The following is a 130,971-nucleotide window of genomic DNA, read 5'->3' on the forward strand; positions in this document are numbered from 1 at the left end:
TTTCAGAATGACAGAGTTGTTATGTTTTATACTATAGGAGTTCATGATCTTTTACATCAGTCAAGCTAAAACTGATCTCCAATAACAAGCTTGCTAGTTGAAACATATTAAACCATATTTATATATAGTAAACTGCGTCGTTATCTGCAACAATGGAGAATCTTAAATCTAGTAGCTCTCTGCACATTTATTAGAATTCTTACCTTCCAATAAGTTCATTTCTGCTTCCTGTTGCGGTTGTATGTTGATGATTTTCCTCTAGTGACATGAATCTTCTTTGATTTGTATGGAATGCAATTGCACTATCTTCTTTAATTTGTTCTCTTATAGGTATACGGTATACTTTCCTGTAGAGTAGTTAATTTTTTTCTTTTCTTTCAGTAACTCTGAACTGCTGAAAGTCATACAACAAATCAGAATAGACCCAACTGACTTCCTACGACAAGTAGTACTTTTTCCATCTCAAATCACAACCATTGATAGAATTTTCTTTTTCTCTTTTCATTTTGGAGATGTGGGAATTTATTAGTGTCTATAATTAGATGGCTAGAGTTTGAATCCAAAAATACTTAAACAACACAGAGTTCCTTTAACCATCCCGTAGGAACATTGATCTTTTTTAACCTCAAACTTATATATAAGATCACCTTCCTTCGGTGAGTCCATGAGAGTAGTTTCCTTCTCCTCTAGTAAGTTGGTCATCACTCTTCTGTGGAGAGGTTGCTAATAGTGCATTCCAGGGGGATGCTCTTGCCCTCCTCCACGCCCTCAAAGAGATAAAAGCTAACTATGGGGACAGACAAATGTGGATCTTCTCAGACTATCAGCAGTTGGTGAAGGAAGTTATCGGAGAAACTGCTGATCTCTCTTGGGAGGTCTCAAATCTTCTCACTGACTGCAAGCATTAGTTAGCACTATTACCAAAAATTAGATTAAGATATACTAGCTAGGAAAACAACCTTCAAAGAAGTGGGGTGTAATGAAACATTTGAATCAATGAAGTTGGTCTGCGGACTATTAGTCAAAACAAAACAAAAAATGTTCACATGTGTCTTTCATTCATCACCACATACAATTTGACACTATTACATGAAAGATCCTCCTCTCTCCTCTCTGACAATTTTGCCATTCAACTCCTCACTTTTAGGTGGATTTGTGAAAAACCCACCTGTCATTTTTCACAAGGAATAATCTCACTTTATTCTCTCTCTTTTTTTTTCTTTTTCTTCTTTGCTTGTTGACTGAAGTGTTTATCCTCCCTTATCCTCTTTCCACCCAGAAAACAACATTCAGAATATTCTTTCCATGGATGAATGAGATGCGGGTCTTATAAATAGATCTAAAAATAAGATCATAAAATATCATACGAATTCATATCGATTCACACTGGATCAGCTCCATCTAAAAATGAACAAACAAGCTTTGGAAGTCAATTTGCACTAAAAACCAAACTATTTTTCTTTAATTTTATAAGATTTCTAATTTTTTTACCACTTTATTCCACATATAGCAAATAAACAATTCATACATCTCGATCAAAATAATAAACTAATTATAAATCGAGCTAACTCTCCCTAATATATATATATATATATATATATATATATATATATATATATATATATATGACCAATCTTTTTTAAGACCCAATAAATAATTTAGTGAAAAAACTTACTAAATATTAATTCTTAATGTTGGTGTAATCGCACCGATAACCTCTATCATTTAATTGGTAGGACCCGATTATTATGCTGTAGGGGTGGCTTAAATAATCTAAAAATTGGAGAAAAAGAAGTGCACTATCAAGATAAATATTCCACTTCCATCTCCCTCAAGCTTTGCTTTCTCTTGGCTAATAACAAAAAAGAGCAGCCATCTCCATCCATTAGGCTTCTTTAATGAAAATAATAGCAGGGCCCGGAAGAGAAACATACAAGTGCTGCTACCAAACGGGACCCTAATCTTAGACCCAACTCCCAAGACCCTACCAGCTCCAACCAACGAGGTGGGACCAGCTGTTCCGCTGCGGCCCTCCTATTCGTGGAGTTCTTTTTTGTGGTCGGGAAAGTAGGAGCATGTCTGCTTGGTCTCAGGGGCAAGGGTTCAGAGCTTTAGCAAACCATAGCTGCCCACACTCCCAAACAAGTGTACAGAGGTTCGATGATGGAGATATTTTTTTTAGATAGACAATAACTTTCCTATCTTATAATTGTTATGGAAGCACTAAGTACAGGGAATAATTTTTTGTGTTTCACTAAAAGAATCACAACTTTAGCAATGGGAATTAGTAATTTATGCAGTATAAAAGTGAATTATGTAAGTTATGCGATCGTATGCATTCGACGTCTCTAATTATGTATCATTTTAAGTACGATCAGACGTATGCATTCGACGTCTCTAATTATGTATCATTTTAAGTACGATCAGACGTATGCATTCGACGTCTCTAATTATGTATCATTTTAAGTACGATCAGAAGTGTTAAACACTAGAGTGCATCTGACGACATATTTTAATCTACTCAAACAATCGATTTACACGCATTTAAGAATATTTGCATTTTTTATTTGAAAAATTAAAACTTTTAGTAATATTTAATTCTGTTACTTATCACTTAAGAAACTTAAGTCTAATTCCGATGATACTGTGACACGAGAAGAATCTAAATTATGCAACCAGATGTTATTTTAATATCTGTTAACTTTTAAAATAACTAAAAAGAGACAAGCAGATATAAAAGTAACTAATAAAAATATCATCAGCTTGTTAGCTTAATCCTAATAGCCTTTTAGAGGTGAATGCATGCATATAGTATCTACTCCCTCACTTCTTGATATAATTAATAGAGATAAGATTTTTATAGGCCAAAGAGCATTCATTCACTACTCTCACATAGTGGGGATAGAGAAGGCTGGTCACCTTCCACTATCATTAATTAACCAAACATGAGAATAGTTTTGGATATAAAACAAGATCTTGGCCCAAGGAAACATCCTATCCTGGAAAAATGACAACAACCAAACCATTGTCAAAAGAGATTAAGCATTATCATAGCTAGTTTAGAATGTACACAGGATTTCAATGACAATTACAGAAATACTCAGTGATAATTATATATATATATATATAAGGCCTAAAATCTTTTACAAGTAAGGCAAGATAATATATAACTCTTTTATCACCTTACTTTATAGGAATGCCCTCCATCAAATGCATTGATGGTTATTAAAGAAAAGGCTTATAGGTCTCCATCATAATGGTGCTGTCATCTTTTTGGAAATTAATAGCCATCAAACCAGCAAGTAGCTCTCTAGTTGAACAACAACACTGCCTCAAAAAGCCATGTGGAAGGTACTAAAAAGAAATCAATATGTAGCTTTGTTGTAAAGCTAAGGAGATACTACTACTACCTGCCAAGTTGCATGCCATTGCCTAATCCAATGGGCAATAAAGTGTACATCACCATGCAGCTGCAGCAGGACACATAATATGTAAACTTTTTCTCTCTCTCTCTCTCTCTCTCTCTCTCTCTCTCCTCCTCCCAGTCTCACACCACATATGGCCCAACATTATTTTAATATATAAGATTTTGACATAATTGATAGTAAAATTGTTTAAAATAGACGAAGTATTAAAGAATCATCATTTTATATATGAATCAAAGTGATCGATTTGCTGCTTGTTTTACTTCAATTATGATTCAACATTAAAGTTTGCATTGATTTCCAGAAATCAAATTAAAGTTTCGTGTCTACTGGTTTACTCTGAGGACGGCAAAACGAAAAGAAGATAAGAGGAAGTACAGAGAAGGGGGCAAAATATTCCAGAAGACAACTTGATCAGAAATTTTGCAGCAGAAGCAGAACATGACATGACAAACAACAAACCGCTCCCGCACGCCAAAATTAACTGCGACTAACACTCGCTTTCGTTTTCTTTTTCTTTTTCTTTTTTTTTTTAGTTTTCAAATAAACGCAAATTTTACTATGTATATTTTTGAAATTTAAATATTACCCTTTTTTTTTTTTTCAGATCCTTCGTTTCCTCTCCAATAGACCCTCCAATACTACCCTTCTCTTCTCCTCCTCCTCATCCTCCTCGTCCCCCTTCCACACCTTACGCCGCCGGAACGACGGCGAGCTCACCCGATCGACGACTTTCCCCAGCGACGGTGCTGCACGGATCCGGCGAGGGGCGAGGCAGAGAGACGATGAAGTCAGAAGGATCGCGCAGAGACGGCCGCAGAAGACCATCACGCAGAGGCTCACGAGGAGGAGGAAGACCCCCGTGGCGGCGCCGCGCCTCGCCGTCTGCGCCGCAGCAGGAGGCGTCACCGGCCTCCGCCGTGGCCTTGACTTCGTCTCCGTCGGGTCGGGGAAAGAGGCCGACGACGAGGACGAGCAAAAAGAGGAAGACGACGCGATCGAAGACGACGATCCCAAAGACGGCGAGGAATCCGACGAGAAGATCGACTCCGGCGCCAACTTATCCGATCGGTTTGTCTCCTCCTTCCCTCCCTTACTCCTCTTCTTTAGTTAACAAATCATACCAAGAATACGAAAAGAAAACCGTAAGGAAACCGCATAAATCGAATTCGAGTTCCAAAGAAGCTTCAAGAACTCAAAACCCTTACCGGAGATGTAACGAACGAAGTCGATCGTTTCATCTTGTCAAAAATCTGGCGGTAAATCTTTCGGCTGCGCCGACGTCGCCGGATCCCCACCACCTCCTCCTCGGGATCGCCGCCGCCGAAGCAGACGAAGAGGCCGCTTCGCTTCCTTCTCGCGCTCATGGAGATCTAACTCGATTCCGACTTCGAATTCGAATAGGTTTAGCGTTCGAGAAGGGAGATGTAGAGAGAGAGAGAGAGAGAAGTTGGTAGCGTTTCGCCTTTGCCGGCCAAAAGAGGTCTTTGTGTCGGATTCAGATAATTATCGGGTTCTCCTCTCGTCTCTCTCCCCTTATATATAGGGGTTTATCGGCAGAACTATCCGAACTGCCCGTGCTGCCCGTAAGTTCGTAACGGGAAATAGGGGGTTCGGGGGGAGGCAATGGGGGTAGTTATTCTTAGTTAAATGCTCTCTCCGTTCCGTTATCTGATGGTCGTTGGATGTTTGACTCCTTTTATCCCTTCCCAAATTGGGTTTGACTCCGTTTACTCCCCACCAGGGGGCATCATCGTCCTTTCACACAGGAACCCGTTACTTTATGTGGACCATGTGCCTCGCACGTGCTGTTGTTTTTGGTAATTCTATTCTTCCCTCTGGATAAGTATACGGGAAATATCGAACTGCTAACGTGGCTTTCGCATCTTAGGATGACGTGGCCAAGCGTGACGCATGAGCACATATTTTTGAGTCATTTTACCGGTGCAATTACCGGCGAGTGGTGCTTCTTGGAACTATGACGCAGTAGTCAAAAGAAACGTATATTCAAGTATTTCAAAATAGAGCTCTTCTTCCCTAACACTTCATATTTATGGAGATCTAACGTGAGCACTGAAAATTTAAAGTGATATAATCAGTTTAACAAGTGATTAATTATTTTTAAATTATATTTTCATTTTAAAAAATAGTATTTTTTTGAATGTGTATTCTTTCAAATTTTAATATATTTTATTTATATTTATACTCTTCTAAAGTTGATATTTGCATGTATGCCCTTCGAAAATATATTATTTGCATATATATCCTTCTTTCTAAAGTTGACTATTTAATAAGTTCCTTTTCATGTAGACCCTCGATAATTTTTTTATTTATCACTTTTTAGTTTTTATTTATATGTATACTTTTTACGTTATTTTTTGACAAATATATTATTTTATTAGACAAAACATGTATATACTCAGTGATTGAGAGTAATGTATATATATATATATATAAACATCTATTTCTTTCTACAGTTAACTTGATAAAAGTTTAATCAAATTTCATCTCTTGGATAGCTTTTTAATTACTTATATATATCTCTCATTAATTTAAGATTAATTTAAACTAAAATTTGATAACAAATATAAATAGACAATCAATTTAAATTGAACTATATCTTCTATAAAGATAAAGAATCATATGTAATATAAACTCTATTTCCTAGTATTAGGTAATATCCCCTACAATAAAGACCTAATTATATCTATCACATTTAAAATCTAAGGGAGAAATTTAGAAGGGAGAAAAGAACATGTAACGCAAGAGTGAGACGCACTTAAATCTTCTAGTTGAAGGACAAATATGCTCTTTTTTCAAGTAATGTGGTATTAGAGCTGATACCGGGACACCGCTACTGAGTATAAAATTTGACTATTATAGCTATTATACTAGGATTATAAAGTCTAGAGGGATGTTAAAATATTTGCCTTTAAAAGCTTTTAAAATAACAATTATATTAGCCTACTATTTGGTTTTGTATTTGAGATTATCTTATAAAATTATCTTCTGTCTTCTTTCTCATATTTACACCATACTACTCTCTTACTCATCATCTTTGTTAATCCTCTTATCTCTTCTCTTCATCTCAAAATGTTCCTATCATAATATCAACCTCTACCAAGATGGATGCTACTAATGGTCTAAAGTAGTGTTGTCCATTAATAATTTTTAGAGATTTAGAGTGTACTAAAAAGAGTGTCAGGACGTGCGATTGACATGAGAATATTGATTAGCTTTAATTAGTATGAATGAAAAGAGTATCCACTGACTTGAGAATTAGATGCAAAAGAATGTTGATTAGCTTCAAGGAACTACCATTGACATGAGAAACTCGTGAGCCAATTCATTCAACACTCCAATTATTTGTTTGCGGTAGGCACCTTTTTTCCTCAATTTTTCTTCACCAACATGGGATTATGGAAATGTGCCTCTTTGTGTTGTTTTCCTTTTAAGCCTTAGTGCACTTGAGCATCTAATCAAGAGCCAAAGTGCACTTAAAATTTAGTATGAGGAATATTGTACATCAAATCATCAACTCTAGTATATAAATTGAGAGAGGAATATTACGCTTCCACGTGTCAATCTAAGAACAAATTGTGAAAATTATGTAGGTCAAGTCAGGTTGATTGGTGAATTTTACCAACTTAATATTCATATTAGATGGGTCAACCCATCACATCAAAGTCTGTTTATTTACACGTTTAAATCTTTGGATTATTTGTGCGATTGGTTCTCGTGTCTGGTAAAAAGTTCCCACTCTTAGCATCGATAGAATCATTTGATCATACAACTAACAAAGATTCGATCAGATCATATTAGTCTATTAATGCGGGACCAACAAATTTTACTAATCTAATATTCATACTAGATGACCCATCATATCATCGGTCTATTTATTTAGATGTAGGGGTGTAACCAAACCTAGCTCTGATTGAGCTTGAATTGAAATTCGTTTTGAGCCTATATTTGTGATCAAGCTTGAATTGAAATTATTTCAATTCAAGCCAATTTCAAGTTAATTTCGAGTTAGAATGGAGCTCGAGCCGATCAAAAAGCAATTTCAAACCTTAATCAATTCAAGCTAAATTTCGAGCTTGATTAAGTTTGATTTAGGTTTGAATCAAGTTTAAATAAGGCCTAATTCAAAAACATAAACTAATAGAGATATTCATGTACTTAGAATAAATATGATAAGGTCAAAATTTATAATTAAACTATATAAGATCAGAGTACGTAACAATTCACTTATGTAAATCTTAAAATATAACATAATTCTAGTATAGTATAGAAAGTAATACTCATGTTATATATATATATATATACATATATAATAATAATAATAATAATTTCTAGCTTTATCAAGCCTTATTAAGCCTATTTGATCGAGCATGCTTATGATCAAGCTTGGTTTGAAATTATTTTTGAACCTATTTTGATGATCAAGCTTGGCTTCAAATTATTTTCGAGCGGAGCTTGATCGAGCCTTATCGAGCTGAGCTCGAGCCGGCTTGATTATTTTAACAGCTCTATTTACACGTTTAAAACATTTGGATTATTTGTGCAATTAGTTCTTGTGACTGGTCAAAAGTTGCCACTTAGCGATAGAATCATTTGATCATACAAACTAATAGATTCGGTTAGATCATATTAATATACATATTGAGAGGGGAATATTACACTTCCATTTGTTGATCGAAGAATAGACTACTAAAGTTATGCAGGTCAAATTAGGATGATCGTCAATTTTACCATTGTAATATTCATACTAGATGACCTATCATGTCTAGGTTCGTTTATTTACATGTTTAAAATGTTTGAATTATTTGTGCAATTGGTTACTATGTCTGTCAAAAATTGCCACTCTTAGCAATCGATAGAATCATTTGATTGTACAAACTAACAATGATTCGGTTAGATCATATTAATATACATATTGAGAGGGGAATATTACACTTCCTTTTGTTGATCCAAGAATAGACTACTAAAGTTATGCTAGTCAAATCAGGTTGATTGGCGAATTTTACCGATCTAATATTCATACTAGATGACCCATCATGTCGTAGGTCCATTTATGTACACATTTAAAACATTTGGATTATTTGTGCGATTGGTTAGTGTGTCTAGTCAAAAATTGCCCCTCTTAGCAATCGATAGAATCATTTAATCATACAAACTAACAAAATTCGGTTAGATCATCTTACTGTAGGTGATAAATTTCAATTTTTTGTTAAACAGAAAGTGATGGTATTGAGTTTTTAGTATGAAGTATCAGTGAGTAAACTATATCTTACATGACAGAATTACAAATTATTTTTTTCATTATAGGCCATCTTTCTTCTTCCAAAAAATAGTTTAGCAGAGGATATTAGAGGTCATACAATTTGGGAAATGGAGGTGAGCTAATAGCTGTTATGAGCAATAAAAAACCACTACAACAATACAAATCAACACTTTTAAGTCCCAAATAATTGAGGTCGGCAATGTCTGTTCTCAGAAGCATTATCTAAAAATTCTGTTACCTGCCATCTTGTTTGCTTATCTACGGCAGCATAAAAAAGTATTGATCTTGTAATAGATAAAGGTGCTTGCCTACAAACTCAGCTGAGTACTTAAGTACTACAACAGGACATGCCTGTTCCCTCTTTCTTATTGATTCTACTTCCCTGAACTTTTAGTATTACCTGTTTTCCTACACATCATAAAGCCTTATGCAATACCTATAAATAGGCAAATATTGTCTTCTACAAGAAATTCTCTGACAGACAAGTTCTTACAGAGTATTTCTGAATATTGACACTTGTCACAAAGAGCTGTTTATGTGATGACAAAGACTGGTCAATCTTCATATACTCAACCTGCCAACCATTAAGATTGCTGACTTAAGAGCTCTTTAACATTCTCAATTTGTATCAAAACTTGAAAGCCTTGACTAAGGATGCTTAGTTTTGGTCATTACTCCTTAGGATAGAAGTGTGGATAGTGACAATTTAATTTGCTTTGTTAGTTCAACCAATTGAGTGAATTTTGGAGAGACCAGGGAACTTTTGGATATAGAGACCACTATCTAGGTAAGATATTCTACCACTAAAATTTTGAGAAAAGTAGCAGTAAATTATGCAATGTTCTACCAATTTTCTTCCTCTTGCAGCATTCTGTTCGCTAATCCCTGGATGCGTCAATCACTGCAAATAATGTGATGTGTTTGAAAAGAGCCTTGTGCTTGTTGAATGCAATCATAATAGCCAATGGACTAGGTGTTTTATCTTGGATTAACGAAAGATTGGTGAATCTGTTCAAGGTAAGAAAAGTGGATCCTCTAATGGTCCTTTTGAGTGATCATAATTTAAACTACATTGCTTATATCTTGCTCAGGACATACTTTGTGAGGCCAAAATTTAATACTATAGAGGACTTTCCTCAATGACGTCACTCTAAATGAACAGCTTCAATTAATGTCATTTACTTATCCTACATTGATAACCTTACCATGCCTCTGTTTGTTCTTTTCTTTAATTTCAACAGTAACCTTATAAATTGCTTTTTCTGCTAGTGTAGTGCAACTGTTGGTGCTGATTTCATTTTGTCTGACATATAAATCATGGTGTGTTGCGTAATCAGTAATTTTATTTAATAACCCTCGTTACCTATGTCTCATTATTCTCTCCACATTGCTTCTACTGTGCTGGTGAAATTGGCATGAAATGGTACGGATAAATGTTATTTATCATGGATGATTCATGAATTATGAGACATTCTTGTAAATGCACTTGATGGTTGGATTGCCTATTTGCCTCAAATGACCTTTACAGATATCAATCACTATATGATTTTTTAAGAAATCTACTAGTAGCATTAATCTAGATGTTCAAAACTGAACCTATTACCACTCATGTGCTGTCTATGGCTATACTTGAAAACAGTTGGTGCCTTTTACTTGATCTACTTTCATTTTAATCTTCAACTTGTTTTGCTACATAAGTTTTGGTAGATTATATTTATACAACTGAAACCTACAATGTCATATTTGATAACAATAAATATTTGTTTCTATTCTGCTTACAAATTTAGTGTTATAAAGTGAGATATGTTGAATTCTTTTGTATAACTTGACTGCTAAGCTGATTCAAAACCAATGACTGCTCTGTCAATCTTTTGAATTTCTCATATGTTGTTAACCTGTTTTCTGCTTGCACAAGAAATTTACAAAGACATGAAATGAGAATTAAAGGCCATGTAGTGATTTTGCTACTCCATTTGTAACTTACAGTCAAGATTATTTGTTTAGCTTCTCAATAACTTATTGTAATTTTTTTCCTTTCCTTCTTTCAAGATTATAAATAGGCATTGGCGAAATCCGAAGTAAGGATCTCTTATTTTGATACGATAAGCAACAAAGAAGCAGGTGATGGGCTGGGTCTAAAGTGCATGATATAAAGAAATATGGGGCTTAGCAGTCTTTTCTCTGTAGCCTTTCTGGTGCCTCCTCCTTGGCCAGGACAAGCAGTGAATTCTCAATCAACTTAAACAAATTGGAGACTTAGAACATTTGTTGTCTTAGTGACTTCTTATAGAATTTGATAATGATCAGAACAACTTCACTGATTGAACTTTGCACCCACTCTGGGGTTGTTCAATAGGAAATATCTTTCATTCGAAATAAGGAACTTTTCGTGGAAAATAGCATTAGGACATATATGTCTCAAGATTTGCTCTCCATAATCTGTGGATAAATGCTAGTCATAGAACTTTACAAGCATTTCTATTCTAGAGTTTCATCGATCAGCCGTGCACATTTGACCTTAATAGCAAAGCACTGATGGAAACTAACTAACTGTTCATTACATTCTAGTGTTAAATAAGGAGTTGATATGCAAGTTGCATAGTTGATTAAGGGGGAAAGAAAAATAACCATGGTACGACATAGTAATTTTAATGATTTCTTAGATAGTGTCTCAACTGTATAGAGGTTCGCAAGTACTAAACAGTTGCACTCTGTGCCAACAATGTAAGGACATGACACTTTTGTCACGAAATAGCTCCTTGAAGACAAAAGGAATCCATAGAGAAGCTAAGCATCATCTGATTCATCTTTACACTCACATTGCAACCTAAGGAAGAATACAATAGTCTCACATTGCTGACAAACAGAACATCTCTTAACTTAAGAGGGATGAACTGTACTTGGTTTTTACCCCTTAAGTTTTGAGTAGGTTTGATCCATCCAAGACTCATATGTACTTATCAAGGTTGGCCTCACATGATACTTTTTTCTTGTGGAAGATTTTTCTATTGGGAGGTAAAGCAGGTGACAGCTCACAAGATCTTCTACTGTGCTGGCTAAATCCTATGCAGGTTGCAGTTGCCCAAAAAGCCTAGTTTCTCTCAATTGGATGTAAGAAGCCATTGCCAATTACTCTTGTCCTTTCTCTCATCAGAAGCCCCAACTGCACTCCCTTGCAGCCTTGCTCAAGAACAAACACTAGGTAATGTGGTGCCACATTTATAATAAAGTTTGCCCATTGGGGAGTAACAAGTTAAATGGATTGAAATGTGAATAGTGAATAGATGCTTATTTATTTGCACTGGTTCACTGAACACTTTGCAACTTGCTGCATTCTTGGTGTATATATATATATATATAGATACGTACATGTAACTACTAGTCTCAAGAATATAGCCTTTGAGACCATGCATTTATGAATGGGTAGTAATAATAGCAATAGAAAATGATGAGGGGGCATCAGAGACAGTAAATGACAAAATGTCTTTGTCTTATCCTTTTCTTTTTGCCAACTCTAGTCCATCTGGCCAATACTACTTTGTAAAGTATTTTCATCTTTTACATAAACTTGTCTGTGTTAACAAATAATGCCATGAAAATGTCAAATATATTGTTGTCCTACTTGCAATATTGCACTTGTAAAGTTGGATCTTTTCCCAAAAAAGAAGTAGGTCTCTTGGATCAGAGAATTTCATTTAATGTGCAAGACTTTCTAGAGTATTATTCTTTTTAAAACAAGTCCATTTTCTGACTCAAGGACTACTTCTTCCCAGACATGAATGACATATTTAGCACCATGCGTTTACTAATTTGCACTAGATCCCTAATCTCAATGGTTCTACCTCTAGATGTTTATAATAGTTGTCAGTTTTGTATTTAGGTTAGACTCCTAGTTTATTTGCTTAGGATTATTCTCTGTTTGAGTAGAGGCAGTCCATGACACAGAGAGATCACACTATTTTAATAGTTTTTGTATGACTTTCTCCTCTCTGTTACTTTGGTTACAGTGATCACAAGTTTTCCTCTTTGTCTGGCTAGATTTACAACATTGGATCAAAGAAAGAATGTGAGAGAAACCTACACAAGGCCATAGAGAAGGGACACACATAGCAACAATTGCATGCAGTAAATTCACAACATGAGAGCCTTGTGGCAGTGCCTAATAGCCTCCTAATTACACATCTCAATTAGCTATAGAATGGCATATATAGCCTTAGAAGAAGGAAGCCAAATAAAAAGGACAGGGTTAGCTGGTGCAGTAGAAAGTAAAGTTGGGTTTATTACTCATGTGATGATAGATGGGGTAAATTAAAGGAGGGTCAAAGTTCCTGCTCTCAAACTGAGGGCTCTCTAAATACAAACAAGAGGTAAAGATTGAATGGTTTGGTGAGGTGTTTGAGTTCCCAAAGTCATTGGAAGGTGCCCAAAAGTCTCAGAGTCTATAGAGTATTTTAAAGTCAGGGAAGAGGAGAAGAATAGAGGAGTTAGAAAAAGAGAGAAAAGACAATGGAAGGAGGAGAAGGGAATCAATTCTCCCCTACTTTTGACTAATAAAATTAGCATCTTACTCTTTTCTTCTTCTTCTTAAACTTCTTTGTGGAAGAAAACTATTTATTAATTTAATATAAATAAAAAGTTTGCAAAACTGCCTTAGGTATCTCAACAGATAAACATCTTATAGTTTAACAATTTTACACTTCACACCCTATTATTTCTCTATTTAGATATTAGGAATTGCATCTAGGTAAGATCATATCTAATCTATTTCTTCTTTCACTAGCCAATGAAAATTATAATTTGTAGACATATTGTAATGAAATTATGTATTTCTCTCTAAAAAAAATTACTGGGGAAGAGATAATATGTGGGGCCACAATGATAGGAAGAGGTTAAAAAAAAAAGGAACTCAATATTAACTAATAAATGTGAGGGGGTAGTTGTGTGGGCACAGTGTAGCATCAAATATGATGTGATCCAGGAAAATGTCAGGTCTTAAAAAGTTGGCATATATGCTGATATTGTCATCTCCCTTTTTAATGTACAACCCTGGCCTCCACAATTTTGAGGCCTTATTCTATGGTATAATTTAGACATGATCTTACCTTTTAGATTTTACCAATAAGTCCAATGTTTAGACTCCCTAATCTTTGCTATATATATATATATATTTTTTTTTTAAAAAAAAGAGTTAGGGCGGATGGGACGTGCATGGCCTTCTCTGGTCGGTGGTGAGGATGTTTTTCAGTGGAGAGCTTCCTTTTCGTAATTCTTATCTGGGAGCCTTACCTGTTAATATAGTTCTTCGTGTGCTTAATACTTTTGTCCTTCTCTGGTCGGTGATGAGGATGTTTTTCAGTGGAGAACTTTCTTTTCGCAATTCTTATCTGGGAGCCTTACCTGATAATATAGTTCTTCGTGTGCTTAATACTTTTGTCCCTCTCTTACTAAGCGCCTTTCTTTGTAGTCCTACGAATCTCTCACCAATGACCCTAGCTCACAGGGTAAGGCTTTGGAGACTCCCAAAACAAAATCTTAGGCATCTGTAGTGTATAGTAAAGAGAACTCCCATGTTGCCAGGAAGATTTACAAGGGAACTTAAAAATTCTCAAAGAACAGACTGAGGATTATGTTATATTGGACTCAACATTGCTGATGGATGTCGTACTAGATGAAAAATTTCTCGATTTAAGATGTTCGTGGGTAAAGTCAAGGATCTAAAAAGATTAAAGGCCAATCTTGTGAAGTTATATAGTGGTACTAAAAAGGTCCATGGTTTCAAACAAGGACGAGAGGTTTTAAATTGTTTGCAAAGGAGTGGATCTTATCTCTCCCCTTACCGGTGGTCCTTGGACTATTAATGATACAATGTTAAATCTTATCAAATTGTTGAATAACTTTCGCCGCTCCTTAGAAGCATTTACTTTATCGTCGATCTAGATTCAGCTACCAAATATTCTTAAAGAATATTAGAAACTCGAGCTATTTGCCCATGGTGCCACTTTTTTTGGAAAACTTCTAAAGGTTGATGAAACCACTATGGATCACATGAGTAGGTTTGTTAGAGTGTGTATCGAAGTGGACTTGAAGCAGCCACTCAAGCAAGCGAATATTAGTTAATTTACTCAGGTCTTGGAAGACCTTAAGGGCCTTCCTGACTCCCCTATGGCTGTTTTGATTGCCAATGAGGATTGGCACACTAATATTTTGAGGGACAGCTTTGCATTTGACATTGCTGACCTAACCGAAACCTCCCTATTAAGCCTTCCTCAGATAAGCAAATTGTGAGCTTGGATCCTAGTGATAAGGCTTAGGTCCACTACTTTCTTATTTCTCACTATGTTGTAGAGAGTGAGTAGAATGTGTGGACAGTGCCATAACTTTTCTTACTTCTCAATATGCTGCCTGGGTCTCTAATAAGAAGTCAAACTCTTTTTCGCAAGCTATGTTTGCCTTTACTTCTTGGGCAATCTCAAAAGAGAGGAATACTAAGACTTTTGGCAATCAACTATCCATTACTTTCTTGGTAGCCAGGAAAGTTATCAGTTTGGCTCTTGAATTTTATGAGGGCCTTTCAAGTGTTGCTACCTACACTATGCTGGGAACCACCCTTACCTAGATGGATCAAAGTTCATTCTAACGACTTCTTTGACAATACTTCTACCTATGATGGGACAAGCTTTATGGTCTCCTCTGCAAGTGCAAAAACCTTATGGTTTTCGCCTTCATTTTGAAGCTTGGCAATCTACTATGGATTGCTTGTGGCTAAGAGGTTTTCTTGGCACATTTGTATGAGAGTGACTTGGCTCCTTTGGTGAAGGTGCTTAACAAGAAAGAATCTGCTCGGAGGATTCATAACATTACTAGGAATGACTTTCTCAACAATTTTGAACAAATTCTCTTCTCACATATCTTCCGCCAACAAAATGGTGTAGCATATTGGACTGCGGGGGGGGGGGGGGGGGGGCGCGGGGGGAAGGGTGCTTCATTCTCCAACACTGGTTTACTTTGAGTTCATGGGAGTCCCTGACTAAACATATTTTTCATCTTTTTTATCTTTCATCCCCAATAAATAAAATAAAATAAATATAATTCTAATATATTAAATTGATGCTAAATTTATCCTTTGCATGATTTAAATCTATCGTTTTTATTATTAGAGTCAAAATATACTTTAGTCTACTAATTTTATTATTATTTATTTTCTTCTAAAACTAATATATTTTTTATTTTTTTACATCACATTGGAAGTAATAATTATACTTTAGCCTAGTTCATAACTAAACATTATATTTTCTTAGCCTAGTTTAAAATACCTAAATCAAAACTAAAAAATATGACAAAATAATCAAGTTCGAAACTTAGTCTTAAATCAAACACAGCACTATATATATAGGAGGGAGATAGGGAATCATAATTCTAACATTTAGCCTCTAAATTGGGTGCTCAACAATTATTCGATTATCAAGAAAAAAGACATCCAAGTGCATAAAACTTTCACCAAATGTTACAGGTGACTGTGCATAACAAACCCTAAACTCAAAAATTGTGGGTTCGATTCTTGAGCTTATAACCGATCTATGGAAACAAAACCACATGACCATCGTGTGCATAGTTTGGAGTTTTCTTTTTAGAGAGAGAGAGAGACTATGAATAGAGAATTTCGATGAGGCTATACTCTTAATTGGAGTGTACCTGAACCGAGATTGATTGAGCCAAGCTCTGGTTAAGCTATGTATTGAAGTAAATAAAATTGATTAGAAGAGTAGGTGGGAAACTTTAGATAGATAATTCCAAACTTTATGTTTGTACTTTTAAGCCTTATCAATCTGACCTTGAGCGAGCCCGACCTACGTATCAAGTTTGGCTTGAAAATAATTTCGAGTCTAAACCAACAAATCGATTACGATTGCTTATCGAGCCAAGTTTGAACCACACCCTTATGTTATTTAAATAATATATATATTGTTAGTTAAGGTAACTGTCTTATGTTATTTAAATAATATATGTATATTGTTAGTTAAGGTAACTGTGTGAGTAAATTAGAATTTACTACAGTGTATTTGGTATAGGTTTTAATAAGAAGCTTGTTGGTGTTTAGAATGTTCTGTCACCTTGGTGGTAGCAATTAATAAGCCAAGTGGAGTAAAGAAAGCTCTACAAGGAATTAAAAGCCCTGCGGGCTTTTCGTAGATCATAATCTACGACCACATCTTTAAGAGCATTAACGTTCTCTCAACAGCCTTTAATTTGCGTGTGGTGGCCTACAACATTAATTTCTTAACCACTTTGCTCGATTCCGGGCTGATTACATTTCACACACCGTAGATTAAATTAATTATGTCACACATTAACACTTCCCTCAACCAAAAATATAAATAAATGAGAAAGCCGTCACTACTATTCATACTTCTAATAATGTTTCACATATCTATCTATCTATATATGAAGTTTGAATTGGACTCGTAACTTATGAAATATATATATATATATATATATATATACTAATTAAGAAAACCATAGCAGTATTCTATCAAAAATTTAGTAATATAGGAGTGGAGTATAGCAGACGCATCCATTATTGCCCATGTATGGCTGGCTATATATCTAAAAATTCTCTCTCTTTTCCAATGATCAATAATTTCTCTTGCTTTGTAGATATATTGACTGAGTGTGTTTGTGGGTAATTATGTTTTCAAGTCATATAGATAGATGTGTATGAGATATCTTCATACTTCCCACACGCAAAGTAGCAGAATCCCCATGCAGCAATGCATGCCAATACTCGTTGATATATATATATATACGTACTTCCCGACCAAGCACATTGAACGATTGGTACACGCGTCACCGAGGGACAGGTCCACTGAGCCAACACGTCCGACCGTCGGAGGATTTGTACGCCTCTGTCGACTTCTCCCCAGTTCGACACGTATCGGTCCCCGTACCATATCGTTGACCCCATGCGTCCTTTTTCGCACTAATAAATAACGAACTCGAGAAATTTTCGCTTAGCACCTTATATTTAAGATAATTTATAACTAAAATCCAACTAACTTAAAGAAACAAATACTGTAGGGTCGTATACGATGTATTAGAAAGAAAAGTAATTTTCTTTTTCGGTCCTTTTTAAATTTATTTATTATCAATATACTCATATATATATTGCATGACAATAAAGAGAAAATAGCCACCATAACTACTTTTGGCCCCTTTTAGCTCTTGGCCTCCATATGACCATATCCCGCGATAGGAAATTAAAAAGAAAAGGAAAGGAAAAGAAAAGAAAAGAACAAAAAGAGGAACCAACCATTTTTCCACCGTCGGATCTCATTTCGTTTTTTGTTTCAATCGGTGGATCCGACGGTCCTCTCGCTCTCGGAACTCGTGGAGTGGAGGCCGAATACAGTTACCGGGGTGTCGGTGCTGGAGACCATCTCGGCCGTCGGATCGAAGCAGCCGCCCATCGCCATCTCCCCGATCGCGTTGCAGCACTGGAAGAACCTCTCCTTCGCAATGACCAAAACAACCCCCCACAAAAAACGCACCAAAATTAGTAATTTAAAATTTCAAACAGCGGATGAGGAAGAAGCGAAAATAGAAATGTTTACTTTATTTACAAATTCACAGGAGGAGATTTTGGAGCGGAAGGCGGGGAATTGGATCGGAAAGAGCTCGTAGGCGGCGGAGAGGAGAGCCGACGCGGCGATCAACGAAGGTTCGAATTCGAGCATATTTATCTCTATTGCAAATTTCAAACAGATTATTCGACAAGAGTTGCTAAAAAAATCGCCAAAAATTCGAGGAAACGATATGGTGTTGTAGGGGTTTTGGTACCGCTTTGGGCCTTGAACACGATCTCCGAGGCGCGAGACTTGAGGGCGTGGAGGAGATGGGGTTGGGGAGGGGAGAAGAAGCCGAGGAAGAAGCGGAGGAAGGAGAAAGGAGTGATGGATCGCATCCTCCAGTCGAGAGCGCCGAGCACGAGAAGCTCCATGCGATGGATCGTCTGGGTGTCGAAGATTAAACCCTCGTCTCCCTGGAAACGGATCAAAAATTAGAAAAATAGTAAAAAAAATAAAAACGGGATAGAGATCGAGGGATCGAGGTAGCGACCTGGAAATCGGCGAGGCAGAAGCCGGCGCGCTTCATCTTGGAGGCGAGGGAGAGACAGGAGACGGCGAGGAGGCGAACCACCCATGGCTTTCCCCTCTGTTACAGTGCAACGGAAGATCGAATTGTTATGCCCGATTTGGATGGCGAAAACTCGATTAGATCGTAACATTTTTTTTCTTTTGCCATTGTGAGCAAAATTTACCGGGATTTCTTGCTTGCAGAGGAACCGATCGACGTAGTTGATGGCAAGGTAGGTCACGAACGGATCCAGACCGCAGCTAAACTGAGCCTGTGCAGATCCAATGGAACAGGGCGAGAAATAAATCAAATCGATTTGATTGTTACATAATGGTGTTCTGATTTCTTCCCTTCGATTACCTGGAGGATCAGGGCTACGGCGTCGCGGCGGATGGGGAGATCGGCGCCATCGCCGACGACGAGGCAGTGGTCGGACTCCGCCGCGAAGAGCGCCGTGATCGAGTCATCGGAGCTGGTGAAAGGGTTCTCGAGATCGAAGTCCATTGATCTCACTCTTTCTCTGCCTTAGCCTCCAGAAATGACAAGGGTTAAGAAAGATGGAGCTCAGGTAGATGAGAAGGAGATGAGAGAGAAAGCCATTGTTGTGGAGAGAGAGAGAGAGAGAGAGAGAGAGAGAGAGGAGAAAGGAGATGGGGATTGGATTGCTTTATAAAGATCTGAGAGAAGAGACTTCTACTTCACTCCACAGTCCTTAGAGCAGAGCATCCTTTTGCCTTTAGGGGTCTCCCGATGCGAGTTTAAATGGTATAAAACTTTGGTCTTTCGAGATCTTTTTTAAGATTATATTAGAAGAGCAAGAAGAAACAGCAGCAGAGCGTTGTGTGATTTGAGAGAGAGAGAGAGAAAGAGAAGAGGCATTGAGATGTCGCAGGTGTCAGAGGTGGCAGTGGCGCCATACGGAGCGGATCTTGGGCCGTAAGTCAAGATCCGAATCCGAGTGTCTGTACTTGAGTCAGGCGGTAGAGGAGAGGAGAAGAGAAGATGGCGGTTATCGTTGTTATCCGACGCGCGTGAAATTGGATTCCGTTTTCGAAACGCTTTCCGTTTTGACTCCCTGGACCGCCGTCAACGGTAAGTACCTCGCGAACTGCACTTTTACAGGAATACCCTTGTTTCTACAACTGCTCTGCATCCTTATTCCTTAATCCTTATCCTTTCCTTCCCTTTGTAAAATATTTGTGTCAAAGAGAGAGCTTGACTTATTCTGCAAATATTTAATAGGGTCAAGTATAGTTTACCTATATATTAAGTTATAAGTGTTAATCAATTGTTAATAGAGAGATATAAAAAGGACTTATTATTGTACGATAAGGGTTAAGTGCTTAAGTGTAAATTGTACGATTATAAGTTGAAATTGACCAAAATCATGAGGAAGTAAACTGTAGTTTGCCATCTTTAATAAATAGGTGAGGCCAAAAATCTTTTTAGAGAAGAGAAATAAGTAAAAGTTTCTTTAGATAAAAGTGATTTGTCATTGAAGTTAAGTGATTCTTGGATATTCTTTTGGTGTTGTTATGTATTGTTTTTAAGTTGTTAGCTATGCATATAAAATTACTGTTTTAAAAATTAAATGTTTCCAAAGAGGCTTAATCTATTACTTTAGATCAATTTGAAATGAGTGTAGTACTTGAATGCGATTAGCTAGACTTATTTTTTTTAAATATCTTAAATTATTGGATGTTTAATTGTGAACTAGGGTAAGAGTATAATTATTACTTTTATTGCCACATAATAAAGTAAGAAAAATACTAACTTTAGAGAGAAATTAAGGATATAAAAGAACTAAAATACCTGTTGGCTTTTAAAAAATGTTAGTATCAAAAATATTGTTATTAAAATTAACCTTCAATAACTATAAATTATCTAAAAAAAGTGCCTTTTATGAGTTTTCTTTTTCTTGTGTATTTTTATGCTAGTTTAAATGCTTGTATTTAAGATGGTTTACGACCTTACAAGCCTGCAACTGCTCTTATAAGTCAGCAAGCAATTGTGATTTAAACTTATTTATAGTTACTTGTATTTAAGATGATTTGTAGGCTTACAGATTTATAAGCTTGCAATCAGTCTTGTAAGCCCGCAAGTAATAATTCGACCTTGTGCCTTGTGCTACTTAAGCCATATGACTTCACCACTAATTTGAACACTACATAATTTCACCCAAAAGTTGAACCCACTACATGAGTAATGCAAATTCACCATTAATAACAAGTTTGGTATAGAAAAAGGTGCTCGTTGGATGCGACAAGGGTTCAAAACTATTTACATAGTCATGGACATGGTGTGGCTGCGCAGTGGGAGCGCAATGAGAGTGGAAAGGAGAGCAAGGAAAGACAGGACAGTCATTGAGTTTCTTCATGGGTCTCTCAGGTATAGTGAAAAAGGAACACTAGAGAGGGGAGAGAGAGAGAGAGAGAGAGAGAGAGAGAGAGAGAGAGAGAGAGAAGAGAAGAGACAGTATATTGACAAGAGATTTTAAAAAATAACAGTGTAAATCATTTCATACATGCAAAGTTAAATTATAGAGCATACCTTTGTGAACTATCATGCATGAAAAGTTGTTAGTTTTTTCTCTAATTTATACAATAAAGTAGATATTAATTTTGTGATTTTCTTCCAATTTCCAGCACAGAGATGCATACGGATTAAGCAGTGAGGTAAGCCATGGAGGTACTCTACAGTCTCTACTGGCATTTGGAGATCCTTTCACATGGGAGCACCTCGTAAGTTTTTAACTAAAATTTCTAGTCGTGAAAATTTATGTGCCAATTTTTGAGCTCCGTAAACTAACCATGGAAAACTTAGCAATTGCATTTTCCCAAGCCTATATCCTAGAGAGCGTTTCCACACTAGGAAGCAGCCTACTAGTTTAAGTTTACCAAGCCTTAGTCTCCTAACACTTGCCTAAGTCCGTGTGTAATTATATATCTAGGTAACTTTTGGCGTACGTACTGTTTCTTGTTAATTGTTATAGTGTTGTTCTCCCTGTCTTGATCCAAACCACAGTGCTTGTTGAGTACGGCTTGAATTTACTGTTGATTCACAATAACCTCACATTAAATGTGCTACTTTGGGGAGTTGAGTTTTATAATGCCTTTTGAGTTGAAGTTGCGATTTGTAGTGCTAGCATATAACTCTTATGCAACTCTAGTCACTCTTCAGCTTTTTCTTTTTATTAATCTCAAGAAAGAAAGGAAAAAAAATTAAGAAGAAAGGAAGGCTTTTCATCTCCTTTTACTTCTTTTTTCTTTAATGAATAATTTAGGTGGATAAGTTTATCAATTTCAATCATGTTTTTATAAGTTTGATACACAAAAGAAAAAGAAAATATTTTAAAGAACCCCTCTATCATTGCTATAAGAAAAATAAGCATCTAGTCTTTAGACAAGCATATAAGATATGAAAGAGAAAACACCCATGACACACTTTATTGGCTAGATATTTTTAGCTTCCTCTCAACATGGTTTGTATCTTGAAGCAGTTTAGCCATAATCTACAGAAAACTAACATTATAGTTGTATATTTTTCTAATAATAGATCTAGTCTAAAAATTCTAACTTTACCTTCAAATCATAACTACTATCTTTCTCTACGAGCCACCCACTCATATAGCCAACTTTCACAACTCCCACAGTCATCTACCACCCTCCAACGATCGTTGCAATATTAGAATTCTCGTTTAGTTTAGACCTTCCTTCACTATTTTATTAATATTTTTTCACTCTGACATCGAAATTATCTCATTCCAAAGCCCTTAGATCCGTGACTTACAAGAGTACCATCTATAAATTTTTTAGAATTTTCTTATAAACTAATCATTTCAAATCTAGTTCATAACACATTATAGGGGAGAGAGGAGAAGAAGATACGGAAAAGAAAAAAAAAAAGGAAGGCCACTCCCCTCTCCTAGCCACTCAGATTAGGAGAAGGGTGGGGAAATGCTCGCAGGCAATGGTGAGGCGAAATCTCTAGCGGAGGGGAAGAAGAGTCTATGCCAAAACCTAGCAGAGCTAGGGCCCAAGCATGAGAGTTTAGAATAGAATGTTTTTTCTCCCCTTTTCCTTATTATTGTGAATACTGTGCTACAACTTCCTTGTGTAAAACTTAGACCAACATTGACAGGATTAAATGACTTCATACTCAATATGATCAGTAGAAATATGCCATGCATCTGATGTAGAAGTTTCCTACGATTAGGATTTATCTAATTTGAGGCTCTCAAATATTTTCAAACCCTTCTCAGGCTTAAGAGTGATTGCTTGAGTAGTTGCTAATCAATCCACAAACCGATCAGCTAACCATGGTCGTCTAATCTATGTTATCTCCTTTTAGAGAGGATTTTGCCCATCTATGTTATAGTGCAAAAGAACAAAATTTTCATCAGGTCTACCTGTTATTTTTAAAATATAAAATCTGTATCCATTTAATTCTACTTTATTTGTTAGATTAGACTTTTAAAATATTTGAACTAGAAGTGAGGCATATTTGTTAGAATATAAAAAGAAAATTATCATTCAATATCGGCTTAAGCTTTTAGAATAGATGAATCAATTAACAACTTGAGCTTGCACATGTTATGAGTTTCTTTTGTTCAAATCCGAAGCAAGAAAGAGAATTTGCCTACGGAAGCTGTTTTCTTCTTGAATTTCTTGACTGGACTTACAGTGTTTGGTTATGCATTGCCAGCTTATTGAAGAAAACAAGAAACAGTGTGGTTTACGAGTGGAACATGGGAATGCATCCATCTATTGTATTGTCACAGGCCATTGGGCATCTCTTTTGTCATGTTCCATTGATCCAGGACACAAGGACAAGTGGATCTGTTCTAATTGCCCAGCCCCTTTGGCTTCTGGTGCAGATCTCACCTGCAAAATCCTATGCCACATCCCTGCAAAATCTTTTCTCCTCAGCTGTGGAAAGCTATCCATGGAGGGGGCTGGGTGGGGAAAGGGGACTGCAAACATGGCTTCTAATCACACGCATCCAATTCGGATCTACAAGAGTGAGCAAAAGGGATGTCACCCAAATCATCAGAGATTTTCCTAACAAAAAGAGCTTGGTTTGAGACATTCTCCCTCTTCTATAGCAAGGCTGGTTACTAGGAGCCATCCCATGTGAGGGAGGTTGCTTTGGAAGGATGCCTAAAAGAGGCAGCCAGGGGTCATTGTGGCGAATAAAGGAGTGCCACATGTTGCTTTGTTCTTAGGACTTTTGATTTAAGTCTTTAGGTTTGCCACCAAAGGAACAACCTATTGAAATATGAGGACTTTGACATCTGCCCATCTCAACCCTTAGATAATTCTCTAGATTCATATGCTAGCTTCATGCATTTGCATGATCTTTGCCTTTGCATTAGTAGTAATTAACCTTGTGTTTTTCTTATGGTTACTGTTAAACCATGACATGTACCGTTTCAGATGGTATCAAAATGCAGTTCATAATGTGCTGGGCTATGAGAAAAGCATGTGCCAAATGAGCTAGCATAACCTGACACACATATCATGTCAAACGAGTATCAAATTCAATTATAGGGGGTCAATTATCTAAATTTTGAAAAAGTCAAGTACAAATTGTCACCTTGAATAAAAGTTTTAGAATTTTAGATTGATTATTTGATGGGTACATGCTAATTTTTTCTACCTTTGTTAGTTTCTCTCATTGAAACAGATAGAGATGCTTGCAAATACATCTATCTGGACTTCTGGAGTGAAAGCAATAGCAATCTCTAGTTTCAGAAATTGAACTTTGGACCCATCCAGTGGGGGTAAGTTCATATGAAAGACTTTGCAGGGCTTTGTCTAATTAATGATAGACTATGATTATACCCGTGAGAATGTTTTACAGGATACTAATTACGTGTTGATGTATAAGCATTCCATGGGGTGACCCATCTGTGACTTCCATCAAGTACTGTTGTGCCAAGGGTAGACACAGGAGACCCCAGAGAACATTCCAAAAGCTTCCTTAGCTTAATCACATTCACGGCTGTCTAATCTTTTCCAAAAAAAAATTGCCAAGGTAAAGGTTCGCAATCATTTGTTTGTTTGTTTGTTTATCACTTGATAACATAATCAATTATGTGCACTAAGTATGTCACTTTGATGGAACTACATAGCAATATTTTTGTTCTTGTTGTCTACTTCTTTATTTCTGAATTTTATTCCATCTATTTTTTCTCAATCGATAAGTATAATCTTCTTACACTAGAGCATTGGTTTTGTCCAACTCCAATTATTTTATTGCATCTATTAATACTATTAGAAGATGGAATGGGGGGAGAAAAAAATAAAGAAAAAGAAAGAAGGCACCTCAACCAATTCCTCCTTTGCATCTCACTTCTTTTATGGATTCTCTACTGCATGGATGCAAGAGAAAGACTAAAGCTAATTGTGGCCTAGGGGCCGAAGGGCAAGGATGAGGAACTCTCCATCTCCACTCATTGGGATGGGAAGGGAGGGAGGGGGTCTTTAACTTTTCCTCCTCCTTTAAGTCTTTATGTCCCTTGTGTAATTCTTTTCTCCTTCTTTTGTGTGTGGGTTCTATTAACATCATCCTCCTGATCACCTCTGAGGGATGGATGGACTTAGAGGTTTTGGCAGATGAATTGGTGGCAGGGCAAGATCTGGCAGTCAAGTAAAAAGGCAAAGGGGGTATGCACGCTGGGAATGATACAAATGGTGGTAGTGGTGGTGGTGCTATTATTAGTGTAGGAGTTGAAGGCAAGGTGATCATGGCTAAGTCTATTAGAGGTTGGCATATGAGTGCATGGGGGGTGCAAGCTCTCACGCCTTTCTCCCCATGCAGATAGCATAATTATTGTCCTACACCTTTTGTCTACACCATCAATTGGTCCCCATATAGTTGCCCTACTAATGAATGAGGCAGAGAGAGAGAGAGAAGGGAACTTGGAGAGGCCCAAAAGATCTGTAGGGCTAAAACAGGCCCATGAAATAGTTCCTTTTTTTTGGCCAAATAGTTTATCAAAATTCAAAAGTTGAAAACTAGAGTGGCATGAGAACAAGACATGCTCTAATATAGAGGTGGCATCTCTTTAGGTCATTAGTATAAAAACTAGTTCATTAGTTTTTAGACTTTTAAATATGTTTGGGTTTAGTTCAATCGGATTCAGATTATAAATGGGTTTGTCTAACCCAATCAAGTTGCATTCGTTTGTGACCCGACCCATTAGCATATTTATGATATGATAATTCTATTATGATCAATATAATTTGTTTATGATCCAAACACACTATTCTTATATATCCTCTAGGGTTTTGCTTCGTATTATATTTATTACTGCCCTACCCTTGTGCTAAACGGTCGTCATCATATTCCTACTCATGTTATTTATCCAGCCACCATAACACAACTCTAAATGAAAGACCAACATGAGCAAAAATATTAACCCTTCCTCTCTTTTTATCTTCTCACCAGAAGTTTAGGAATCATAGTGTCTTGATATGGAGATGAGACTGACTTATTACTTGAAAAGCTATATTATATTATTATGACATCTATAAAGTAAAATTTTGTTTCTCATATTACAGTTCAAATCCATAGATGAAGTTTCTTTAAATTACACATTAAAAATAACATTATTTCGTTCATTTGAGATAACCAAAGCTACCCTTAAAATCAGAAATTATTTGGCTAATAAATAGTGCTGGTTAAAGGGGGCTCATATAGATATTATATAAGATTCCAACAATATCTATTTAACTAGAACATCATTAAATTCTAATTAAAAATTAAAACCTATTTGGGTCTCATGGCTTATATACTGATCCATGATCCATTTGGGCTCGAACTAGGTTTGGTGGGCCAAAGCCTATATGAGATCGTTCAGGCCCGGTTCACCTAGTAATATAAATTCATGAAAAAGTTTTTTTTTTTTTTTTTTGCATGTATAACCTTAAATAATCCCTTATTTGCATATATGCTGCCTCATTTGTATATGTTATGCAAAAAAAAAAAAAAGACCTTATGAACTTTAGAATATGTTATGCATATATTTGAGGGACCTACATGCTAATACCAGCTTTAGACTGGTATATAAGTAAATACGAAATTATAAACCTTATGAAAACGTTAGGTGTTTAATAAAAATAGCATTGATAATCTCCAATAGATGAAGTGAAAATTATTTATAAATCACTTTGAATTTTCGAAAAAAAAACCATGTTGGATAATTTTTCATAAATATTTTCATAAAACCTCCTAAACTATACCCGATTTAAGATAATATTGTAACCTAAAAAAATTTAGGGGTGTCTGTGAAAATTGAATATAATTCAGGGGTGTCAACGTAATTAATTCTAAATTAATATATGAATTTGAAAGTTGACATACTTCGATCGCAAACGAGAAGATGAAAGATGGTGCGAATTCTAAAGCACCTCTCCCTCCCAACCAAAACCAACTACTTCCCGAACTACCCCCATATCTTCCATAGTCTACCTTCAATTCTTCAGCACTTCATCGACTCCAATTCCCCCTCCAGAGGCCAAACCCTCCATGCTCAAATCCTCAAGTCCGGTTTCGAGCCCAATACCAACGTATCGATCAAGCTCCTCATCCTCCACCTTAAATGCGGCTCCTTGCTCAATGCGCGCAATGTGTTCGATAGAATGCCGACCCCAACTCTTTCCGCTTATAACTACATACTTGCTGGCTATGTCAAAGCAGGACTCGCTGAAGAATCGCTGGAAATTGTCCGACAACTCACATTTTGTAATGGAAGACCAGATGGTTTCACCTTGTCGATGGTCCTGAAGTTGTCTGCAGTGTTGGTTTCCCTAAATCTAGCGAGACAGGTTCATGCACACATTGTCAGATTGGCGTTTGAGCCAGATGATGTGCTCTTCGCTGTGTTGATCGACTCGTATGTGAAGAATGCCAAGGTGGGCTATGCCAGGAGTGTCTTTTCTATGATGCCAGAGAAGAGTCTCGTGTGTTCGACTGCCTTGATAGTTGGGTATATGAATGAAGAGTTATTTAGAGATGCTGAAGAAATTTTTGATAAGATGGTAGACAAGGATACAGTTGTTTTTAATGCTATGATTGAAGGGTACAGCAGAACGTTGGACACTGCTGGAAATTCACTTGAAGTCTATAAGATGATGCAGAGGCTAAGTTTTCGACCTACAATTTCAACTACTGTTAGTGTGCTTGGAGCTTGCTCTCTCTTGTCATCACTGGAAATTGGAGAACAGGTGCACTGCCAAACCATCAAGACCAATCTCTCTTCTCACATAAAATCTGCGACTGCACTGGTCGACATGTATTCCAAGTGTGGAAGAGTTGAGGATGGAAGAAAGATCTTTGACCGCATGGCGGAGAGGAATGTCATTTCTTGGACGTCAATGATTGATGGGTATGGGAAAAATGGATTTCCACATGATGCTATCAAACTTTTTAACGAGATGAAGAGTTTTCAGAATGTTAAGCCCAATCATGCAACATTCTTGAGTGCTTTATCAGCTTGTGGGCATGCTGGATTAGTGTCAAAAGGCCAGGAGATTTTCCAAAGCATGGAGATGGATTACGTGCTTAAGCCGCGAATGGAACACTATGCTTGCATGGTAGACCTCTTGGGGCGAATGGGAAATCTAGAAGAGGCTTACAACTTCATCAAAAGGATGCCTGAGAAGGCGAACATCGATGTATGGGCAGCACTCCTTGGAGCATCAAGGCTTCATGGCAATGTGGAGATGGCAAACACTGCAGCTAAAGAGGTGTTTGAGTTGAGCAGAAATGGAAGACCAGGGGCTTACATGGCCTTCTCTAACACTCTTGCAGCAGCTGGGAAATGGGAAGGTGTCCATGAAGTGAGGGAGTTGATGAAGGAGAGAGGAGTCTCCAAAAATACTGGTCATAGCTGGGTTGGAACAGAAATTGGCAATTCAGTTTGACGTAAAACTGCTTGGAAAGGATAGATAATTATTTTCTGCATGAAAGTAGTACGCTTGAAGCAATGAGCTCAAGATCATTGATGTAGGTAATGCAGAATAAACCCAATGAATCAGTTACAATATGATAGAAGATTAGTGTGGACTAATGGGATCACCAAATTTTGCTTCAGGAGTAGGGAAGATCAACAAGAGATCCTCTGTAATTTATCAAAGTTGGTTGCCAAGATGTCCACAGGTAATTGTTTAGATTCCACTCATTAATCAACTTGCCATTCTAAAACAACTCTTAGATTTGTTTTGCTTGGGTTTAATAGTTGTCACATCCAAAATGGTTATTGTACCAGATTTTTTTTGAAAATATTGGAAAATGTTCTCTTTCTGGTTTTGTGGTAATCCATTGCCTTTTCTTATCTATAAAAAAATTTAGTCTAGAAGGACTGCAAAAATACAATAGCCCACAGGTTAAATTGGGCGGAGTCATTGGGTTTGGATCAAACTGGGTGGAGAGTCATTGCCAAACGCAAATTGGTAAGCCCAACTCCATGGTGGTGACGTGGCAAATGGCTTCCACAATCTCAAACGTGTGGCTGTCTGAACCCAATCACTTCCCGTCAAGCGAAATCCTCCATCCAACCCAATTATCCCATCCCTCCACCTCACAGTTTAAAAGAAACTCATCTCTAAGCTTGTGGAAGAGGTAAGCAGCTCCATTTCACCACCATGGCTTCCGCAGCTCTCTCCACCGCTGCCAACCCTTCTCAGGTAAGTGCAAAAGATCCCATCTTTTCTTCTTCAATCTTCTTCTACTTCCCTAAATCTAGTATAGTAGCTCTATTCTTCTGCCAGTTGACAGTTTTAGGCATTCCTCTAGCTTTAAAATGGGGAGAAATACATGAAAGAGATGATTTTGGAAGGGAATCCGATGCTTAATCTGTCGAATTCTTATTGTGATTGTTCTATGTTTGGCAGCTTTGTGCTGGTAAAAATGGCTTATTTTCGCCTTCCCGAGCTCTTATGGGGAAGTCAATTAAAGGTCTGGGACTTGGAAAGGAAAAGAGAGGGAGGATTACTTGCCAGGCAACTAGTATTCCAGCGGACCGGGTGCCCGATATGGGAAAGAGGGAGCTTATGAATCTTCTGCTGCTGGGAGCTCTGTCTCTGCCCACTGCAGGGATGTTGGTCCCCTATGCCTCCTTCTTTGTTCCTCCAGGGTTAGAACAATGAACTTTTCTTGTCTTTTTGCTTGTAGATTTGGGTACTTGTGTGTTATGCTAGTTGATTTGTTTATGCTCTTCACTCCTTGCATTATATAATATAGAATTTTCACAAATTAAAGAATTGGATTCCTGCTAACACTTGATCTTTGATCTGTTGAAACTTGTGGGATCTTATATGAGGCTCAATATGTTTCAAAATTTTCCTGTAGATTGGTTAGAATGTTTATCAGATCCGCCATTGATTCATGTAGAAATCTAACTTAATTCTCCATTTGGAGGAATATCCCCCATGTCGAAAGTGAAAATGCGTTGTTAATTGCTGGAAGATTAAGTTTTTTTAGTTAAGTATGTAAATTAGGTCTTATTTGCATATTATTTGCACTTTTGTTTTCATTCTATTTTAGAGACAGTAGTGGTGATGAATGATCTCTCGCGCTCCCCTCCTTTTATATATATCTATGCTTCCATGCATGTGTGTGCATGCATGCGTATATGTGTGTCCATTCATGATGAATCATGTACAGACTTCCTCATACACAGCGAATATTATTAAACTTGGAAATATTATTATGTAATCATGTAGTACCATGATCTTGGTTACATCCACTGCTTATAGTCTCATAATTTCAGTCCCGATACTTATGCTTAGTGTGTGATAATATTCTCTACAGTACGGGAGGAGCTGGTAGTGGAACTTAATTCTCCATTTGGAAGAATATCCCCCATGTCGAAAGTGAAAATGCGTTGTTAATTGCTATTACTGATAGATTAAGTTTTTTAGTTAATTATGTAAATTAGGTCTTATTTGCATATTATTTGCACTTTTGTTTTCATTTTATTTTGCAGACAGTAGTGGTGATGAATGATCTCTCGCTCTCCCCTCCTTTTATATATATCTATGCTTCCATGCATGTGTGTGCGTGCATGCGTATATGTGTGTGTCCATTCATGATGAATCATGTACAGACTTCCTCATACACAGCGAATATAATTAAACTTGGAAATATTATTATGTAATCATGTAGTACCATGATCTTGGTTACATCCACTGCTTATAATCTCATAATTTCAGTCCCGATACTTATGCTTAGTGTGTGATAATATTCTCTACAGTACGGGAGGAGCTGGTAGTGGAACTTATGCAAAAGATGCACTAGGAAATGACGTTGTTGCAGCCGAATGGCTTAAGGCTCATGGACCTAATGATAGAACACTTACTCAAGGATTGAAGGTAGGCTATCTATACAGTTACATTTTTTTTCCCATTTTGCTATGGTTTATTGGATACAAGTGCTATTATATGATTGTCGGGTCAATAACAGGAAGAACATGAGCATCTCATGTAATAGTATAAAATCCGAAAATTGAGCTCCAAAATATCCCTGTACCCTACAATCTCATGAAATCCACTATCTAGTCTTTTATGCTACTACAAGCTCGTTTAACTAAAACATGAGATTGTACGACTCCAATGCTATGTGCATCTTTCTGCATTTTTAACCATCATTGCAAAATCTAGTTGTGGATACCATTGAAAGTTTTAGTCAATCAAAACTACTGATGTTGCTATTAAGCTCAAGTACAGAATTCTTATCATCTTTCGAGTTTTGTCGTTATTTTCTGAGGGGAACTTAAGATTTACTCTTCTTGATAGATGGAATTTCTTAACTCCTGCAGGGAGATCCTACCTATCTAGTTGTGGAGAGCGACAGAACTCTCGCAACATATGGTATCAATGCTGTCTGCACACACCTTGGTTGTGTCGTACCGTGGAATGCTGCTGAGAACAAATTTATCTGCCCTTGTCATGGATCACAATACAACAACCAAGGAAGGGTTGTGAGGGGACCTGCACCTCTGGTAAGGCCTCAAGTTTCTTTTGCCTTCTTTTGTTTAGCTTATTAAGTCACCATTAGCTTCGCACTTCTCCATCTCTAGTTATTATTTATTAATGCACTAGACACTTCATTTCAAATTGGGTACGATATGATCGCTTTCTTAACCTTTCAGATTTGAGTTATAGAGAGTTCTCTTTCTCAATGTCTTCAATTATCGGGATTCTCTTTTGTTCGTACTCATGCTTACTTTCCTTCGTATGGAATCCTGTGTTCCTGTAAAAGATTTTCAACTGTGCTATTAATCTAAAACTGATGTTAAACAATGTTACTCTTTTCTTGTTATCTTGTAATCTTTTGCCCCTTTTGTAATACACTAATTGACCCCTTTACTATCTAAACAGTCCTTGGCTTTAGCTCATGCTGACATTGACGACGGCAAGGTGCTATTTGTACCCTGGGTTGAAACTGATTTCAGAACAGGTGATGCACCATGGTGGTCTTAAACTCCCATTACAAGTTCAACATCCATGTCCAGTTCACAGCTTTGTTCCTCTCATCCTGGAAGAGCCCGGTTTCATGTTATTACTACACTGGAAAATTGTATCACTTTGTATGAAAGAAACAGCTGCTACTTTCTCATTACATATGCTATGAGGAATCAAATTGAGTTTCCTGCTATATATACTATCAGTATATGAGTTACTATTACAGATGCCTCTAGTTCTAGTGGTCTTATTCTTCATTCAATTCCATTTATCATAAAAAGGTGTTCTTTTTGCAAATATTCATAAACAACAAGCTCTGGTTTGGGTTTTGCAAATATGTCCATAGGAATCGATGTACAAATATTTAAAAGTGAATGCCATAAAATTCCTATTATTTTCAGACAAAACCAAGATCATATTATAAATCACAATTAACGATTACTCTCCACGCCATCTTTTGCATTAATAACAAAATCCCAATCACTTAGCCTCGTTCCCAAACCGGTCGTTGCCGGTGACTCCCTCCCCCGCCCAAACGTACTCCCCGCCGCCACCCGCCGGGTATACGTACGCAGAGCCCGGATCCCTCATTGCACCTCCACCTACCGGTGGCTCGTAGACGGGGCCGCCAAGTCCGACCGGCACGTGGCTTCCTCCATAGGGCTGCAAGTATTGGACCGGAGCCGGTACGTAGTAAACCGGGACCGGCTGGGCCACGTAGTAAACCGGGTTCGGATCATCCGCAACATAACCCGGTCCGATTCGCTCAACGGGGAGATCGAGCCGATTCAGGTCCATGCGGTCCGCGCTATCGTGCGCCGGCTGCGAGGCGCGGTCGTCGGAGACGGCGTCAAGGCCGAAGAGATAGTCGGGGACCTCGGAGGAGACGACGGAGGAGGCCTCGGATCGGCCGCGATCGATGGATCCGGTGCCGTTGAGGGCATCGAGGAACCACTGGTCGCCGTCGCGGGCGAAGGGAGCGGAGGCGGGGGAGAAGAGGAAGAGGCGGAGGCGGGGAGATCTGGTGGTGGTGGTGGTGGAGGAGGAGGAGGAGGATGAGAGGCGATCGAGCTCCTCCATCATGATCTCGACGTCGTCATCGGAGGTGAGGGAGATGAGGGCGTCGAGGTCCTCGTGGGGGAGCTGGTACTTGAGCGCCGGGGGAGCGTTGGTGGAGTTGAATAGTGTCGGGGAGAGCCGCGCAAGAAGGGAGAGGAGGGAGGAGAAGGAGACGTCTCGGGGGACGGAGACGATGCGGGTCTCCCCGCCGACGTAGCGAAGCTGGCGGTCGTGAGGGCGCGGCACGATGCGGCCGCCAAAGCTGCACATGAGGCGCACGTGCGCGGCGGAGGCGGAGGTCATCGCGCCGAGGCGGAGGAGGGGATTCCAGAGGATGCCCCCTCCCTGTGGCCTGTGGGCTCTGTGGAATGATGAGAGAGAGAGAGAGAGAGAGAGAGTACGAACATGCGGATGTTAAGGCGGGGGGTTAAGAGAACTTTTCGACTCAGACCCTGAATTTTCTCTATTTACAAATAGAACCTTGCTCTTTTCATAATAAAATAGTGTGTTAATTGCAAATCTCCCTAAAGATAATAGATATCCTTCTTCGGACAGCTTCGTAGGGGTATATCAGTAAATAACTTAAAAGATAATGAATGGTAGATGATTGAACGATGATATAATCAAGTTGGTGAGAAATCGCTTATCATCTTATATTAAAAAAAAGGAATTATTTATCTATTTGATAATGATTGAAGGATTCAAAAGCTGCTTCTGTCATGCGTGGGACATTGTGACATGGAGATAAGATTATAATTTTTGTAATAAGGAGCATAAACTATATGAACATAGTATTATAATAAAAAAAATTATAATCAATCAATTCTAGTAGAGTTGGTAGGTACCTTTCCGATGACCAAGGTGGTCATAGGTTTAACTTCAACCCAAATAATATTATGGAGAAATTATTTGGTGGTCGATGGTTTGGTGGCTTCGCTTAATTTGGTTGATGGCTCATACGATTAGTTTGAAGGAATAGCTTGACAATGCAATGAATTGGAGCAATTATTTAGTAATGTATATAGCTTAAAGCCTAGACTAGATAGTTAAAAGCTTGGTAGAGACACTTATAAAAAGTAAATAAATAAAATTATTAAATACTAATCCCAATATGGACAGATAATTTAATAGAAGGATTTAATAGGGTGCAGTAATGGCTTAAATTAAGCTAAAGCACAAATTAATTCAATTTTGAGTTCCACATTCTGACTTATTGGAATAGAGTTTATTTCCCTGCTAGGAATGTAAAAATCATCAAACAGAGGGACCTATTTGATAATTTTAAATAGTTAAAGGGGACCCTTCTATTTGACAACAAGGTACCAAGTGGGTAGAAGGGGTCCAGCTGTCACAAGAGATGGACGGCAATCTGTGTGCGTGGTTGTGGGGCCTACCTCGCCTGTGACATTATCGTGCGTTCTGACGTGCCCGTAGCTTGCTTGAGAAAACTACAAGAAACTAATGCGATAGTTAATTAGATAATGTATAATTTGTATGAAATAATACAGTTATAATTATTATTATTTATTTGAGATTATAGTTATTATTTATTAGTTGTTTTATGTCGCATATTTCTCCAAAAAAAAAAAAGAAAAAAAATAGGTTCATGTAGCATAATTTAACTTGGAGTATAATTTATTAAACAATACTACGTCTTTTGGTTTTATTATCGTATATATTCTACAGTCAAATCCTGCAATTAAATTTACTACTCTAACAGCAGTTAAATTAACCGAATAGAAAATATTCTATTATTTTTAAAAATAAAATAAATAAGTAAAACCTAAATTTACCTCCCCTTTTTGACTTAAATCTAATTCTCTGTTTATATTTTCACTTTGATCTAAAAAAGACTTATTCAATAGTATTACATTCTTTTCATATCTATAGTTATCTTAATTTATCTACCAATAAAGTGTTTTGGAGGTAGTTTACGCCAAAACACAACGGTCAAAGGATAATATATATATATATATATATAGCGGGGAGAAAATGATAATAAAAATAAAATATAGGGTATTTTTTATAGCTTTTTCTTTATTTTATTCTAGTGTTAATTACACTCACACTCTCTTAACTATACTCGATTTTGTTAGGAGAGAGTAAGAGAAGAGAGTATAAGGAGATAAGATGCTAAGATATTTAATATTTTAATTTATTTTTTAGAATTAATAATATTATAATATATTAATTAGGGGTATAGTTGGTCATTATGTATTTTTCGTCACTGGCTTTACCTGTATCCCTTAACCCAAAATTTAGAGGTAACATTTCCTAAAAAAGTTTAGAGGGTATTCGTAAAAATCAGATATAATTTACAGGGAGTGTCGACATAATTAACCCTTTATTCTATTACTCTGGTTACACCACTAATTAAAAAAATAATTAACTTCAAACATTCATTGTTATGTAGATTTTCATGGAGACCCCCTAAATTTTTTAAGGTTATAATGTCACTCCTAAATATTGAAATTTCAATGTTGACCCGAGACAAAAGAGAGTAAGGAGAGAGAAAGAGAAGATATTTAATATTTTGATTTATTTTTTAAAATTAATAATATTATGATATATTAATTAGGGGTATAGTTAGTTATTATGTATTTTTCATCACTAGCTTTACTTGTTTCACTCAACCCAAAATTTAGAGATAACATTTTAACCTAAAAAAGTTTAGGAGGTCTCCGTAAAAACTAGATATAATTCAGGAGGGGTGTCGACATAATTAACCCTTTATTCTATTACACTGGTTACACCACTAATTAAAAAATGATGCTAATAAGTAACTTCAGACATCCATTGTTCTATAGATTTGAGAAGAAAAAGAAAAGGGAAGGTTCATGAGAGAAAGATGAAATACTAACTCATTGACATAAATATTTTCTTGAAACTTGAATTTGCTCAATTTCAATTATTCAGACTTGAACTATTGACACTTCACAAGGTTACAGCTCTGTTATTCCAGCAAATAATGGTGCTGTTCAGCGAAGCGTAGATTTGATACTTTCTATCAAATTGCAGAAGAACAAGACTAAGGATCAAGAAGAACCAGGCAACACAATAACATAAGCAGAATTTACATGCAAAGAAAAGATTTAAAAGAAATTCGCAACTGGTCTCGAAGAATAGCTACTCATTCAGCATCACCAGCCTTTGCCGATCAGCCACAGCCAATCAAGCGTGACGCCTGAGAATATACCCGCTAAAAGGCACATCACAAGCAAATTTCCTAGAGCATTTTGCTCAGGTCCCTGGAACAAGCAAACACAGTTCATTGTTCAGATTTCAGACTGTAAAAGTGGCCTGTGCAATTTAAATGATCAAGACAGTCACTTACCTTGTATCCTTTTGGTGCTGCAGTAAGAATGCAGACAGTAAGATAACCATTGCTCAATCCTAGGATTGATGTCAACATAATCATCCATCCCTGGTCTCCGTATTTAGCCGTGAAATAGAATGCTGGAATGAGCAAGAAACGTGAAAGGGTCACAACCGTGAGGCACTTTCGAGATGTCAACTTGAGCCGTTCTATGAGAGGTATATATCTCCCAATGAGATCCCACACATTATACATGGCAATCAAGACAAGCGCATACCTGAATGGCACACAAAATCCAGAACATAGAACATCAATAATTTTGAAATAGTATAGCTCCTTCCACCATATTATTCATGTAAGATTAATTAAGCGAAAGACAGTGCAGAATTATAGTAATGCTATATTATACACCCAGAAGCTTCAATGCAATCATGAGTTACTAATGAATTCAACGATAACGATCATCTGTGCAGTGAGATACAACAAGATCATTTATCAATCTGCACACCAAGACATCAGCAAGATCTATCATTATGTTTAAACAATACATTCCCTATCGACTATCAGAAACTAAATCATGTTGATAAAATGAGGAATGCAAGAAATGAGAGCTTACCACGAGCCCAAACTGTGGGATCCCGTATCTTCAGACAAAAATCCAGGGAAAATAGATAGTGTTAAAATATATATCAGAAACACATCAATCGCATAGTCTATGTTCTCTAAAAACAATTGTTTGTTGGTTAAACGTTCTGGAAGTTTTGGATCCTCCTCAGCCTGCACTATTTAGAAAAAAAATTAGGAACCAATTCTATAAAAAAAAAAACTGTTTATAAAAACTGCAAAACCATCAGGGAGAAACTGACTCCATCTTGACTTCTTTGGATGCCGCCTGCAGCAAGGTCAGCAGCAACTGTCATAGATCCTTCAGAAGCGGCTTTTGAGCGGTAGTACTTGACAATTGGTAGCTTGGGGAAGATGAGTGCATATAGAAGAACGCATAGCAGCTCAAAAAATGATGATATTGAAAAGAACATCACTGCAGGAAGTAATGCAAAGTGACTTACTACAGAGTTCAAAGTGATTCTAAAAAATTTGCTAAATCTTATTGCCATAACAGAAAGATGAAGATATGAACACATTTGAATATTGTAATCCAATCAGCATACATTTCGTGACATAGTAATAGTCGATATGACACCACAGAAGATTGTATTTCATTTCTTAAGTATCAAGCATATAGTAAGGTAATCAACAAATATATAACCTATGTGTATATTAGCATAATATGTTTCACATACTGGCTCCCTTGCGCAGACCATCTTGGGAGTTCTCAAAAGCTGCTTTTGTAATCAACCTCAAAGCAGAGGTGAGTGCACCCGATGCAGCTAAGCCAGCCAAGAAGGACTGCAGATAGACAAGAAAAAAATGGAGGACAAAGTCAAAATTACTACTAAAGGTACTGCCAGGCTAAACCAAAAAAGGTTAGCTTACGGACACAGAAAACTAATAAAATAAAAGGTAAAATATTAGTAAACCACCAACAAAGTACCTGAATAAACTCTGGACACATTAAGGAGAGATCACCAACCATGCCCCCTTGAACATGAGCATCAGCTACTCCAAATGCCCCGCTGACGATGCATACACCAACAAAGACTCCAATTCCTCCTCTTCCAGAAGTAGCGACATCCAACTGCAAAATAGACACAGCACGGACTTGATTGATTTAATTAAATTTGTTAAGGTATTTAAAGAGATTAGGAAATTCAGAACAAGTCATGAGGAGGAAAGTTACACTTACAATTATTAATGCCAATGAGGCTAAGAAGAAGAGAGTGTAGCCAGTTAGGTTGCGGACTCTAGTGTTAATCTTTGCTTCACGATATGCTAATATAGCAATAGATCCAAGGGCAAAAGGTTGATATACAAGAGTAAGTACTCTAGTTGGGTGGTACTTCTGCAGTAAGAAGGAACATCACCAATTTATTCATTAAAGGTTGCATAAGATAATTAATGGTAGCTATATTCTATTTCATAAAAACAATTTCTGCTTTGAATAGAAGTAATTTCACTTAAACACATTTATATCAAAAGGAAAAAGGTTGACGAACAAAAGTAAATACTTTAGTTGGGCAGTACTCCTGCATTAAGAACATTGGCTATTTGTTTATCAATGACTGCATAAGAAAATTAACAGTAGCTCTACTTCATAAGGAAAATTTTTAAATGATGTAATTTCTTGACAACCTCTATGTCTGATTATTGATTAAAGAGTTGGTCACCTAGATAGCAACCCGTATTGTCAATTAGAGTTCCCGGTATTTGTACATAACAAACTCAAAATAGCAATTAATCCTAGAGGATGACCGCTGAGAGGACTGAGAAACATATAAACTAAAATGCATTTGAATCAGAAACTAAATATAGATTACTGTAACAGATAACTAGTTGTTATGAATTAACAAGTTTCAAAATCATATGATTTAATCCACAACACATGATTCTTCAGATTTCTTTGCAATTCAAGGCACTACTAACTTTGTACATAGACAAATATATATTCCAGAAAATATAGGCAAAAAGGAAAGCTCTCTAGAATATTTTATCATTACCTTATTATTAGCTCCATGAACCTATGTGACTGTAAGATAAGATGAAAAACTTCCAATATTGACAATTATCAAGGAAGCAGATTTAGTGATGCACTATTTGACAATCAGCCAAAATGCTTTATTTAGCGAACTTAGAAATTGCTTCATGTGACTATGTAATGTCATTCAAAGAGGACTAAAAGTAGCCACGAGCACAGTAGATTAACTAAATGTCAAATAGGTAGATTGCAGCTTTGAGGGTTTAATGTGGAAGAAGTGATAGGCAAACTCAATACTCAAATGTGATTTCACAACAACAGGAAATGGATATAAAATATTTAAAAAGTACTCGATGCATCAAATCCATACTAAATATAATTATCTAATGTAAAAAGAAAAAAGGATAGTATCCCAGTTTCACCTAACAAATTATGGAAGTTATCAGCTGTGGCATCTAGCATTCAGATATTCTGGAGTCTTAACATAATACCTATAGGGATAGAGCATTCAGGTTGTCACTTGTCAAAGTGAAACCAGTTTCAAAAATGAATGTGTCAAAGTCCAATTAGAGGAGACAATATTTTGTCAAAACATTTCTTGGACATATATACAGTTCTTTATCACTGAAAATAACTTTATCCCAATGGGAGGAAGCCTGATACTAGTTGGAGAAGAAAAACCTACAACAGTCCATGACAGAATAAAAAAGCCTCATCAGCGGAAAACTCACTGTCTCAATGTTTTAGGGGAAGATAAAAACGAAAACTTTCTGCTGCAGCTAGCACATATCAGAAGAAATTATAAGGAGAAAAGCGATTAAAATATAGTCAAATAATGATAATTCTGCAAAGTGACGTAAAAAGATGGTAACCAAGCACATACAGGGAACAGGTAGACATAATAATCTTCAATGGTTAACATGCTATTCCACGAGAAAAGGCATCCATTTCCTAGAAGCCAGCAGACGATCATCGCAAAGAACTTCCCCTGTTTAAATGCATAAAAACAGATGGTAATTTCTAAGAGGAACTGCAAAAAATAATGAATAAACTACATATGTTGGCGAACAGAGAGATTAAAACCTCATGTCGAACTACTTCCCCATTGTCTAACTGGTAACTCATCACTAGTTCGCCTTAACAAACCTGAAGTAGTCAGAACATTTTGTCAAAAAACAAACCTGAAGTAAAATAAAATAACAATGCATAATTTGTGAGTAGAATTAAAAAGGAATAATAGACACCATCAGCCAACCAACTTCTGAGTTGTGACATTGGATAGATCAACAATTTCATCCACGACTCACCCTCCAAAACAGACTTTGTAATCTCAAAGTTAACATACTGGAATGCTAACGAGCTCAGTAGCATCTGATAGTATATAACTTATAGAGAAAATGAAAAAGAAACAATTTTATCACGAAACTCTGAAACATCCTATATGGTCAAATGAATGAAATCTGAAGCATAAAAAATCTGGACACCTATTCATTTCAAGTGCCCGACCCTTCTCTGTCTGGTTAGTCTTCCCTTTCTCAAAGAGTGAGAAAGCAAGAGCCAGGTTCGGCAATCAAAGGTTGTTTATCATGAAAGAAAGAATAGTGAAGATTTCGCAGATCACAAAATGGAAAAATAGCCTAGGACCCATCTAAATCTTCTTTAAGTAGCCTAAGACCAGCACTTAAAATGGGTATAATGACTTCTACTCTCGCTGAAACTGGAATTGAAAACCCATGAAGATAATGGATGGACCAGAGAAGGAACCGCAGCAAGTAGAAAAGCAAAAGCAAAATTTTCTTTTTTATCTTCCCTTACGTCGCCGATCAATATCACGAACAACCTGATAGCCTTCTGACAATGATTCAAAATACAGAACCAGAGAGAGAGAGAGAGAGAGAGAGAGAGAGAGGGAATTTTTATCATTTCAAATGCATCACTACGCCTAATGATGTCTTACTTCACAAGAAAGAAACAATCTTTATCCACAGAACAGAGTCTACCAAGAACAGAGGGGATACTCACAGAGAAGAGCCAATATATCTCAACCTCGACCACCGCGAGATAGCACGAAGAAAACTAAGAACCCAACCCGTTCCAAACGGACAAAATCGAAAGACCCAAGTGGGAAAGGCCAAAGCTTTCGCTAGTGGAAAAGGAGGAGCATACTTTTGGATCGTATGGAAGGGAGGGGAGGTGAAGATTCCGTGGGGGTTGCAATGAATGACGTGGGATTCAGGAATCTGTCTTTAATCCTTAAATCTCCTTTTCTTTTCTCTGACCGATGATGAGATTAAAAAGGCGATGCCTTTTGAATTAGGATTTGGGGATGAGAAAACGGAGGCTTTTAAATAGAAAGTAATGGGTGGCGAAGGTTGCAGGTCAAAGAACCAATAAAGAGAAGAGCAATGGAAAGACGAAAGAGGCGATCTTTTGATAGCGGCGGCCGATCCGATTCACGAGAGAAACGCCAAATTTATTAGCCCAACTTGGTTGGAGGGAGGATTGCTTATCCCATTAATGGGCCAGTAATTATTGGAGAATCTCCTCTCTTTTTCCTTCTTCTTTTACGTGCTAATTCTTCAATTATTCTATTTTCTCTCTCAAACTTCATGCACTTCTTTGTTTTCTAAGGACTGAAATCTATAGATTAATAATCACCAAAGCAGTCTACCTCTCGACCCAAACATTCTCCAAAGTAATAGTTTTTAATCCATCAGACCTTCCCTGCTATTAAAACAGACATCATTCCTTTTTTCCATAGTCGTCAAAAGATAGATTCTATTAGGAATATAAAACACTTCCACTAAAAATAACTTTTTTTAAATGATATTATTATGTATAGATGAGACATATAATAAAGTGGTAAACACTGGATAGAACGAGGAGATATGGGTGATCTCAATCAATTATGGCATATATAATAAGTAGCTAAAGCTAGTTAACGATGCTCTATCTTTCTTTGTTTGGTATTATAATTAATTAATTTACTTGATTGATGTCGCACAGCATATTTTAATATTTCTTTGAGAGATGGTTTTGACCCTACTACCAAACGAGGATAAAGGTAGTCAAACTCCACACTCTTTGTATTATTATTATTATTATTATTATTATCGAGGTTCCTATTTTTGCTTTTTTAATGCAAAACAAGGCTTGGAGTAAGGCCCAAACTTGTTAAAAATGAATGGATAAGCCCAGCCCGATTTAGTAACGAGCGACACGAGCAAGCCCTTTGCCTACCTAGCTTGGCCCGAAAGCCCGACCATTATGCTTGACGCAACCTAACCTTTTACTCACTTGATTATGTAGTATTTTGCAACCTATAAAATGTTTTAGAAGAAAGAGCGTATCCTAATAAGGCTATTGGAAAAATTTAGCAAAAATACAATATTGTTTGGTTTCTTGTATCTAAAAATATAGGTGTATTAAGATATACATGCTTCTCTAGATATATATAGTTAAATAAATAATTTGTTTCGTTTGGTTTTATTTCATAATGCCTTATTTGTTAAACACATATTTTATTAGTTATATTTTATAGAAAATTTTATAAATCACACATCATGTTTTACCTATTTCGTGATTCACACTTCGTTTTTTAAGATTTTGTTATCTAACTCTTACTTTTCTCATATAATTTTTATTTAACATCCTAAGTTAACTTGAACGACACCGGCAAAGAAATATTTTATTATAATATACAAAAATTTTAAATTACCTATATTTCCTTCGCCCTTTCCTTCCTATTTTTCTCCATCATTCTCATCACATCATTATGCCAAAGCTGAAGTTTTTGATTCTCAAATTGGAGGCGATTGAGATGCTCAGCTCGTTTCATCTTTTTCGATGAACCACCGGCCATAGTAAGGATAGGTAGAAGAGGAGAAGGGAGAGAAAAAGAAGAGGAGGAGGAGGAGGAAGGAGAAGGGAAGGGGGGAGACAAGCGAAGGTGATGGCAACAGTGATGACAAGAGATGGTTGGAGAAGATGAAAGAAGATGGTGAAAGGATAAAGATGATGGGAGAGGGCGGTGAAGGTATTTAGTAATTTATTTAATATAGTTACTTAAAATAATGTCATAGTGTTAAATAAAAATTATAGGAAAAAAAAATGAAGGATCAGGTTATAAAATCCTCAAAAATAAAATGTGAATAATAAACTAGGTAAAATATAGGGTGTGATTCATAAAGTGTTTAATTAAAGAAGAATATAAGAAAGGAGAGGAAAGATGCGTTAGAAAAGAAAGGAAGACGACGAGTCAAATTGGGATGGATATATATAGTCTTTTGATATCCATTTGATCTAAGTATACACCAAAAGACTACATCTGAGTCTAATTAACTTTTTAAAGTATTATTTTTCAGATTTAATGCACCATATGAAATAATAGTTTTAAATTAGATATTGCATCTACACTCTCAACCATACAATTCAACTATGTTTTTATCTCTATTATTATTATTCATACTTTATATGCCTCAAAAATACTTTAAAGTTAGCATTCCTAATGACATTATAGATGAATTAAACTATATTTTGGATTCTTTTAATCTTTTATTTTCGGAAGTAGCAATTCTCTATTTTATTGGCTCTTGTTTAGTTAAAAGTAACTCATGGTGGCTGCTTTTAATCAAATTTCCAAACTTTAAAAACATTTTAAATAGGTTAGATATTAAAGTGACACATTTGTCCATATTTTGCAGCCAATCTTGAAAACAGTGCACTCCTCAAGAAATCTTATGATAGACTAATAACTCAATCTGTGCCAAAGCTCCAATCCTTCCCCAGAAATATAAGCTATAAATATAAATGTGGAGATCTCTTAGCAACCTAATAATCAATCAAAACATAGTGAATGTAAGTAAAAAATGAATAAATTATAGGGAAATTTACGTATAACACCATGTCTTTTAATAAAATTATGATTTACATCTTATATTTTTACTATTTATAAGTACTATGATTTAGCGAATATGTGTAGAAAACACCGTACCGTTAGATCAGTTAGTTAAACTTAACTAAACTTCTGAGTTAAATTAACTAAACCTCTGAGTTAAAAAAATGAATACAAATTTAAATATAGGTAGAAAAATTCGGATATTGGTACGAAAATCAATTAGATATAATTTGTATCGGATATCAGTTTATCTACGTACTTTAAAATGATTTATAATTTAAATTTACTTATTTAATCGGTGAATACTAATATTATTACTAATGATGTGTTTTAATTATTTATAAAGATTGATTTTATTAAATTAATATATATTTGATATATAAAAATTTATTTTTTCACTAAAAATATTTTCTTTTAATTATCTCCAAAAGAATGTCATTGTTTGTTACATGTGTTTAAAAACTAATTATCTAATTAAAAATTATTTGATTCATATCTGAAGATTTAGTTAGAATATAATTTTAAATTTTACAATCTGTCTAATTTATACTCAGATTGAAAATATAAACTAGGATGTAAGATGAGCACTATCCAATCAGTATCCAATAAAGATGCATCTCCTTTCCGATAATATAAGCTTTATTATTTTAAAAATAACTTATTAAATTAATATTTTAATTTGTGATTCATATAGATTCTTATGCGCTGACGTGGCAAGACAGAAGCTGATGATACATGAGACATACGATGATGTGGCAATAGTGGATAGGACGAGGAAACATAGGTGATCTCTACTAATCATTACTTATTAGTGCGTGCTAATTAAGCTACTAAACAAAGCTCTATGTTTTCTATGGCAGTGTACGATTAATTTATTTACTTATCTGATACCACATAGCAGCATAATGTAGTATTACTTTCGCATTTTTCTTTGATGAAAATTTAATATTGCTTCTAAATATGCTCTTTTGACCCCCTATGAAATGAGACAAAAGTGGTCAAATTCTATATGATATTATTATTTTTTTAATAAAATAATATTATGTTAAAATTATTTTATTTTACCAGGTCCCTTGCTTTCTTTTTAATGCAAAAAAATAATATTTATTTTAAATTTTATATTTATATGCATATATAGATGCGAACCGAGTCAGATCGAATCATATCAAAGGAGATTGAGCTCGATGGTTTGAGTCTAATTATCTTACTTGATTATTTGGTTTAATTATATTTATTTAATTGGTTAAATTTAACCCTGCGTAGTTTCGCAAAAATATTCGTAGAATATTCTACACATATCCAAATAATATCAAAACAGTTGGATAAGGTCGCCAACCTTAAGATCTAGAACTTTCATATTCATAACTTCTCAAGATTCAGAATCTATCTACAACAAAGGGTTAATTCGAGAAGATAAGGAAGACTGGTTTTGTTGGTTTGTTAGGGTTTTAATTTAATTATTAGTTTGTTAAGATTTGTTTGGATTTGTTTAACATAGTTGATGAGTCCCTAGGGTGAGCCTCTATATATATATAGAGGAAACCCTAATTAGAGAAATATCCGTTTAGCCATTAGAGAGCTATCAAGCTAGGATCTAAGTTTTAGAACTGTTGCCGATCGGATTAAGCTGGTTTGTAACAATATATACTCTTTAAAAAGTTTTTATATATAGACTTTTTGAAACTCTTTATCTTTTGCTTAGATATCCTTCGAGTTAAGTAATTATTAAAATTTAAAAAATTAAATAAAAATGAGAATTTATCTTTATTGTAGTTTCTATAAAATATTCTTAATTAAAGATATCTTTATTATTTTATTATATTATTGAAATTTAATTTGAAAAGTGTTTGGCTTGTTATATTTTATTATCATTCACAATTTATCATAAGAATATATATATATAGTTTACTTTAATGCCATAAAAATGTCCTGATATTAAGTTTTTAATATACAGTTACTACGTAGATGGATTCAATTAATTATAAATATAAAATGACCTTAAAAAGAAGCATTGGGTCCCACCTGTATGGTTATAGCGGGTTAGTGGATCCGGATATCCACCGCAATTAAATTGCGAAACTAAAATATGGATGTTAATGCCAATGGACCCCATTACCAGGCATGGTTTTGTTTTTGTTTTTGTTTTTTTTTAAATAGGGATAGTTAAGGAAAATATCACCTCCCTCACCAAACTACTCTCTCTCTCTCTCTCTCTCTACCAAAATATTTGGGAATACCTTTATTTCGTCTCTTCCCACTTTCACACAATCACACCCTCCCCTCCCCTTTCCTTCTCTCTCTCTCTCTCTCTCTCTCGCTCTCGCTCTCGCTCTCTCTCTCTCTCTCTCTCTCTCTCTCTCTCTCTCTCTCGCTCTCTCTCCAGACTAGAGTGGTTCGGGAGAAAGTAATGCCGCGACGGCGGCTCTCCGGCGAGTGCGCGCCCGACGAGGTCCGGTGCCGGAGGACCGACGGCAGGCGATGGCGGTGTTCCGACCGCGCCATGCCGGGGTTCACCTTCTGCCAACACCACTTACACCTCCTCCAGCGGAACCAAGCAAAGATCAAATCTCCTCCGCCGACACCGCCTCCACCTCCCCCTCCGCAGCCGCCGGCGAAGCGGCGAAGGAGGGAGAAGACTCAGAAGGAGGAAGAACTGATGACGCCGGCGAAGATCCGGCGGGTGAAGAAGTCACCGGTTCCGGACCACCTCCGGTGCCGGAGGGCTGACGGCCGGAAATGGCGGTGCTCGGAGCGATCTATGCCTGGGGTTAGCTTCTGTGAGTACCACTACGAGAGGGCTCGCCTCAACCAGGTCAAGGTCAAATCGTCGGTCGATCCAACGGTGAGGAAGCGGCGGAGAAAGGAGGAGACAGCAGCGGAAAGGAGAGGGGAAAAAGAGAGGAAGATGACATCAGCGGCGGCCGGGATGACGCGAGAGCTTCCGAACGGGATGATGACCATCTCCTCGCCGGCTAAGGCGAGAAGCGATCCGATTCAAGAAGCCGGTTCTGTTTCGCCTCTGGACCGGAAGCTAGGGTTTGAGCCGGTCTTAAGAAGGTGCATTCGATCCAAGAATGTAGAGCCATTACCAGTTGGAACAATCACGGTTTCAAACTTTTCTCTCCCTGTTACTTCGTGTATTAGTAAATCTGTGAGTTCCTTTGGTAAATGTTTGCTAAATTTGTTCCTTTTTCCGTTGGAATAGAAATTTCCTCGTGGTAGAGGAGCGGGGAAGAGGACTTGCCATAGGTGTGGGGAGAGTAAGACAGGGCGCATTGTTCTGTGTTCGAGTTGCCGGAAGGAGAGCTTCTGCTCCAAGTGCATCAAGAAATGGTAGGTTTTCCTTTAAACGGCCCGTTTCATTTGCACTTTTGTGAATGCGAATACTCACGGTGCTAGATGTTGGATTTTTCTTGCTTGAGGGGTATAGCAATATTCATCAAGATGGGATTTTTGGAATGATTTTCACTTGCTTAGGAAGTTCAAATACGCTGTCTTATGATTTCTCCCTTTGGCTCTACATTTCATATCCTTGAGAAAAAGATCAGCATTGGTAGATTTTGGATGGTATATGTTATCTGGACCTGCAGGGTAAAACAGCACAATGGTTAAAGATACTCCAGCAAGTTCCATAGGGGTAAAACTCATGAATCCTTTTGTTTTCCCTTTTTTTTTCTCTTCTACCCATAATGAGGGTGTGAGACACTTTGAGTCTGTTCTAGTATGCTCTTACATAGAATGATAGAAGTGGGCTAATTTCCCTACAATGATTTGTATCTTCTTCTCTTCTGGTCTCAACTATTTAAAATGTGAAGAGAAATTCAAAGCCGCCCTTGTGTCAGTTTCACATCTTAAGAACTTCAATCTGCTGGAGTTTTCGCAAGTTGGTGGGAAATGGCTTAAGTGATGATGATAATGGTTGCTTGCATTTTTAGATCCTTGAAAGCATTCTAGGACTTCTGAATTCTGATCTCGTGTCTCAATATCTTGATCCAATCTGTGCGTGTTGTTTCTTCTTTTTAACTAGTCTGTAAGTTCGATATTCTAGAGACATTTACCTCCTTGAATATATTCTGAAGTAATGTGCCAAGGTCACAACTCTTATCCTAACATTAAATCATGCTTCGCTAGAATGGTTCGATCTTCACTATTCCTTCCCATATTAAGTTTCTTGGAGTCAACTAGGACTGCTACAAACCAGAGCGAAGTATCTTAAAAGTTATAACATCAAATTTGATATTGCTTAGAACTTTCAGATCTAGAATCTCAATTTTTTTATCAATCTTTTTTGTATTTATTTATTTTAATTAGTCTAAGTGAAGCTCCTTACGAGTACTTGTACTACCTAAATATACTTAAGTAATCCTACTAAGAATTGTCTGCTCTTATCGCAACTTTAAATCATCTTTCTCTATTTACTTATTATAACCCATTTTTTCAGTATAATTGGCATCCCAGTGCACAGGATGCCCTCCCACATGTGGTCTAGGATGGAAAAGTATATGTTGTCTGAGATGGAAAATGTATCCAACCTCACTCATTTTTTGAGGAGGCCGTTTCTAGACTTAAATCCATGACCTAAGATGCAAGGGGAAAGCCTTTCTGTTACATCAAGTGATGCCTCTTCCTTTAGTATATTGCATCTTCATATATTAATTATTCTCTTTTAATTGAGTTCGTGAGATATAGATTTATATCCATGCTGAAGGAGTTAAGGTGAAATAAGTATTCTTTTCTAGGTCACTGTTTCTAACTTTTAATATGATTTAGGTATTCTGACATGTCTAAAATGGAAATAAAGATGCTTTGTCCAGCTTGTCGTGGCTGTTGCAAGTGTAAAACATGCCTGCTGAGTGAAGAAAAGGATGCTGTGTGTAAGGTGGGCTTCATGTTAGGTCTTTCCATCATAAAAAAGAAAGTCCTCCATCTGCTTCAATAAATCTTTTCTTGGTTGTATCTGCAAATTTATGTTCATCTACTTTTGTTTAATCTTCAGGAAGTAGAAAATAGTCAAGCTAAGCTTATCAGAATCAAATACGCTGATTATTTCTTCTATCAGCTGCTACCAGTACTGAAGAAGATCAACCAGGAACAGATTGATGAACTGGAAATAGAAGCAAAAAGACAAGGTTTATATGCTAATTGAGCATTCATCCCCTTTTATCGATCTTTTAGCTAAATGTTTTTCTATTTTAGGAACAAAATTATCTGGTGTTCGTGTTAAAGTGGCAGAAAATGGCCGGAGAGAGCTACTTTACTGGTAAACTCTGATAATTAGTGCCAACATGTTATGAACTAAAGTTAAACCCTTTAGCAATAAGTTGCTTGGCTGTTGTTACTTTATTTATCCTCTGTATTTCTTACCAGTGTTTGAACACTGACAATCATAAGAAACAGCTCAGCAAGTTACAATAACCACCTGACTTTTCATTAAGATTTTTCCTGTATTCTAATAATATTTGTTTTTTCTTAGTTGATCTGTTGATTATCTCCAAAAATGTTTGCATATCACAAAATTTTGTGTCACTTAATAAACTCATATCCTGGCTTCTGATTGTGCTTTACCAAACTCTATTTGGAAACAGCAATTATTGCAAGAAAGTGGTTCTCGATTTTCTGAGAAGCTGCTCAAAATGCTCTTATAAGCTTTGCTTAAGCTGTTGTCAGAGGATACGTGGAGGAAACATGCTTGATAAGGTTGACATAAAAAGTTCCAAACACTGTGATGAGAAAAAACCCTATAAACATGCTGGCACTGTACTTAACAGGATGAGACAGAAACTTTCGACTGCACTGGTTCCTGATAATTCATTTTTGTCTCCTTCACTGATGTTACCTGAATGGAAAGCTAAGAACAGTGAAAACATCTTTTGTCCACCCAAAGAATTTGGTGGTTGTGGTGCCTGTCTTCTGAGTTTGATATATTTGTTTCCAGATGGTTGGTCTGAAGAACTCAATATAGGTATGGAACAAAGGGCTTTGTGCTATAATTATCCTGAAAGGATTGATGGTTCATTTCACTGCTCCTCTCAGATTGATAATAATGACAGATATGGGCAGTGTACTATTAGTCCTCAAGAAGCACTAGCCAAATGAGATTTCAGTGCTGACACAGGCTTTCCTAGACTTGAATGTGCTCCCCATGAAGACCTGAAACAATTCTAAATTATTGGAATAAAGCTGCATGTGATACTTATTAGTGTTGACTGAGGCATATCTAATGTTCACCTCGAACAAATAGTCGTGTGCAATCTATATCTTGCGATCTTCAGTGCAATAATGTTGCAAAAGCAGCAGAAGCTACTGATTGCCTGGTCTAAGAGGAGGTTAGTATCAACATCTAGTTATATCATAAGTCATGACCATGACTTATTAAAGCAAATTTTCCTCCCTGTTCTTTTGATCCAAATAGGTTTTGTAGTTTCTGCTACCTACTATAAGCTGGAATTAATGTTAGAACTAATTATTAGCAATTGCCCTTCACTTGCTTTAAATGTTTTTCCATTTTGTTTCTTCTTCTACAACCTTAAGTTTACTGGCTTTCGTTATATGAAAGGTAGACAAACACTCAGCAGCAGTTTGACGATCTTGTATTAAGTGCATAAGTTTCTTGTGGCAACAGAATGTAGTTTTTTTTTTTTCTGACATTCAAAGAGCATAAATGTAGTTGACCGCTTGCCTACAGAGTGTTCATGCTTCAATATGATCATTGACCAAGTACTGCAAACTAAGGAGTTTGTTAATTACTTCTCTGAGTTCTCTCATATTTACATTTCTGGTTTGAGATCTTGTATGTGCTGCATTTCATGGATCCCAAATGTTTAGGGTTGTTTTTTTAAGGAACTCAATCTAGTCATCCTCTCTTATCAAAATTTACTGCAAAAATAATGGTTGTATGTCACTGAAGATAAAGATATATTAATATCTCTTCAATTTAACTTTTCTTCAAGGATTACTTATTACTAATGAACATCATACATAACCTCTCTTACCAAAGCAGCCAAGGAGACAACATTTTGATTGTTATCACTCTCCTATTCTGGGAAGCATTATAGTTCATACTTGAAAGGAACATCCATGTTTCTACATGTGCTGTGAAGTCTGTATGATTTGTCTCTTGGTATATCAATAATGGGCATAACAGAATAGTGAAGTGTGGATGATTCATTCCAACTGCCTTGCCTCTGAATGCCTCTTAGGAACCCACCTAGTACCTAAATGCAACCACTAATTCCCTTGTTAAACTAATGTGCATCAGGATTTGATCCATCAGGTTAGTTAGTGGAATGACTAAGCTTCATTTAATCATGTTAACTGCCATCAAACATTATCTTAACCTTAGCAGAATCATCCTTTTCTTTTCTCTGTTGTCCATTATCCAGATCTAGCTTTGGTGTCACTCATCAGCTACTTTTTTGATGTATTTTCTCACTTGAGTTTCAATGTTGTTTCTTACAATGTAAAAGATATTTTAATGCTTTACACTTTACATTGATTCATTCGGTTTCCTCTTATGATTACATTGTTTCTTACAATATAAAAATAATTTTATGCTTTACACTTTACATTGATTCATTTGCTTTCCTCTTATGATTACATTTTATCTTACAGTATAAAATATATTTTTATGCTTTACACTTTACAGTGATTCATTTGCTTTTGTCTTATGCTTTCTTATTCAAGAACACCAACTACATAACCTCTTGTGTCTCTCATGGTCACTTGCACGTTTCCACCCTTGAGCAACTTGATTATTATGCCAATTACATTGAGGATTGCTGTGAGCAGAAATGCTATTAAGACCAATCACCATTATCTTAATAAGGTTTTTGCTTTACTTTGTCTCTGTATCATTGATAGGATCAGCAGATTTTAGACCAAATGGCCATTCTTTCAGGGAAATCTCCTTTCTTGTAGAAGAATATCAATTTATGTGGGTGGGAGTGCAAGTGTGCATGTATTTGCATGCAATGCATCCGTGCACAGGAGTTCATATGCACATGGATATGCATGTGTAATGTGTTCATGTCTTTTTGTGTGCGGTGGTTGTGTGCGTATATATGCATATTAGACATAAGTCACTGTCTTGTAATGCAGTTGCTTGCATGTACATTGGCCACTTTTTCCTTTTAAATACCATATAGGCTTTTATGCTGAGCATTATATCGTGCAACCAACCTTTTGAAGTAATAACTTCCAAAATATGCAAGAATCAACCCTTTACAGGGTTTCATCAGTATATGGTCTAGGCTATTTGTCCCTTATGAAGCTGTCCTCCAATTTTCTGTCAATTGCATTCCATATTATTGTCTGTAAGTTGGCTTAATGATATAGGTAGTTTTCACAACTAAAGATATGCTTAATGATATATCCTGGCAGCTGGTACTTGCATTTTATTTATGTCAATTTACTATAGCAACTCTTGTTACTATCTGATCTTCCATTGTGTAAATCTTTCTCAGGTAACCGTTGGAATCTTTGTTACGAAGTCTAAATTATCTTCATCATATTATTTGCTCTTGCTACCTTCTGATTATCCTCGTTCTCACAATAGAGGTTGTTAAGATTTGTCAGAGTAACTGCCCTCAAGGAGCAAATTTTGTTTCAAGTTGACAAGTAGATATTAGCTGATTTACTGGTGAGAAACATACTTTAACTTCATCTTATGATTTGTGTTGCTTCAGGTCTTACAAACTTGAGGAAAGTGGCTGTGAGGATTATGCCATTCTTAGTGGATATTCTCCGTTTGTTGTTCATGTGTAATTCTCATTTATTAAACATGCTTTCTTACACCATCGGCTTAACTCGTGTCGTTGTCCCTGCTTTTCTTTTTCAACTGATTTCACTCACTTTTTTTGGGAAGAAACTAATCCATTGCAGACTAACTCGTGCAGGCCTAATTTGTAAACAGTACATTTTCAGTAAGAAATAAATTCGGATCTACTGAATTCTTGAAAATGATCTCTTGAAATATTCTAGCTAACTTTATCGTTGTTTCAGATTTTATTTATTGAAGATGTTGTGCCTTTCAAGGTCAAGAAGTTCATCGATGTTGATATACATGATATGCATATCCGTAGCAATACTACATTTAATTCGTAGTATAAAAAATGCCAGTTACTAGCATGTAACAGAAGTTATCTGTTTTGGGTTTTTGCTAACTAGGATCATCTTAGAAGAGGAAAGTAGCAACTTTTCTGTTGGTAACATTATCTAAATAAATGTACTTTTTTCTCCTAAAAGGCTAAAATAAGTTAGTGCAGCATAGTTTCAATTCCTGTTGCGATTTTAAGCAGTGTAGTTGTAAAAATCTAGTGGATTTTGTGTCCATCTCCTATAGAGAGTTTTCATAGTGGAGCAGGTTAAAGCAATGCAACTGATTGGTAAATACCAATATACTAATAAGCACAGGAACTTGATTTCTTTGAGTGATACTTGTAATGATTGCCATGGTTTCTCAATTCTAGGTATTAATTATTTGATATTCGCCAGGCAGCAAACCTATTCTTTTGTCTTGTTAATAGCTAGCTTGGACATGCTAGTAATATTAAATGAGTAAAGCCTCTAATAGCTAGTACCTGTTCAAATTGTCAAAAGTTGTTCTACTACCTGTTGTCAAAATTAGTTTCAAAGCAAATATATTCATTTGGCCTGTGCGTTGAGTTTGCCTGCTCAGATAGTCAGATCTCTCTTTTCATTTCTTGAATTATACTCAGGTGGTCAGATCTTTCCATCCATACTTAGTCTCATCGCAGGAAACCTACTCTTTGATTAATTTCTACTGAACCAAAATAAATATTCTTACTCTGGTGGCTTGTTGCAATATTTGAAAGGGGAGAGAAACCAAGAACAGTGCAGTAAAGTCGTAGATAGAAATCTCCAGTGGACAGTGATATGTCAAATTCCCAGTCCTCAGTCTTGAATGATGTGTCCTCAATAGTTAATGGACTTTTAGGTAGGCAATAAGATAAAGGATTAAATAGTAACAAGATATGAAACTATTTCGCCTGAAAAGAACATCCAATAGAGATATAATATTTCCATGAGACCACTATCAAGATGATGCTTTGATCTGGCTTTCATGATAGGATAACAATTCACAAATCAAACTAAGTTGCTACCTACGCATACTACAAAAGAGTTGCTGAATCAAAAGTTAACATGAACTACCACATTGACTTTAATAATCATGCTTAATAGCTGCAAAACATTGCATTTAAAATTTTTTCCCAAGGCAGCATCAAAAGATATCTACACAAAGGCAGAAGGCTGGAAATCATGAATATCTTCAGTTCCAGTCTGTTTACCAGCACTCAAAATTGACAAAGACTCTCATACAACTTCAAGACAAGATGACATCTATTTCTTCTGAATCAGAAAGCACTCTGAATGAAACAGGTGGCTACCACCTTTCTTTCAAAAAGAAAAGAAATAATGAAAGAAAAAAAGAAAAAGAAAACACTACCGTTCAGCTTAGCTTAGTTGTACAGAACTCTATTATACAAATATCTGTAAAAGAACCACGTATAGGATTGCCAAAGAGGATGAAGATACATCTTTAAACTGAATTTAGTCCGTGGAAAATGCAATATTAATCCATCTGCAGATATTTACTTTGCGAGTCAAAATCTTCTAGGAAAAAACCCAGTCAATAGGTTGCGCCATGTCCTTTCCCACTAATAGACTCTTCAGAGTATGCATGATGTCGAAGTTCGGGTCTAGCTTGCTTTGCCAGCCCTACAAAAGAACACGTATCAGAATTTAACCCAAAGTACATTCTTTTGCATATATGCAGAAATTTATTGGGTGCTTCGAATTCAATGCTAGTATCAGCTGTTCAGCTTATCGATAAGAAAAAAACATTGACATGCTTATAATACTATTAGTGGAATTAAACCTGTTGAGGGGAAAAAAGAAACCAGAAGTTACAGGATTTCTCAATTTAGACTGCATATGGAGAAACTGTCAAATATGCATTATACTGCACCATCAACCAAGACATAATCAGAATATAATACTAAAATATGGAAAGCAAGAATCCCATTTTCGGCCAATCTGGACCCAGATCGGCCAACACAAATTGAGATTTTCAGACCTGTTTTGGGCGAAACAGATTGGGATTTTTAGACCTGTTTCGACCAAAACAGGCTGAAACCAGTTCAGTATTAAGTTATTAATGGGTCGGATCTAATCCAGATCCAAATAGGGGTGTCAAAATAAACGAACGGTTCGAGGTCAGCTCAATTTGGCTTGAGCTAAGCTGAGTCAGCCAGAGTCGGCTTGCTCATGCTCGGCTTAAATATAATATTTAATATTTATTAGTACTATATATATAATATAAATTAATAATTAGATTTTTAATTATACTAACCCTAACCCTAAATCTAATAAAAATAGCCCAACAAACCCATCGCCCAATCTCCTCCTTTCCTCTTCCTCCTCTATCAATTGGCTACTCCGGCTTCCCTCCATTGTCATTAGCTCGGCGTCGGTCTCATCTTCCTCATTCGCCACCGCCGCCTCCTCCTTCACCTCATCCTGCCTCCTCGTCCTCCATCGACAAGCTACCGCCGCATTCTCCTCCTCATCCTCCTCTGACCTCGCCAAGCTGCCGTCTTCTCTCGTCTGGCCTCCTCATCCTCCTCTTGCCTCGGCAAGCCGTCGTCCTTGTTGCCCCTTCCTCTTCCTCTAATCAAGCTCGGGCTCCACTTGAACTCGATATGGCTTGGTTCGAGCTCGACTCGAGTTGAGCTCAGCCAAGCCTAAACATCTTTGGAGAGCCGACTTACTCAGGCTCGACTCATTTACACCATAAGATTCAAAACCTAATTAATAAGTTTCTCTCCTTTGTTACGCTCAAAACCCTTTTGTCTCTTTCTCTCTTAATGCTTCATTACCTCTCAGTATGATGACAATGACGACAAGCAATGGTGAGCGATGACATAATTTTTTGATAGAGAGGCCTTAGGTGAGTAATTCCCCAATGAGGTGTTTCTCTTTCTCTCTCTTTTTTGGGCAGGGTTTCTTTTTTCTTTTCTTTTTTCTCTATCTGCCTCACTCCCCTCCTCTCTCTCTCTTTATCACTCTATTTCTCCTCACTGTCGCAGGAGGTGCAGGGCTATCTTTGCTGTACAGTAGCCAAGAAAGAGAGGGAGAGAGAGAGAGTGAGAGCAAGGGTGAGAGGGAGAGGAGAGCAATGGTGAGATAGAGAGGAGCCGTTGTGAGAGAGCGAGCTCGAGGGGGGAATCATCTTTGAAAAATTATCAAACACTTTTCTTATCCACAGATATCTGTTATCTACTCTTTATTCTACAATACTCCGTCTCACAACCCTTGTGGGTTTCAATCCTTTATTTTCTCTTTACAAATCTCCCATAATACTTGTGGGTTTCTTGTTAGTCTACCTTATCACTCTGCTTTATTTTTATGTATTTGATACTGTCTTGAGGAATGAAGGTTATTGGTGCTCATGGTCGAAGAGGAAAGCACAATTTAAGGCTAAACACTATTCTTCACATTGGGTGAGAATATTCTACAACTGTTTATATACCTTATTCCAATCCTATATCCTGCAGCTATCTATGAGTTCTTGAAGCCTAGACCTATCTTTAGCCCGTTCTTACTTGAAGTAATCTTGTCTATATTTTGATAGAAGGCTTTATGATCATTTACTACTTCAATTCTCTGTATTGCTAAATTCTTTTAGCCTATATTTGATTATATGTTCTCCAACATTAATTCACAATTTTTAGATTGCATTTAGCTCAAGACTAAACAAGGAGCAACCCTTGATTGGGCCATACTTATACTCCATTGCCAACATTTCTAAGATTGTTTACTCAATAGCTATTCTACTTCTCCAGTTGTAAAACACTAAAACCTGAAAATGTAACTCCAGCATAGAGTGTGGGTAGAATAGATTAAGGGTATTATGAATCTATTATCAGAAGTCCTCAATACTAGATACAAACTGATTTTCAGTAACAAATCGTTGTGGGCTACTAATTAAAAGAAAATTTTCTTTGGTATGATAGTCCAATAAGCACGATCCCTGCCTCAAATCCTGCCAATTCTGATAAATGGCCCATATTATTATGAAGGAAAGACAGCTCACATATTTATTCAACTACTCTGGCAAACCCATTTTCCTTTTTAACTTCATGTCACTAGAAGATTAGGTCTAAATGAAGAAGGGATGACACAGGCAAGGGGAAATAAGAATGTAAATGAAGTCTGAAAGAAAATGTTTAAGTATTTATCTGATGGATAATTGGCTAGAACTTCACAGCAGCTACTGTGGAACCTAATAACCAGATATTTTTCAAGTGAAAAGGTACTATATATCCTGGTTTCAAAGATATTTTTGTGTTATGAAGTAAGACCATAACTATCAAAACTTGTTCTATAGGTTTGTATATAACTATATATGCACAAGAACTAGTAGAACTACATTACTTTCACCTGATTGTCTAGTAAGCTCACTAGCGGATCCTACATAGACTATTGCTATATTGTGTGTTGGTAGCGTTCATCCACAATTCTAAATTTACTCCTTGTTCTCCCTTTCTACTATTATCAAAAGATGCAAGAGAGGTTTCAAATCTTATCTTTTCAGCAAAGTATAAAATATCGGGATCGGGATCAGGATTAGAGATTGATCACCCAAAAAAAAAACATACATATCCGCCATTTTGGCCGCCACTATTGGCTTTTAGTAATGAACTATCTTTTAATTACATAAAAATTCTAAAATTTAAAAATTAATAATAGGAAAATAGATAATTATATTACTTTCATATAAAATATAAAAATAGGAAAATTACTCTCAATCTCTCTCCATCTCTCCTACCCACTCTCTCTTTAACAAATAAAAGTTTCCTCTCCCACTTTCTTTCTCTCTCCTTCCTATCTACCATGTCTCCCTCCATCTATCTTTTCTTTCTCTCGGACTCTCATTCCCTCCTTCCCTCCTCCTACAGTAATTTGTCAGATGCTGGTACTAGTTCAAGTTTTAGATGTCGCAAAGAAATTTGCATCAACTACTTCAATGTAATTGATGAAATATCACAAGAACTTGTCATGCAAAGAAACAAAATTAGATGGGGAACCAGTATCTGCAGGCCAAATTTTCACAAGGTGAAATATTTGGTTTAGAACTATGATGCATATATGGAGAAGAAATGAGGAATTAGCATCAAATATTTGACCACAAGTAGTAATAAGTGCAATAAATTATTAATGAAAAAGAAAAGGTAACTGTATAAGACAAAACTGTTTACCTCAAGAACCAAAATGGTCACCAACACAGTACAAACATTGCCATCAACATTAACTTTATGGTGCCGAACTTGTTCAAGCAACTGGTGCATGCATTCAACAGGATGAAAGCTGTCACCTTCAGGAGTTCCCCAGAATGTGAATGTCTTATCCAACTCCTGCCCATAGCAAGGAGAAGATATTAATTTCATCAAAAGAAGAGAAGAATATTAGTAAAAAGATTAAAACTGTATATGGGTCAACAAAGTATAGGACTTTATCATCACAAAACAGTTTCCATTGAAACATGCTGTGTCCTCAGTTATATATGGGCTTGCATTGACCTGTCTTGGTGGAAACTGGATGGATGAAAAACTAAAGCCTCTTTCAATAAATTTTTTATTAAGCAACATTTTGGGTTTTCTCACTTGTCTGATGTTGTGCTACTGCAAAACTAGAGAGAGAAAGCGAGGAAAGCATTCCAGATATGTAGCACATTTGACTAGAATTAAATGCACCACAATGTTTATTGTTCTCCTTTATTTCAATTTTACACAGTAATAGATTTATCATGCGATTGCTAGTCATATTTTCATTTTTCACTTAATAGTGCAATTTAACCAACTAATGTTTTTAGACTAGATTGTTGCATGCTTGTTGCTCTTGTGCTTCAATTCAAATGTTTGGGAAAAACTTGGTTCCACCAAACTGAAAGGTGATCTTTTCTCCAAAAATTTGAGAAAAGACAGATACCATAGAAGTTTAATCTATGAACTTCATAAATACATAATAATTTATCTATCTAGTGTTTATGCTTGTAGAAATTGAAAGTCACATACATTTTGTACAAATTTAACATTGCAACTACTAAATGTTATGTGAATTCATGGTTGAAACATTTCAAGCAAAATATTGTTGAGCTTACATTAACTAAATTATTTAAAAGTAAATTTGGACGAGAAATTTCAAGGACACATTCTATATTGTACTCTTGCATATCACTCACTACAAAGCAGTGCACAGCAATCAGAATGCAAGGCTTTACCATTTATAATACAAGATGGCATAGTAAATGTGCCATTCTATCAACAGACTATTGAACAATAATACATACCTAATGAAGGATTGGTATCTATGGCACAGTACAAGAGCTCCTAACATAGCGGTAAAAGAATAAAGCCTATAGATGGTAAATATATATTACATTACAAGGCAAACTTTACCTCAATAAAGGCCTTTGGATTTGGACAATTCTGTTGTTTAGATAATCTTAGCGTACATTCTGCAGCTGTACGGCCATCTCGAATAGCTACAGCCTTGAAGAATTCCCGTAAATTAACACGGTCACTTTTAGAGAGCTCTGCTGTCATGCCTACATCAAGAAAGATGATGTGAGGCCTGTCTCTGAAGAACTTTTTCCTTGAATGCTTGCTCTCTGGTATTCGAACGAGGATGTTTCCAGGATGAAGATCTGCATGAATAAAATTGTCCTCCTAAAACAACACAAAAGAAAAGAAGGCTGAGAACTATAGGGCATATGCCTATTAGAAAATGCACATTGACATTGTATATCAGGTGAAGGTGAACAGCTTTTCACTATACTTTATAAGTGTCATTCTCTTAAAATACAAATATGGCTCTTCAAGTCTGGTCTAGATATTGACAAACCAACTTCAACATGAAATGTGTTCATAATAGACATATTAACTATTGAAATTTAGCTAACAAGTGTGTGGTACTTTTTCACCCACAAAACCTACTAGGTCAGAATCTACATCCCAAGTAATAGTCTTTTAGATTTGGAAGTTCAATGACAATGAGTACATGATAGTTTCATTTAACTATAATAACAATTATAGATCCAATCAAAAAATTACTTTGGTTAATACAGATATTTAACAGTAAAATACAACTTAATAGACACATACCAGAAGCATCTTCAAAAGTGCATGAGTACCAACATGGGCAAGGTCTCTTTTCATCCTAGTACTTCCTTCGATTTCCTCAATATAATGAGAAACACTTTCCCCATGCTCAAATGTCTCCACAAGAACAGAAGGATGCACAAGGGGGTATAGGGGCTTTGGGAAAGACACACGTTTCCATCCACGAAAGTTGTAGATAAAACGACTCAGATGAGAAGCTTCCCTTGAAAGATCAACTTGAGACATCATAAAAACAGCAAACTGTCGTACACTTTCATCCAGCCTTAACCAGCTCAATCCAGGAATGAAGCTAGAAACTTTCGCAGCAAGATTGATAATTACAAAATCTCTCTTTATTGATTCACCCACACCAGGATGCCTAACCTTCACTGCAACATCAATGGGCTTGCTCAACAGCTGACCACGATATTGATGTCTCAAAGAAGCTCGATGTACTTGGGCGATGCTACCAGATGCTACAGGTATCTCCTCAAAGGTATCAAATATTTCATTAAGTTTACGCCCAAATGCTTTCTCAATGGCAGTCTTAGTATAGGCAAAGCCATGTGCTGGTGCGGTGCTATGAAGCTTTGCAAGCTCCACACACAAATCACTTGGGAAGAGATCTGGACGTGTCGCTGCCCACTGACCCCATTTTATAAATGCTGGGCCTGCCTTTTCAATTGTATGATGGACGAGGTGGAGCCATGTCTTTCTAAATTCAGTACCAAAACTCTCTGCAAATGGAGCCAATGCAGTGGCAGGAAAGAACAGGATTGTCAAGTATAGTGTTCTGAATATCAAAACGATGCCCTCTAAGATTGAAAAAATGATGGATGAGATGAGAAGATGGCCATCTTGTGCTTTCATGTAGAGATCATCTCCTGTCAGCAAACACTGCCCATCTGCCAGGGCTCTCTGATTCCATGCTAGCTTGCCAAAAGCTAAAGCAAAAATTCCAGGGACTAACTGGAATCTAGTAAATGACAAGCTCACAGCACAAGCTATCCTACTCAAGGGTGTGAAACTTGCGCTGCTGTAAGAACGTACATGACTCAACCTCTTCCAAGCCAATTGACCATGATGGGTCATCGATGAACTGCTCACTGAAGGACTGCAGAAGCTCCTGGAATACTTATTCTGGTGCACATCATCCTTAATGCTGGTTCTTTTACATATCTCATTCCCATTCCCTTTAGTGTGATTCTTGTAATGCGAAAACATTCTGTGCAAGAACGAAGGTATTCTATTCTTGACAGCTGAGCCATGATCCCTTACTTGTGAGTAGCCTATTGCTTGGTGATTGGATTGGGAAAAGTAGGCAGCTCTCCTATTAGCTCCAAACGCCAATAACCTGCATAAAAATTACTGCCATTTTCACAAGATAGCACAAATTTGAGCAAAGCTCCAAGTTATTCCAAGAAAGCCAGTAATCGATTGATGAGGTGACCCTATAATTCAAGTTTTAGAATCAAACAGGCAGAGAAACACCATTGCACACAAAATAAATAACACGAAAAGAACAATTTTTATACAAATTTCACAAGGGTTAAAGAAAACCCAACTCCCTTCTTGCATAGAAAACCTCAATTTGATGAAAAGATTCTTCCTTTCTGCGATTTCTCGCAATAATAACGGAAACCCAATTGCAAGAAAGTACCTTCCGTGGAATGCCAACATCCGGAGCATCGATAATTCTCTCACACGATCTCTTCCCAAGAGTTCATGACGCAATCAACCAAAGAGAACGCAAGACAACCGATTCAGGATGCCAATGACCAGAGAGTTTCAAGATCTGAGTCGCCGACAAAGGGATGGCGCTCAGCGACCGGCAAATTTGAGGTGGGCGAGAACATTGCGTTATAGAGTAGCACGGCAATTGGCACAAAATGTAACACGAGGGTTCATTCCTGCCGCCCAAGTAATCGGACAAGTCCACGAGAGAACGCCGACATTGACTCGTTCTACGATTGGGGCGAGAACGGGTCGGATCGCGGTCAACTCGTGACTGGATTCGAATGCTTGCTTCCGATACGTATATTTAAACTCAAAATTACAAATCGAATACAAATTTGATCTTAAATTAAATACTAATATATGGAATTTAGACAAATTCAAAAGTGAGTAAATTTACATCTAAAGTTTGAGTATCTATATAATACTAATGAATTCAATTAATTGATCGATATGGAATTTATATATTTAATATTATTATATTCAAGTTATTTATATTTGTGGATAAATAAATATTCTGATACGAACCGAGTCAGATCGGATCACATCAAAAGAAGATTAGGTTTAATAGATTGAGTCTAATTATCTTATTTAGTTATTTGGTTTAATTAGAGTCTTAGCAGGTTATGATTTTATTTAATTAGCTAAATTCAGTTATGCGCAATTTAGATAAAATATTCGTAGAATATTCTACACATGTCCAAATAATATCAAACCAGTTAGATAAAGTCACTAACCAGATCTACAACTTTGGTATTCATAACTTCTCCAGAATCAAAAGGTTAATCCGAGAAGATAAGGAAGAATGGTTTTAATGATTTGTTAGGATTTGTTTAATTTAGTTGATGAGTCCCTAGGGTAACTAGAATTGTATGAGGATAATCATTTGGATTGGAATTGGCTTTATTCTCATCTCCTTTTCTTTTGATTTTAGCCATTGACGCTTTCTCCCACCTCCCTTCTTTTACCGCTCAAGTCTTTAGTCGGCTTCTTCCAGCCTCTATCCTCCCTCTTTCACAACAACTTCTCCCCCTTCACACTAAGATCTAATCCTAGCATCCATCTAGCCATTAGAATGCTATTAAGCTAGGATTTAAGTTTCAGAACCGTTGCGGATCATATTAGGTCGATTCGTAACATATTCATATCTGTATCTCAATCTCATGCAAATCCATATCTGAGTGAAATTTATATATCCCTATTTCAATTCGGGTTAATTGGAAAAGTTGCAAACCCTATTTCTTTTCTCCTTTTTTTTTTTTCATTTTTGTTACCTTTTTTATAAGAAATCAGGTCAGCTTGCATATTATCTAATTTATTTTTTCACCTTTACACTGTTTGTAGCATTCTGGGTTTAGTAGTGTACATATTCTTTTTCCTTTCTTTCTCTTTCAATTTTTTTTTCTTTTAAACAAAAACCAAATTTTCATTCATTCAATACTTACCTCTAATTTCAATTTAACTGGGACTCCATTAAGTTTTCACTTTTCTTGGAAAAAATAACTTAACCTCTAACATTTTATTTTCTTCTATCTTATGTGGTCATAGGAGTCAAAACATACTTTCCCAGTTAATTAACTAGGCACACCAATCTATGATGTTTGGTTGTAAACATTAACCTCCTAAACTATGGAACATCTCTCCCCTACTTAACCATGTTAATAAATAATATTAAATGATTATTTTACACTCAACTCAAAATAAAGAAAATAGCTTCAATGGAGCCTAAAATTGATCACATTGACACTCACAGTTCAATAAAATAATCTATGTGGAATGAATTTTTTTAGAGATTTTTTTTTATAATTAAGAAGGGAGTTAATGTCCACAGAAAATAAATAAAATAATCTATGTGGAAATGTGTAACAATTCAAAGAATCTAGGTGTAGTTTTACTTTCCATAATTACTTTCTCTATTTTCATTTTCTACAATCAAACACAACCTTAGGAGATCTAGCTGACATAGATAATTAAAAGTTCTTAAGGTTTTAGTTTATCATTTCTTATCCTTACCTGCAGACAAGGCTATCCTATATTATTGGAGAATAAGAAAAGCAAGTAACCACTGAAGAAGGATTATTTCTTTTTTCCATTGAATTCCACTTGAGAAATTCTTGCGTATCATGTGAGCATGACAGTTACCATTGTCTTTATCCTAATTTTAATTAATTCCTCTATCTTTCCTAATTACTGATACCACCTATATATGTCACCTCACTTATCTAAATTATATTTTTTTAGTATTGTGAGTACCCAAATTAGCTAGAGATAGATATAATAAGATACTTTATTAGCTAGTATATAGAGCATATATATATATAAAGCTACCAACTAATAACATTATTGGACTGTGAGATCACTAGAATTGCCATTTGGAACCATATGGTTGCATAATTTAGATATGGATGATATAGCTTTCATTGTTCACAATTGATACAAAAGTACATAAAACTGCGAGAAATTAAGAAAAATTCTAACATTTATTACCTGGTAATTAACTATTACAAGAAATCTATACAAAATGTCTCTCTTTCGTTCATCAACAAAAGCAAGCATAAAACACTTCTTCTTTTCTCTGTCAAATTGTTTAATTCTTCCATTCTTGATCTTCTCATTAATCTTGTTCTTCTCTTCTCAACCTCTTTGTTTACATGCAACCACTCACATCCAAAAGGACATCAGGGATTTGGATATTGAGCAGGTTGCTGCAATGGCCATCTCTCTCGTCCTCAGTGCTGCTGTGATTAATGCAGGCACTAGTCCATGAGGAGTTGAAATTGGTCGGACTCGACGCAGGCGTTGATATGATCGATTCCATGTTATAATTCTGGTTGTTGGTCGACAATATTTGCAATAAATTTGTGTCCAGATTGTCATAATGGCTAACACCTGCATCAGCCACATAATTCTCACCCAAGTTGTTCTGAAGCCAATTTTGAGGATATGGATTAGAATTCTGTGGCATTTGATCTTGAAGTGAAGGGTCTATGTATGAATCTTGTGAGAATAGTACTTGAGATGAGAAGAGACTCGTGGCTATGCTCAAGAGTTCAGAATTGACTACACTCTCAGCACCTAGCAATCTACTGAGGTTGAATTGATCAGTACTAGTTGGGTTGTATGCAGATGGATTCAGCAGCAAAGATGAGAGGCCGAGGGGATCGAGGCGAGGCTGATGAGTTACAGGATCTATTCCCATCCTTAGCAGCTTCTTCCTGATGTGGGTGTTCCAGTAGTTCTTGATCTCATTGTCTGTTCTTCCTGGCAATTGAGCAGCTATTGCTGACCACCTGTAACACACACACATATATATTATATATATATAACAAAGTAAAACTGTGTATGTATGTATATATATATATATATATATATATATATATATATATATATATATATATATGATTCATTGAAGCATTAATGGACTTACTTATTCCCCAGAATACTATGCAACTGGATGATGGTCGTCTCCTCTTCAACTGAGAACATTCCTCTTTTGATGTCTGGCCTCAGGTAGTTCGTCCACCGGAGACGGCAACTCTTCCCGCACCTCGCCAGACCTATTAAAATCGAGAAACTTATATACAAATGAATCATAAAAATTAACATGTAGTGCAATTGAGCATATATAGATACATATATATGTAGAAATTAAACTTAATTATAGAGAAGCTACTATATAAGAGGATTACTTTAGATGAATAATAATCACTTTACCGGCATTCTTTGGGAGGTTTCTCCAGTTGCCTTGGCCATGCTTGCGGATGTATGAGATGAGCTTCTCGTCCTCCTCCTGTGTCCATGGCCCCTTCTTTAGTCCATTCTTATCACAGCAAGGAGCTCTACCCATCTTGCATGCAAAAAAAACAAAGACCCAATATTGTTATTTTGCTTTCAGCTTAAGAACTCGATAGATATATCAAGGAATGATATCTCAATGAGAGAACAGTAGCTGGAGATTAGCCAAGTATATGTATGGCTTTAATAGAGGCTCTAGAGAGAGATAAGTCAACAGGATTTGGTACCGGCCTTTGTTTGCTGCAAACGCTACGTGTCTCCCTCCTCTTTGTTCTCTCTCTATCTCTCGTCATTTCAACGTTAAATTATCTTTTCACCACTTAATTTTCTTTTTTACAACTAGACACCTGGTAAATAAAGGACACAGATCTATTTTATTATCCCTAGCATGCCACGTTTCTCATTAATTAGTTGACGTTGACCCAGGTCGGGTGGGCCCCACTTTTTGGGCGGGTATTTTACGTTCACGTCCACGGCTTGCTTCGCTCCATGCATGGCGGATTCATCATCCATGCACGATCCGAACTCGATCCGATAGCAACTCCCATGGAAAAGTTCTCTTTCTTTAATCATTCGACAGCCGGAAGGCTAAATATAAGACGGACAACGAGAGATTACGGCTCTATCAAACTTTAACTAATATATTAGATCGTCTAGTCTAAACTTTAAGACTATATGGATTGAGATATTATTCTAAACCGTTCATTAAGCCTAACTCTGTGGTCCTCTCTCGCTACTGTTGAGGCATTGACATTTTGATTCAGTACGTACGTTGTATGTATGAAAGCTAGCTCACGGTCTCATACAGCCAGACTACTTTAAAAAGAAAATGATTAAATATTTTGACTAATGCTTTGCCCTACCATCTATTCAGACGACAAGATTGATTACAGCTAGCCTGACTTGATTGTTAGAGTGATTGCTTTCCATCTTTTCTATCCCTATATTTCGATCGTTAGATCCATTGTATATGTGTGTAACCTCAGCATGATGTCAACTTCCCATCAGTGCCTTGTGACGCGTGTCATAGGTTCATCTTATATGACGTGGAACTATATGTCTTTGTCCTCCAATAGATCTAATTGTGTGGAGTAGTGTATCATCTACTCCAACAAATTATTGTTGGTTAAATACATATATTATATATCCCTTGGCCTACATAAGACTACTTTAATCTAGTCCCAATCATGAAGGTTACTATTTAGGTGTCCTAACTAAGATATGGAGCTCTTAAATTATCATAATTTATTTTGGGAAAGCCAACGCCACGTAATATAAGCTGGTATTAAGTTGGTAATCTAATGATATGGATGTTTGTAAACAACTAAAGAGTTTCCACAGATAGAGGAGACTCCTCCTATACGTATCCTAATTTAATTGTGATTTTTTTACGTACATAATAATTACTACTTAAAACTTTCACAATATCGTAATTAAATTATTCTGCTATTTTAGTCCTTCCATTAATTAAATCTAAGTAATAATTAAAACAGACAATTTTCAATTTAAAATAGATTAATTTTGTTTTTACATAAATTATTAAAATTAGTTTAAAAGCTATCTAATATTATATCAACACTATAGTACAACAAAGTATATCTTATTTTATGTAAGATAACAATTTTAGTAAATATCTTATGCTCTAAATTAAAAAAAAAGATATTTTAGTTATTTGTATAGGTTTATTAATTTTAATAATAATCTTCTAGGAATATTCTATTAAAAACTAATCATAATGGCAATCGAGAAAGAGTCATATAATTTTTACGACCAATTTTAATATTTTAAAGAATATAGTTGGCAATAAAATATTTAAACTTATTTACACCTGTATAAACTTTTTGGATAATTCTCTATTTAGCCTTAGAACCTTAACCCTTTTTTATACATATTGATCCCTTAAAATATTAGAAATACCTTAATTCCGATTGAATTGGTAACTTGGCCAAATTATCCGTCTACTTATAACAACGGGATAATTAAGTGGCTAGCAAATATTAAAAATTTTATTATTTTTTAATTTCTTCATTACCCTCTACCCTAATCTCTATTTGTTTCAAAATTTCTTTATTCCTCTACTCTCTATCTCACCCCCAACATCTCCTCCTCTCTTGTCTTGTCTCTGAGGACTAGTGCACCTCCTTTCCTCTTCCTCTCTTCCTTTCCTCTCTCTATGGTGTGCTCCAGATCCTCTGCAACAATCCCATCAAAAACAAAACAGCCAAGGAGAAAGGAGAAGACCCACATCCCCTTCTCCATGCCCATACCTCTCAAGACCCCAGTCCCTAAAAGCAAGAGACCCAAAATTATCAAAGAAAAAAAAAACGAATTGGGTCTAGATGAGAAGAGGCTAAAAGTGACAACTCTTTAGCTTTTTGTACTAAGGGAAGGACATATTTGGAGAGTGGTTGGGGAAAAGGTGTCTACTTTCCTTGGAATCCTATAGCTTGAAGAGAAGAAGAGAATTTGTCAATTAGGAAACAATTTTATCTAAGTCTTTGCTTGTAGGAAAGTTGCTAGTTTTTTCTTGTGAGTTGTTCATACTCATAATTGCCTGGATAGTCAACCTTAAGATTGGAAAATTTTGGGAGAAGACTTGGGATGCACCAGATTTTAGGAGAAAAATAGTGAGAATCGGGGTCATGTAGCATTGGAGAATGAGTGAGGGTTTTAATTGACTATCTAAGGATATTTTGATCATCATAAAAGAAAATTTTAAGTTGTCACATACATACGAGGATATTCTTATCAAATTATTGTCACGTGATCACTATATGACAACTTATGGATGAAAATAAGTAACATAACTCTAATAAAAAGGGTCAAAAAAGATATTTCTGATAGTTCGAAGGATCAATGTATACTAAAAAAAAGTTCACAAGTTTATTATAAAAATAAGTGATAGTTTATAGTGTGAAAAAAAAAACTTATCCTAGTACTTTTCAATATTGACCACACTTTTAGTTGTCTTTGGGGCTAGCTCTGAAAAAAACACCAAAGGAAGAGAGATATTATATATATAACAATTATTTAATCTGGCATATAAATATAAAATGCTCTAAGACTAGGACATGCTTCCTTCCATACAGGCATAAGATTTTGTAGGTTAAAAGTATAATTTCTTATCATAGAGTATTGTACAATTGCATAATGAGTCAGCATCACTTGTAAATATAAAATTAGAGGCATAGACAAATGGCTAACTGGTGGCTTAATTATGTCACTGCTGACTAAGATAAAGGTACAGCTTATAGTAGCTAGTAAAGCATTAATGAAGACCATGATATCACAAGATTTCGTGCCCCTAAAAAACAATGAATAATTTTCTATTTTTTTAAAAGCAAAGCTTGTTTAGACTAGCAGTGAAGCATTTAATGAGATTATGTGACATCATCTTAGCATTTGATGGCGTATTACTTGCCCAAATGGAGTAGATTATCACATCTTCAAGTTGACTGCATCCATAGAATAGTTACTTACAATGAACTAAATTAGCATAACCTGTACATCATCTAGTATATAAGTCATTAATATAAGAAGATTTTATACTCATTTTAATCCCAGGTGTTACTTGTTTGCGTTTAGATTGTTTATTTATAGGGATTGCTCAAGTTTTAAAGATTTAGTGCCAATAATCTATTGCTGCAATCTTTTCCTAATTAAATTTTCCACAAATATAGGAGAATCATACAGTGTCCCTAATCCAAGTATAATTAAAGTGCATTAATTCATAGTGCCATGTTTAAATGTGGTGTCCTTTTATTGCGAATATACATTGAACATGGGCCTGTTTCAGCATTTGCTAGGACAAATCTTATGCAGTTGAGACATCATCTTCATTTAATTTATATGTGTTGAAAAACTACATGCATATGTCCTCTAGTGGCCAGGGATATTACAAGACATCTTAATCCCATAAATTATGTTTGTTATTATAGCCATGTATGGAATTACTGGATGTAATGGTTTGACCATTATGTCCTGCAAATTAAATGAAACTATTGATAGAGGATATGAATAGGTAATATGCATGCTAGCATATTCTTCTAGTGTAAATGTGCAACTGGATAAGAATATACCTTCTAAAAGCTTTCGTGTTAATGGTTTTCAAAAAAGTCTAAAGATATTGACTTTTTTTTATATCAGCAATGCTTGTTGAAAAGAAATTTAAAAAAGATATCAATAGCGTCCAATCTATGGAAAAGAAATGTGGGGCTATGGAAGAGCCACAGATAGGAGTAGAAGATTCATTTTGAAGCTTTCTCCTATTCACAGCTTCAAAACATATATGGTTTGAGTTCTAGAAACTAATAATTCATAGATGCCTTGTGAGAAGAGCTTTAAGTTAATATATGCTAATTTTTGCACTCCAATGACCTCATGGAAGACATTTGCTCTGTTCCTTTTTGGTGACCAACCATCAATGATGAAGAATGGAAGATGATGTGCAAACCTATATGCTTTGCTAGAGAAAATTAAGTGTACTCCTTGTCTTACTGTCTTAGTGCAATACTGCATTATGTCTCAATGAAGCAAAGCAACACTGAACAATCATGAATTAAATGATTACCACATTCCGCTGCTAGATAATGAATAAACCCATTAAAAAGATTAACATAGTTTGAAGATTTCTCATGTTTGAGGGCCTTTCCTGACATTTTAATTTCGGAATATGTTCATCAAACTTATTTTGCTCCTTTAACAGCATTACTTAGACAAAAGTTAGGGAATGTGGTTTAATAACGACAAAAAGTTGATTTATTTTTCTTTAAAAAGAGAGGTAAGAATTACTTGATTAAGAATTTGATCAGTATGTTGTCCAAGAAGTGATGCATATCAAACTACTGAAGAATTTGAGGAGATCACGTCCAAAATCTCCTCATGTAGTATGCCATTTGTCACAAGCACGCCGCCTGAAGGAAAGATGATTCTCCGCTCTCTTTGGTCAGCAGCAAGGTCCAACTGATCTCCACTCCAATCACTAACCTGTTGATTTGTAAATAATTATCATGTCAAAATCAGGTTCAGCATATATCAAAGAAGCACATACCTTACAATCAATTACATAACAAGACATCCAATTTTAGTCATAGTAAGTACAGTAGACAAAATAGGGATTCAAAAGGGTCGACACACTAAGACAAAATAAATGAAGAAAAAGTACGGGCGTACAACAATAAACCACAAAAACCCTGTAAAATGCACCTTCTAAGTAAAAAAAAAAAGATGCTTGACACTCTTTTTATTTAGTCTAACACCTTATAGTGCAACAGGGGATGGTGTTTAGGTTGCCCTCCTGTTTATATTTTTATGTTTCCTGATTTTCGTGGTTGTAATCTTGGCAGTAGGCTGTTGCACCTTTTCTTCTTTACTTACTGTGACTGAATAACAATCCCTTGAAACTTGTCCTCCAATGAAATGGAAGATGCCATCAAAACTCATAAAGGTCATGACCAGTAAGATAAGTAACTTAGTAATTAGTTCATAGAAAATCACCGAGAAAGATTACCAAAGATGAAAGTAGAAAGATGACACAATATGGACAGAAGACATACCTGCCCTCCTGCTTCGTGTACACATATAACTCCAACCGCATGATCCCAGACCTATGTAATGAAAACAATAAGACAATCAATTCATGTTGCTGCACTAGTGGACACACTTTTACTACTCTATGTTGACTGGAATCTGAAGTCAGTACCTTGATTACAGTTTGAGTCCTTGATCGGAGAATAAAAACCGAAGCTCTACCAGAAGCTACCATTAGATACTTACACAAGCTACAAGAAGCAATAGCAAGAAGATATGATAGGTTTGTAAATCAAACTATCTAGCTTTTATTGGCCAATATCCATACAAACAATCTCACAAAAAAGGAGTACAAATGGAACAAAGAACAAGCAAAACAGCCATATATATGTGGTCAGGTGACTCAGGTTGGATAATTTGTCACGTAATAAAAAATATGACATAAGATAAGAACAAAAGGTACAAAGCATCTTAACTTGAGCAGTATAATACAATGACTCCAAAAAAACTGAGCAATGACTAGAAAACAAAATGAGACTATATAACTTCAGTCTTAAACACCTATCACATGGCATTTATATGGATAAACAATAAGATTTTCCGAAAAAAACAAACCTTCTTCTTCAACACTGAATAGTTACAAAATTCATAGTTTTATTCCCTTCTCATAGAAATCACTGGGCAAAAGAGGTGTATTTGTATAATATTGCTTATCTTTATTATGCAAAAAAAAAAAAAAACATTGGATAATGGATTTATCTGCAAGTCTAACAATGGTCTGGTGAAAAAAAAAACTCTTCATATCAAAGATCATCTAACCTTTCATGCAGGGTTTTGAATATGGTTTGAATTTCTTCATGCATAAATCTTTTTAAAACAGATGAGAAATAAGCACTTAAATGTTAAAGCAACTCATTAGGAAGTTTAACAGCAAAAGAGACAAAATACACAATACACCCATGTTAATAAGAGCGTGATAATTGTATGATGATTGCATTGCCTCTTCCAACAAGAACAGAGTCATGTCCTGGAAAATACAGCTCTCATCAATCCAGTAGTAACCATTGTCACAAGGGCAGATAGTTAAGTCATTGAGATGACTCCACTAGCATGAAATAGTCAAATCAAGAAAAAACTTAAAAAGAGGACCAAAGATAGCCATAATCATCGAGAAAAAAAAAATCTCTCAAAGTTAATTCAACAATTTAGGTTTTAACTTTAGTTTGATGGTGATAAACAACCTGTTTCCAATAGACAAGAGATGTTAGACTTATCAAACTGAAAACTGCAGCAACAGCATCTTTAAAGTCTAACTTGCTAAACATACTAAACCAGTAGTTGAAATGGAAGCATATCTGAAAATGTCAGTGCAAAGAGTCTTCGAAGAACAGAGAGAGAACATACCTGCCACAACAAGTTGGCAAAAGAAGTATTACTTTTTCATCTCTATGATCATCTTTGTTGACGGTTGAGCTGAAGAGAGCAGATAGTGGTATTAATTCCCAGGTTTGGCTGTCCGGAATACAAAATCGTGCCCTGTGCAGAAGAGAGCAGCTATCAACAAAGCATCTTTTCCAGACGTTTTGAGCTCCGTCAATGTCACCCATCACATGTGAAAAGCTCTTTGTCCATGTTCCACAGCCTGCATGGGCAACCATTATGATACCTAGGCCAGAGGCACTAACTTTATCATCACATTTCTCGGTAGGTAGGATATCATTATTCCAGTTTGGGCATCCCATTACACCTAATGCAATTTCTCCTTTCACTATGAGAGCCAAGCCCACCTGAAAAAAACAAGTGTAGCTTAAGCATCATAAGGGAAACAAGAAAACAGAAACAAGTTCAATTGGCTGATTACCCAAGTTGTAATAAGAGAATATAATGGTAGAGGTTGATTTTCATATTCTTCCTGAATAAGATGGAAACGCGGGCAACATTTTCTGATGTTCTTTTGATGAAATGTAAACTTATCACATGCATTATAAAGTCAGAAAATTCAATTTATTAAACATGCAACTAATCGAACAATAAAGCGGCATTCTTAATATCACAAGTGACATAAGCATACTTCAAACTGCATCATTCACAAGACTCAAGTCAAGAAGAGCTTTTCTGGAATATTGGCAAGAAACCAACATACAAAGCTATCACTGTTGTTTTAATGGAAAAAGCCTAGGCTAAAATATAGATAGGATTCTTCTGCTGATTTTCACCTTCTGAATATGAGATATTCCAGGACTGATATGCCTCACAAAAGGATTCACTAGTACAAAGTAATCTGATGCACTAAATCATGCCTCTTTCCCAAAATGATAAATAAAATTTTAAATATATCAGTTTAACTCAAGAATCATGGAATCAAGGTTTCCCTTAAAAACATGTGTTGGCAAAAAAGAGTGAAACTGAAATAAATGGTAGTACACAAGAGTGCGATCCAGAAGATAGAAATAATGGCTTCAAATGAGTCATTTTGTACTATCATGAATCCCGAACTGGATACAGTAAAAGAAAGAGACCCCTACCACATATAGTGCATCGCTGCCTTTCAAGAATCCTCGAGTGCCATCAATTGGATCAAGAACCTACAGACAAACATACCATATCCTGTCACCATTTAATCCAACAGTATACATAAAATTTGATAAAACAGAGTAAGCGTTCCACCCTACCCAGTAGGTAGCAGGTTTTGAATCAAAAGAGACTGCGTCTTTCCCTCCTCTATCAATAGCTTCCAACACATCATCAGAAGTCAAAGGCTCACCGCCATTGTTCACCTTATCAACTATCACACTGTATACCGCATTAACAAGAACATTACCATTATTATCCTTATCACCTGACCTCAGAAACCCGGAGTCCTCCTCAGCCACAAATGGTATCGAAGGAAACAATCTCTTCAGCTCTGCGATCCCACTGCAATATTATATCAACTAAAACCATTTTGAAACTAAAGCTAACAATTTCAAGATAAGTCACCCAAGCTGACAAGAGCCTGCACGCCGAAATCCGCCACCGTCACGGGAGTCTGATCGTTCTTTTCAAGAATCCGGCGATCATCCGAGAGCAAGGATTTCTTGACCTGATCAAGAAAAATGAAAAATGAATTAAATTTATCAGAAAAGATACTTTTTTTTTGTAAGTACGCTAAATTTCTAAGAGATTCGGACAAGAATTAGTGTTGGCTGGAAGAAAAACGCCTTTTGTTTTGAGAAATGGCATCAGTTATGCAAAGGTTGGGATGGAAATTAGGTTTACATCGACGCAGAGGCGGCAGGCGCGCTCGACGACGTCGACGGCTGCATCGAGCTCCCGGTGGAATCTTGCCTTCTCCGCCGGAAAGGGAAGGCTCGACCTGAAGGGAATCGAGAGGAATTCCTTAAGAAAACCTTTAAGGGTTTCGATTCTCAGGGGAGGAATTGGGGAAGCAACTGAAAAGAGAAATATTGGATAACCTGATCGAGGAGCGGAAGAGAGGAACGGCGAGCCGGCGGACGGGGAGGTATGATGAGGAGTGAAGAATAGCCATGGCGGGAGATGGAAACGATTTGGGGATAATTCACATTTATATAGTTCGTATGCTTTTCTAAACTTTCTATTGAACCTTTGAAATTGGAGCAATTTGCAAAAAGGAAAAATAAAACATAGCAAATGTAAACACGTGGCTTTTTACAACTTAATTGCATTTAAAATTTTTAATATAATAATAGATTCTAATATTGCAAATATAAATTATATTTATTATGATATAACAATATATGCACATATTTTATATACTAAATTAGAAAACTAAATATAATTAATATAAAAAAAGTGTACATCTAATTTAAAAATAATATGCACTCAATTTTAAAAGGCCTTCTATTCAAGAATGAAAGGGGCTTAGATAGCTAATATTTTTTCTTTAAATTTATAGTGTAAAGTAGTTGGTGGTCACATTAAAAATATTTTCTTTTCTTATACTATGATATTTGCTAACATTAGATGGCTTCTAGAATCATTTTAAATAATTTTTACATGGGCAAAATAATTATTTTTAAATTTGGTTTTAACTGTAATTAGTTTGGTTTAAGTGAATGAATGGTATTTTTATTGGAGCTTAATTATTTTGCTGGCAATTAGAAAATTATTCAGAACTTATCCCATCTTAATTAGTGGCTGTAAGTATGGTAGGAGGAAACAAGCTGGATCTCTCAATTGCCACTGTTTTTTTTTATAGAATCTTGTAGAATTTTACTTCTTTGATGAGATTGTTCTTTCCAAACTCCATAAAGTCTATTATAAAAAAATAATGAGCAACTTATTCTTAATCAAGATATTAAGAAACTATAAGAAATAAGTTATCTTTTAAGGAACATTTATCATCTTGTGGTACAAACCAGATCTGAAACGATCCGTTTATAGAAAAATTCTACACATTTTATGGTGGTAGTCTTAGGAATCACAGATCTAATGGCTTTGGAATGAAGTGATTCTAAAGTTGGACTGAAAATATATGGCTAAAATAGTGGAGGAAGATCAAAATTGGACAAAAACAGGAATGTTGTTATTATGGCAATCGTCGGAGAGTGGCGAATAGCCCTGGGATGGTAGAAGTCGGCCATATGAGTGGATATTCATGGAGAAAAAGGGTGGGTAGTGTTTGGAGGTAGAATTAGTGTTTCTAGGCTAGATCTATTTCTAGAAAAATAAAAGGCTATAATTAAACAATAAAAGCACGATAATAAAACTAACTAAACTTGATATTCATTCCGTGATGATTAAACTCATGACTACTCATATTTATAGGAGTAGAGTCATACATAGTAGGTTAGATCCAATTTGCCATCCGTTTTAATTTAAAATTAAAAGTAATAAGCAAAATTAACTAATTAGACTCGACTTTACTAACTTGACCCACGTGATCGGATCATAATAATCTACTACGCTTCTGACACCTTATTCTCAAGGTGACTAATACGTGAGCTAGACATTCTGACTCATGTCATGCTTGACTTCGCCACGCGATGATCTCTGGTGCTACGGTGGCCACCATCGGGTGGCAGTCGGGCTCGGCAGGCCAACCATGGCCACCAGTACTGGTTGCGGAAGGGTTGTACCTATATGGTCGCTGTAGTGTGGAAGGCCATTGACGATGGTCTTTTGATTGTCGCTGGTGTGAACGGTGACCATAGAATGGGTGTAAGAGGTCATAAGAAGGTGTTGGCAGTGGTGGCTTGGACCGATAGGGCTTAGATCGCCGCTAATGAAAAGTTAGGGTTTCGACCGTTATTTTCCACAGCAGCTGGGAAAGATAACGACAAGGTCGTCAATAGGGGCTGTGCCAACATTGTGCAGTGGCAATAAAGGTTTGTAGAGATGGCAACATCTCCACCATAGTTGGAGGAGGAGCCTTGGCCATGGTTTGGGGCTCCACTCGCCCCTCCCTATCTTCACGAGTTAGAGATGATGGCTAGGATAGCAGCATTTTCGTGATGGTTGGTGGCTATGGAGGCGCAGGCTGGTGGTGAGCCGCTAGTAAAGCCTCTGCTAAGGCTTGGATCGAGTTCTTGAGGGAGGTTTGCATCTTCATCAAGTTCTTCTTTGAATCGACTAAAAATTATTTGAATATCACCTTCACCCACATTTGGTGGTTTGTCGACGACAATGAGTTCTTGATCTTCCTTGGCTACGATCTCCCCTAGGTTAGCTTTGCATCATGTGTTCACAAACGGCCAAGAAACAGTAATTCTGATACCACTATTATGAACTAGATCTAGAATGATTCATTTATAGGAAAATTCTAAAAAATTTATAAGTGATAGACTCAAGAGGCACGAATCTAATGACTTTAGATTAAGTGATTCTAAGATTAAGGTGAAAAGATACGGGTTAAATATAAGAAGGTTGAAATTTGATAGAAACTAGAATATTGACATTGTGGCGGTTCTCAGAGGGTGACAGATGACCGTGGGATGATAGAGGTCGACCGTATGAGTGGTTGGCTCATAGAGGAAGAGTGTGACTAGGATTTGAGATAGAGTTAGAGTTTCTAGGCTAGATCTACTCCTAAAAAAATAGATGGCTACGATTAAATGGTACAAACAAAGTAATAAAATTAAGTAAACTCAATATTCATTTCACCGTAATAATTAACCCATGATCACCCATATTTATAGGAGTAAATTAAAGCGAGTTGGATCTAATTCTCCATATTAGTCTTACATCCACTTTATTTGAAATTAAAAGCAATAAGCAAAATTAACTAACTCGACTTTACTCAACTGTCTCAACTCACATGGTCGGATTATAATATCTTGATTCATATTACATGTAACAACCCAACCTTTCTAATAATAATAATAATAATAATAATAATAATAATAATAATAATAATAATAATAATAATAATAATAATAATTTGTTTATGGGCATGACATGAGCTAGCCACCAATTAGCCGGTCTTGTGCCCATGCATGTGCATGACGCATGGGGATGCCACGCAGCGCTACTGTCGTTGCCACAACTGCCACCTCCCTCCCTCAACGCCTTCACTCTCCCACCAATTAGCTGGTCTTGTGCCCATGCATGTGCATGACGCATGGGGATGCCATGCAGCGCTACTGTCATTGCCACAACTGCCACCTCCCTCCCTCAATGCCTTCTCTCTCTCTCTCTCTCTCTCTCTCAAGCTCTTTCTTTCGCCTTCCCTCTTAACCGCCATCGAGGTGAGCCCCCTCCTCTTCTCCTCTCTTCTCTTTCTCTCTTTAGCTTGGGTTTGCCAGAATTGAGCCACCGATGAGAGGTCGATCTCTAGCAAGCCACTAGCGGCTGGTCCCCTCCCCACTGACCGGGTTACTTGCCTTCCCTTTCCTACTCTCTTCTTCTTCTTCCTTCTCTTCTCATTTTCTTCTTGTTCTTCGTTTTCCTAGTGCTATAATAGTGGGGTTTTGTTCCACTTCTATTTTAATAGCTTATTTTATTAATGTAAATTAGATTAATTTGACAATTAATTATTTTTAGATATATACATATATACTCATTTAACATAATTAGATGGTGGTGTGGTGGCTTATGGATGCGGATGTGATAGATGGTTGAAGACTATGATTGGCCTACAACTGTGGTAGCGGGTAAAGATAAAAACCGTACGGAGTAGAGATGGTTAAGATAGAGAGACGAAGAGGGAGAAGTAGACATGCTCTAAGGAACTAGGGGAATCGACGAAAGAGGGAAATTAGAAGCTAGATGAGACCGTTCCAACAGAAGAGGTGGCGCTGGTTGGTAAAGGAGGATAAGGCTAATGTAGAGGCCGGTGGCTTAGTTTAAAGAGATGCAAGGGCAAAAGCTAATAAATTTTTTCATTCCAAGCATGCCTAAGGTACAAGCCAGCTATAAGGCCTTATTTATAGAGATTAAATCTAAACAGTCATAAACAACTTAGATCTAAACAGTCAGACTCTGGAGACATTTTAGAACAAAGATGAGATGTGCTAAATGTGAAATAGTATATATGTTAACTTATATAAAAATTGAGTTATATCAATTTATATTATTGTATTCCACTATTTTATACTATGTTTGTATAATAGAAAATACCGTCCATATTGTATTAGTTATATTTGTTGTATCTTGAAGGTTTCTCGTAATCTGTGTAGATTCTACCAAATTATATAGTAATTCATAATAATTATTGTGAATTTGGATATTGATATATTAACATATTTATTTAGATGATATCATGATTTATCTTAAGATATATTATTTAAGTACAAGTATATCTTTGTGTGACTGTGACGGCCCCACCTGTCCTGTCATTTGTGCTGCGCGTGCTGTGGGTGAAAATACTTTAATCCATGCTAGTATAAAATTATTATATTCTCTCTCTAAATTTTAGGTACTGGATATCATAAACTTTTAGAAGAAAATAATTTTGGCGGGAATTTTTCCGCCAAAATATACTTCAAAAATATCCAAATTGTGATCTCCTTTGCATTAATATTTACTTATTTGTTTCTTATTAACTCGCAGAAGAAAAAGATAACCTTGCTCCCTCTCTCTTCCTGTTATGCATAAAGCATAATAAAATCCTCGAGCATCTCTCTGTCACTGTGTACCTCCCTCAAATACATAATCAGAAAATATCAGCATCTAATTTATCTCAAAACATAAATAAATATTCATAGTTACTCTTAATATAATTCCATAGCTCCATTAATAGTCGTTTTAGTTTTCAACTACTTTAAATTTAAATTATAAGGAAGGGTAAGTAATACAAATAAAAGTTTGGGAGACTTGTTTGATTTTGAGCATAACACTGTGAGGTAATTTATTAATTACTCTATTTTTCGTCACCAATACTCAATTTTGTGAGGTATTAAAGTTCATTCGTTAACGGTGGTGATTATGAGATAGGGGGGAGAAACACTATAAAAAATTAGCGTTTTCTAATCCATAAAATGTTTTTAGGTATAATATTACTGTGTTTGACTTTAGCTAATTTTTTTTTTACGAAAGTCCGTAGACATATATTCATTAACTTTAAAGTAACAGTTACATCTTGACAGACAAATGTAAAGGGAAAGTAGGATAAAATCCTAAAATGAACCTCGCTCTTAGCTGAAAAATAGGCTTACTGACATAAAACACAGAGTATTAGCTTGTAACAATACAAGTACTCATGCGAATAAATTTTCAAAGGGAATAGGACATCAACCCTACAACAAGCCTCCCATCTTGACTATCAGATGTCACCTTACAAATAAGAACAGCTACAAGAGACTTGGGCTCAGAGCGCTTCTCAACAAAGGGTCGGTGTCATATGACTCATTTTGTCCAAGATAGATCCAACACGCATAGAGACCGGCCAAACAAACCATCAATTCATGCTCGAGCACTAAACTGAGTACCCCAAGGTCAACATCTCTTTTTGTTTATTTATAAAATATACAAGGGTTGGTTTTGTAAAAGAGTTCAAAAAACAAAGAGAGTAGATTTCCAGCGAATCGAACTACAAAATCATTAATAACTATGATTCAATGCGCAAATTTCCATGTAAGAGACTATTTAGAAAGTGATTAAGATAATTATAACCAAAACTACTTTGAAGAGAAGGTTATTTATTGCCTACATCTATAGTGTTTGAACTCTAATCATTTGTTTCAGCAATCATCTCATCGCAAAAAGGAAAAATAAATAAAATAAAATTATACTGTGAAAGTTTCTATTAATTTACTTGTAGTCATTAACACCACTGTCGTTGTGGTTAGATTCGAGTTCGTAAAATAAAAGATTACATAGATTAGTCTACACGCCGTTGTAGATTCTATTAATAAGAGTTGACCCTACACTTAACCCGAGCGGACCTGATCCACTGGTCGTCAGGATGAGATCGCCTGCAGTACCCTTTGTAGGAATTCCCTAAACGGGATGGCTAAGAACTTGTTGCTGGATGAAGTGGATTCCTACATCTAGGATACAGGCGATCTAGACCACAGCGTGGTCTACTGGTCTTGACTCGTGAGAGGGGTGGAAGTCTTCGGCTTTTGCTTCACCTCCGGTGACGCGATCCGAGACGCGTTGTTAGGGGGAGAAAGAGGGAGGGAGAGGAGCTCGTAGGCTGCGATGGCGATACCGGAGGAGAAATCTGGGCTGTCGGATGGGAAGCTCTGGAACCTCTGCAGCATGCCTTTCTGGCAAACCTCCGGCGGCGGCGCCGCCGCGTCGTCGTCGTCGTCGTCGACTCTGGTCCACCACCCGATGAACCACCACATCCACGTCAGCCAGCTTGATGGGTCGAACGCCCAACAGCAGCAGCAACAGCAGCAGCAGAGCTCCGGTGGCTCGGTTTCGTCGGTGGCGAGGTCGCTGCTTCCGGCCAAACGCCGGCTTCGGCTCGATCCGGCGAGCAAGCTCTACTTCCCTTGTGAGTCCCTTCGAATTCCCCTCAGTGGGTTTTGTTCCTTTTTCAGTTGGGAGTTGATCGGAAAGTGGAAAGGTGGGATCTTGGGTTAATTTGCCATCTGGGTATGTTGAATCGGTTGCCCAAATTTGGATCTTGTTTTGCCTTTTTTGGTGGACGGTTTCGATTTCGGATCTGGAGGATGTTTGTGTTTGGGGAGTTGATCCAATGTTTTGGATTCTCATGGGTTTGACCAATTTGGTTGTTCTTAAAGTTCAAGATAGCTGGGGTTTTAGCCATTTATGGTGGTGCCTCATTCTCCGCAGTTACTATAAGGGAATATTTTAGTTTGAAAATTAGCTGCCATGTTAGCTCTTGAAGCTTGTAGGCTTCTCTTTTATCCTGCCCAAGTGCTGCTGGGTGTCATCCGACTCTATTCCTATTTCAAGATTCTCGAATTTGTAGTATTCAAAGTAAAACTTTTCTCAAATTGCGATGTGGATACTTCATGTTGACTTTAATTTTTTGTGATCCCTCGCTGCATTTGTATTTCGTTTGTGCAAGTGGTGATGATCCTTTTCTGTTTTCTGTGGTGGTTTTGCGTTATTTTTCAACGATAATAAGCTGGATTGATTCCATTCTTCTTTTCTTTGTTTATAATTTCATGTCAATTGTCAGGTGATGGTCCAAATGAGTTGCTCTCGTTTGATCGTCTATATAAGATTGCTACTCAATTGCCTGCCTTTATATTTCCTTTGCTTCAAACAAGAAAATATGCTGCAATGCTTTTGCTTTTCTTAAGCTGACTGTTGCCATCATTCTTGAACTTGTTTGCTGAAGATGAGCCTGGAAAGCAAGTCAGGAGTGCGGTCAGGATTAAAAACACCAGCAAGTCTTATGTAGCATTTAAGGTTTGTTTCTCATGCATTCAGGAATTTATTAATGTGCCACCACCTGCTGTAAATCTCCCCTTTGTTGTCTCTCCTATCTTGTCACAAATGCTTTTTGCTTTCACTAATTAAAATACAAAGCAACTTGTATAAACTAGTGAAAATACATTTTACCTCCTTATAAGTCAAAATTTCACTGTGCTCTCAAGAATTTTCATTGTGGCACTTAACCTCCCTGTTATTACTATCAATGTGCACTGTTAGTTTCTCAGTCCAAAAATTAGCGGTGAAAACTTTTTATCGGTCTTCACGGAAATCCAAGTTTCCTCCTTATTATTATTATACAAAAAAGGATTATTTTGGTCCTTTTGCATGAAATTGATGTTTGTCAGGCAGGTCCACATAAGTAGACGCTGCAAGGTACTTAAATATAAAAATTGAATCTCTAGAGAGGCACTTTAAATTTTGGCCTAACTATAGAGACGGTAAAAAGTATTTTCCCATATAAACTATCTTTCGAATCATTAGTGTGGCAGCATGTGATATGGAGGCATAGTATATTTTTCATTCACAAATTTGAACATACATTGTGTTAGCTCCCATGTCATGTGTTTATATGGGTTACTACTTAGTAGTTAACTTTTGTCTGGTTCTAGTTTCAAACAACTGCACCCAAGAGCTGCTTCATGCGTCCTCCTGGAGCGATACTTTCTCCTGGGGAGAGTATTATAGCAACCGGTAACATTATTTTCATCTTAAATCCTTTTTACCTGATCAATTCTCTTGGCAGTCTTAGTTCCTCATTACAGCTTTCTTGTTCTTTACTAGTTTTCAAGTTTGTTGAGCAGCCAGAGAATAATGAGAAAGTACTAGACCAGAAATGCAAGGTCAAGTTCAAGATTGTAAGTTTGAAGGTTAAAGGACCTATGGAGTATGTACCTGAATTGGTGAGTCTTTTGTTATATTTAATTGTTATTATTTTGAATCCAACAATGGATACCAGTTTGCCCATATAATGTGTTTCCTCTTACTAAATACTCCTAGGTTCATCAAAATCAGCAAGCTGCCTGTGCACCATTTCCATAAGGCTTAGAAGTCAGCTTAGATGTCTCACTTCTTTGTAGATATGACTTCCTTGAGACCTCCTTGTTCATTATTTTTTATTTGATTATGTTCCATTTGATTTTGCTCTGACATTAGAAAATAAATAACTAGATGTGTCAATGTGCCATTGAAAAATATGTTCCATATGTACTGAATAAAAATGTATACTTCACATAACAGATACTTCGACCATTTGTTCTTATATAGTGCTTTGATAAGATTTGCTTATAAATCTTTCAAGATTTAGTTTGAGATCTAAGTGAAAATCCCATGCTAGCATCATACATACACATTTTCTGACTGTTCCCTGAATAAGTTCTTTCTGAACTGGACAACCTTGAGGATTATAATTTGTTTCAACTTGACATGAGACTCTACTGGATATCAGTAACAAGTTGGTGACCAAGGGAAATATAGGCAAGGCAACAGTCTGCCATGAAACTTGCTATGTTATGTAAATTTACTGTATGTTATGTAACTGAGAATCACTTGATTTAGGGTATGTTACCAAAACCTTTTGATTGACATGGCATGGCAGGTTACAGGTAGAACATTTGGGTAAACAACCACAGGTATGTAAATTTTAGGGAATTGCAGGAATTAGAATTTAGAAACATACCCACACTCAAAACCAACATATAAGTCTAGTCCAAGTAACAGATACTCTAAGAGAAGATTAGTTGAAACCTTGGAGCTTATCCCTACTAAATTCATGACAAGATGGGAGTTGAAAACTTGGAATATATCTCTGCTGGGTTCATCACAAGGTAAATTGTAGACTTCTCAACAGAGGCTCAAGTCATTGGAAGAGTGCTTGTTCCTTTCCATTTTTTTAGTGACTTAATAGGATGAAGCTGGAAAGACAAATCATGATTATAGGGAGCCGTACTTCCTTAAAAAAATGATGTGAAATGAGTCCTCAAATTGATCTTTTACTAAAATCCAACTGAATGCTTCTCTTGCCAAGAAAAACCTTGTGGCTTTTCATACTCCTACAGAATAGATATTTCATATTTAGCAGCTAAATAATGGAACAAGGGCCACAGATCAAGCCTTCTGATTTCCGAATGATGTTTTACCACAAAGATCACTGTCCACGACAATGATCATGTAAGCACAAATTGAGCTGCATTCTTTTGACCTTAAATTGGCAAATATAGCCCAAACAAGAGAAGCCGATGAGGTTAGAAAATAAAGAAAAAGGTAACTGCAACCTCTCAAATATCCAGTAAAATTTGCATTTTGAGAGGCAGGAAAACTAATGCCAATATTGTGCTTGCGGAATTTAAATATACAACGATGGCAATAAAATAAATCCTTATACCGTGAGTACAGTTTGTGTGAAGTGCAAATCCGGATCATGTTGGTCTGACCAGCATGTCATCATATTATATTGTTTACCCTGCTGACCCAGCTCTCAGAATTAGGTTACTAGCTGATTTCCTTATGCATGCTGTGTAATCTAGCATATTAGTCGGTGGTTGCATGAAGGACTGACCATAAGGGGGTCATGTTTTTATGACTGAAAATATGCTGGCATTTATAATTTCAGTCTTTAATTGTTTAGAAGGTTGAGAGACTCATCAACAAAGATAGTATGAATTTTTATTTTCATTCAGAATTTGCGATAAATATTCTTCTTCGGGATCATCACATTTTTTACACCTCTTGTTTATTATTTAGTACTTAAGGTGTCAAAGCTATCCCTGATTTTTTGGATCAGAAATAGTAAATTATATTTCTCTTAAACAGTTTGATGAGCAAAAGGATCTGGTTGTGGTTGAGCAAATCCTCAGGGTCATATTTTTGGATGCGGACCACCCCTGTCCAGTAAGCTCACACAAAGCATAGTTAATAATCACTTCTTTCATGCTTAAGACATATATCGAATAATTATGTATCCCCTTGTTGTATTCTGAAGCAACTGGAAAAACTTAAGAACCAACTAGCTGAGGCTGAGGCTGCACTTGAGGCACGCAAGAAACCTCCTGAAGACACTGGCCCAAAAATTGTTGGTGAGGGCCTTGTCATCGATGAGTGGGTAAGTCCATTCCATGTGAGCATCTACTGATTTTTTTTTTTTTTTTGCTTTTATGTGCTAATTTTCTGTGTCTATATTTTCAATCTTATTTAGAAAGAAAGGAGGGAAAGATATCTTGCTCGGCAGCAGGTTGAAGTGGTGGATTCAGTGTAAATTGGACGTGTGCTATTGGTGTAGGCTTTTTGGTTGCTTCGATTATGTCAAGTGTAAGATTTTATTTGCTTCAATTATATCACTTGATCGTGTATTCTGGAGCTTATTTGTCATTATGTAACCCCTTTAGTTTGTCGATAATTCGACTTGTATTTTAAATTTCCAATCTGAAAAGTAAAAAGCTAACCGTTGAGAGTCGCAGTACTTCACCATATACTGCTTGCAATAATGAGATTCTTCGACTGATAAACTGGCATTTAATCTTTATTGGCTTTAGGAGAACCCAAAATCAAGTTACTGCTTTTTGGACTTTAATACTAATTTTACCCTTTTCTTCCCAATTTATTTTTATATTATTAGAGACCTCCTTACTTATTGTGGAGTCTATTGGCTAGCTATTTTCAGTCCTTTTGTATTCTGCTCTTATAATTGCCACCGAAGAAAGTTCCCTAGAGGCTCAATTTTGTTTGAAGGTGGATTAGGACAAAAGCATTGGCCGTTCATGAGATAGTTTCTGTGATGAATGAGTTTAGTGGTGGTTTTATACTTAAAATCATGAGTGTGATAAAAGTCAAGCTAGAATTATAGTGATAAGATTGGAAACACAAAATTATCAGTGAGAAATCAATGAGTACTGTCTTCTTGTTCCAGGATTGACTTAGTAAGAAACGATATTGCAATATTTGAAGATATCCCTTATCCATTGAACTCAAGATTGTCATTACTTCTGAATAAAACTGTACAAATTTTCCTGTTAAATTTCTTATGGATCATGGTATAGGCATCTTGAAACATATGCACAGTTTCTGCTCTGTATCGTAAGATTGACCATCTTAACCATAATGAAATGGTAGTGTTCAATGTATTGGATAAACTGAAATAGTATCTGTGGTTTTCTCATTCATGATTGCAGGAAGGGAGAGCTTCTCTTTTTTCTTTAGATACACTTGTGGTAGATAGAAGTATAACCATGGATGTGATTCATTGTTTGCCATCTTCGGTAGTATAAATTTATTGCCCCGACTGAAGAAATGTTTTAGTAGGGTTTCTTTTTTCCTTTTCCTGGTAATTCTACTTGCTATAATTTTCTCTTTATATGCCAGATTTTAGGCCAAGCTTCACGTCTGCATTAATTACAGACGATTAAAAGCTTATGCTTAATAGATCAGGATGTTCATTCATAATCTTTGAAAGGTATAGTTTACCTGTTCTGTTATAACTTGGTATGTTCGTCGTAACTCAGTTGCTGGATAAGTGTTTCATTTTGACTCATTTTTTCCCCGAAACTTGGGATATCAGCTAGATTTATTGGTCATTTGCTTACTTTTGATCAAATATTTGAAAATTTATCACTGTCAGATATCTGATTTGCTCAAGTACAGGAAAAAAAGAAGAAGATGTCTCCATCTGTTATTATGTGCTTTTCACCAATAAGGATCACTAGTTATAACCTTAAAGAATCTTAAATTAACAGCTATATGGGATGGAATGCCTATCAAGTTGGTGGATGTTTAGCATTTGATTTTGAGGGTATAAAAACACTTAACAGCTATATGGGATGGAATGCCTATCAAGTTGGTGGATGTTTAGCATTTGATTTTGAGGGTATAAAAACAGTTGATCCAAGTAATGAATGATACATACAGTTACAAGTTTGTCTGAGGGTGCATAATTTAGTAATGAAGTTGTCGCTATCTAATTTTTGTAATTATCTTTTTAAGTTGATAAGGTCGTCATATTGAAGATTCTGGAGAGCTTTCTTGTCAAATATAATCACAGAGGATTAGTATACTAATCATGCTAGTGTTAAACTAAATAGATAAAAGTGGTCATTGTGGGCCTTCCTGTAGTCTTTTTGATCTAATTTTAATGTATATAAAGAAGTTATATCTATGTAGTAGACAAAGGAAATCTTTGACTTTTAGCACACATACACAAAAAGAAAGAAAGAATGACGTTTAACATGTATCATCCACTTTGAAGGTTGTTTCCTTGTACCACAGCATCCATAGTTACAGCTATAACTTGGTATAATAATATCTATTCAGCTTATAAAACCTTTTCTTGATCCAATTCTCAATAGTTTAATATATCTAGTTGCCATTATGTAAGAAACTAACAATGTATATTATGTCACTAACACGCCTCTTTTACACTCAAGATAATGAGGATTGAATCCATAACTTCTCAAAAAATTAGCTTAGCTCGATAGATAATTAGTTGATTCAAAAGCTTAAGCTGTTATTAAGCACGAATATGCTACAGTGATGTCCCGAGGCTGGATAAGGAAGAGATGGTGTGATGACTCACTCATATGTACGAAGTGACTGCAGGAGACGAAGACAAACGATTAAGATAAAGACACACACAAAATTGATAGCTTAGAAGCCCATGCTTCGTTTGCTAGTAAAGTTTAATTTGAGGTCGCTGTGCCTCAGACTGTACCCTTTAGAGCTATATAGCCACTCATACAGGATAACACCTTTACCACTCTCCATCCAGTTCCTGGTTTTGAGGAATCAATGGTCCCTCTGCTAGTTGTTTCTCTCACTTCCCAAAACCGTTGGCTTTCTCCTTCGATCTCATTCCACCTCACTGCTACTCCATTCGCAACTCTCTTTCTCTCTATTTATATAGCCTTAAACCTCACCCTCATCCTATGCTTCAAAAAAACAACTACACTAGAAGTCAGTTGTCTATCTTTTTTGGTACAAGGATGAGGGTTGCAAACAAGGCATGCATGGCTGTTACTCTCGGTGCTGCACTTGAGCTAAGAGATCAAGTGGCGAAGCCTTACTCGTCGGCCATCAAGCGGAACTTGGCGGCCGTCGGATCGATGGCGACCTGCGCAGTGGACTGCAGTAGTGCTGGGGATGCAGCAGCGGCGGCGGCGGCGGCGGCAACCGGTGCGGCGGCGAATGCGATCGCCGCAGAAGAATCCCTGAGGATGGTGATGTATTTGAGCTGCTGGGGTCCCAACTGACTGAAACGATCAGATCACGCATGCATGCCATGTGTTTGATGAATTGAATCCCAGCTACTGGTACGTAAACGGTGGAGAAGACGAGGAGATCGATCAGATGGAGAAATATAAAAGCTTAATTAGTTCTTCTCCGCCATGAAGAAGCACAGAATTTATATAAAATAGTTCTCCACGTACGCGACGGATCAAGAAAAGTTCGCCTTTGGCACAAGAAGGAACTCGATCGGTGGATCTTATTGTTTGTATTTGTACATAGAGGATGAATAAAAGGAGCGTTTTACTTTGCATGCAAGCATATATGTAATTCTAGTGGTAAATATAACCTCCATAGACCATAACAATGTTGCAGGGAGCTTTTCATTTTGCACCCTGAAAATTGTTTTATCACATTTTACACCTTTACAAAAAATTTAATTTGCGCGTGCCACACGATACCCCTCCTAATAGTTTCGCTTCTCGCCATCGAGCTACCCATTGCCGATTGCTGTCGCTATCGCCGTCACCCGAGCTCACGTCGAGTGCTCTAGCTGGAGGGAGAAGGAAGAGAGAGAGATAAGGTTATCAGTTAAAAGCTTAAGTTGCGGATCGGGATATGAATCATCCCTTCCTCCTCGTATATAACAAAATAAAAATATACTGGCAATATTTGCTAACTGAAATAAGGAAAAGAATAGCAGGGTGTAAACAATAAAAAAGTACATAAAACGAGTAGTGGGTGCAAATGTAGTGGACCTCAAGAAGGTGACTCAAAAGTGTCACCCCGAAGCAAAGTCCTGACAATTTGCATCAAAACTATGTGCCTCTCTATTCTCTTTTGGGCCCCATCACTACTCTATTATTACAAAGTGGGTTCTCTTTTGGGTCCCAGTAGCAATAAGTCTCTCAAAACCCAATTTCAGGCCCAATTAAGTATTAATTTAAGGCCCAATCCAGTGGAATCTCCCAGTTTAACGTTTTAGAAGGTTTGATTAACAGATAATTTTAAATAAGTAATCTTGTAATTAACAATGTGTTTTTGAGCTATTTGTAATACGAGCCCTCTTAATTGTCAACCAACTATGTCAAAAAGCTAAAATAAAGTTTTAGATTAATTATATAACTATATTATATATCATATAACTATATTATAAAAGAGCCTATTTAATGTACTGATAGAATTCATTCAATCATTAAAGTTGATTGTGAGAAAATCTGAAACTAAGATCAACTTTTACAATTGAGTCGAATCTTTTCTGTTGAGTCACTGAGACTTTATCCACAACATTATCCAGACTTTTATCCAGTGGAAGTGGAAGTGGTAGGTAATTAATTCGAGGGGTTATGCTTCTCATGGGAACTTTGTGACAAGCAACTCATATATTGATAACTTTTCATGATATCATATCTAATTATATTTCCTTTATATTCTACTTCAGCATGTGAAACTTTAAGGCCCAGATTTTCCCACAACTACATCTTTAAATACAAAAACTTTCTCTCTACCTTCTTCATAAAAATGAAAAAAATAAATAAATTTAATTAGGATTGAATGCATTTTATACCTAAAATTACTTTATTTACATGTATAATTTATTCAATCTTTGTACGTATAATTAAAGTACGAGTATTAAGTAAATTGGATGGATACTCTCTCATGGGATGAAAATATAAATTATTTTATTATGTGTGATAACTAACTATGTTTGTATTTCCAATTTAATTGAAGTATAGGAAGGTATAATGATTCAAAATAGGTTTAAAAGATAAAGATAATTTTGAATTCAAATAGATTGGGATAAAATATAAGAATGCTTGTAACTATAAGTCTAAGTCATATGGTCAAATAGTCAATTGAGTTTTGGATAAGGGAGGACTATAGCCAATAGATTATGTCTGGATTATGATGAAGCAATATATTAAGATATATATGCTAATGCCTGCTACTCCTTGTCGGTAATCTTAACAGGATCTTTGCTCGTGCATGCAGCCTCGTACTTTCTAGCAAAGCCGAGATGTGATTAGATGATGGTGAAATATGACTATCAAACCGGATAATTCTAACATTAGATCACATCAGATCACGGGATATTAATTTGGATTAGGTCATGTTAATTAGATATTGAAATGATTTACTTCACGGAGATGAATACCACACAAAGTAATCTACCATTCTAGTTATCTATCGTGTACCTACCAGACTCCATTAATGTATACATACGACAGTTGTTGAAGGCAAACGAGAATCTTTGGATGTGTTCACCTAACTCATATGATGGATGCTTCAGACAAAAGAGAGAGAGAGAGAAAGATGAGGATGAGGATGAGGATGGGAGCATTAATTAGTTGCATAAAGTATGGTTAGTGTGGTGGCTAAGAAAAGTTAATGGCATGCTTAGTGTTTTGAAAGCAGCCTAGTCCGAGGTCAACCTTTTCATAGGTCAGTCTTTCCAGCCACTTTAAATGGCTTTCCATGTCAGTGAAAGTTTATCCACCCACGTCTTCAGATATGTAGTCTTGTATTCACATAGATTTCTGCACCAGATTTGGGGAGACAGGTCAAGATAACAATTAATATGCGATGTTATTGTTCGAAGCTTTTCGACTTCCTGTCCTTGGAATTACGTGACAAACATCTAATCTTTTTGTTAGCTTTTCAGGATATATGTCTATCTATCATATGAACCTATATCCTTTGCTTTTTTGCTAGCTTCAACATGTGAAACTTGGGTCCCAGATTTTTGGTACAGCCACATGTTGCTGGAACAAAACTCAAAGTTGGAAAATAGACAATCCATTTAGCCTATCTGCAAGTGATCATGTCATCATATAATTGGAAGCCAATGAGGAAAAAGTAATGTATGGTATTGCCTGCAACAATTCCTGATCACTAATATATAGATATGTGATAATCCTAGTCCTCAGGATGAACTCAAATTGAGATGCTCTCTTATGATGAAAACCCATGCAAAATAGATCAAGTACACTAAGAAGAGGACATGACTTCAAGCAGAAGTTATATATCAATACCAGAATGCATGCATCCATCAATAAGACACAACCTGCTCCAAAAGAAGCAGCTTTCCATATGCACGAACTCAAATGATGATTCAGATAAAAATATAGAGAGTTACTCCACAACAGTAGATTGAACTCTTGGCAGCATTAAGAGGATAATATCTAAATATATATGTATAAAATGGGCAAAGCTTTACAGAGTTCTCTGTATTCTCTTTCTAAAACATAACATACATATATAATAAAACTGCCACTCCAGTACATTACCACCTATGAATCTATGTTTGCAGTCTTAAGCTAAACAATAGTCTTGTTGTTGTTGTTGTTCTTATTGTTGTTGCCATTGGCCATCTCAAGGTTTCCAACATGGATGTCTGAATCGGAAATGAACCTGCCCCAGAACCAGTGAGATTTCCATACCAGGATCATCTCTTCGATGGGCACGCCCTTGGTCTCCGGGAGGAAGAACGCGATGAAGGTGGTCATGATGACCACCCATCCGGCGAAGAAGTAGAAGAGGCCGAACTTCATGTGGCAGAGCATGGCGAGGAAGGCCTGGGCGATGACGAAGGTGAAGAACATGTTGACGGACACGTTGATGCTCTGCCCGGCGGACCGGATCTCCAAGGGGAAGATCTCACTGGGGACCAACCATCCGAGGGGGCCCCACGACCACGCGAACCCGGCCACGTAGATGCAGATGAAGAGCACGACGAAGGCGGCGTAGGTCTTCGACAGATCTGCCACGCCGTCCGTCCCGAACTTGATTGCGATCAATGTTCCGACCACGATCTACACCAATAAATTCAAGTTATTATCTAACAGCGAATAAATTGACTAATTTTATCGGCCCTACGAATAGGGGAATAAACTTACTTGGCAAACGAGCATCTGAGAACCACCCTGCAAGAAGAGCTTCCGGCGGCCGAGCTTGTCAACCGTGAAGATGGAGACGAAGGTGGCGAAGACGTTGACGAGGCCGGTGATCACCGCCGACATCAGAGACGCATCCCCGCCGAATCCAATGGTCCGGAAAAGCACGGGAGCGTAGAACATGATGACGTTGATCCCGGTGAGCTGCTGGAAGAAGGGGATGAGGATGGCCATGGTGAGCTGAGCTCTGTACTTGGGCCTGAGGATGTTGCCCCAGGGGTTCTTGATCTGTTTGGATTCCTCGGAGGCGGCGACGAGGTCGTTGTACTCCTCGGCGATGTCGTCGGTGCCACGGATGCGGCGGAGCATGTCCTTGGCGGCGGTGTCGTAGCCGCGGTCGATGAGGGAGTTGGGGGTATCGGGGAGGAAGAGGGACCCCACCGTGATGATGGCAGCGGGGACGGCGGCGAGGGCCAAGGAGACGCGCCAACCCCACCCGCCCTTGATCTTGGCCGTCCCGTAGTTGATGAGATTCGCGCACAGGATGCCGATCGTGATCATGAGCTGGAAGCCGATGTTAAGCATCCCACGGAGCCGGGCGGGCGCCATCTCCGACAGGTAAACCGGCACGGACTGCAACACCGCAAGAAGGGCAGTTTCGTCAATTCATCACTTTTTTTTTTTAGTCGTAAGATAATTCACAAAAATATAAACAATAAAATAAAATAGAGTAAACGGTTGTTGAACAGGAGGCATACGAGTGGGCCCCTGAACAGGAAGGAAAGCAGCGCATCGTTTTGGACTTTCTTCCGCTTAATTTCTAACAAATAAGTAGACTAATCCAAAAAAGTCTTGGTCTCGATAAAGATCGCTCATCTTTTCCATATCAACACTCCTCCACACGTAATTTTACCAATAATTTTTAAAACTTTACTCCATTATCACCATCTCTTCAATCCTCATCCTGATTCTAACTTTTTTTTTTTCAAATAGATTCCTTCTTGGGGGTTTTTTTTTGGGCCAATGGGAAAAAGGAAATTTCGTGCAAGAAGAAAGAAAATTAATTTAAAACGTCCAAAAGGGACCTTTTCCTCTGTCAGATCTGCTGCAGAGCTGTGAGATCCAAATCCATCGGAATACAAGAATAGAGGCAGTAAAAAAGAGAAGAAAAAGCCAGTACCAAAATCGCGAAATATTCTAAGAATTAAACTAGTTTCTAGTTTCTAATTTCTTTTTCTTCTTCCTACCTGATTGGCGAATCCGACGCCGATACCGAGGAGGATGCGGCCGAGTATGAGCATGAGAACGTTTTGGGCAGCACCATTGAGAGCGGCGCCGACTAGGAAGGTGATGCCTCCCCCAAACATCGACCACTTCCTCCCGAACGCCCTCGTCACCAACGACGCGAAGAAGGAGGCGATCAGCGCCGCCAGGTACAGCGACGACGTGAAGGTAGTCAAGATCTGGCTGTCGAACTTGCAGTACTGATTGGTGTTCTGATCCTCCTTCTCTTTCCGGTACACGTCCGGGAAGAACTTCTTCAAGAAGGAATCCATCGACGTCACTCCCCCTGGATAAAAGAGAAAACGAGAGTAAGAATCCGGATCTAGCCACACAAGTTACTCGCTGCATCGGGGAATATATTTGGGATCGGTATTCAGTTAGTACCGGAGATGCCGATGTCGTAGCCGAAGATGAGGCCACCGGTTGCAGCGACGATACAGGTGAGGAGGACGAAGAGCGTGAGCTTGCCGGGGTACTCCTTGCCCCCGGCGGTGTTGACGATCGCACCTCCCGCCATCTCTAACTGTCGAGAGGAAGAAGAGAGGTCGCAACGAAGAGTAGAGGAGACGAAGAAGAGAAGAGAAGAGAAGAGTGGAGGAGATGAGGGGCGAGCGGTGTATTTATAGGGGAGAAGGAGGAGGAGGAGGAAGAGAAGGAGAGTGAGAGAGAGAGAGAGAGAGTCGAGAGGTAAGTAAAACGGACGCGGATGAGCTGGCGGATTTATCCGGGATCGGATAAGAAAGGTGGCATAGGAATAAATAGCCGGGATCGGAGGAATAGAGGGTCCTAGACCGTCGGCTGGGGGGAAGATTTCCGTGACACCTTTTTGGGATATTATTAACTTTTTATATAAACATTTACTAAAATCACCGAATCTTTTTTATCATTCATTTAATTCTTGCCTTAAACTCCCTTTCAAATATTTTATTACTAAATTACCATATAGATAAATTAAATTAATTATACATATGTTAGGGTTTTCCTAAGTGCCGCAGCCTATTATTATTAGAGTATAATTTATTAAATTATTAGTCTAAGATACATTTTTTTTTTCTAGATTATACGACAAGGTTAATGAAGATTATGTTAAGTTTATTTAATATGAAATGGTGATTTATGTAATAAAATAAGGATAATATGAACCACACGTGAAGTCCATGCAAAGTAAGCTGGAGATAATAGCGGCATGAGAGTAAACCCCACAACGGCTACTTGTCCCTATTAATTTATTCTTAAAATCTTTAATATTTGAAGAAAATAAAAAAAAAACTTTGGTCCTTTGTGGTGTTTAATTGATTAAATAATAGTCATAATCTTTTCGTGGGTTATCTCAACTATCTTTTAATAAATTTATTTTTTAATAAATTTCTATTGATAGCATTAATTAGCCCCCCTTCTTGTTCTAAATCAAATAATAATAATAATAATAATAATAATAATAATAATAAAAACTTATGTATATTTTTAGTATTGAAAAGAAAATGCACCCCTGTATTTGGAATTATTTTATTTAGTATAGTAATGTTTTAATAATTTCCATTGATGGCACTAATTGGCCTCCCTACTCCCCTAAATACAATAAAAAATTCCATATATTCTTTTATTTCTAGATAAGTATATTTTTTCATATTAAAAAATAAATGCATCCCCTCAATTTAGAATTATTTTATTTAGTATAATAATTTTTATTGGTAACAGTAATTTTTAAAGATGACCTTTTACATGTTTCTTAAATATAATTATGCACATTTATAATTTTACTCATATTTTAGTTATTTTATTAGAATATATAATGATTATTTTAAATAGTTTATGTAAGAATTTATATTTGATTACTAAACTGTGAATAATATATTAATTTTAATTAAAAAAACTTACTTCGAAATATACATTAACTTTATTACACCTCTCTATTGGTGATAAGATTTTGTACATAATTTATCCCACGACTTATCTTATCTTATGTAAAATTTAATCAAAATATATTAAAATAAATATTTAATTAATAAATATATTTAAAAAATATTCTTATATATGAACTAAACGCCACCTATATACTTATTATTGACCTTCAAATTTGTTTCCCTTTTATCTTTACCTTAACCCTACAAAGTTACAAAGTTAAAATGGGTACTGATAAAGGTAAATGATTAAATAAGAACTATTAATTTTTTTATCTTAATTCAACAATTGAGATTAAATGATACTAAATAAAATAAACTGAAAGTACGGGTCATATGAATCGAAAGTACCGATTACTTTTCTAGATTGTAAGAGTAAATTAGTTATATTTTATTTTTATCTCTTAACTATCTATTTTTTAATAATACATAAAAATAATAATAAATTAGTAGAAGTTAACACTCCAACGATTAATCTAGTCATATATATATAAAATGTCTTACATACGTTTGAATTTATCAACACATAAAAGTTATTTTTGGTAACTAATTGGTTAGCATCAAATCAATTGCTCATTAATAAATTACCATTCAAACAATACATGTATCAATCATTCATTCATCACCTCTTTGAAAGTTAAAAGGGTATGGTAACAGAAACTTCCATTGTTCCATTATTGCATGATAGTTACTGTTGGAAGTTAAAAGAAGAAGAAGGTTTTGGGTGTCCAATAGGTTGAGAGATTCTTCATGATCGAATGGAGAGGATGCTATCTTTTATTAAGTAGGAATGCGATGGTTAATGTTGTACTCTTGCTTGGTAGTTGCATCTTGATGCTGAGCTTTAGAGTACTTCTAACCCCCCCTTCCCCTCCCCCCATTGACTCATTCAATAAGAAGAAAAGAAGATGAACTATCCAATTAGATCTTTTTGATGAGTGTGAGTTTGAAATTAGTGTTGTTCTTCTTTGCTAACGTAGAGAATACGATTGGAGTTTGAAAAGGATGGCAATTTGATGGGTACTCAATGATTTTTCTTTTTAAAAACAATTCGGTTGTTGTTGTTGTTGTTTTAGAACAGATGAAGTCAACTTCCGCCATTAAAAAGCTTCATCTAGTCTTCAGTCTTCACCCATTTTTGACCACTTGCTTATTATACTTTCACATTGTGAGGAGAAACTAAAGCTGAAAATGACTAAAGGCTGATAAAGAATGTGGGATGAGATTAAAGAAAAAAAAAATATATAAAGAAATTCATGGAGAGCATATTGAAATTTAAGTAGCATGAATCCATGATTGATGAAAAATAATAGAAGTAAGTCTTCTGGATTATATATATTTCAAAAGCTTTTGTCACTTCTAAAACATTAATTGCTTTCCCATTAGTGCTTTAGTGACACTCTTTTTACCACTTGACCTCAAGGATTAACATTCTTTTAAATAATTATTTCTCAAAAATGCACAATGTTCAAATCTACATATAAATTGTTCTTGAAATATTTAAATAAATATTCGTTTAGATATCGTGAAAATAATTGGACTTTGTCCATTAACGGATATCCTAGTGTATAATTGAGATATTTGATTCTCTCTTGAGTGATTAGAATGATAGTTTATGAGATCGAAATCTAGATATGGGTTAATCTTTTTTAAAAACAGAGTCAGTTCGGTTCCACCAAACTTTTAGTTAATATAATAAGCTGTCTGGTCTATACTTCAAGTCATGGGCGTCGTCGCACTGTCGAGCTACGCCTCTAAGTCAACCGCACTGCCGAATCATCAACCACACTATCGAGCCGTTAAGTCAAACTATTAAAATTACTAGATAATTTTCTTTATAATATTATTCTTAGTCATAATAAAAGTAACTAACAGCACCAGTAGAGTAGGTTGGTAATTAGAACCGATAGTTTGTGACTTTCCTAAATCTCACAATGCCCACAGGACCAGTTGATCGAATCGTGGGTCCATTCACAAAGGAAAGGTCAAACCGCGTTGGCGACTCACCAGTCAAACTTCTCATATATATATATACTTATTTTTTATTTATATTTATGAGGAGTATCATACTAACTAACAAGGAGTGATGCATTTGCACGTAGCTTCCTCCAAAGATGGACTGGCAATCTGGCAGGATGTGTACTTGTGAAAGTCAAGTCCTCACTGCTGGGTCCCAACCCATTCCAACCCTCTAATAAAGTTAAAGTCTTCGCAAGAGAAATATAGTTAGTATAATATAAAGCTCAAGAAGAGAGAGAGAGAGAGAGAGAGAGAGAGAGACAAGGAATCTTGAGATTTGTCCATGGTGGTAGAAAGCTGAAGAAAGTCCACCATTACAACTGGTTAGTGGTAAAAGTACATATGAAATATATTTGTTTATGGACCAGTGGGTATTATCTATCCGAGGGCGTCACTTTGGTGTGTGATGATACTACTTGTCCTTTACGACTAAGGAAATGTTTCCTAACTCGTGGAAACAACTTTCTCTGTTATAAATTTAGGCGAGAAGGAGTTCATATTTAAGAGAAGAACAATTATTTATCTTATTTTGCCAAACATTTAAAATGCTATAGGGAATGGATCTACCATAAATGCAAGCACAAACACAAGCAATATTACTAAATTAAATGTAGTAATTACGATCGAGTTACAGATCGTTCGTCAATATCTATGACGGTGTTTGTATGGTCTTGCTTGTTTAAATCTACGATTTATTACTCTTGAGGTTAATATTTTAGTCTTAGTGATCATTGAAATAAAACCCTTCAAGATGTAAAGAAGATGAGATGTTCACAAAATGATTTAGTACCTTCCATTATAGATTCTCTCAAAGCTGATTAATTGCATGATCTCCTTTAAACTTAAAACTAGAGGTAAAAATCAATGATGGTCGTGCCACAGGGATGGCCCGTGTCGACTGTCGGTCGGCACAGCACGGCACGTGCTGCAGCACTTGTCGGTCGTACCGTAAAAAAAGGAGAGAAAAATGTACCACATTGGTTGTTACCGTCGTTGCTGGCCTTCACCATTGTCGCTCCCGGTCGTCGCTTGCTCGAGCTCGCGTCGGGTGCCCTAGTCGAGGGAGGGGAAGAAAGAGATTGATATATATATATATATATATATATATATATATATATATATATATAGAGAGAGAGAGAGAGAGAGAGAGAGAGAGAGAGAGAGGAAAGAGAGAGAGAGAGAGAGAGAGAGAGAGAGATCAGCACGTGGCATGAGGGGTGCCCTAGCTGATCTCTCGATCTCTTTCTTCCCCTCCCTCGGCTAGGGCACCCAACGCGAGCTCGGGCGAGCAGCGACGGCGAACGCCAGCGGTGACGGGGAGCTCGACGACGAGCTCAATAGCGAAGCTATTAGGAGGGGTGCCGTGCGACACCTCTTATGCCACGTGTCGGTATGCCGTCGGCATGACCGTGCCGATCGGCACGACCATCCATGGTAAAAATGATACAAAAAAAGACATCTTTATGTTGGTCAAAAACTACTCTAAAAGCATTTAAACGCACACGAAATTTTTTTCCTTCAAGTGACACCTTTAAATATCTTTATGTTGAGTTTTAGGGCATCAAGTATGATGGTTTTGAGAGAGAGAACACTTTAGTATATTAGGGAGAGATTAAAGCTTGAGAAACTACTAATTAATTAAAGCTTTTCATAGCCCGAAGATATAGGTAAATTATGGGACTATGTAAATCTCGTATCTTACTCTCTTTAATCTATGGTTTGCTTCTCTCTGTGTATTCTTTGTGGTCATCTTGAGTGCCTACTTTTTTTCTACCGTTATCATCTTGATTCTTTAATATTTTTCCATTGTGATCGAAAATGACAAATGACATGGCTTCCTCTTACTTAAACTAATAGACCATCAGATGCTTCCAATTTGACAGGTTTTGCCGGAATTCTTTCACTTTGGTGCCTTTTTATTGCTGGAATTCTTTCACTTTAGTAGCATGCCAGAGGTTTTTGACTGTATTAAATTTGGTTTTCTATCAAAGACTGCTTTTAAGTCGTTGGTTGTTTATAAGACCGTTCTCAGTCGTCAATCTTTCTCTGGTGCAATCGCTTGCAATAATATATAATCATACACATGCATTATACAATGAATGAATTAAACGTCCATCAACCATAAAATAATCAACTCACTAGAGAGAAATTATAAAATTATTAAAGGACTCAAAAAACAAAGATCCTCCCTCATGGAAACTCTGTAAGTTTGAGGCTGATACCCAGTTATTGCAAATCAAGAAACTAGTATAAAAATAAGTGTCATATTACAAGCCATTTCAAGAGTTCCCCTGGCTTCTGAAACAACAACTAGATATAGTTCCATAAAATTATGTTCCTTTTTTTTAATTAAAAAAAAAGCTAAAGTAATGCTATCAGAAAGATGATGATAAAAATCCATGAACCATTTAGTATCCTTGCAAAGATACGTCTTCCCATGTTGAGATCTACTTGCCAATGTACCCAACTCCTGGCAAACGGAAGAACACGGGATTTGAACAATCCTGTCCATCCTACTCTGCTCTTGACTGTTATTGCAAGTGTGCATATCTGCGTCAAATTAGGCGTGTCGAGCAAATATAAGGTAGAAGTGGTGACAGCAACAACAATTCCAATGGAGTTGCTAATCGGAGCCAGCACCAGATATACAGCTAATGCAAATGCTGCAACCATACTTCTGGTTGCCCACATCAATAAAGCTTGAGACCCAACAACATAGTACCTTCTTAACCAAGGATGCAACAAAACCGACCCACCAAAAGTGATCCAGCATGTGGATAACATGGAGCAAATAAATGCTAAGGTGTCTGCAACTATAAACGCTTTGAAAGTGTATCTCCTTGCTAGAGTTGGCGTCCCGTCAGCTCGGTAACCCCCAGGCATGGTGAAAGCTGCAGCAAATGTTACAGTAGCAATAAGTACTGAGGCGATAACTATGCTTTGATTCATGTACGCATGTTTCTTTGATTCCTTCTCTAAATCTGTCCGGATGATGTAGTCACGTAGAAAGTGATCCACCCGACGAGGACTTGCAAGAGCTCCGGTCTGTGCCAAGCACCAACGAATCCAACATGATGGATTCTAGGAAAAAATAAACAGGAAAGTAAACTATTAAAAAGGAGGAAAAAAAGAAATTACCTATTATATTTAGCATGCACTATGCAACATAAACTATTACATTTTAGATGCTATAATTTCATAATCTCATAGCGCTTACCGATTGCCCTCTATCTCTAGAAGTGTTTTGGGGAACTTATGCATTTTTAGCACAGAGAGAAGAGGATAGATATTAAGGAATTTCAGAATACCTTTTTTTTTCCTTTTGAACCTGAAATAAGATTCCTTTCTTTGATTCCGTTCATGTTAGTTGTCGTACTGGTGAGTGTTAATACAGTTCCTTTTTATGAATAAAATGAAACTGTATGCACCGAACTAGACATCTTGTTGATATAGATCGAAAACTTAATAAATGTAAGAAGGATGGTGCTAAGTTTTATTCCACAAAATTTTAGGTTCCGTAATCTCTGTCAGCTGTCGCAGAAAGTGGGTTTTCAAAGTCATCGTATAGCTAATACATAAATTTTCAATCAACATCATAATTGTAACTTATACTACTTATCAAACCCAAGATTGAGAAGAGAGTAATCAATTAGTCACTGCCTGCTACTTCAATGAAAGTCTCACCAATCTATTGAGTAAAAATTCAAAAGTTCAGATTATTAGGTAGAAACTGCAGGAATTCCTCAGCCATAATAGATGAAGCTCTGGTAACAATTGCAATGGTAAAGAAATTTGATGTTACTATGTTTCCAACATTCTATTGATACAGAACTTAATGTTGCTTTTGACACCAGATTCCAAGTATTTAATTACACATGATATTTGTGCAAATTTGAACAAGAGAAGTTTTGTTGTGCTAAATTTACTGTCAGTTTTATGTATTGATTTAGTATATCCTAAGACACAAAAGAAGTGTGTTGCTATGAGTGATCTCTAGGTGATGATCCATAACATATAATAGAGATTAAAAGGATTGAGCAATATGAAAGAGGCTTACCAGATAATAATTGAGATCATCATCAGACCCAATTATGGAAAGATCTAGAGGTGTTAGGCCCTCTTTGTTCATAATACTTGAATGTACTTTGCTGTTCTGCATCAGTAAACTAACAATCCCTTGTTCTCCACTACTTACTGCTAGATGTAGAGGAGTATTCCCTTCATAATCCCTATCATTCATCAATTTCGCAAGCTCTGGCCTTTCACAGACATACCGGACTACTTCCTTTCTTCTGTGTTCGACAGCAGTATGAAGCAAATTCCTTCCTTTGTTGTCAAGTAACTCATCTGAATCAGGACAGTGTCTGAGAAGCTTATCAATCACACTAAATCTGCCTCTGATAGCTGCAACATGCACAGGAAATAAGCCACCTGAGTCTGCGACGTATGCTTGAGAAGTGTCGTGCGCTAATAGTAGTTTGACCATTTTCTCATTTCCAGTTGATGCTGCATAGTGAAAAGGAGTGCTCCCTGAATTATCAGCACTTTGTGCAAGCATTTGGTTCCACTTCAGAAGTTCTTCAGCGATTTCTGTTCATGAAGTTTACATAAATTATACATAGCCATATGCTGTCAGAGAATGAAGACCATTAAGTTACACACAGCCATTTCAAGATTGCATACAGCCTGTTCTCAGAACTACTTCTTTTTCACTATCTTAGTTGATTTTAAAGTTTCCTGATTTTGTCAAGTGAATTGTAACTACCTTTTCTCCAAGCTTCCAAGTATCCCAAGGTGTAGATATGTATAAATACGTGTATGCATATTCAGGTTATCAGTTTGATGCTAGGTTACTTAGAGAACATACAGCAGATATACTAACACGTTAGATTCTAACGCTATATATGACGAACCTCTTGATTTTTCAGTATTTCGTATGGGAACAGAATAGTGTAACTAAGTGGATGCATACTAATTTTTGTGTGCCTTCCATGTAAAGTTGCGACCAAGAATTATGTTATCTGAATGATGCAACATATAAGAGTGCTTATATTTGTGACTTCAAAGTGTATGTAACTTGAAATCGAGCATTTTAGCAGCTGTAATAAGCTTTAGTAAGAAAACATTTAGCACCAATCCGTCATTGCAAAATTGTATGTTGAGTGGGTGATTTCTTAATATGCACTCACAAGGTAACATAATTTACATCTTGTGCCTTGAGGAGATAACTTAGTTATTCTACTATACATTGCTAATCTTAAGGCAATTACAATATTGACCGACAATTTGAACAGTTTGCAACTGTGTAAAATTTGAATACTATGAAGTTAAGGGACAAATCAGATTAGTAGTAGAAATTTATAACATGTCAAACTTTATCTTATTCAACTTGATATTTTTTAGCTAACATACTTTTACTACATGCCTTTGAAGCATTAAATGCTCACAATTTATACATCTGTATTAACTTAAGGCTGGTTTCTGGTTTCTCTCATCCATTTACATGTGCATAATCTCTCTCTGTTACATATCTTCAGGTGGGTAAATGTTCTTTTGGAATCTTTAGGTAATCAATGCATGTTCAAAATATAAACAATAGTAAATGTGAAGCCATAGATTGCCAACAAAAGAAGCTGATGTTATCGATAAGTACATGACTCTGGCCTGGAAAATCAATCATCATCTTTCTGCTTATGAAACACTAAAGATAGTATAGATGATAAGCATCCTTCATATTGCGGCATATCAAGCACATGAGATAACGAAGCGTAACGAACTATTCAGAAAATTCAAAGGTCATGCCCTCTTCGAGAGGAATTGAACTGGTCTTTTGTCGGTATAGAAAGACTATCATATATGTACTCTCTAAATTCAGAGCAGGAGGTGTATATGAACATTCGATTATAGTAATAATTTCTATTTTATAGTTGTCTTTAGTCTAACAATACATAGCAATTGCATTTCTTGAATTGCTGTTAGCCACGCGATGCTGCAGGTCTTTTTTAAACTGAATTGAGAAATGAAATGTTCAGTACCTGAATTTTGGAGGAAGGCAGCAGCATGCAAAGCCGTTTGTCCATTTGGTCCGGCATAAGATACTGGGAATGATGATGCTGCTGTTAGTGTTGTAGAAGATGATCTTAGTATGGCGTGGAGAAGAGCAAGCGATCCTGCTGTGGCAGCCAGATAAAGCGGAGATATACCTCGTTCGTCCACCATATTCGCCAGTCCGGGATCAGCTGACATTAACACCACTGCAACGTCTACATGGCCATGTCGGACAGCCTCATGTAATGCAGTCTCCCCATCACGATTCTTTGCTCTCAGCACCGTCTCCACTCCGACTCCGACTCCGGCTCCGTCGTCTTTGCTGAAAGAAACGATTGAAGAGATTATTTGGTGATGCCCGGCCCTTGCAGCGCAGTGCAGCGGCGTCTCGAGCATCACATTGCGAGCCACCACGAGGGACCTTTCTCTTTGGCAGATCAATTGGGCAAGCTCCAAGCGTCCATGGGTAGCGGCGATATGGAGGGCAGTGTTGCCCCCTATGGTAACTCCTAGGAGGATGCTGGCTTCTGGGTCGTCTTGTGCTGGAAGAACATCTCCGTTGTTAGGAACTGCAATGGCTATCTCAGTTGTTGCTACTGATGGTAATAGTCTCTCTAAGAGACTCTGATCCCCTGTTCGTGCTGCCTTGAGCAATTTAGGATCCATGGGGATCCGTTGAGGACCGATTTGATGTACCTGAGTTTGACTATAATACATGTCACACCTTTTCATACGACAATGGGCAGGTCTGCAATGCATCAAAGATAACATATAGTGAACATATAGCTGTATTGGGGCAGCTTTCTAGCAAGACTGTGCAAAAGTCAATTCACTACTTAATCGAGACTTTCCTCAGAACCAAAAAAGAAATCATGTTCGGATGGGCATTTGAACACGTTTATTACTAGATGTGTCAATCAAGATAATTAGGCACCACCACATCATACATTGCATCTCTGTACATTCACAGATACCTAACAAAGAGTCATGCATTTGCACATAGCTTCCCTTCAAAGGTGGACTGGCATGATGTGTTCTTGTGAAAGTCAAGCCCTCACTGTTGGGTCTCGGGCTCTTCTCAACTCAAGCTGAATAGAACCTAAGCTTATTTATAAGGCTGATAGGCTCGTTTACACAGTGTTTAATATTAGTAGCTGGCCGTGTGGTTTAATTCGAGATTCGAATTATCAAAACAGGTGTCACAGAGTGGCAATAGTATACTATGAATTATTATTTTCTAGTGGCAGTAAGTTTTAATGAGATTTGTGGGGGCCTTCTTGCCTTAAATTTGTCAAATTTGTATCACATCAATCCTCTCAATCTCAAATCTCTCCTAGATTTCTCTCTCTCTCTCTCTCTCTCTCTCTCTCTCTCTCTCTCAGATCACCACAAATCTCTCGTTTAAGTCTTCAATGAGTTCTGGGAGAGAAAGCTTTCATATTCCTCCGTAGGCGTCCTCATCCTCGTTCTCTTTCGCCCTCGTCATCCGGCCTCCTCCTCCTCCTACTTCGGCAAGCCGCTGCTGCCGCTCAGGGTTATAGATTGTTGCCGTTCTAGTTTTGGCTCAAATAAAAAAAAAAACCTCACCAATCTATTGAGTACAAATTCAAAATTTTAGATTATTAGGCTTACCAGATAATACTTGAGATCATAGTCAGACCCAACAATGGAAAGATTTAGAGGTGTTGGGCCCTCCTTGTTCATGATACTTGAATGTACTTTGCTTGCTATTCTGCATCGGTAAACTAACGATCCCTTGTGCTTACACTACTTACTGTCAGATGTAGAGAAGTATTCCCTTCACAAGCTCTGGCCTTTCACACACATACTAGACTACTTCCTTTCTTTCGTGTTCGACAGCAGTATGAAGTAAAAACCTTCCGTTGTTATCAAGAAAGTAACTTACTTATCTGAATCAGGACACTGGCTGAGAAGCTAAGTAAGTACACTAAATTTGCCCCTGATGGCGGCAACATTCACAGGATATAAACCACCTGAGTCTGCGATGTATGCCAGAGAAGTGTCTTTGAAATTAAATTATTTTAATTGGAATACACAGTCTACTATTTTATATCTGAAATTATAGTTATATAGAGAAAACACTACTATTCTAAGAAAATTATCATCTATATAAATATAGTCATATTACAAGCCATTGTAAGAGTTCATCCGTTTGCTTAAAACAACTATGTATATATATATATATATATATATATATATATATATATATATATATATTGTTCCATAAAATAATTTTTAATTAAAGTAACGGTAACAGAAAGATGGAGATATAAATGAATGAAACACCTAAATATTGTGGGATTTGGTACTTGAACCAAGACCAGACAAGCCGACGCACTTGGGATTTGAACAATCCTGTCCATCCTACTCTGCTCTTCATTGTTATAGCAAGTTTACATAGGGGGATCATATGAGCGTGGAGCAAAAGTTCTGAGGTAGAGGCGATCACACAGACAACAATGCCAAAGGAATTGCTAACCGGAGCGAGCACCACATATATAGCTAATGCAAATGCTGCTACCAAAATTCTGGTTGACATCCCCAACAAAGCAATAGAAAAAGCAACATAGTAGCGGCGTAGCCTGAGAGACATCAATTCGGCTCCATCAAAAGTGATAAAATATGTAGATAATACGGAGAAAATAAACGCAAAGGTGTCTGCAATAACAAACGCCTTGAAGGTGTATCTCCTTGCAAGAGTTGGTGTGCCATCAGCTCTGTAACCCCCAGGCAAGGCGAAAGCTGCACCAAATGCCATAGTAGCAATTACTACTGTGGAGATTGCGAAGCTTTGGGACAAGGACGCATGTTTCTTTGATTCCTTCTCTAAATCCTCTTGGCCGAAGTCCTTGCGTACAACGTGGTCCATCCGACGAGGACCGAAACGAGCTCCATTCCATTGCAAGCACATTAGAATCCAATGTGCTGGATTCTAGAGACAAAAAGAAATAAACAAAAGAGAGATAGAAAGAGAGAGAGTAAGATATGAAAAGTTGAAGATAATTAGGACGCGTATAGTTATAGGTTATCTCTATTAGCATCTTTCACCCAACTTTTAAAAAGTGTTGCTACAGGTGATCTCTAGGTGATGAACCATAACATATATTAGTGATCGAAATTAACGAATGAGTAGTAGCGAAAGAGGCTTACTGTAACATAAGTGAGACCATCTTCAACCCCAATAATGGAAAGATCTAGAGGTGTTAGGCCCTCATTGTTCATGATATTTAAACAGACTCTCTTGTTTCGGATCAGTAGACTAACGATATCTTGATCTCCGTTTCTTACTGCCAGATGTAGAGGTGTATTCCCTTCGTAATCTCTAGCATTCATCAATTTCACGAGCTCTGACCTTTCGCAGATATACCGGACTATCGCCGTGCTTTTGTGTTCGACAGCAGTATGAAGCAAATTCCTTCCTTTGTTATCGAGTAACTCATCCAAATCTGGACACTGTTTGATGAACGCACTAATTACACCAACTCTACCCATGGTAGCTGCAACATGCACAGGAAATAAGCCATCTAAGTCTGAGATATATGCCAGGCAAGTGTCGTGTTCTAGTAGTAGTTTAACCATTTTATCATTTTTAGCTGACGCTGCATAGTGAAGAGGAGTGCTTCCTGATTTGTCAGCAATTTTGGCAAGTATTTGGTTCCACTTCAGAAGTTCATTGGCAATTTCTGCAGATGAAGTTTACATATATGCTATCAGAGAATGAAGACTATTATATACAATTTAATTACATAGTCAAGAGTGCATACAGCCTTCTCTCACAACTACTATCTTTTTTCACTCTCTTAGTCGATTTGAAGATTCCTACCTTTGCCAAGTGAATAGTAACTCCAAGCTTCCAGGTATTACGTATGTGCAAATGTGTATGCATATTCAGATTATCCATTTGATGCTACATTACTTAGAGAGTATAAAACTACTAAACTAGTTAGTAGTTATATATATATATATATATATATGAGGAATTATACCTCTTGGTCTTCGGTATATTGTAGAGGAGCAGAATCGATTAATTAAACAATGACATACTAATTTTTGTGTGCTTTTTGTTGGTGGAGGGCAGCGAAAGCGATTGCCAATCACCGATAAAATAATCTAATAAAATAGTAATGGATAATAGCAACACCAAATAGAAAAATTAATTTAGAGAGGGAAAAAAAAATAGATTTACATGATCTGATGATGTGCTTACATAGCAATTGAATTCTATAAAGTTAAACAACAAATTAGATTAACAGTAGAAATTTATAAATGACAAATCAGATATCTTTTAAGTAATAAACTTTCACTGCCCTCTTCTAGAGGAATTGAACTGGTCTTACTTTAGAAGGAACATAATTGCATGTGGAGAAGGACTATCATATATGTACTCTCTATTTCAGAGCAGGAGGTGTATATATGAACATTTGATTATAGTTATAATTTCTCTATTTTGTCCTTAGTCTAACAGTACATAGCAGTTGCATTTCTTGTATTTCTGTTAGCCACGGGATGCTGCGGGTTTTCTTAAAACTGAATTGAGAAAAGAAACGTTCAAGTTCAGTACCTGAATTTTGGAGGAAGGTAGCAGCATGCAAAGCAGTTTGTCCATTTGGCCCGGCATAAGATATCGGGAATGGTGCTTTGCTTGTAAAAGATTGTAGAATTCGGAGAAAAGCGAGAGACTCTGCCATGGTGGCCAAATAAGACGGAGATATACCTGCGTGGTCCACCATATCCGCCAGTCCGGGATCAGCCGACATTAACTCCACTGCAACGTCTACATGGCCATTTCGAGCTGCCTCATGTAGTGCAGTCCTCCCATCACGATTCCTTGCTCTCAGCGCCGTGTCTACTCCAATTCCATTGGAATCACGGGTGAAAGAAACGATGGAGGAAACTACTTGGTGATGCCCAGCACTTGCGGCGCAGTGCAGCGGCGTCTCGAGCATCACATTGCGAGCCACCACGAGGGACCTTTCTCTCTCGCAGATCATCTCTGCGAGCTCCAAGTGTCCATGGGTAGCGGCGATATGGAGGGCTGTGTTGCCCCCTAAGGTAACTCCTCGGAGGATGCTGGCTTCAGCTGGGTCGTCCTGTGCTGAAAGAACATCGCCGTTGTTAGGAACTGCAATGGCTAATTCAGCTGTTGCTATTGATGGCAGTAGTCTCTCTAAGAGACTCTTATCCCCTGTTCTTGCTGCTCTGAGCAACTTAGGATCCATGGGGATCCGTTGAGGACCTTGGATGTCACTCCTTTCCATATGATCAGGGCGGAATCGGCACGAGAAGATATAGATTCTAGCTGGATCAGAGTTAAATACTTACTTTTAAAGTACCGAGAGTAAATTAATATCAGAGTCAACTGTAATTTACCAATAATTTGGTTGGTATGATGTCAATTTTTCTGACTGTTCTTTCCATAAAAGTATGCTTTTAGTCATTGGCTGTTTGCTACACCGTTCATTGTACATATACAATTGCGCTGTCAATCAATTAGAAGAATATTCTGTTTTAAATCTGCTGTTTTAATTTATAATCTATTGTATTGCAAGGAATGATTGTATCTAGTCTTATTATTACTTTGTCCCTCTTTAATTGTTTTTAGGTTTTATTAGTGCATGCTTTAAATGCTATTTAAAAAAAGGGATAATTCCCATTTTACCCCGTGAACTATCACTCATTTCCATATTGACCTACTGAACTTTTCTTTTTATACACATTGACCCTATAAACTATCAGAAATATCTCACTTAACCCTTTCTGTTAGGGTTCCATTACCCATTTTCGTCCAAAAGATATCACGTGGTAATCACCTAACAAATATATGACAATTTTACCCTCGTACATATGCAAGTCACATGCTAAGTCATGAGAAACTTTTAGGTGGACGAAAATACCCTTCATTCTCTCTCTCCATTACTGCAGCCTCAACCTAGCCCACTGTAGCCTCCATTGCATCCACAACGTTGACCACCGTTGCCTCCTCCACAGCCTACCGTCGTCTTCCTCTCCGACGTGCTCGAGCTCAAATACATCGCAAGATACTGCATTCCAGTTGGAGTTGGATCTTAGATCAACGTAACTTTAGCCGCTACGCCGTCGCCTCCAGTGACTGCAGCCCATCAAGGCGAGACAGATCCGCCCTCTTCTCTAAGCCCTTTCTCCGAGCCCCGCCTTGGCCTTGCTGTCACCCTCTTCTCCGAGCCCGGCGTCGCCATTGCCATCTTCTCCGAGCCTTTTCTCTCACTTTAAATTCCTCCCTGTCGTCGTCGCCTTCTTTATAGAGCTCTCTCTCTCCAAATGCCTTATGCCCTGCACTCATCTCCAAGCCCGGTGTCCCTCTTCTCGAGTCCGGTATCATAGTTGCCCTCTTCTCTGAGCCTGGCATTGCCAGAGAGGTCGCAAGAGTCGTTGGGGAGGACGGAGACTGGCGTCACCGTTGCCCTCTTCTCCGAGCTTAGCATCGCCGAAGAGGTTGCAAGAGCCGTTAGGGAGGAGGGAGGGATCGGGATTAAGGCAAAGGGAGAGGGTAATGAAGGAATTAAAAAAAATTAAAATATTTAGAAAGGGGATTAAGGATGAGGGAGAGGGTAATGAAGGAGTTAAAAAAATAAAATATTTAATATTAGCTAAGCCACTTTATTATCTCATCATTATAAGTGGAGAGGTAATTTGATCAATTCACTATCAACGACGTTAGGGGGATGAGGTATTTCTGATAGTTTAGGGGGTCATTGTATACTAAAATAAAATTCAGAAGATCAATATGAAAATATATGATAGTTTAGGGGGTGAAAAAAAATTATCTCTTCAAAAAATACATTAGCAAGCTGGTATAGTTTGCTTGGCTTTATAAAGGATAAATTGGCCACTAAACAAAGTATAAAAGTCTTAGTTGATTGATCTTGAATGGAATGAAATATTTGCTTGCAAGCTTTCTCTCTCTCACAAAAGTAAATATAGATGTAAAAGGTAAAAAAACAAATGATAAACTATATTTTAGAATCAAAAGGGATATGTTAGATATTCTTATTTTTTATTTTCAAAAGTAATATAACATTCTCTATTTTATTATATAATTAATTCTTAAAAATAAAATACAGAGTCAAATATTAAATATATACATTATAAGTGATACTAAAAGTAAAAGGTCGGATATTTTATATTGACATATTGACTCTGTATTTTAATTGCATTGCCCCAAAAATATCTTATTAGTCTAAGGTTTTATTTTATTGGTGAGTGAAGATTTAAAGTTTATTTAATATGAAACGGTGATTTAGGTAATAAGATAAGGATACATCAATCACACGTGAAGTCCATGCAACATTAGTTGGATATAATAGCAGCATGAGTAAAACCCCAACGCCCACCTGGATTCTGGATGTAGTAAACTACTTGTCCCTTTAATTAATTCCTAAAAGCTAGCCTTAATATTAGAAGAAAACAAACAACTTTGTCCTTTGTGCTGTTTCATATGTAATTAATTAATTAGTAATCATCATCTTTTTGTGGATTATGGTTTCTCTCCACCAATGTCAACTATCTTTTCCATTTGCCTTGTTGGATGTTCTACTTATCAGGCATTTCACAATAACAAAGGATATGTAGCAGTACTCTTAACTTTATTATATGCTTCCATTCAAATTTTTATTTTTATTTTTAAATTTGTAAGTATAAAAATGAGGTATATAGAATTTGATTGTAAAATATAATAAATATTTTACATAACTTATCACATAATTTCCATTGTTCCATTGTAGCATGATAGTTACTGTTGGAAGTTAAACGAAGAAGAAGAAGAAGATATTGGGTATCCAATAGCATGAGAGTTTCTTCATGGAAAAATGGAGACGATGCTACCTTTCATTAAGTAGGAGTGCGATGGTTTTGTACTCTTGTTTGGTACTTGCATCTTATGCACAGCTTTAGAGTACTTCTAACCCTCCATTGGCTCGTTCAATAAGAAGAAAGAAGATGAACTACGACTGGAGTCTGAAAGAAGAAAGAAGAAAGAAGAAAGAAGAAAGAAGAAAGAAGAAAGAAGATCCAATTAGATCTTTTTCATGAGTGTGAATTTGAAATTTATGTTTTTCTTTGCTAACGTTGAGAATACGACTGGAGTTTGAAAAAGATGGCAATGGTTGTTGTTGTTTTAAAACAAAAGAAGCCAACTTCCGCCATTAAAAAGCTTCATGTAGTCTTCACACATTTTTGATCACTTGGTTATCATACTTTCACATTGTGATGGGAAATTAAAGCTGAAAATGACTAATGGCTGATAAAGATTGTGGGATGAGATAAAAGGGAAAAAAAGAAAAGAAGAAATTTTTGGAGTCCATGTTTAGATTTAAGTAGAAGTATTCTGGATTATATATTTGAAAACATACAATTACTTTATTCCTCTTTCTTTTGTCACTTCTAAAAAATTAATTGCTTTCCGATTAAAATCTATATATGCCAAGGACCAGTTGATCTAATCATGGGTCCATACGTCCTCTCTCTCTCCCCTATTATTTGGTGTACTTGCTTGAAGAAGCATATGCCGATCAAGATCATGCATGGCTTCTCTGTACATTCACAAATTAAAGGTCAAAGCCTCGGCCATGGCGACTCACCGGTCAAATTTAGAAAGAGAGATAAGAGATGTGCCTTGTATTAACAAGGTGTGATACTGAAAAACTTAATAAACGGCCTAAGAGATGATATTTATCTTATGTTAATCGATAATAATGTATAAAAATTAAAGAGTGAAAAAGACAAAAGTTTTTACGTGAAAAAAATTTCAAATCGAGTAAAATAACTATCGATCCAAACTCGGAAAGAAAGCAATTACTAAATTTGTAGCAGTTAAAATAAAGTTTATTAATTATCTGTCAATCTCTATGATTCAATTTGTAGCAACTTTGCTTCCTAGATCCTGTGATACACTACTTCTCATGATATGTCTCCAACCCTCAATGACCCTTGAGTTTGATTCTTCCATCTTATTGACTATCGAGGCGTAGTTCTTTAAAATCTAATGTAAATGTGCAGAATTAAAAGGCATTCTAACTCTTATATACTTTATAAAGATAAGGTCAAATCTAAGTTAAATTAGGTCTCATGGAATTTCAAGTTTTGTAAAGTTTCGTGCCCCGTTCGAATGGAAGTCGACATTCAAACGACCTGATTTAAATTTCAAGTGCATTCAAACAACCAAAAACCTGCTTTTGTATCTTTGAATGACTTTGAATATTTTTCAGAGTGTATTTGAACGGCCCCAGAGTGAACGATAGAGCAGACAATTGAATGCACAATAGTTGTTTCTATGCCTTTAAGTATTTTTTCATACTACTCCGACTGTCATGACATCGTTTGAGCATTTCAGTGATAATTTTAAAATTATGTAAAATATTTTGACTTCAAAATCAATTTTTCACTTTAATATTCTTCATCAAACATCTCATAATAACTATGTGCGTTGTGATGGTTACAAGTGCAGTGACTAGGGCTTTCTCTCTAGATGTTCAATCCAATTTTTCTAGCAACCTGTCTTCCGATGGTCATCCTCAAGCCCTACCCTACCACTCCTCTCTATCTTGCAACCCCTTCTCTCAGTTCTTATCCATTGCAAACCCCTCATACTATATAAACCAAAGCCTTCCCTTTCCATCCCTATACTTGACCTTCTGCACCTCTACCACTAATTGCTTGCACAACCTATTTGATCATCATCACTCTAGTTCATCTATCTCCACCATATCGCTTCTCCATCCATCTCCCTATGGTGTTGCTCGAATTTTCTTGCATCTAGGCTGCACCAGCATGTTGGGCTATGATACCATTTCTTGTGCAAGAGATCTGAAAGGGCGAAGAGCAATGAAAGCGATTCCCAATCACCCACAACACAACACAATCCAATAGAATAGCAATAGATTTGGGTACACAAATTATTTGCAAAGCTAATATCAGTACTAAAGAAAATTAACAATTATGATGCTAGATGTAGAGATCTTTTAATAGCCAATTAAATCACAAATAAGTAACTCCAAAGTATAAGTAATCATAAAGAAAAAAAGAGAGACACAAAATTTTACATGGTTCGACGATGTGCCTACATCCATGGGTGGTGCAAAGCTTCATTCTAATGATCCAATGCAAATAGAGATGAAAATTTAAAGGGTTTCTACTCTCCAAACTCTTCCAATACAATGGTGGCTCTCTATTTTAGGTTTTATCTCTTTCAACATGTTTTTTACCCATCAAATCCTAGAACCTAACTTATCAATTTATATGGCTGACTTGAGGCTGAAAAAAAACCGCGAGCCATTTGAATAGATGGACGGCATTCGAACGTTCATGCACTACTAGTAACACATTTCGTAGTCTGTTAAAACGGATGGACAACGTTTGAACGCTCGTGCACCACTTCAAACACTACCGCAAACTATTCTAACAGGTGGACAGCATTTGAACGCCGGCATATAACGTCAGTAATCTGCAATGAGTGCCATTTGAATGTTGTTAATCCGTTCAAACAACTTTGCTGATTTGAGCAAATTTTTAACACATCATTGCCGACTCCTGCACATTCTGGACATGGGTTAGTTATTTTGGATTGCCGACTTCATTTTTGCAATTGCCTCCTGTTGACTATTTGGTCGTTTGCAATTTTTTGCGATGATACGGGTGATATAGTGAGGAAATTTGAAGAGTTGCTTTTTCCCTCGAATAGTCCTTCTGAGGTTAAAATGCTTGAGATTTGTCTCCTCCCTGACAGAAGACCTGAGATTTGTCTTGCGGGACGCCTACTCACGTTCAAAAATCTACCAATCTTACGGGCCTCAAAACCACTCTCTCGAAATCATGGTCGCTTGGAGGAGGTGAGGTAGTATTTGAAGAGATAGTGCAAAACACATATTTAATCACCTTTCCATCTGAGGATGACAAGTGGAGAGTGTGGATGGGTGGTCCTTGATGTTTTCTCTATAGATCTATTCGTTTCGGTACCTTTTACTTCTCATACTATAATGGATGTTTATACCATATCAAACTTTATCTTATTCAACTTGATATCTTTTAGCTAATATTTATCTTTTGATTTCTTTTTGAGGGGTATCATAACTGACAAGGAGTGATGCATTTGCACATAGCTTCCTTCAAAGGTGGACTGGCATGATGCGTCCTTGTGGAAGTAAGTCTTCAGTTGGGTCCCAATCCAGCCCTTTTATTAATTTTCTACTTGGCTGTGTCTTCGCAAGAGAATATATAATAAAGCTCGAGAGAAGAGAGAGAGAGAGAGAGAGAGAGAGAGAGAGAGAGAGAGAGAGAGAGAGAGGAAGCTCGAGGTTTGTGCATGGTAAAAGGTGAAGAAAGTCCACCATCACAACTGGTTAGTGGTAAAAGTATACAAAGTATATTTGTTTATGAACCAGAAGGTATTATCCGAGGACGTCAGTCAGTCGGGGTGATGATAAAACTTAGTCTTTGGTGTCTGATGCTACTGAGTTCAACTCTTGGAAACGATTCTTTACTGTGTGCATCTTTCTCTTTTATAAATCCTCCGTAGATTAGAGCTTGTTGCATTTGTCATCAGTAGCTATAAGGCCACTGTAGTTCGATCGTTTAGATGAAAATTACTCCATTCTTCTTTTTCCTTATAATACTAAGCCACTTTTTAACTTTTGATTGCATTATGATCATTAAATTGTAGGTCCAATGTCTCTTAAACTTTGGTTGGAAACTTGCAATGGTTAAAAGTATAAAGTTCCTTTTGTTTTAAAAGGTGGAAAGCTCGCAAGGAATACCTCCAACTTCATATAAATGGGTGGTTGCGGGCTTATAAGACCATTTCGGTGGAGGATCAAATTAGTCCATCAAGCCCACTCGAGGTCTCAAGACTTAAAAAAGGTCAAAAAGATCCTTACAAATCGCACCATATATTTTATCTATTTTATAATTTATATTTTGATTTTAAAAATTTTGTAACTCGATCAATCTTTTCTCCTATAATTTTTATTTAATATTCTGATATTATTTTAATTAACTAGCGAAGACCAAATTACTATAATATCCACACGGTTCTCTCTCATTTTCTATATCTACCATCTTTTCCACCTATCTCATTCTCCTCATTCTCCTCATTTTCTTTCTCATCCTCTTTTTCTCTTCCCAAAAACAAAGAAGAAGAAAAAGAAGAAGAAGACATCTTTTCCACCTCATGGGCTAATGGATTTATGAACTCATTGCTCCCAATGGACCTTGGGCTGCACCCTGCTGGCTTCCTGAGCTCCCTCTTGCCCCCATGGATGACATCTTTGAGGTTGGCTATGGATCTGGAGCAACCAGACCTGCATGGTTTCCTTGTCAATACTTAAAACTAGAGGTAAAAATGATACAAAAAAGACATCTTTATGTTGTTCGAACACTACCCTAAATGCATTCGAACGCACACAACTTTTTCTTCAAGTGACACCTTTAAATATCTTTATGTTGAGTTTTAGGGCATCAAGTATGATGGTTTTGGGAGAGAGAACACTTTATTATATTAGGGAGAGATTGAAGCTTGAGAAACTACTAATTAATTAAAGCTTTGCATAGCCCGTGTAAATATAGTAGATAGCAATCTATTAGGCATGAGAATTGTAAATATAGTAGATAGCAATCTATGCATAGCATAATTGTAGGGATTGGTTCTATATATAAATAAAAAGATATGATTGTATAGGATTCTAATTGTATAGGATCATGAAGATATATTTTGCATTGTCTATATACAGAGAATTACACCCCTCAGGGGATTTGGCGGCTAATAGCTTCTCTGACTTGGTATCAGAGCTTGATCCCATCTCCTTCACCATGACTTCTTCCGATCTCACTTCCAACACCGCCGGCATCCTGGTCTCCTCCCCAAGCGCCTCCATCATGACCACTACTTCTTCTTCTTTCGCCAACGCCATTACTTGTAGGCTAACCCGCACCAATTTCCTCCTATGGAAGGCCCAAGTAGTCCCCATCCTTCGGGGCATCCAGCTCTTTGGCTATCTCGATGGCACCACTCCCATGCCGCCAGCCACGGTGACCAAAGGGACTGGCGATGCCGCCAGGCAGGCCTACGTCAATTGGATCATCCAAGATCAGGCGATCATGGGTGGCCTCCTGTCCTCCATGACTGAGGACGTGCTGCCTCAACTCACGCGCGCCGGCACCTCTGCCGAAGTGTGGACGACGCTCCACACAATGTTCTCCGCCCAACATCACGGGAACGCCATCCAGATCCGCACCCAGCTTTCCACGACGAAGAAGCTCGACATGAGTGCGTCTGAATACTTCCAGAAGATTACAACCCTTGCCGACACCACGGCAAACATCGGGCAGCCCATGTCTGATGAAGAAGTGATCGGTTACATCTTCGCTGGCTTGGTGCGGGCCACGGCGATCTCGTCACTGCCATTACCGTCCTGAGCAATCAGTGAGCAGTGACTCTCTCGGAGCTGTACTCCTACATGCTTGCGCATGAAGCTCATGCTGCCATGACGAGTGGCATGGGGGAATTTTCTTCGTCCGCCAACAATGCCATGCGCCAGAACTCCTCCAACGCCCCGTAACAACAACAACAACAACTACCACAACAACTTCAGGAACAATCGTGGTGGCTACCGCAGCGGCGGTGGTAGTGGCCGGGGTGGACGTGGGCGCGGCCGTGGCAGGAACAATGGCCCTCGCTGCCAGGTGTGCGGCATCTACGGCCATATAGCCTTGAACTATCGTAACAGATTCAACCATGCGTACCAGCCGGAGGAGTACCACGGCGGCAATAGCGCCACGACTGGAGGAGGCTACAATGTTGACACGAACTGGTATATTAACACCGGTGCAACGGATCACCTGACGAGTGATCTTGATCGGCTAACCATTCAGGAACGCTACCATGGCAAGGATCAGGTTCAAGTGGCCAACGGAGCAGGTTTGCATATTTCACATATTGGTCATTCTATAATTTCCGACTTAGATCATTCTCTTGCTCTTAAAAATATTCTTCATGTCCCTAACATAAATAAACATATTCTTTCTGCACACAAACTTGTTTATGATAATAATGCTTTCATTGAATTTCATGACGATGCTTTCTTTATTAAGGACAAGGCCACGAAGAAAACGCTTCTATTTGGTAGAAGCAAAGGGGGTCTCTACCCAGTGTCGTTTGGTCGCTCAACATCCACCACTCCTCATCATGCTTCGTCCGGTGTCAAGGTGTCATCCTCTTAGTGGCATCAACGTCTTGGGCATCCTACTGCATCCATTGCTAGGTCTATCTTGAAATCCAATAATTTAGATTGTTCCTTTGAACAAGAGTCCTCAGTTTGTGATGCATGCCAACGTGCAAAGAGTCATCAACTTCCTTATAATATATCTGTTCGTGTCACCACCTCTCCTCTTGAACTTATCCACTCCGATGTGTGGGGACCTGCTCAAGCTTCTATTGGAGGTTTCAAGTACTATGTAAGTTTCTTGGATGATTATAGTTGCTACACTTGGATTTATCTCATTAAGCATAAATTGAATGTTGAGCAAATCTTTCATATTTTTCAAAATCATGTTGAGCGCTTCTTGAATTCCAAAATTTGCATTGTTCAATCCGATTGGGGAGGGGAGTACCACTGTCTCCATAAGTATTTCCAGTGTTGTGGTATTTCTCACCGTGTGTCATGCCCCCATACCTCACAACAAAACAGTGTAGCCGGAAGGAAGCACTGACACATTGTTGAAACCAGCCTTGCTTTATTAGCGCATTCCTCTCTTCCTCTTAGATTTTGGGATGAAGCCTTCTTGACCGCATGCTACTTAATTAATCGTATGTCAAGCCGTACCATCAATTATTCTCCCCCTATTACATGTCTTCTCAACATTACGCCAGATTATACCTTTCTTCGCACTTTCGGTTGTGCATGTTGGCCTAGCCTTCGGAAATATAATTCTCATAAGTTGCAATTTCGTTCCAAACTATGTGTCTTCTTGGGGTATAGTTCCATGCATAAGGGATATAAGTGTCTTGACAAAAGTACTGGCCCGGTGTATATCTCGCGAGATGTTGTCTTTGATGAATCCCTTTTCCCTTTTTCTACTCCTTCTCGGTTGACCATCCCTTCTTCTAATGCTGTTTGTTTCCTTTAGTCTGAGCCGGCAATTATGAATGATCATATGCGAAATTATGACTTATCGCTCTTGTTGTCTAACACGTCTGATGCAGCTGCAGTTGCACCGCGTCCCGTGCCTCCGATAGACGATCAGCATGTCTGCATGATCGACGTCCTAGGTGCATGCAGTCCTGAGCATGCTACTTCGACTCCTGGCCCAGGAAATCCTCGGTAGCAGCAGCCACTCAGTGCGGCAACCTCAGCACCTGCTCCTGGGTCAGACTTGGCCCAAGTTCCTGCTACGCCTGAGCCTAATGCACATTCGTTGGGCCACACAGCAGGCGACGCCAATATCGAGCTTGCACCAGATGCTGCTCCCGCTAATGCTCCACCCGTGCATCAGATGATTACTCGCCTCCGTGCCAACAAGATCTTCCCTAAGAAATTCATAGATGGCACTGTTCGGTACACTCCAAATTGCCGTGCTTTCTTTGCTGAGCCTACATCTCATCGACTTGCTCTTTCAAATCCAGCTTGGCGCTCCGCTATGGAGGACGAGTTTGCTGCTCTTTAGAAGAATTGTACCTGGACACTTGTACCACATCCACCGGGCATCAATGTTGTTGGTAGTAAGTGGGTATTCAAGCTTAAACAACGTTCGGATGGTTCCATTGATAAACATAAGGCGCGTCTGGTTGCTTAGGGGTTTACACAGCAATATGGTGTCGATTATTAAGATACTTTCAGCCCTGTTGTTAAGCCAGCCATTGTTCGTTTGATCCTTGCTTTGGCTGTCTGCAAGGGATGGCATCTTTGCCAAATTGAGGTAGGTAATGCCTTCCTTCATAGTTTTTTTGGATGAGGATGTTTATATGCAGCAGCCACCGGGTTTTGAAGATTCTTAGCATCCATCCTATGTGTGCAAATTACATAAAGCCCTTTATGGTCTGAAACAGTCGCCTCGTGCTTGGTTTTCTCGCCTCAGCAAACGTTTGCATCAGCTTGGGTTTCAATCCTCCAAGGCAGATACTTCCCTCTTTCTGTTTCGCCATGGGGACATCACCATCTATATGCTTGTGTACGTGGATGACATTGTTATTGCTGGTTCTTCCCAGAAGGTTGTTGATCATTTGCTGCGCGCCCTGTCTTCCTTTTTTCAGATCAAAGATCTTGGTCGGTTGCACTATTTTCTGAGGATTTAAGTCATCTACAATTCAGGGGGAATCACCTTGATGTAGCACAAGTATGCCTCCGACCTTCTTCACCGAGCTCACATGGAGAATTGTAAGAGCGTCTCAACCCCCATGTCTGTTATGGACAAACTTGCACGCGACTGTGGTACAGCTCTTGGTGATGATGATGTTTTCAATTATCGAAGCATAGTTGGGGGATTGCAATATCTTACGTTAACAAGGCCAGACATTTCTTTTGTTGTAAATAAGGTTTGCCAATATCTTTCCAAATCCATTGATGTGCATTGGGAGGCAGTCAAACGTATCTTAAGATACATCAAGGCACCACTGCTACGGGACTCAGCATTCGGCGTTCCAGCTCCACCCTCCTGAGTGTGTTCACAGACGCTGATTGGGCTGGTTGTGTAGATGACCGCAAGTCTACGGGAGACTTTGCAGTATTTTTGGGCCCTAACCTAATCTCATGGAGTTCTCGCAAACAACCCATAGTGTTTCGGTCTAGCACTGAAGCTGAATACAAGGCCTTGGCGAATGGCACAGCTGAAGCAACATGGGTACAACCTTTGCTAACAGAATTGGGCATATGCCAGCTGCGACCTCCAGTCTTATGGTGCAATAATCTTAGAGCTACCTATCTAACAGCCAATCCGATTTTTCATGCACGGACAAAGCATATAGAGGTGGATTTCCACTTCGTCGGGGAGAAGGTTGCATTGGGTGCACTTGATGTCCGCTTTGTATCGTCTGATGACTAGGTAGCAAATGGTTTCACCAAACCAGCTATGCGCTACATGCTTGATCGTCTACGATGCAATCTGAACCTTGTTACGGTTAAGATTGAGGGGGAATGTAAATATAGTAGATAACAATCTATTAGGCATGAGAATTGTAAATATAGTAGATAGCGATTTATGCATAGCATAATTGTTGGGATTGGTTTTATATATAGATAAAAGGATCTGATTGTATAGGATTCTGATTGTATAGGATCATGAAGATATATTCTGCATTGTCTATATAAAGAGAATTACACCCCTCAGGGGATTTGGCGGCTAATAGCTTCTCTGACTGCCCGAAGATATAGGTAATTTGCTTCTCTCTGTGTATTCTTTGTGGTCACTTGAGTGCTTACTTTTTCTCTACCGTTAGCATCTTGATTCTTTAATATTTTTCGTTTATGATCGAAAATGACATGGCTTCCTCTTCCTTAAACTAATAGACCACTTCAAATTTGACAGGTTTTGCGGGAATTATTTCACTTTTGTGCCTTTTTATTGCTGGAATTATTTCACTTTGGTGCCTTTTTATTGCTGGAATTCTTTCACTTTAGTAGCATGCCAGAGGTTTTTGACTGTTTAAAATTTGGTTTTCTATCAAAGACTACTTTTAAGTCATTGGTTGTTTATAAGACCATTCTCAGTCGTCAATCTATCTCTGGTGCAATCGCTTGCAATAATATATAATCATACACATGCATTATACAATGAATTAAACGTCCATCAACGATAAAATAATCAATTCACTAGAGAGAAATTATAAAATTATTAAAGGACTCAAAAAACAAAGATCCTCCCTCATGGAAACTCTGTAAGTTTGAGGCTTATACCCAGTTATTGCAAATCAAGAAACTCGTATAAAAATAAGAGTCATGTTACAAGCCATTTCAATTCCCCTGGCTTCTGAAACAACAACAAGATATAGTTCCATAAAATTATCTTCCTTTTTTTTTAATAAACAAAAACACTAAAGTAATGCTATCAGAAAGATGACCATAAAAAGTCCATGGACTATTTAGTTGTTGTGTAAAATACTCAAATAGGTGAGGAAAGCGGAAGCAAAAGCCTTCACCCTCAAATAAATCCAAATAGAATAGCAATAATTTTGGGGCAAACCAAATATTAGCAAAGCTAATATTAATATCAACGTGAGAACTCCAAATACAAGATGTTAGTTGTAGAACTTCAAATGCCCAAGGTAATTACAAATATGAACACCAAATATATGCAAACCATGAAGAAAAAAGAGGGAGAGACACGATTTACGTGGTTTGACGATGTGTCTACGTCCACGGGGGGAGCAATCTTCAATTCACTATACAAATCTTCAAATACAAAGAGTTTACAACTTTAATCTCACTCTAAACAATAATGGCTCTCCCTTACAAATTTTTCTCTCATGCAAAATGCTCACACAAAACCCTAAAACTCAACATTTCTATCTATAGGCTGGTTCAGATTGGGTTTTTCTGCGTCGCGTTCGAACGCCCTTGGGAGCGCGTTCGAACGCTCGCGAGGTGCATTCGAACGTGCCCAGTGCAAATGTAGACTGGCGTTCGAATGGGGCTTTGGCGTTCGAACGCCTGCAGAAACAGCTACTCTCGGGTTGGCTCGCGTGTGAACGCGTTTGGGCCGTTCGAATGCCTGCATCACCCAGTCTCTGTCTGAAAACTGCGTTTGAACGCCCCTAGGGCCCGTTCGAACGCACTGGCACACTAAGCCTGCAAAATGCTGAAATCTGAATTTGAGCTAAATTCCAACATTAGTATCCTTGCAAAGATACGTCTTCCCATGTTGAGATCTACTTGCCAATGTACCCAACTCCTGGCAAACGAAAGAACAGGGGATTTGAACAATCCTGTCCATCCTACTCTGCTCTTGACTGTTATTGCAACTGTGCATATATACGTCAAATTAGGCGTGTCGAACAAAAATAAGGTAGAAGTGGTAACAACAACAACAACAAGAACAACAACGCCAAAGGAATTGCTAATCGGATCCAGCACCAGATATACGGCTAATCCAAATGCTGCAACCATACTTCTGGTTGCCCACATCAATAAAGCTTGAGACTCAACAACATAGTATACCTTCTTAACCCCGACCCACCAAAAGCTTTTTTTTTATCCAGCATGTGGATAACATGGGAGCAAATAAATGCTAAGGTGTCTGCAACTACCAGCTCTGTAAACCCCGGGCATGGTGGAAGCTGCAGCAAATGTTTCAGTAGGAATAACTACTGAGGTGATAACTATGCTTTGGTTCATGTATGCATGTTTCTTTGATTCCTTCTCTAAATCTGTCCTATCCATCCGACGAGGACTTGCAAGAGCTCCGGTCTGTACCGAGCACCAACAAAAACACCCACCCATATCATAATCTCATAGAGCTTACAGATCGTCCTCTGTTTCTAGAAGTGTTTTGGGGACCTTAATACATTTTTCGCACAGAGAGAAGAGGGTAGGTATTAAGGAATTCCTTTGAACCTGAAATAAGATTCCTTTCTTTGATTCCATTCATGTTAGTTGTTGTATTGATGAGTGTTAACACGGTTCTTTTTTTCTGAATAAAATGGAACTGTATGCACCGAAATAGACATGTAAGAAGGATGGTGCTAAGTTTATACTCCACAAAATTTTAAGTTCCGTAATCTCTGTCAGCTGTCGCAGAAAGTGGGTTTTCAGAGTGATCTTATAGCTAATACATAAATTTTCGATCAACATCATAATTGTAACTTATACTACTTATCAAATCCAAGATTCATTGCCTGCTACTTAAATGAAAATCTCACCAATCTATTGAGTACAAATTCAAAAGTTCAGATTATTAGGCTTACCAGATAATACTTGAGATCATAGTCAGACCCAACAATGGAGAGATCTAGAGGTGTTGGGCCCTCCTTGTTCATAATACTTGAATGTACTTTGCTTGCTGTTCCGCATCAGTAAACTAACAATCCCTTGTTCTTACACTACTTACTGTCAGATGTAGAGAAGTATTCCGGTCACAAGCTCTGGCCTTTCACACACATACCAGACTACTTCCTTTCTTTTGTGTTCGGCAGCAGTATGAAGTAAATTTCTTCCTTTGTTATCAACAAAGTAACTTACTTATCTGAATCAGGAAATTGGCTGAGAAGCTTAGCAATTAAACTAAATCTGCCCCTGATGGCGGCAACATGCACAGGATATTAACCACCTGAGTCTGCGATGTATGCCAGAGAAGTGTCTTTGAAATTAAATTATTTTAATTGGAATACACGGTCCACTATTTTATATCTGAAATTAGTTATATAGAGTAGGTGTATTATAAACTAGAAAGTAGTATGATACGTACATGTAAATTGAGAAAACACTACTATTCTAAGAAAATTATCATCTATATAAATATAGTCATATTACAAGCCATTGTAAGAGTTCATCAGTTTGCTTAAAACAACTATGTATATATTGTTCCATAAAATAATTTTTAATTAAAGTAATGGTAACAGAAAGATGGAGATATAAATGAACGAAGCACCTAAAAATTGTGGGATTTGGTACTTGAACCAAGACCAGACAAGGCGACGCACTTGGGATTTGAACAATCCTGTCCATCCCACTCTGCTCTTCATTGTTATTGCAAGTTTACATAGGGGGATCATATGAGTGTGGAGCAAAAGTTCTGAGGTAGAGGCGATCACACAGACAGCAATGCCAAAGGAATTGCTAACCGGAGCGAGCACCACATATATAGCTAATGCAAATGCTGCTACCAAAATTCTGGTTGCCATCCCCAACAAAGCAATAGAAAAAGCAACATAGTAGCGGCGTAGGCTGAGAGACGTCAACTCGGCTCCATTGAAAGTGCTAAAATATGTGGATAATACGGAGAAAATAAACGCAAAGGTGTCTGCAATAACAAACGCCTTGAAGGTGTATCTCCTTCCAAGAGTTGGTGTGCCATCAGTGTTGTAACCCCCAGGCAAGGTGAAAACTGCACCAAATGCCACAGTAGCAATTACTACTGTGGAGATTGCGAAGCTTTGGGACAAGGACGCATGTTTCTTTGATTCCTTCTCTAAATCCTCTGGGCCGAAGTCCTTGCCTACAACGTGGTCCATCCGACGAGGACTGAAACGAGCTCCATTCCATTGCAAGCACATTAGAATCCAATGTGCTGGATTCTAGAGACAAAAAATAAACAAGAGAGAGAGAGAGAGAGAGAGAGTAAGATATTAAAGGTTAAAGATAATTAGGACAAGTATAGTTACAGGTTATCTCTAGTACCATCTTTCACCCAACTTTTAAAAAGTGTTGCTACAGGTGATCTCTAGGGGATGAACCATAACATATATTAGTGATCGAAATTAACGAATGAGTAGTAGCGAAAGAGGCTTACTGTAACATAAGTGAGACCATCTTCAACCCCAATAATGGAAAGATCTAGAGGTGTTAGGCCCTCATTGTTCATGATATTTAAACAGACTCTCTTGTTTCGGATCAGTAGACTAACGATATCTTGATCTCCGTTTCTTACTGCCAGATGTAGAGGTGTATTCCCTTCATAATCTCTAGCATTCATCAATTTCACGAGCTCTGACCTTTCGCAGATATACCGGACTATCGCCGTGCTTTTGTGTTCGACAGCAGTATGAAGCAAATTCCTTTCTTTGTTATCGAGTAACTCATCCAAATCTGGACACTGTTTGATGAACGCACTAATTACACCAACTCTACCCATGGTAGCAGCAACATGCACAGGAAATAAGCCATCTAAGTCTGAGATATATGCCAGGCAAGTGTCGTGTTCTAGTAGTAGTTTAACCATTTTATCATTTTTAGCTGACGCTGCATAGTGAAGAGGAGTGCTTCCTGATTCGTCAGAAATTTTTGCAAGTATTTGGTTCCACTTCAGAAGTTCATTGGCAGTTTCTGTAGATGAAGTTTACATATATGCTATCAGAGAATGAAGAGTATTATAGACAATTTAATTACATAGTCAAGAGTGCATACAGCCGCCTCTCATAACTACTTTCTTTTTTCACTCTCTTAGTTGATTTGAAGATTCCTACCTTTGCCAAGTGAATAGTAACTCCAAGCTTCCAAGTATTACGTATGTGCAAATGTGTATGCATATTCAGATTATCCATCTGATGCTACATTACTTACAGAGCATAAAACTACTAAACTTGTATTTCTGTTAGCCACGGGATGCTGCGGGTTTTCTTAAAACTGAATTGAGAAAATAAACGTTCAGGTTCAGTACCTGAATTTTGGAGGAAGGTAGCAGCATGCAAAGCAGTTTGTCCATTTGGCCCGGCATAAGATATCGGGAATGGTGCTTTGCTTGTAAAATAGTGTAGAATTCGGAGAAAAGCAAGAGACTCTGCCATGGTGGCCAAATAAGACGGAGATATACCTGCGTGGTCCACCATATCCGCCAGTCCGGGATCAGCCGACATTAACTCCACTGCAACGTCTACGTGCCCATTTTGGGCTGCCTCATGTAGTGCAGTCCTCCCATCACGATTCCTTGCTCTCAGCGCCGTGTCTACTCCAATTCCATTGGAATCACGGGTGAAAGAAAGGATGGAGGAAACTACTTGGTGATGCCCAGCACTTGCGGCGCAGTGCAGCGGCGTCTCGAGCATCACATTGCGAGCCACCACGAGGGACCTTTCTCTTTGGCAGATCAATTGGGCAAACTCCAAGTGTCCATGGGTAGCGGCGATATGGAGGGCTGTGTTGCCCCCTAAGGTAACTCCTCGGAGGATGCTGGCTTCAGATGGGTCGTCTTGTGCTGAAAGAATATCGCCGTTGTTAGGAACTGCAATGGCTAATTCAGCTGTTGCTATTGATGGCAGTAGTCTCTCTAAGAGACTCTTATCCCCTGTTCTTGCTGCTCTGAGCAACTTAGGATCCATGGGGATCCGTTGAGGACCTTGGATGTCACTCCTTTCCATATGATCAGGGCCGAATCGGCACGAGAAGATATAGATTCTAGCTGGATCAGAGTTACATACTTACTTTTAAGGTACCGAGAGTAAATTAATATCAGAGTCAACTGTAATTTACCAATAGTTTGGTAGGTATGATGTCAATTTTTTTGACTGTTCTTTCCATAAAGTCTGCTTTTAGTCATTGGCTGTTCTTTCCACAATTGCGCGGTCAATCAATTAGAAGCATATTCTGTTTGAAATGCAGAGCGAGGTTATATCCCAGGGAGGTTTGAATCATAAAGAATACATCAAAACACAACAACCCAACCTTAAGTCCAAATTATCTGGGTTCATAAACTTGGTTGTAGAACAGTTATTTTTTAATTTTTTTTACTGGTGGTAGAATGTTGTCCAATTGATAAATAGCAATATGATAGGGTTAACAATAAAGAAGAGCAATTGTTCAGTAGCCGTGTGTTCAGTAGTCTATATATATTTCTCCCTTATATTATTTTCTTGTGAATAATCCGATGGGATATTTGTAGATATAACTCAAATCGGACGAATAATGTAAAACCTTATTCTGATTGTGTGGTCAATTTTGTTTCCCCATTTGTTCTTTTCCACTCGCACGATTTTCCCAACATAACCAGCTTCTTATATACTATTTTCATCAAAATGAAAGGTGGTGAGAGTATGTATCCTTAATTTAGATGACATATTGCCTTAATGGTTGGGAGATGCATTTCTCTTGGTGACTATACTTGTGTTAGTTGTTTAGGATTAGGAAGAGATATGAGCCATTACATTTTAATCGATTGGTTATGAATTATGCATAACATTGTAACGTCCTGAAAAAATAAAAATTGAGTATCCTAAGGCGTGCATGTGCGGAACACGTGCGTCCCTTTCTCCCCTCGCTCTCTTCTCTCCTTTTCTCCTTCTTTCTCTTTCTCTCCAGCAACTCCTCTTCTTCCCTTTTTGGTTTTAGTTTCATTGATGCATCGCCAGAGGATCCCAACCTCATGGATCGGCTCGCCGAAGCATCCTCTTCAATCAGGTAAGTTTAATATTAGTTTAATTGGGTAATTAGTGTTTTTCCTTTTCATCTCGGTTTTGCCGAAAACTTTGCTTACCAGCAGCCTTGTGCCTCGCCACGCTGGGCCCGTTACCTTTCCCTCGCCCGTCCCTATGCTGATGGTGCCCTTTGTGGGCCATCTTGTGCCCCGGTGAAGGCTACACATTATAGCCTCCCCTTAGTGGTTTCCGAGTTGATTGCTAGCCATCCCTGCCGGCATCGCTCTTCCCTAACCGGTGGAAAAGCTTTCCCTCCTCGTGTGGATGCACTCGGTGCCCTTGTGGCCGGAGACATCGACAGCCTCTCACCTTGGCTATCGGCTTTGGTGAAGGTGGTTCTCATCACCAACCGCCTCTGGCGGGTGGACTCCCCCTCGGCTAGCTTTTGCTTGTTGGTGGCCGAGATCAACCCCCACCCCCCCTCCCCCATCGATTAGGTTCTTGCTTGTTTGCAGCTATTGTTTAGCTTTCCCACCAGTCAAGTTGGCATTGTGCTTTCCTCCTTTGATAGGGCATTGGTCAGCATGATAGCCCCAACTACTGGTAATGACCGTCGGCAGCCATCCCTCCTTCTTTCCTTCCTTCCTCCTTTGGGTCGAGGTGAGGAAGGTTGGAGAGGTGGAGTGTGTCTGAAATTGAGAATTGATCTTCAACGGCCTCCAAACGATGATCTCAAGATGATGATCGATCTTTATCTAGGGTTAGATTAAAATTCTTTTTTATATATATCTCTTAGAAATAAGGTAAATATTTCTTAGAGATAAGACAAAAAGATTTTACAAAGTAGTATATTTTTTAGCGACTTGTAGGTGCTCTCGATTGCTATGCTCGAATGACAAAGTGGACAGTTAAATTGAGAGTGGTCATTATTGTGCTCTTGCATTTTTTGTTTTCATACTACTCCGGTCGTCATAAAATCTTTTTTAATATTTTGATTTTAAGTTAATTTTCTACTTTAATATTCTTAATCAAACATGTCATAGTATGTGTATATTCTCATATATAAAATCTAGACACATTACATGAATAAAAATATATTTTAAAATATAATTTGCTAATTATATAAGTAAAACTAAAATCTTACGTAATATTATAAAATACAATCAACCATATAATCGATCTATTTCTCTAGATATAATATCTAAATAAATATGTATAAATCTTTAAATATAAACCAAACGAACCTCTTATATTTTATGTAGCGAAAATGCTAGCACAAAGATTATGGCATAAATAAAAAAAGTAAGTAGTATCCAGATAGATACTACTCGTCCTGCGACGATGACCGAACTCCTTACATGTCCTCTGCTGTTGATTGTTTGGAACAGTCGATATGCATGCATCGCATAAGGAGCGCCGAGAAAAAGTGCGACGATCGAAGTAAACGCACTGGCAGCAAGGCCAATATAACGGTTAAACGGAGCCAGCGCCAGATATATACCTGATGCAAATGCTGCCACCAAGCTTTCGGTTGCCAACACCACCAATACGTATACCTGATGCAAATGCTGCCACCAAGCTTTCGGTTGCCAACACCACCAATACGTAAGAGAGAGCAAGAAAGGAATTGCGTGACCCGGGATGCGTCATCTCTGTCCCACCATGAATGTTCAAAAAAGTGGAGAATAATGATAAAATAAATGCTAAGGCATCTGCGATAACGTGTGCTTTGAAGGTGTATCTCCATGCTAGAGTTGGTGTGCCATCATCGCTGAAACCCCCGGGCAAGGTGAAAGCTCCGGCAAATGTCACCGTAGCGATTAGTACTGAGGTGATAATTAAGCTTTGGCTCAATTGCTGAGATTTCCTTGATTCCTTCTCTGAATCCATTTTGGGCGTAGAGTGGTCCACCGAAGAACTTGCCCGAGCTCCAATCCCTTTCAAGCACCAAAGAATCCAATTTGATGGATTCTAAGAAAAAGAAAAATAGAGAGTAAACTATTATCAGAAAGCAAAAGAAGAATTAGGATAATTATATTTAGCAGCACTAGGGCACTAGGTAATGTGATTTGTTACATTTTGCATGATATAATTTCATCCTGCCTACTTCGGACTTCATTGTTTTTATTTTACTACAATACTACTTATCAAAGTCAAGATTGACAGCACAAGAGGCATTCAAATGCCATGGACAAATTTGTATGCTTTAGAGAAAAACTCTCGCATAACCGTTTGAATGCCAATAGCTTCTTCTATTCCTCAGACAAATACGTTCGAATGCTATTAGGGTCATCGACTATACCTTGAGAAAAATGCTCGAACACAAAGTAGGGCTATTCGAACACCACAAGTTGCTGCTGTCCCTCGGTAGGACTACCTTTCTTATTGAGAACATATCTTGTAGAGCCTCAACTACGGGAATGATTTCCTCAGTGAGGGTGGAAGAAATTTGGGTGGTACATTTACCATCGAATTTGTTGTATTTAGTTAGTATATCGTAGAACCCAAAAAATGACAAATCGTAACATATATTAAAGATTGAAAGGAATAAGCACTATGATAGAGGCTTACCATAAAAAAATTGAGGCCGCATTCAACCCCAATGATTGAAAGATCTAGAGGTGTTAGGCCTTCCTTGTTCCTGGTATTTAAATTCACTGTCTTGTTCCGGATCAGTAAACTAACGATCCCTTGTTCTCCTTTCCTTACTGCCAGATGTAGAGGTGTATTCCCTTCATAATCCTTATGATTCATCAATGTCGTAAGCTCTGACCTTTTGCATACATACCGGACTATCTCTATCCTTTTGTGTTCCACAGCAGTATGAAGTAAATTCCATCCTTTGTTATCAAGTAGCTCATCTGAATCAGGACAGTGTTCAAGGAGCTTATCAATTACGCTAACTTTGCCTGTGATAGCAGCAATATGCACAGGAAATAAGCCAAATAAGTCTGCGATGTATGCCAAAGAAATGTCGTGTTTCAGTAGTAGTCCAACAATTTCATCGTTTCCAACTAATGCTGCATGGTGAAAAGGAGTCCTTCCAGAATTATCAGCACGTTTTGCAAGCATTGGGTTCCACTCCAGAAGTTCTTTGGCGATTTCTGTCATTTAAGTTGACAAATATTCTATCAGATAATGAAGACCACTAAATATAATTTTAATTACATAGTCATGACTTCATATAGCCTCTCCTCCTCCTTTTTCACTATCCTAGTTGATCTGAAAGTTTCCTCCCTTTGCCAACTGAATGAATACTAACTGCCTTTTATCCAAGCTTCCAATTAAGTATCCCAAGCTATAGATTTGTACAGAAATGTTTGGATATTCAGATTATCAGTTTGA

General features: G+C 37.3%; 15 protein-coding genes and 1 long non-coding RNA gene across 30 annotated transcripts in view; 5 read left to right on the forward strand and 11 right to left on the reverse strand.

Moving 5' to 3' along the window:
• Positions 1 to 3,835: 3,835 nt before the first annotated feature.
• LOC140758628 (uncharacterized) lies at positions 3,836 to 5,009 on the reverse strand. Of its 2 annotated transcripts, none has more exons than XM_073094862.1 (2): positions 4,634 to 5,009; positions 3,836 to 4,526 (listed from the first exon to the last, which is right to left on the reverse strand). In XM_073094862.1, exons 1-2 carry the CDS (start codon positions 4,790 to 4,792, stop codon positions 4,029 to 4,031), a joined length of 657 nt encoding a protein of 218 aa, XP_072950963.1. In that variant the 5' UTR covers positions 4,793 to 5,009; the 3' UTR covers positions 3,836 to 4,028. The 2 variants fall into 2 exon arrangements, with proteins under 2 accessions (XP_072950963.1, XP_072950962.1); XM_073094861.1 differs by having other exon boundaries at positions 3,836 to 4,529; positions 4,634 to 4,989.
• LOC140758629 (uncharacterized) lies at positions 4,365 to 11,184 on the forward strand. The gene is made up of 2 exons (XR_012104140.1): positions 4,365 to 4,496; positions 10,759 to 11,184. It is a non-coding gene; the product is annotated as an uncharacterized lncRNA (long non-coding RNA).
• Positions 11,185 to 17,831: 6,647 nt separating this feature from the next.
• LOC140758763 (cyclin-D6-1) lies at positions 17,832 to 19,662 on the reverse strand. Its single transcript, XM_073095048.1, has 6 exons — positions 19,201 to 19,662; positions 19,025 to 19,111; positions 18,823 to 18,918; positions 18,544 to 18,745; positions 18,318 to 18,448; positions 17,832 to 18,215 (listed from the first exon to the last, which is right to left on the reverse strand). The coding sequence occupies exons 1-6, from the start codon at positions 19,342 to 19,344 to the stop codon at positions 18,054 to 18,056; spliced, it is 822 nt and encodes a 273-aa protein (XP_072951149.1). The 5' UTR covers positions 19,345 to 19,662; the 3' UTR covers positions 17,832 to 18,053.
• A 7,290-nt stretch (positions 19,663 to 26,952) lies between these two features.
• Positions 26,953 to 29,334, forward strand: LOC140758761 (pentatricopeptide repeat-containing protein At1g28690, mitochondrial). Of its 8 annotated transcripts, none has more exons than XM_073095046.1 (3): positions 26,953 to 28,851; positions 28,940 to 29,004; positions 29,202 to 29,334. In XM_073095046.1, exon 1 carries the CDS (start codon positions 27,234 to 27,236, stop codon positions 28,767 to 28,769), a length of 1,536 nt encoding a protein of 511 aa, XP_072951147.1. In that variant the 5' UTR covers positions 26,953 to 27,233; the 3' UTR covers positions 28,770 to 28,851; positions 28,940 to 29,004; positions 29,202 to 29,334. The 8 variants fall into 8 exon arrangements, with proteins under 8 accessions (XP_072951147.1, XP_072951144.1, XP_072951146.1 ...); XM_073095043.1 differs by having other exon boundaries at positions 26,953 to 28,855; positions 29,197 to 29,330; XM_073095045.1 differs by having other exon boundaries at positions 29,197 to 29,330.
• A 39-nt stretch (positions 29,335 to 29,373) lies between these two features.
• LOC140758764 (cytochrome b6-f complex iron-sulfur subunit, chloroplastic) lies at positions 29,374 to 32,532 on the forward strand. The gene is made up of 5 exons (XM_073095049.1): positions 29,374 to 29,531; positions 29,739 to 29,980; positions 31,100 to 31,217; positions 31,664 to 31,846; positions 32,226 to 32,532. Exons 1-5 carry the CDS (start codon positions 29,490 to 29,492, stop codon positions 32,325 to 32,327), a joined length of 687 nt encoding a protein of 228 aa, XP_072951150.1. The 5' UTR covers positions 29,374 to 29,489; the 3' UTR covers positions 32,328 to 32,532.
• Positions 32,533 to 36,226: 3,694 nt separating this feature from the next.
• Positions 36,227 to 41,716, reverse strand: LOC140758570 (equilibrative nucleotide transporter 3-like). The gene is made up of 10 exons (XM_073094766.1): positions 41,300 to 41,716; positions 40,361 to 40,423; positions 40,161 to 40,265; positions 38,489 to 38,644; positions 38,237 to 38,380; positions 37,986 to 38,091; positions 37,551 to 37,723; positions 37,301 to 37,461; positions 36,703 to 36,961; positions 36,227 to 36,616 (listed from the first exon to the last, which is right to left on the reverse strand). Exons 2-10 carry the CDS (start codon positions 40,400 to 40,402, stop codon positions 36,509 to 36,511), a joined length of 1,254 nt encoding a protein of 417 aa, XP_072950867.1. The 5' UTR covers positions 40,403 to 40,423; positions 41,300 to 41,716; the 3' UTR covers positions 36,227 to 36,508.
• A 4,669-nt stretch (positions 41,717 to 46,385) lies between these two features.
• On the forward strand, positions 46,386 to 53,163 carry LOC140758916 (E3 ubiquitin-protein ligase JMJ24-like). Of its 4 annotated transcripts, XR_012104172.1 has the most exons (8): positions 46,386 to 47,280; positions 47,380 to 47,507; positions 48,945 to 49,053; positions 49,171 to 49,303; positions 49,371 to 49,434; positions 49,760 to 50,500; positions 52,637 to 52,730; positions 52,859 to 53,141. XR_012104172.1 is itself a non-coding variant. In XM_073095316.1 (6 exons), exons 1-6 carry the CDS (start codon positions 46,582 to 46,584, stop codon positions 50,268 to 50,270), a joined length of 1,644 nt encoding a protein of 547 aa, XP_072951417.1. In that variant the 5' UTR covers positions 46,386 to 46,581; the 3' UTR covers positions 50,271 to 53,163. The 4 variants fall into 4 exon arrangements, 1 of the variants encoding a protein (XP_072951417.1); XR_012104171.1 differs by having other exon boundaries at positions 52,637 to 53,141; XR_012104173.1 differs by lacking the exon at positions 52,637 to 52,730.
• A 1,181-nt stretch (positions 53,164 to 54,344) lies between these two features.
• LOC140759047 (uncharacterized) lies at positions 54,345 to 62,242 on the reverse strand. The gene is made up of 5 exons (XM_073095508.1): positions 62,016 to 62,242; positions 60,359 to 61,709; positions 59,654 to 59,923; positions 58,454 to 58,609; positions 54,345 to 54,911 (listed from the first exon to the last, which is right to left on the reverse strand). The coding sequence occupies exons 1-5, from the start codon at positions 62,042 to 62,044 to the stop codon at positions 54,807 to 54,809; spliced, it is 1,911 nt and encodes a 636-aa protein (XP_072951609.1). The 5' UTR covers positions 62,045 to 62,242; the 3' UTR covers positions 54,345 to 54,806.
• A 2,279-nt stretch (positions 62,243 to 64,521) lies between these two features.
• LOC140759396 (transcription factor MYB102-like) lies at positions 64,522 to 66,009 on the reverse strand. The gene is made up of 3 exons (XM_073095949.1): positions 65,804 to 66,009; positions 65,517 to 65,646; positions 64,522 to 65,379 (listed from the first exon to the last, which is right to left on the reverse strand). Exons 1-3 carry the CDS (start codon positions 65,934 to 65,936, stop codon positions 64,737 to 64,739), a joined length of 906 nt encoding a protein of 301 aa, XP_072952050.1. The 5' UTR covers positions 65,937 to 66,009; the 3' UTR covers positions 64,522 to 64,736.
• Positions 66,010 to 70,474: 4,465 nt separating this feature from the next.
• On the reverse strand, positions 70,475 to 75,005 carry LOC140759783 (putative 3'(2'),5'-bisphosphate nucleotidase, mitochondrial). Of its 2 annotated transcripts, none has more exons than XM_073096444.1 (9): positions 74,869 to 75,005; positions 74,672 to 74,768; positions 74,393 to 74,495; positions 74,086 to 74,318; positions 73,939 to 73,998; positions 72,818 to 73,200; positions 71,586 to 71,631; positions 71,440 to 71,490; positions 70,475 to 70,870 (listed from the first exon to the last, which is right to left on the reverse strand). In XM_073096444.1, the coding sequence occupies exons 1-9, from the start codon at positions 74,940 to 74,942 to the stop codon at positions 70,721 to 70,723; spliced, it is 1,197 nt and encodes a 398-aa protein (XP_072952545.1). In that variant the 5' UTR covers positions 74,943 to 75,005; the 3' UTR covers positions 70,475 to 70,720. The 2 variants fall into 2 exon arrangements, with proteins under 2 accessions (XP_072952545.1, XP_072952544.1); XM_073096443.1 differs by having other exon boundaries at positions 70,477 to 70,870; positions 71,586 to 71,664.
• Positions 75,006 to 80,910: 5,905 nt separating this feature from the next.
• LOC140758942 (vesicle-associated protein 4-1-like) lies at positions 80,911 to 85,695 on the forward strand. The gene is made up of 7 exons (XM_073095357.1): positions 80,911 to 81,317; positions 82,134 to 82,204; positions 82,840 to 82,921; positions 83,012 to 83,130; positions 85,040 to 85,117; positions 85,209 to 85,328; positions 85,422 to 85,695. Exons 1-7 carry the CDS (start codon positions 81,017 to 81,019, stop codon positions 85,479 to 85,481), a joined length of 831 nt encoding a protein of 276 aa, XP_072951458.1. The 5' UTR covers positions 80,911 to 81,016; the 3' UTR covers positions 85,482 to 85,695.
• A 5,910-nt stretch (positions 85,696 to 91,605) lies between these two features.
• On the reverse strand, positions 91,606 to 94,381 carry LOC140758935 (sugar transport protein MST3-like). The gene is made up of 4 exons (XM_073095342.1): positions 94,000 to 94,381; positions 93,579 to 93,901; positions 92,335 to 92,964; positions 91,606 to 92,250 (listed from the first exon to the last, which is right to left on the reverse strand). Exons 1-4 carry the CDS (start codon positions 94,130 to 94,132, stop codon positions 91,756 to 91,758), a joined length of 1,581 nt encoding a protein of 526 aa, XP_072951443.1. The 5' UTR covers positions 94,133 to 94,381; the 3' UTR covers positions 91,606 to 91,755.
• A 5,427-nt stretch (positions 94,382 to 99,808) lies between these two features.
• LOC140759422 (protein ACCELERATED CELL DEATH 6-like) lies at positions 99,809 to 104,324 on the reverse strand. 2 transcript variants are annotated; one of them, XM_073095985.1, is made up of 3 exons: positions 103,571 to 104,324; positions 101,593 to 102,125; positions 99,809 to 100,580 (listed from the first exon to the last, which is right to left on the reverse strand). In XM_073095985.1, exons 1-3 carry the CDS (start codon positions 104,313 to 104,315, stop codon positions 99,897 to 99,899), a joined length of 1,962 nt encoding a protein of 653 aa, XP_072952086.1. In that variant the 5' UTR covers positions 104,316 to 104,324; the 3' UTR covers positions 99,809 to 99,896. The 2 variants fall into 2 exon arrangements, with proteins under 2 accessions (XP_072952086.1, XP_072952085.1); XM_073095984.1 differs by having other exon boundaries at positions 99,809 to 100,616.
• A 1,482-nt stretch (positions 104,325 to 105,806) lies between these two features.
• Positions 105,807 to 108,921, reverse strand: LOC140759675 (protein ACCELERATED CELL DEATH 6-like). Its single transcript, XM_073096303.1, has 3 exons — positions 108,166 to 108,921; positions 106,755 to 107,287; positions 105,807 to 106,536 (listed from the first exon to the last, which is right to left on the reverse strand). The coding sequence occupies exons 1-3, from the start codon at positions 108,860 to 108,862 to the stop codon at positions 105,844 to 105,846; spliced, it is 1,923 nt and encodes a 640-aa protein (XP_072952404.1). The 5' UTR covers positions 108,863 to 108,921; the 3' UTR covers positions 105,807 to 105,843.
• A 15,151-nt stretch (positions 108,922 to 124,072) lies between these two features.
• Positions 124,073 to 126,697, reverse strand: LOC140759749 (protein ACCELERATED CELL DEATH 6-like). 2 transcript variants are annotated; one of them, XM_073096392.1, is made up of 3 exons: positions 125,937 to 126,697; positions 125,070 to 125,602; positions 124,073 to 124,854 (listed from the first exon to the last, which is right to left on the reverse strand). In XM_073096392.1, the coding sequence occupies exons 1-3, from the start codon at positions 126,631 to 126,633 to the stop codon at positions 124,162 to 124,164; spliced, it is 1,923 nt and encodes a 640-aa protein (XP_072952493.1). In that variant the 5' UTR covers positions 126,634 to 126,697; the 3' UTR covers positions 124,073 to 124,161. The 2 variants fall into 2 exon arrangements, with proteins under 2 accessions (XP_072952493.1, XP_072952494.1); XM_073096393.1 differs by having other exon boundaries at positions 124,074 to 124,854; positions 126,090 to 126,697.
• A 2,159-nt stretch (positions 126,698 to 128,856) lies between these two features.
• Positions 128,857 to 130,971, reverse strand: part of LOC140759484 (protein ACCELERATED CELL DEATH 6-like) — a 3,756-nt gene continuing 1,641 nt past the window's right edge. Inside the window, exons 2-3 of the mRNA XM_073096063.1 lie at positions 130,198 to 130,730; positions 128,857 to 129,597 (exon numbers count right to left, since the gene is read on the reverse strand). Coding sequence (XP_072952164.1) covers positions 129,100 to 129,597; positions 130,198 to 130,730 — 1,031 coding nt within the window. The 3' untranslated portion in view covers positions 128,857 to 129,099. The remainder of the gene's footprint in view (positions 129,598 to 130,197; positions 130,731 to 130,971) is intronic.

Source organism: Typha angustifolia, chromosome 4 (assembly GCF_048772165.1).
Source record: "Typha angustifolia cultivar Huaian chromosome 4, ASM4877216v1, whole genome shotgun sequence".
NCBI lineage: Eukaryota > Viridiplantae > Streptophyta > Magnoliopsida > Poales > Typhaceae > Typha > Typha angustifolia.

Excerpts from the sequence above, each read along its gene's own strand:
- LOC140758628 (XM_073094861.1), bottom strand. The coding sequence starts at position 4,792 with ATGAGCGCGAGAAGGAAGCGAAGCGGCCTCTTCGTCTGCTTCGGCGGC. Across the intron at positions 4,530-4,633 it reads CTTCGTTCGTTACATCTCCG|AAGAGGAGTAAGGGAGGGAA; the intron begins GTAAGGGTTTTG and ends TGTTAACTAAAG.
- LOC140758763 (XM_073095048.1), bottom strand. The coding sequence starts at position 19,344 with ATGGACTTCGATCTCGAGAACCCTTTCACCAGCTCCGATGACTCGATC. Across the intron at positions 18,746-18,822 it reads TCTGCCTCGCCGATTTCCAG|GGAGACGAGGGTTTAATCTT; the intron begins GTCGCTACCTCG and ends ATCCGTTTCCAG. Across the intron at positions 18,449-18,543 it reads CGTGTTCAAGGCCCAAAGCG|AGATAAATATGCTCGAATTC; the intron begins GTACCAAAACCC and ends AATTTGCAATAG.
- LOC140758761 (XM_073095042.1), top strand. The coding sequence starts at position 27,234 with ATGGTGCGAATTCTAAAGCACCTCTCCCTCCCAACCAAAACCAACTAC.
- LOC140758764 (XM_073095049.1), top strand. The coding sequence starts at position 29,490 with ATGGCTTCCGCAGCTCTCTCCACCGCTGCCAACCCTTCTCAG. Across the intron at positions 29,532-29,738 it reads CCGCTGCCAACCCTTCTCAG|CTTTGTGCTGGTAAAAATGG; the intron begins GTAAGTGCAAAA and ends TATGTTTGGCAG. Across the intron at positions 31,847-32,225 it reads TGAGGGGACCTGCACCTCTG|TCCTTGGCTTTAGCTCATGC; the intron begins GTAAGGCCTCAA and ends CTATCTAAACAG.
- LOC140758570 (XM_073094766.1), bottom strand. The coding sequence starts at position 40,402 with ATGAGTTACCAGTTAGACAATGGGGAAGTAGTTCGACATGAG. Across the intron at positions 38,092-38,236 it reads TGTGTCCAGAGTTTATTCAG|TCCTTCTTGGCTGGCTTAGC; the intron begins GTACTTTGTTGG and ends GTCTATCTGCAG. Across the intron at positions 37,462-37,550 it reads TCCAAAGAAGTCAAGATGGA|GCTGAGGAGGATCCAAAACT; the intron begins GTCAGTTTCTCC and ends TAAATAGTGCAG.
- LOC140758916 (XM_073095316.1), top strand. The coding sequence starts at position 46,582 with ATGCCGCGACGGCGGCTCTCCGGCGAGTGCGCGCCCGACGAGGTCCGG. Across the intron at positions 47,508-48,944 it reads TCCAAGTGCATCAAGAAATG|GTATTCTGACATGTCTAAAA; the intron begins GTAGGTTTTCCT and ends AATATGATTTAG. Across the intron at positions 49,304-49,370 it reads AATAGAAGCAAAAAGACAAG|GAACAAAATTATCTGGTGTT; the intron begins GTTTATATGCTA and ends TTTCTATTTTAG.
- LOC140759047 (XM_073095508.1), bottom strand. The coding sequence starts at position 62,044 with ATGCTCCGGATGTTGGCATTCCACGGAAG. Across the intron at positions 61,710-62,015 it reads ATGTTGGCATTCCACGGAAG|GTTATTGGCGTTTGGAGCTA; the intron begins GTACTTTCTTGC and ends ATTTTTATGCAG. Across the intron at positions 54,912-58,453 it reads TGACCATTTTGGTTCTTGAG|GGCTGGCAAAGCAAGCTAGA; the intron begins GTAAACAGTTTT and ends GTTCTTTTGTAG.
- LOC140759396 (XM_073095949.1), bottom strand. The coding sequence starts at position 65,936 with ATGGGTAGAGCTCCTTGCTGTGATAAGAATGGACTAAAGAAGGGGCCA. Across the intron at positions 65,647-65,803 it reads AAACCTCCCAAAGAATGCCG|GTCTGGCGAGGTGCGGGAAG; the intron begins GTAAAGTGATTA and ends CGATTTTAATAG. Across the intron at positions 65,380-65,516 it reads CATAGTATTCTGGGGAATAA|GTGGTCAGCAATAGCTGCTC; the intron begins GTAAGTCCATTA and ends TGTGTGTTACAG.
- LOC140759783 (XM_073096443.1), bottom strand. The coding sequence starts at position 74,942 with ATGGCTATTCTTCACTCCTCATCATACCTCCCCGTCCGCCGGCTCGCC. Across the intron at positions 74,769-74,868 it reads CTCTTCCGCTCCTCGATCAG|GTCGAGCCTTCCCTTTCCGG; the intron begins GTTATCCAATAT and ends GATTCCCTTCAG. Across the intron at positions 73,201-73,938 it reads GCAGCGATGCACTATATGTG|GTGGGCTTGGCTCTCATAGT; the intron begins GTAGGGGTCTCT and ends TGTTTTTTTCAG.
- LOC140758942 (XM_073095357.1), top strand. The coding sequence starts at position 81,017 with ATGGCGATACCGGAGGAGAAATCTGGGCTGTCGGATGGGAAGCTCTGG. Across the intron at positions 82,922-83,011 it reads GGAGAGTATTATAGCAACCG|TTTTCAAGTTTGTTGAGCAG; the intron begins GTAACATTATTT and ends GTTCTTTACTAG. Across the intron at positions 83,131-85,039 it reads TGGAGTATGTACCTGAATTG|TTTGATGAGCAAAAGGATCT; the intron begins GTGAGTCTTTTG and ends TCTCTTAAACAG.
- LOC140758935 (XM_073095342.1), bottom strand. The coding sequence starts at position 94,132 with ATGGCGGGAGGTGCGATCGTCAACACCGCCGGGGGCAAGGAGTACCCC. Across the intron at positions 93,902-93,999 it reads CTACGACATCGGCATCTCCG|GGGGAGTGACGTCGATGGAT; the intron begins GTACTAACTGAA and ends TCTTTTATCCAG. Across the intron at positions 92,965-93,578 it reads GCGTCGGATTCGCCAATCAG|TCCGTGCCGGTTTACCTGTC; the intron begins GTAGGAAGAAGA and ends GCGGTGTTGCAG.
- LOC140759422 (XM_073095984.1), bottom strand. The coding sequence starts at position 104,315 with ATGAAAAGGTGTGACATGTATTATAGTCAAACTCAGGTACATCAAATC. Across the intron at positions 102,126-103,570 it reads TGCCTTCCTCCAAAATTCAG|AAATCGCTGAAGAACTTCTG; the intron begins GTACTGAACATT and ends CTTCATGAACAG. Across the intron at positions 100,617-101,592 it reads ATGATCTCAATTATTATCTG|AATCCATCATGTTGGATTCG; the intron begins GTAAGCCTCTTT and ends ATTTTTTCCTAG.
- LOC140759675 (XM_073096303.1), bottom strand. The coding sequence starts at position 108,862 with ATGGAAAGGAGTGACATCCAAGGTCCTCAACGGATCCCCATGGATCCT. Across the intron at positions 107,288-108,165 it reads TACCTTCCTCCAAAATTCAG|AAATTGCCAATGAACTTCTG; the intron begins GTACTGAACTTG and ends CTTCATCTGCAG. Across the intron at positions 106,537-106,754 it reads ATGGTCTCACTTATGTTACA|AATCCAGCACATTGGATTCT; the intron begins GTAAGCCTCTTT and ends TTTTGTCTCTAG.
- LOC140759749 (XM_073096392.1), bottom strand. The coding sequence starts at position 126,633 with ATGGAAAGGAGTGACATCCAAGGTCCTCAACGGATCCCCATGGATCCT. Across the intron at positions 125,603-125,936 it reads TACCTTCCTCCAAAATTCAG|AAACTGCCAATGAACTTCTG; the intron begins GTACTGAACCTG and ends CTTCATCTACAG. Across the intron at positions 124,855-125,069 it reads ATGGTCTCACTTATGTTACA|AATCCAGCACATTGGATTCT; the intron begins GTAAGCCTCTTT and ends TTTTGTCTCTAG.